Source organism: Perna viridis, chromosome 2, assembly GCF_037379345.1.
Source record: "Perna viridis isolate PV_CMFRI_1.1 ecotype Kerala chromosome 2, ASM3737934v1, whole genome shotgun sequence".
In the NCBI taxonomy this organism is placed as follows: Eukaryota; Metazoa; Mollusca; class Bivalvia; order Mytilida; family Mytilidae; genus Perna; species Perna viridis.
Window position 1 is genome coordinate 64,258,896 of NC_142446.1, and position 133,666 is coordinate 64,392,561.

Here is a 133,666-nt window from a genome sequence, read left to right on the forward strand (position 1 = left end):
TACAGCTAAAACGGTTGATTGATGAGCCACAAACTATGAATAAAAGCAAAAAAGCCACATAACGTGATATTCGCTATGGATATTTTATGTACATGTGGGCGTTGAAAAGAAAAAAAAATGGATTATGTTGGTAAAGCGTGATTGCTGCAGGTACATGTAACAGACTTCGTCGGAGAGATGTATCATAATTTATCGTTCCAATGTAAATATGCGGTGCTTAAAAACAAATATGAAAATTATCGTCCACAAATGTTATGTTATTATATGGAACTAAATCTAAAACTGCTTTAATTAAAACTGAAACCACTTTGCAGTGCTGTGTAAAGTTGATGATCCAGGAGAACATGAAGTACATGTAGTATAGCATGGATAGAAAACGAAATGACTGTAAATGTTTCCTCATCATTTCTTCTCGATCTGAAACAGTGTTCCATTGTCAGTTTATGCTGATTTGAATCATAAATCATTACAGTAAAGTCACGCTGTTCAATGTAGCTGAACATAAATATATTAAAAGGTCAAAGGTTTTATAAACTTTACACAAGGAATTGAAAATTTGCTTCTTCTTCAAATGTCTTATAGAAATGTCGATGGTATAACTTTCATGTTTCATGTTCAACTTTCATTACTTTGTATGTATGATTTTAGTTACTTTATGTTCTTTGTTGTGTATGTCTGTTTTCCATGTCTGGTCTTTGTCCCTGGATTACATTCTTTTGATTACCGCTATAACCTTGGTTCCCTTGATTACTCTTTCATATATAACATATATACAACATCGAAAAACAAAACAAACAAACAAACGAAAAAAATGATAAATAAATAATAATACAGATCTTTTCCTGTTGATGGGGGGTAGTCGATGAGCATGCGTGGTATACACTTCCTACAGGTAAGTTGTAGGGTTTAAAAAAAGAATTTTCCTCCCAAATATGTATACCATATATGCCCTTCGACTACCCGTATTTAGCACGGAACTGTTTATCGCTGAAAAAATATCATTTCAGCAGTTTAATACGATTTTGGCTATTTAAATAACTAATTTTATTAAATACTCTCTAAATCAAAATTTTTGTAATAATGTTTTAATACAATGACTATACAATATAATACAGAGTCCCTGTTAAATATAAAATATAAATTATTTTATCACAATATTTCTTTAAAATGCAAGTTTTTCAAGTATACGTTTTGTTTGCGAAACCGCATTCATCCAGCAGGGAAAAATTCCTGGTTGAAGTATGTTTTGCCATTGAAACTTTTGATTACAGAAAATGAAATAGATTTTCCAATATCACATAGTTTAACACCCTGAGACCAATAAAAAAAACTCTCAAGCCTGCTTTTGGAAAAATACGAATGTCTCGGTTGTGATATTGCATTTGGTATGCTCGATCTTTTATACATGTATATTGAATTTTTTTTATTATAGACCATAGCTTTTTCAATTAAACTAAGGCACCGATCAGTTTTATACTAAGGGGGATGGCTGGAATTATTTCGAAAAATAAAATTATTCAAAATTTGATCAAGTTTTTTTTTCACTCAGCACAGCCATGGTCAAAAAATCATTCAATATTCCCCAGATTAGTTAGCAATGTATTTTTTTTTTCAAATAAAAAAAAAGAAAACTCCGCCTGCTGCTGAAAAAAAAAACATCATACTCATCATAAAATCTCAGTTTCCTCCCTCGAGAAGAAAATGGTCTGTGTCTAAACAGACAACGACGTAGAAAGTTATTCAAAGGCAATTTTTCGGAAGACTGGGCACTGGATTTATTCCTGGTGATACATGATTTGTTGCCACTGTCTTGTTATACCAAGGAAAATTCTGATTCAATAAACGTGTGCCAAAACACTCTTACATTTAACTCCTTGATTGCATTGTTGGGTATCTTTTCTCTTAATGTTTTCTTTTTGTGATTTTACGGTTTTGTGTGTAAAATGATTGGTTATTTTAAACAGTTTATGTATAGGGAATGAGATGAGCTTGATGTTTTCACTCATATCTTACTCGTAGTGTATTTAGAAATTGTTGTCTCATGGGCATCGCTCTATATGTCTTTTTTACTTAATTTGTAATATCGTACGATACATGTATTCTGTAATAATAGGATGCTTTAAGTCTGGAGCATGGCTTTTTTTGATAGGTTGTATGTACTGTCGACCCGCTACTCGGGACTCGCTATTATAAACAGAGTCTGCCCGTGTTTCATGGACATTATACCACATACTTGTGTTATGGTATAATGTTGTTCTATGTTGGTGTCTATTTCTTAAAGAAAGATGAATAGTAGACTCGCTATTATAAACAGAATCTGCCCATATTTCATCGCCATTATACCTCATACTTTTGTTATGGTGAATTGATTTATGTAAATGTCGTCTATTCCATTAAGAAGGCTGAATGGTAGACTAGCTTTTATACACAGAATCTGCCCGCATTTCATGGGTATTATACCACATACTTGTGTTGTGGTAATTTGATCTATGTGAATATTGTCTATTCCTTCAAGAAAGCTGAATTGTAGACTCGCTAATATAAACAGAATCTACCCTTTGCCATGGGAACGAAAACACTGAAAATTTCATGGATACTGAAATCTACTTTTTTTCTCACGCATACAACTTTTTTTTATTTAGTGGGCAATTTTAATGTATCTTCCTTATGCACTGCGACTCAAAAATGTTCTCTATTCCTGTAAGTAGACTGAATAGTAGACTCGCTATTATAAACAAAATATATCCGTGTTTCTTGGAAATTAAATTGATCTTTATAAATTTGTCTATTCCTTTAAGAAGGCTGAATGATAGACTCGCAATTATAAACAGAATCTGCCCGTGGTTCATGGTCATTATCCACTTACCTCTGCTTTTATATATTGATCTATATTGGTGTCTTTTTCTTCAAGAAAGCCGAGTAGTAGACTCGCTATGATATACGTGTAGGCAGAATCTGCCCGTCTTCCATGGGCATTATCCGCTTACCTGTGCAAATTGATCAACGTTGTTGTTTTTTCCCTTTCAGAAGATATATATATATATATATACTAGATATGATAAAGAGAGTCTGTCTGTGTTTTATCCTTCTCCTACCATTAGTTCATTTGTGGCACATTGGACGAAGACATACAGGACCAGGTTCGTAATAAATTCTCCACATGATAAACATGATCAGTAACATCACTCCAAGAGTAGAGCAGCTGAGTAAAATATTGCACTTGCAGGTTCGTGCAATATGCTCGGAACAATATTCACCGATGTAAATGCAATAATCTTATATATTACTATATAGAGCAATCGGAAAGTAAATTTTGGGTATGTTATACAGAAGGAAAATTCCACTGTTAATATCTACAATACTTTCGAAACGGGAATGTGTTCTTGATCCCGACTAAGATTTTTAATTCCTTTCTTGCCGGACTCTCTTATGTGAAAGAGTAATCAAGGAAACCAAGGTTATAGCGGTAATCAAAAGAATGTAATCCAGGGACAAAGACCAGACATGGAAAATAGACAACAAAGAACATAAAGTAACTAAAATCATACAAACAAAGTAACAAAAGCAAATAAGCAACTCGGACTCCACTAAAAACTGGGAGCATGGACCAGGTGCACCGGTAGGGTAAGCGTCCTCTGCTTTTCTAGAAAAACCCGCCGAAAGATTGTCGTTTTAATTTCCTTCTGGAAATGTGTGCTTTGTTTTGAGAAAATAAGTGCATCCATTCTATTTTACTGCAATCACTTTAATTCTTCTAAACAATGAATTTGTTAAATACTTGTCATTTGTCGTTTATGTCAGCATATTACTAGCCTCAACCTCCCCAATCTAATTAAAAGCCGATCTCGCAGCTCCCGGCTTTCTGTTATGTCCGCTTTAATCAGATTGCAGCCTCCCTCGCTTTTCTTTAATTCTCATACAACCTCTAGCACCAAGAATACGGGGATTAATAATATCGTTTCTCGGAACAAGCAGAAGATGGAGAACTTCCGTTTCGATTTTCCCCTCCATTCTCTTTGACCTTTAAATAACCGTTTTATGGCGTCAATGGACGACATTAATTTGAAAGAACCAAGGTCTTTACTTTCCTATCGTATAATTTATAATCTAAATTTGACAGACTCTCATACCACTTCCGGTCAATTGTCGAGAAGAGAAGACAAGAAGTTATATATAATTACCCATTAAGCCTCTGTCTTGCATTGATTTTCCCATAGACTCCAATAGTTGTTAGTGAATCGCATACTATTAGGTTTTTAAAGATATTTAGATATTGATTCAATAAAATTTTCACTGATGTAATATAGAAATTTAATTTCCGAAAGAAAGAAAAAAAAACAGGAAAAACAAGTATATAAAAAATAGGGACAGTCCACGAAGATTGGGAATAAGACTTTTCACTACTTTCACTTTCGCTTTGCCCTTATCAAACCCACCTATATAGAAAAAATTAATTTGATTTAATTTGTTATAAGCCTACTGTGACACCAAACCAATGACTCAACCTCATTGTGCTAATTGAGAAACAGTGGCTTTTTTATAACATTTTTCATTTGCCCGGGGATAGTATCACGCACACACACACGCGCGCGCGCACGATCATACAGGCCTTCATTTCGAACATGACTTACCTTACGAGGAAGCGTTCCCATTCTTTTTATATATCTTAAAACCTCATTTATTGATTTATTGATTTCAGTTGGTAGACTTATCAACGCTAGTAAAGAAAATAAAAAGAAAAAAACTCAAATCTAATAAATTTTGTAAGGAAGCTTCTCGGTTTCTCGGATATCAGACATTTGAACATTCCATTAAAAAGTGATAAACATCTTCACTTTGAGCCCCACATTTGCATTGTTGATTTGATGTAGTATTTATTTCGGAAAGGTCTGCATTAAGAAACGAAACAGAACATCGAAGTTGAGTTGATATGATAATATGAGGGTGATGTTACCTGCGATAGGACGAAGTTGAATATAAATTGATATTTTTAAAAATGGTAATACCTTTTATAGTTTTATAAAACTTTGATTTATTTTTTAGATTGTTGTTAAGGTTCTGCTAAAGTTCAAAATCTAGGACATAAGTTTTCAAGATCATTTCAGTCAAGATGTTAAGAATGCATTCGTTATGTTCCCGAAATCTTTGGTAAATGCATCTTTATACAGTATTTCACATATATGGATGTCTCCTTCCTTCACAAAACATGTTACTACATATTTTGCTAACAACAGAAGTGTAAACATCAGATTTTAAAATATATGCGCAGATTTACCTAAATAGATTTTGTTCGAAAAAGCAAATATTCTATAGCCTGAATATCTATTGCAGTGCAAACAAGCAATAATTTGTGACAAATTGCCAGATTTGAATGAAAATTTTAATACTTTATTTTATTAATTGGTGTTGGTATTTAGCGGGATCATACCATAAATATCTCAATTCATCTAAATTCAAAGAAATGAATTTTTGTTCAAGAACATTAACGCTAGCTTGTACTGCGTAATACATCTAGGAACATGACTTCGTAAATTTCAGACTTCAAAAAATCTTTTTTTTTTGATAGCTACAGATTTATTCTAAAACATTCTGTTTACATTTTTGTTGTTCGTTATATAGAAGTTATACAACATTTTTTTTCTTGAGTTTGACTTTTTTTAAAATTAAAACTATGAATGAAAACCTTTCATTAAGGAATATCTTAGATACTGACTAGCTGAACCTTAAAAATACGAAACTATAAAAAGACGTTTGCTTTGTATTAAGTTAACTTCCTGTCAGACTGACTGAACGCTTCTGAGGTCAAAGGTTAAATTCTCACTAATTGTTCGCTATAAATAATCATGAAGTTTACTTGAACCATGTGAATAGTACTAAATAGGTTTTGATCTGTTTGGCAACTGACGCAGAAAATCATTCTGAAATTTAGATGTAACTTGCGAGTAGACTTATCAAGTGTATTCATTTCGCGAACGGTTGAAGATTGTTGACAATCGACAGAAAGGTACAATAAGATCAATGCAGTTTCGTAATAGGTAGATAGTAGTAGTTGAATTGATAGTTGTAATAAATTTTGGAGATATATAAAATTATGAGCATTTGCATTCAAACAGTGCACAGGAGCATGCACCCACTATCAAATATGCAGTATTCGTGTTATATAATAGTTGAGCTGCATATTTGATAGTGAGAGCAAGCCCCTGTGAACTGGGGCTTTAGTATGATCCGCCCAAGGATTGACTTTTGTCAGGGGTTGTTTTCTGATTCTGTTACAAGTTTGGTGATATTTGTAACTGATATTATTCCATTTCAACGTTCTATCATTTTTTACACATATTAACCTTGTATCCATGATTCAGTTTAGGCGGGGTTTGACTGTATATGATGAATGTTCTGAAAAGCATGGTGCATTACTGTATTTATTTTGCTATAATTGCCCACTTAAAAAATGAGAAAAAAAAAAAACAGATAAAAAAACAATAAGGAGAAAGGATAAAGATTGACATTTTGATTAGAACTTGATAAAAATTGTAAATACAAAGAAAACGTAACCAAACCATACAAGTTATCTTAACTATTTACATTTAACATTTCAGTGGGTTCTGGATTCTCCTTAGACCCTCTAGCAGACGCACATGGACGTAATGACGGAGGCTTTGATGGTAACGTAGTTCAAGTTGTAGATCCGTCAGAAGTACGTCCCGTAACCAACATCACAGAAATAAACAATGTGACGCTTGATCCGTTTGAACAACTTCCAAGACGACATTGGAGGAGAAGACGACCCCCATTTTGGCGGGAAAATGCGTTCGGCTTCCCCATATCGCCATTTGGTCCATCAGCGGCTGGGTTTGGACGAAATCCCTTCTCTGGTCCGACCGCTGAGCAGAATAATAATCCAGACGTCCATTCCAATACTCATCTGCACAAACATGAAAGGGTTCCTTCGGTTCAACCAATAACAAGCGGGCCACAAACTATTGGGTCAAGTCTTTTGCAAACTTTGGGAATACCAAACATGAACAGAAACATACCTGACAGCAACCCAACTAATAAGAGAAATTGGCTTAATTCTAAATCATCAAACTCAGCACCTACAGAAATGTTAACCCAGGCACTAAAACAAAATCTCCAAGACCCTAAAACAATTAATCAATTGAGTGAAGCTGTATTACAAGCTGTCGCAGGAAAAGTTGTTACAAATCTCGTTGACAAGTTAGTAGACAAAGTGTCTGGGAGTTTAAATCCATCAGTAAGTCTACCCGGCTTTGCACAGAATCAGGCTGGGCGTGGCTTTGGGCAACCTAATATTCCGGTGACACATACCCAGGGAGCCAACAGTGCGACAGTAATTCCAGTATTAGACCGCGGTGGTCCCGTTCATTTATCTCCAATAGCTTCAGGAGCACATTCCCAGGAACCAAATAGCGCGGCAATAGTTCCTGTAATAGACCACGGTGATCACGTTCATTTACCTCAAGGAACCTCAGGAATACATTCAGAGGGAGCAAATAGTGCGGCGGTGGTTCCGATAATAGACCATGGCGATCACATCCATTTACCACAAGGAGCAGTTTTGCCAGTGGTTAATCGCAATTCACAAACAACACGAGTTCCTTCGAGATGGAACGGTAATATTAGGCCCTGGGTTAATTTTGGTATGAGGCGTCGGAATCCCTTTTTTGCTATTGGTTGAGGTAGCTGTGGGTTGACATTATAGATAAAACATTAACATGGACACAGTAATATTTTGATATTAAATTGTTTATTAAGCAGTGGCGGATTCAGGGGGCCCGGCCCCCCTTAGAAATTGCAATTTTTAAAAATTGTTGAAAAATTGTTCAAGATACCCTCAGAATGCAGGATTTGAGGTTTAATCTTTCAAAATTTTCTGGAGGGGCATTCCCCTTAACCCCCTAGCAAATTCGGATCATTTCGTGATCTTCACCAGTGATCCTGTGAAGAATTTTTTTTTTGCCACCCCCCCTTACCTTAAACTCTGGATCCGCCACTGTTAAGGGTTGACTTACATGTATTGTACATAGCATTTTTGTTGCTATCTTCAATATAAATCTGGGTAATATGCATGGAAACTCTAAAAACCACCTTAAGCACAGACAAAAATAATATCGGGAGAGGGAAATTCTTCGAACCTCACATGGTAAAAATATGAAGTGTTATACAATACGTGAGGTTCTTGACGCAGTACTAAATTGTTGTAATATGTGGGTTCAATTATAAAGGGTACAGAAGCCTAAATTCTCCGGATAAAACAGTCGTACAGATAAAAATACAATGTCGGGGAAGTGCTTGAAGACGGCATGTATCCTGCGACTATGTCACTTCTGAAATAGTAATTTGATAAGAACACATCTATAGATATATCTTTCGATACATCCTTTGTGTGCATAATTTGAGCAAAAATTAGTGAATTTAAGGCTGGACTCCTTATTTTTAATTTGTCATGGGATGGGGTCTCCCTTTTTTTTCAAGGTGTCTGGATCTTCCAATCGTTTATTTAGTTTTTCTTCATGTCATGATATTGTATTTGTATGAAATGCTATAATTAATGAATTAATGTCATCTTCGTCTCCGATTGTTTGTGCCTTTTTGTGCCAATTATTATGAACATAAAATATCCTTTTTCTCGCCTGTATAAGGCTATATTTTCTGTATTATATATAAAAGATAAAATTTGGACAGACGTTCAAAAACAGCCATATCATTAGTTGTAACTATAATTTATTATGATAATCACACAAAAACACACATACACACAAAACCCACAAAATTAAAACAAAAAATTATCCTTAATATCATACTTCTTTGTTTGTAGACAAAAAACACAGCATCTTTTTAATGGATGTACGTCTTAACTTTATTCCATTTGATTTAGGCCTCGAATCTGTCCGTAATCTCTTTTTATCCCGGTCAAGTCTGCATTCCGTCATGTCGATGTAGTGATGACGATATTGTGGAGATTCAGTGTCCGAACAATCTACTAAAATATTAAAGTTGGGTAGACCATTATTATTTAGGTCTAAAACCGACGTAGTGTCTCCATTTAATGCAGAATTTAAATCTGTTCCCGTTTCGATATGTTTGTTAGAATTTAAGTTATTTCCTATTTCTACAGTTTCCTGTTTGCCAGTCTGATATTCTTGTTTCATTTCATGAGAGTTTGATTTATACAATGTCCCTTTAGAACTGTGAAATGATCTTTCTCTCTCAATTTTGTGTACAAGTCTTACAAGAAACTCATTGATTTCATCTTGTCTAACAATTGCCCCTTGTGTCTTTTTACACAATTCTGGGTAAAAGTCCTCTACCACGGACCCAGGAAATTTATCAGAGAGGGCACACAGTAGTCTTACATCCATTTCATTCATAGAATCCAAATCGGAACACCAATTGTTCTTGTAAGTGTCTGGCTCACAATCGCCAAAAACTAAGACCAATTTGCGTGAATTTTCACTCCAGTTTAAATTTTCTGTTTCGTGTAAAACCCAGTCATGTTTTGTCGTCTGGTTCGAGTCCGCTGTATCTTTAAACTCTTCGAAAAATTTCGTGACTGTTGATCTGTCTGTTGTGAATGTGGTACGTGTTAATACGTGATTTTTCCGTCCGTCAGGTGTGTTTCCGTAAAGCAATACTGCCACTCGTACGCCTGATGACTGTAAGAGTCGGTCACATGTTTGACAAATGTTTATTTTTGTATTGTCCAAATCACATTTCGTTCTTTCAGATATATTCAGACAAAACAGTACATCTAGAAAACGCTTGGAACTCACGTTTAATTCATTTAGGAGAGTCAGTGAGTGTGGTTTAGGTATTTCAGTCACAGGAACACACATTTGTTCTTCAGTTTTGCATTTGGTTAGGAAATCTACATCTTCATCGAGAAGTTTCTCAGCCTGCAGCGTGGAATTTTCTGCTATGCCGATGTGTTCTAATGGTTTGCTTCTTTCTAAAACCTGGCCATTTAGAAGGATTTTTATTCTTATTGATGGAACTCCTTCTAAGTTTCCTACTTTTTCGTTTACGCTGCATACAAGATCGGACGGCTTGAAAGAAAATCGGTAATGTTTTTCATTCAGAATGACTTTTACTGGAATCATTTTTTCTCTCGTAAAATTGACCGTAAGAAATTGCAGTTGTTTTTATCAAAGGTTTCGGACTTTAAATATAACCCACCAATCAAAGAATGTTTATTTTTATAGTACGGTAGGTTTAAATGCTTGTATCCATGTATAAATATTATTCATATATGTTCAATATTATACCTAACGTTATGGCTAAAAATAACTTATCTGAACAATTTTATGTCGTTGAATTAACGGGCGGTGCCACTGATTTGCCGGTTTCAATTGTTTTATATTCATGAAAGTGTTAAAGGAAATGCAGGGGCGAGTCCAGGTGAGGGCGTAATGGGCATACGCCCATTTTCCAAAGAAAAAATAACAAAATATTATATTGAATATGGCAATTTATCATATTCTTTCATTAAACGTGTCATAACCCGGTTTCCTTTTATACTGATTCTCGTAATTACGCCTCCCTTTCATAAAATCCTGGACCTGCCCCTGAAATGGGAGCCGTTATGTCTCGTAAATAATGCCAACAAATTTTGTTCTAACAAATGTTGTGGAAAAAATCAATGTGATTCAAATGGGGGAAGGGAAATAATCCAAGCTTTCATAGTGCTTGGAAGAAGTTAAATATTTATATAAAATGAATACGAAAGTTGCATCTTCACGAAATCAACAACAAAATTCCCCCAACAAACAATGGCCAAGTCACTGGAATCCCTGGATCATCCTTGACAGCAAGCATATACATCATGTACGAGATGCATGTGTATTATAGGGCTAAGAAGTGTACGTGGTACTGATATAAAATAACTTCATTCAGATTTTTTAAGTACATGATAAAAGTTTCAAGCATCTACTCCGAATTTCATTGTTTATTGAATGGAGAACACGGTCGAATACCAAAGTAAAATATGTCTGTTCTTGTACATGTACTATTCTAGTTCTTTGATTAATACACTGTCTATTTTGCCTCATACGAGACCTTTAAATACAATAAGTTTCAGTTTGGATAAGTTTTATAGTAATTGACAGCATCCCACAGCGCCAGAGTGTATTGAGCCAACAACAATTTTTAAAAATTATTGTTTTGTTTTGTGGAAATAGTATTGAAATTTTCTTTTAGGAGCACGAACAATTCAAAATTTGTTTTATTATCCCCAAGTTTGAGTGGCGGTGCATAGTGATAATGGTGTCTGTCCAGGTGGATCAAATCTTATAAAAGGTGCATTTTAGCAAATGGGAGAGTGGGTATCAAATTTGTGAGCATTGCCCACTGTTTTTTTTTCTATTTTCCTTTTGCTGTCAAAACTTCACAGGGGATAAAGGTTCATGCAGAAGTGGAACTACAGAGGCGGATACAGAGGTTGTCAAAAGAGGGGCCCGGCTCTGTCATGGCGCAGTGATTTCCTTTATAATCAACAATTTTTCTGACTTAAGTGGGGGTGGGGTGGGCCTAGGTCACTACTTATTTCATGATTAATGAAAGTAGTTACCATAATTATCCATTAATTTATACCTTGAACCATTCCCCTATAAACCCCTAGGCCTATATTTTTTTCCTTAAGTTGGCCTTACTCTCTAAAGCGGATTTTTAAAATAGTTTTTGTCATGCATATGCGAAAACAGCAGTTTTGGTAACTCGTATGGCTAGGCAACTACATATGCTACAAGAACCACAATCATGCAGATAAATTATAAAGGCTGGGTCATATACAAAAAGAATTTTCCCATCAATGAATCCACACTATATAAATGCAAGATATAGGAAATGATACAAGCGGGAAGAGCTATTTTATTTTTGTTCGTCGGTAAAAAGCACTGATAAAAAGAAATAAAAAAAAAAGACACCCATATTTCTGCTATAGAAACGGATTCTATTCCATGCATTTATTTCAAACAATAACACAGACATATATACGAACGTTCGTATATGTGTCCCTGGATAACAGAAGGTGAATAATCAAGTTTGAATAAATTTAATTGTATTCAATATACATTGTAAGGGTCAAAATATATGTAAGTCCCCTCCCCGGTTAGAAAGGGCACAGCAAATTACACTTACTACGCTTTTAAACGATCAAAGTCAGGAGATTGAGTCCACGTTGAACGAGGTTAGTCTCAAAACCTTGACTTTGAAGGATGCTGGAGGTTTGTTGGCAAGCTGTTTTCTTATTTGGTGCAATCTTACGTTGTTGGAGAAGGGGGAACATCAAAATAGAGTTAACGAAAAGTTCTTCTTATCTTCATAACGTCTATTAAAAAGCTATTTCCGATTTTCTTACATTCTAAAATTTCAACAAGATTGAGTTACACCCCCTATCCTTTCATGGATAAGGTTTTCAATTAAAGCATGCATAGGTTCGAGGCAGTCGTATTGGGTCTAGGTGAACTGTATAGGGATGAGGCAACGCCGAGGACCTATATATCTGATGAAGGCCCAATGCGACTGTCCCCCTCCCAAATATTTTAGATATATGAAAATATATCCACTTCATTTTATATAACACTATTTGTATTTTAAATCATTAGTTGATAAAGTAAAAGACAAGTTTACGAAAGTTTAAAATGACAGTGTTTTTTTTTAGAAGCACACAGAATTCTATTTTTTCTATTTTTTTGAGTCGTTGAAACCCAGAAAGTATTATTCGATGGAGTTCATGTGTATGTAGTCAGTGGATTAACTATGCATGTCCGTAAACAGTGAGAAAAAGAAAAAAAATCTCTGAATTCTCAAGAGTATTTTAAAACAATCGAATTGCACAAAGTAGAAGTGTTTAATTACATGCGCTATATAAATACAGTAACATATGCGAAGACGAGGTTATGCTGTAATCGCGCGTAATGTCATTGAGCGCTGCCACTGGCTGCTCTCTGTCACCCCGTAGCAAGTGGTACCTATCTTCACATGCATCTTTCGATTTAGGATAAGGAAAAGAAACGGTTTTTATGAAGATATAAGCATAATATAATGTATATTTATGAAGGATGTCGACAAATTGATTGTGCTGGGTGCATGCAGGAGATACTTTTTACAATTATATGCATGAATTCTTCATATCAAGAATGAGATTTTCTGCAATCGATTTTCTGATTTCTATGATCCACTTTCTTTTATTTTATATCTTTATATCAAAAATTAAATTTTATATAAAAATCGACTTACTGATATAAAAAGAATAATATCAGAAAAGTGGTTTTATCTTAGGATTTATTGATATCATTAATACAAAAATCTGGATATAAACAAAACTGAAAATTGAATAGCACTTAGGGGCCCCAGAGTCATGTAAAAATACAGCTACAATTTTTGTACAAGTAAAATATAATTATTCGAACAATTTAGTATGATTTTGGTCGTCAGTGGTGGATCCAGGGGGCCCGCCCCGCCCCCTTAGAAAAAAGTTGAAACACTGTGTGTTCCTCATCGGTTATCCTGCCTAGAATTTTTTTGCCCCCCCCCCCCCTTACCTAAAACTCTGGATCTGCCACTGATCGTTTCCATATCCCTGATCACAAAATTTGATATCAGATACAATATCAATTCAATGTTATCATAGACCTGTAATTAAAATTAATTACAAAGGTCTAGAAGTTGAAGAAAAAAATATGCAAAATACAGAGTTAATGAAATTTTGTATGAATTGCCTATTCGAAAGTTGGATACCGAAGATACACAAATTTTATGATAAAAGGAAATATTTGAAGGCAGTTAAACAAATCCATTCAAATTTATATGAAATGACGGAAATTAAGGATTCAAATGGTCTACAATAAAAATCCTTGCGGAAATGTTAAAATTTAATAAACTGACGAATGTGTCCATAGAAATCTAATAAAGAAAAAATGAAATATATAAGCTTTTTCAGAGAAATCAAATGCTTCGGGTGAACATAGCTTCAACAGTTACAAATTTAATATTATTTCCCGCAATTTTTAATACCGGAAATAGTCGTTGACAGTTTTCTCCCCTGACTCATGTTACCCAGCATGCACCAGAACTGTCATCCTCGTTTGTGTTCATAAATTTTGTAAATTTAATGCCAAATTATGCCTTTATTTTCATCTACAATAAATATTTTGCATATAAGCATACGCAGGAATATGTGTTGACCGTAAAATGTAACTTAGATCGCCCAGAAACCGACCATTTTCGGGTGTTGTAGTGACTCCAGGTTAACGAGGATTGTCATTTCTGCAGAGGATGGCTTCTCATAGTGTTAACGTTAGTTTAGATGACATTGATTTGTCCAGTTTAAGAGTAAGTATCAGTTTATTGATGTAGGCAATGAACTGCATTTTCTGTTGGTTCAGTTCTTTATAGTTTTCTTCTGATGATTCACGACAAGAAGTAGTCATCAGACATAAACAAAGAAAACAAAAGTTCTTCCTGTCGAATATTGCACTCCTTCACTCAGGCTTCAGCATCATTTAAAACGCACGTATGAACTTCAAAATGCCATTAAAAACCATCACTATAATTAAATCTTAATTTTCCTCTAGAACAATAAATGGACTGCAGATGGTAAGATCTGTCCCTGGACGATTTGTAATCTTGATTTTCATTTATATAATTTCTTAATATTGGAAGTCCACTGTCATTTCTTTTACCTTTTAATACATTTGATGCTGACTAAATAAAAATCTTCATAAGTAGTAAGCCTGATATTGAACATCATGATGAATAAAAGAAATGCTAAAAATTTACATACACTGTAATGCAGTTACTGTACATGTACATTTTTGTCTACCATGTACATGTTTCATTTCAAATCAAGGAAGGGCACTTCTCCGGTACTAACAGAGGAGCTAAAAATAGAAATAATGATATTTAAATAGTTCAGCATTTATTTTTTAAGGAATTCCCTTGTTGGACAGATTCTTACTGAAACATTCAAGGTTTAACTTTCACTTGCTGAGTAGATCTGATTGGGACAGTAAATGTGCATTGTACATGTAACTTCTAAATATATGAGCTATTGTTTTAGAAATACATGTACTTGTCCGTTATAAATGTTCTAACTGTATTACTCTTCATAAGAAGGGGAAAATATCATACTGTCAAACCTTGGTAGCTCTAACTCCAGTGGACCATTCTGATGTGTTCAGTTATTGGGAGTTTGAGAAATTGAATTTTGAAGATTTCCGTATTTTTTTGTTGCCAGTCAGAGTTCGACTTTATTGTTAGAAATTGGTAACTTCCTGTGACGTTTTGTTAGATAATGGAATTTTTTCATTTGATTTTAGAAGGTTTTGTTGATTTGTAGACTTTAAAAAAAATGTGTTTGCTGCAAAAATTTACAGAGTTCAAGTTTGTTGAGTTAATAAATTGTATCATTTAATTTTTTCTTTGATGCTGTCATCATGTTGCGTTTGGAACAGTCTTGAAGTTCAATTATTTTCATGTTAGATTGACCTTACCTAATTAATGGTTACATAAATTTTACCAGTAATTACCTAAAATGACACATGGATTAATGACAGGGCTTCAGTTGTTCATACTTTTTATTACCCAAGCTGATAAAATGGCTGGCGAGTTTGAGTTAGTGAGGGTTTTTTTTGTAAGATTTGTTACTATGTGGACTGAGTTTGAGTGTTAGAGAATCCAAGGTTATTTTTTCATGTACTGATTATATTGGAGAAAAACTTTTAAAGTTTGTACTTTGAATTGTGTTCGTGCCATCTGATTTCCCCATTTTTTGGTAAACATACATATACATTTACCTTCCTCTTTTCGTTTTCCAACTTTGTGTTATGAAAGACATATCTGTTTATACATGTTTTTTTTCTTTGTAGGACCCTGCTGGGATTTTCGATTTGGTTGAAGTTGTTGGAAATGGAACTTATGGACAGGTGTACAAGGTACCCAATACAATAAAAGTAGTGTGTACATGCACATAAATTGTATGTGTACTGTACTTGTACAAAATTTCTTCTTCTTAAGTCCAGCACATTTCCATTTTTGTATGCATGTGCTTATTATTAAGTATCATTTAAAATCTTGGTCATGAGATGTTATACTGAGAAAATACATGTAGTAGTACATGTATTTGGCTAGTAATTAAGCTTAGCTCCTTGTGCTGTCCATTTTATAATGGAACATCTTGATGAATCTTGGATCAATTTCATGATGTCACTTGAAGTCCTTACAAATTCATGTACATGTACATAGAACTAAATGTGGTAGGACCCCATTGATCATCACAATCTTTAAGTATATATGTATCAATACATGTACATGTAGGTACATGTATGTGGTTTTGCTCACCGAGGCACAATATTGCACTGTCAGCAAGTGCCACATTTTATGCTGCCCTTGTTGATATTTTATACAACTTTTTGCCATCCAATAAAATGTGGAATACACATTTTTGTTCATACATGTACAACAAAAAAAGCATGTGTCATTGCTCCTTTACAATTTCAAATCAGTTATGTTTTCTGCCAAGTTCATGATTCATAACACATGTGCATCTTAAAAAAACAAGTGGTAGCCTCACTAACAGGTTGTAAATTTAATCTGGAGTTTGTGCATGCGCTTGTAGACCAAAGACATGAGGAAATGTTAAGTTGTGCGTTGACCATGTCTGGCCAAAGTTAATCAAGAAACACAGACTCTCTTATGTAGATACATCATCCTTTGTAGTTACCCGGTAGTAAACTTTTTGACTAATATCCTGATGTGTATCTTGCTTTGGCTAAATGTGTGTTTATCAATGAGTGGCAATTTTAAGCCATTGAAAATAAATTCTTGTAAAAATGTATACCAGCTTGCATGCCATCTGCATAAATGTAACATACATGTATGTACATACACAAAAATGTATTTATCAATATATCTATTAATTAGCCAACATTTTTGTAAGTCAATTAAAGCCGTCTGAAAATAATTGACATGTTGGTTTTAGAAAGCATGTGTTAAATGCATAATCTGTATTGATAGTGCACAAAAAATCGGAAGAAATAATTGTTATGCAATTACAAGGAAGCTAGTTCCTGTTGAGATTCTCACCAGATCAGGAAATTAATGGTGAATTGGTACATATTTTTGATTTCTTAACAAGGCACTTAAAACTTCATACACATGTACATGTACAAGTACTTTTTTAAGCCTGCTTTAGATTTAAAAAAAATTATGTTGTACATTTGTATATACATTGAACATGTATGCACTACATTACATTTACAAGTCTACATTTTATATTGCCTGAAATACTTTATAAATACATAATCTGTACTATGTACATGTAGATGTAAAAGTTTCTCTATGTTACCTGTTTGATTTTTACTAATTATCCTTTTATCTGCATTCTAATTAAATTTTCAATATAAACAAATGTGATTTTAAATACAAATACATATATACATGTAGGTGCTATTTCACAGCTCTGCCCAGAAAGTGCTGGTCAAGCATTATCTATACATGTCTACACATTTGTTTGCAATTAATTCTGCAGTAGTTGCAACATTTTTTTTTAAGATCAAAAAGGTACAAAATGTAGTTGATCCCCTGTACAGAGTTGTCAGTGTGAAATTTGTATGTAAATCTTGAATTACATGATACAAGTGTTTACATCTGTTGTACAAAGACAGACATAACACTGACTTATGTGACCTGTGTGTCTAGAGGATTCATACAGATATTTGATTACTGATAATGATTTCTCAATTAGTTAATTGTTTCTGCTTTCAGTGTGTTTCAGATTGGTCACATACATAGCATGTACAAATGTACATTGTCAATTTTTTTAAATCTGACAATGAAAATTGTTTTGATGGTTCTGTTACCTCTATTTACATGTATATAAATGTTCAGTAATGAGTCATGTACATAATACAATTTCCAAAAATGACCTGTTCAGTTACATGTACAATGTACATGTACCAGCTTCCGATAGAACAACATTGACTTTTGTTTAATTTCACTCTTCATAAGTTTTATTGTCTTTGTCACTATGACCTAGATTTTCGGAATCAATGTCAAACAATTTTTCTGTGTGAAAATACATGTATGAGTGAATTTTTGAGTGTCTAAATATTCAGATTTAATATCTAATGCATCAGTGTGGTGTGAAATTCACACAGTTCTAGTATCAATTCAGGCAAATAGGATTGATTTTTGACAATTCAATTTTTACAACCTTACACTGTCTGATGAACATGTATATTTACATTGTACATCAATGTGGAATGTACAATCATATCACTTGAGATATCCTTTGTCAGATTTTTATCTTTGAATACTGGTAACTTTTTTGATTTGGCCATAAATACCTTAGATTCATGCATTACTTATAGTTTAAAGTGCACATGGAAGCAAATCGGTGTGATTCAGGGGCCAGACGTGAACAAATCTGACATAGTTTTGGTCAGGAAGTGTTGATGCATGCATCGCATGTCTAGACTCACTTACCCTCAAGTAAATGTGTTTATTATGGTTTATTTAATTAATTCTGTGTTGTTTGGAGGTATTTACTGAAATTGATTTAAAAAAGAAATTTTATAACGATTGCATGCAAGATTACCTGAAGTGTGCTTAAGGGTTATTATTTTTTTATTTAAAAACTAGGTCATATTGACAAGAGCCATTATATACTTTAGTCAATGTATTGGCATGTGTGTTATTAAATATAGATCAATAGCTTTGTTTATATGAGCAGACAAGTTGTTTAATATTAAGGAAATGGGAACAGATAGTTCACTTTTCAAATTCAGACATTTTTATAATATTCATGATTTATATCATGAAATAAGGCATGTACACAATAACACAGTGATTTAGTGAGGAGTGCATAAAAACCATTTAGAACTGTTGAGGACCATTCAAATTATACCTATTTTACATGTCCATCATGTAGTGGTAGAAAGCAAATGTTCTGAAGTTTATATACATCATATCTTTCTCCTCTTACAATCATTGTGGTATGTGCCTGACAGATGGCAATGATGAGACAAAATCACATTCGATCTGACAGAATCTTGTTGAACATATAGGAAAAATGTCAACGAATGCCATTTGGTCCCACAGACTAAAAATCTATTTTACCCAGTCTAGGCAAGCTTATACTGCAGATCTGCTAAAAACCAATATTGACAATAGATAAATTTTTGTCATTGATGCATGATGAGTATTGAACTCTTATGTAAAATGTGCAGGTACATGTATTCTTCAGCCATGGAATCAGCATGTGTAGAGTAAGCAGTCAATTAGATAATTAAATGATGTGTGTCTGTAAGGAAGTCAGAATGACTGGGAAACTTTCTGCCAGATGTGAAACAGATTGTAGACTTGTTGCAGATCTTCTCTTTCTTTGAATCTTAATCAGTTGGCATTTGAAATAAAAGGGGGGACTTGGGAAAGTATTTTTGATATATTTGTTGAAAATGTATTGCATTCCATGGGTTTATGAATTTTGCCTTTTATATTTTTGTCCTAATTTAATCTTGGTAGATTTTTATACGTGTGCATGTGTTTTAAAGGTTGATTATAAAGTTGGAATTCTACATGTACTACACTTCTGATCATCTATTGATTTTCTTTTTATATTTTTCTTTAATCCTTCAAATTCTTCACAGATGTACCACACTCAATTAGATTCTAAAGATTTGACCTGATTTCTGATTAATTGAGTAGAACCATATAGTGATTCATTGGTAATGATCCATTAAAACGCATTGAATGCTTTGATAATCATAGTAGTCAAGTACATGTACACGAACCAGAACATGTATGAAAACTGTCATCCCACTTATATGAGATCTATAAACTGATAATGACCCACAAAGCCAACCCAGTCAACTATATTTTCTTAATTCAATTTATTATCCAAGATTAGAATCTTTAAATCTCTGAACTTTCTGGTAATGATTATTCATGGTATCCCTCCTACTTCCTCTGTTGGTTTCTCCCTCTACCTGTAAAACTTTACACATCAATAATGATTACTCATAGGTTGATCTGGGATGATTACACTAAACTCCTTGACCCTGAGGTTGTACTGAGGTTTATCAGAGTGCTCCAGGGTGCCTTCTTGTTTCATTGAGTTGTGGAAATGTTATATTTTTGAAAGCAGTATGAATTTGCAAGGTGTTCCTATCATTATTTTGGTGTTTTTGTAAAATGCAAATATTTTGTGTGGTTTGGTTTGATTATTTTCTGAATTCTGTATTAATTTTTCCTGTGGCTTTGAAAGGAAGGGCATGTGTAGATTGCAGTGTTAAAAATGTTTTAGAAAAATAGTATTTCTGAATTCCTTCTCTGGTGAAGTTTTTACTTAACTTTTGAGGGTGTTTAGTTTCTACATGTTAAAAAGAATTGATGCTCAAAAATGTTTTTTGATTATCGATTCTTTTTTTAAACTGGTGGACACTTCTGAGGTTGATGACTATGCATTGTTCGGTAAAGACAGCATTCTGGTTAATTCTGTCTGGTTTAAACGGGGTTTGTTTTAGACAGGTTTTGATCTAATGGACAGACTTTAGTTTTTGATGGTTTGTTTTAGACAGGTTTTGGGCTAATACAGGGTTTTGCTTAGGTGAAGGGTTTCTGGGTTTGGTTTTAACGATTGGGGATAAATTCAGACAATATACACTACATAAAATGCATGTTGTTTGTATGCTGTTATGAACTAAAGATGGAATATATAATATATACCCTATATTTTAAGTGAGAAGAACAAAAAACGTTACATTAACAATAATAACAACATGTATAATTCTAATGTGAGAAAATATGCTACATAAGTTTAATGTGCTTTAGTTAAACATGTAAGCTATGAAAATATTTAACAAGTCAGACACAAGTATGATAAATGTATTTATAAGCACTCTTGAAAACCCATTGTAAATAAGTGTAAGCAAGCATATAAATTGTTATCATGTATTCACTGTATTGTTAATGTATGTTGCAAATGGTTAGGGCTTTTATGTGATACCCTCCAAAAAAGTTGTGTGTTCCCCTGATACGTACTAGATGACAAGTTAAGAAGATATTGAAGGATCTTTTCAAACTTTGTTCAGTTATTAAGTATCAGGAAATACAGATCATATATAATACAATTTTTGAATGTACATAAACCTCTTATGTTAAAGTGAAGTAAAAAATATTGGAAATATTTATAAACAGATAGTCACTGACATATTACGTATGGATTTAAAAAAGATGTAAATAACTTAATTTGTTACAGAAAAGTTGTCCTTGGTATTTAACAAATGAAATTAGGACAACAATTAAAAAGCTGTGGTTGAATTAATTATTAGAAGTCAGTTTCATGCATAATGAAAGGAAATATTAATTATGTCAAATCTTAGTTCATTTGTGCAAACTATAATAGTCGTTCTCTAAGATCATGTTTTGATTTCCTTGTGGAATTTGAACCACTTACATAGTACTAAGAAGTGACACCATGAGTAACTTCAATCTATTTTACTGTCAGTACTATGATTTTGATAAGAGGGAGCCATGTGTATAATCAGAACTGTTAAAGAATGACCCATTGAAATTTGGCCCATGTTCAAAATTTCAATCTCCTCTTTTTAATGTCTTCATTGTCACTGAGCCATCTCTGTTGGAACATTACTTAAACATTGCAGTTGACTTCTTTTTACATACTAAGTACATTTATATGAAAACTATTTGACATATCTATGGGTAAGTGGTCTGTCTAGCCTGTACATTGTGGGCTGAAGTACCCTCTTTGTGTGCCTTTTTATTTTCAGATCCCAGCTAGAACTCTTGAGTACTGTCTGTGTGAATAAAAAAAATTATGCCATTCTTTTATTATTCATGAACAGAAAGTCTTGAGGGTTTAAGAGAAACTAGAAAAATAATGTATAATGGATAAGAAGAAGCAGCAAAAAAAAAAAAAAAACATAAGTTAACACATAAAACATTAAAATTGAATAAGCATTGGTAATTCTACCAAAACATGGAGAAATATGTTGTTAGAATGGCATGGATCTAAAGTGAATTGAATTCCTTTACTGTGACTTTGTTTTTTTCATGGTCAGTTGTCCTTTTGCACAATAACAAAAGAAGACACCTACATGTACATGTAGGTCTAGATTATGAACTTGGTTCCAAAGATGAATATGTACCTGTATTGGTCCATTCACAGATATCTACTCACTTTTCTTTTACCATACAGGATCATATAAATTCTGATTCTATACTGATTCAATATTCGATCACAATGAAGTTAATTTATTGATGGTTTGTAAATTTTCTATTTTCAGGGTCGCCACACTAAGACAGGACAGCTGGCTGCCATCAAAGTTATGAATGTCAATGAGGTATTTTTGAGTTCGTACTGTTCATGTACTGTAGTTTTGCTGTATTATAGTTGTTAGTACATTTCACTTGGACAATTTTGTCTTCTAATACATGTACATGTAACACTCAGCTATAGCCAGTGTGTAAAGGAAATCCACAAAAAAAAGCGAAGAAAAAAAAAACCAAACAAACAACAATAGATCAATAGATATAATGAAAATATGAGAAAGTGTCAGTTTTGTAGGACTTAAAAAGAAGTTTTGGCTTCCATGGAAAACTCTTAATGAAGATTGACTTTCCCACAATTAAAATCTGCTTCATGAAAGGAACAAATTCAAGTTTTCTACTTGCCTAAGAGAAATTGGAACATAATAAACAGCTTTCCCACACCAAGTGATGGTAAAATGGATTCCTAGAACACTGAAATATTCATTGAAAGATATTGTAAGCTACATGTAGTAGATGGATCTAAGGAATCAGTTAAGCAATGTGTATACGTTCTTTACATAACTGTGCATGTGTGGTGATGTATATACATAATACCATAAATGGTTAATTTTCGCAGTGTGCAAATTTGTCTGTCTAAAAACGCAAAAATAAATTCTGAAAAATATTCACTGTGGGCTTAGGCTTGAGTACTTACTGCACCACTCTGTATCTACCAATATTAGAAATGCCAAAATTTTTTGTTAACCTTTTTGCAACAAAGTCGCCAAATTTTACACCATCCATAATAACAAGCCCTACGGTAGCAGTAATGAGTCTGCACATTTACAAGAAAACTGAAAAAAAAAAAAAACAAATGGAAGTATGTAAACAAAAAGGCATCCAGAAAAAGTATGGATCACTGTGGTAGAAAATACCTTTTGTAACTTTTTTTATACTTTCATGAACTCATATTTTTGCAGGATGAAGAAGAGGAAATTAAGCTGGAAATTAATGTCTTGAAAAAGGTATTGTATCAGATAAAAAAAGATTAACTTATATGGCATGTGTTTGTTGGAGTTATGTTGTACACACGTTTCAAGGATTAAGTTCTCATCAGCGGCATTATAACAAAATACTTAGGAGGTTCATGATTCAGTAGTAAACTATATACAAGAAGTCATCAAAACCAAAATATATAGTAAAGTGAAGTCTAATCCAGCACTAATAGGAAATGAAGTAAAGTGAAGTCTAATCCAGCACTAATAGGAAATGAAGTAAAGTGAAGTCTAATCCAGCACTAATAGGAAATGAAGTAAAGAAGCATTAAGTGAGAAGAGAGGAATTTAATTTTAAAACTTGTGTATAGTCTGCATCAAATTTTATGCATAATCCTCACTCCCATTTTAAATCCAGAGAGAAGTTAATGCTATTGTGGATGGTTTTGTGTATTAAACACATATAAGTGTTAAATATGACTGTTTTTCTTTCTTGCAGTATTCTAACCACAGAAATATAGCTACATACTATGGGGCATTTATCAAGAAAAGTCCCCCTGGCAAAGATGATCAGTTATGGGTAAGATATTGGCCAATTGTACATATCAAATGTGGATGTTTTTGTTAAAAGCTGATTTTTATGATAATTGTAGAAAAAACCTGGTTTTAACTTTTTACCAAATGGTGAAGACTCAAGAAAGGGTAAGACACTTTCAATGCATGAAATCTGAAAAAAATAGAATGTTTTTTCAGGGGGGAAAAATGTCAAAGTTCCTACAGTTTGTGATAATTTGGGTTTTTTTATAGTGTCTTCCATATTTATGATTACTTTTGTGCATGTACATTTGCGATTACATTTGTCTGTGTTCATTTTTGATGACCTTTTGTCTGCGCACATTTGTGATGATCTTTGTCTATGTACATTTGTGATGACTTTATCTGAGTACATTTATGTTGACCTCTATCTGTGTACATTTGTGATGATCTTTGTCTGTTTCAGCTTGTTATGGAGTTCTGTGGGGCTGGTTCAGTCACAGATCTTGTGAAAGGTAACTGTATATTGTGTAATATTGAGTACCGTAATTCTTATTCTTAGATGGTTTTGTCAACATAAATAGCTGCAATGTTCAGACATACATTTGTGGAATCAGGCATTGCAGTATTCAAAATATTTCCTCAAAATATATACATGTACTAGTAAAGTGATATTTTTGCTGTATTAGCAGTAATTTATTTAAAAGTATATTCAGAAATCAATTGAAGCATTTATTGCCATTTTGACCATTTCATAGATACATGTATTTGGTTAGTTATATTTCTCTGCTAATACTAAGTGTGAACTATGTTAATTTAAATAAGGTTTTATCCAGAACTGACAGAAACTGACAAATGGTTGAAATAAAATTGAAATGTATATGATTTGTGTGTTTATTTTTCAGCAACTAAGGGTAACACATTAAGAGAAGAATGGATAGCTTACATAGCAAGAGAAATACTCAGGGTAGGAAGGTTTTTAAATACTTATCCATTTAAGAGTCTTGCATGTTGTATACCTAAACTTTTTGTAGAACTTGCTGGAAAGTGTTAATGCCCGTTTAAATGATCAAAGTTTGTCATCAAATGTTTTCCTAAGTTTTTTATGAGAACTTTGTTAAAGAAAACTGTCAAAGTTGTCTGTTTACATGATCAAAGTTTAGTATGGTAATTGAAATCTGTCATGGACAGGAAAAAAATCAAGCACCTGATGTTCATTTTCTATTGTCATTCCAAAAACTCATTTTGATTGGTCAGATTCCATCATAGTCTGTTAAAGTCAGTTAAAAAATAGGACAAAGTTCCATTCCATTAAAGGATTTCAATGTACGTCAAATCTGGGGTTTTTATACCAAGGTTTACACGGTCAAAAAGTTTGTCAAAGAAAACTTTGACAAAGGTTTTGATGGAAAACTTTGATTGTGTAAACAGGCAGTAAATCACGCTATGACACAAGCAATAGTGCTGAGGAAGTAGTGATGAAGCAAGATATTTTTATTCTTTGGACTTATGGCCAATATTTTAGTAATTTTATCTTCTTCCACTACCACCAATTTGTGTTGTGTATTTGGGGAATTTTCTATGGAGCATTGAAGTTTTTTCAACAGCAGAAAGTTGATATTTTTTATATTGTCAATGAATTTCTAGTACGTTTGGTTCTGCCAGATTCTTAGATGGATTTGTATTAAGAAAAAATCAGCTCACACTGTGAATAATAAATAACTCTCATTCTAGCAAAACTTCAGTTTGACTTACTAAAAGGTGTTAAATGTTGTATAGTATTTAGACTCAGGATGTAAGAATGATGGTCAGGAAATTAAAAAACAAACAAAAAAAAAAACAAATGGTATTCCTATACATCATACATGGCCTTAAAGAAAGGTCAAATAGAAATTGAAAAAAAAACAATGGTATTCCTATACATCATACAAGGCCATAAAGAAAGGTCAAATGATATGGTGTCAACAAAAAACATCATTGCAAATTTGGATATACTGTACATGTGTTTCAAGGCGTAACCTCACATCTGATGCATTAGAATCAAATACTTGGGAAGATCTCAATCCAAAAAAATAATTGTATACGAAAAGCACTTAAATCTAAACTATTGAAATGGATGCCAAATCCATCATCAATAGGTTCTACCATGTGCAATACAAAGAATGGAGGGATCCTCAGTGTTTAAGGTATTTCGCAATTTTGTGATACTGCAAATTTTGATAAATAAAATATGATATAATATGGGGTCAGAGTGTGCACTTGGTTTTGAGCCTGAAGACACAAATGTGATTTTTATTGTCAATAAAAATACAGTGGTCTTCAAAAAAGTCAGTATACATGCAACATGGTTAGTTGTCCCAATATAGAAAAATAAAAGCAATATTTGGTGATACTCATAAGTGATAGTTTGCCAAAAAAAAAACAACCCAAAATGTAGATTGTATTTTTTGTTTGTTTCAGGGTCTTGCACATCTCCATCAGAACAAAGTTATACACAGAGATATTAAAGGACAAAATGTTTTGTTAACTGACAATGCTGAAGTCAAGTTAGGTAGGTTTAATTTTAGGACTATTCTTGTCGAAAAAAAGAATTCAGGCAAAGATTAGACTTTAATGTGCTGTGTCTATAAATAGATTCTTCTCTAGTAATGAGTGGTTTAAACATTTTTTTCCACTTGAGACAGTAAAATTACAATTTTCAACATGTGAGCTTTAGCCAGCATGTTAAAATATAAGTTTCACCATAGAGAATGGAGAAATAATTTAAATCAAGAATAGGCTGAATGAGAATCAGTTTCTACCACGACAAGTGTAGAAAATTTGGAAAGTGTCAAGTGGCAGGAAAACTAACGCAGATATTAATTACTGCCTGGTGTTTAAAAAGTCTTGTGCATTTTTAATCACAAGTTTAGAATTGGAGAAATGATAAAACACAACAGTGAAATAATTCAATATTTCATATTCATATGTAGCCTGCAAATTTTCTTCATTAACAGTATTCTTTATGGATTGGAAAATCACAAGGCAAAACATTACATTTTGTTTACGGAGGTAGACCTGGGGTAAGGGACACAACTCTTGAAATCAGTGACATGTTTGTATTATATTCAATTTCAACAAAGCCTATCAAGCTTTCATTTGAAACAGCATGAAATTAGTCCAAGTTACTTTGATGCTTACATGAGATTGATGAAAAATGCTGATTTGTAAGAGTTGTGTCCCTCACCCTAGGTCTACTACCGTAAGAAAAATACCTTGATTGTTTTTTCACTGTGGAATGATCATGTTTATATGTATTGATATATAATTGATAAAATATGCGTCAATTATAATGCAGAATAGATGTACTAGGATTAAAAAGATGTGAAGTGGAGTAACTTTTGCTATCATTGATTAACAAAAAGAAAGTCTTCTTATTTATGTAAAAGAGAGCAAACTCTTTTGGAGGCTGCATAGGTTAAAGAAATACAATTCTAATATGAATACAATCAATTATTGTATAATGCTGTGATCATGGCACTAATATTTTGAAATGTATGTGTATGTATTTAAAGGAAAGGATAGTAGTAAAGACATGTTGATATACTGTTTTAAAATAGAAGTAAGGTTGTGTTGATATTTTATATGGTATACTGATACTGTATTTGACATTTATTCTTGTATACCATTTCAGTTGACTTTGGTGTAAGTGCACAGCTAGACAAAACAATTGGCAGAAGAAATACTTTTATTGGTACTCCATATTGGTAGGTAGTTATTATCTCCCAACAGTTATGGTATATAAATCCGTAAATTTTCGCTTTGTAGGTCAGCCTGTCTTAAACATCCCCACCTTGACCTAATTCTTGGTGAACTGTACATAAAAAATGTGAGAGAAAAGTGTTGGTCAGCAAACAGACTTTCTTTCTTCATTGATTATTTAGTGTGTTGTCTTTTTGGTGTTCTGGGCATTGTTTTGTCTACTGATTTCTTACTTTTTTTCCTTCAGTTTTGCTTCTTCTTGAAAATATAGTAACAGGGTTTTGTCAGATTTTAAGCAATTTTTAATTTCATGAAATTTTTCTTCTGTTTTTGATAATTATTGTTTATCTCTTTTTCATTCATTATTTACAGGAATTAGATTAAATTATCCATGTTATTGTTACATGTCATTTATTTATATATACAAGCAAATAAAGTTAAGCCATACCAGGATTTCTGAGATAATGAAGCTAAAAAAACATCTCAACATGCATTAAAAACCTTGTACAATGTTAGTCTGACTTTTTGAGTTTGAAGTTCAGATTCATTTGTTATGAACTGAGTAAAATGGAAATTTCATAATCACTATTAGTCACTATCTCAGAGCTAGAAGTTTAAAAGGAATTACTTTGTTGAAACTGAACTTCACATTACACAATTTCTAATTTGGGCTGTTCCATGGTGTGTGTTTTTGGGGCTAAAACTTGAGAAAGATATAAATTGACAGCTAATTTCAATTATCAAACCATACATACAATTTTAGTTTTTTGTACCCAACCAATGTGAAAATAAAGGCTGTTTCCTAACCCTACCACAAGTCTTTATCTTTCCTGTACACAGAAAAAATGACATTCAGTCAGTAAGAGAAATTGACTAGTTGTGTCATTATATCTCAAATAAATTACATTATACTTAAGAATTGGTGATTTTTGACTTGTAGGATGGCACCAGAAGTGATAGCCTGTGATGAAAACTCTGAAGCTACTTATGATAATAGGGTATGTTATACCAGGAAATAATTACATTTATTTTCCTTATAGTTGTGGCATTGATATGCCTGTTACAAATGTGCATAAAAGTCACATCAATTTAAAAAAAGGATACCTATATAAATACATAGATTAATGCAGTTCAGGAAAGTCTTACATAAATGGTTTAGGGTATTTTATGGACAATATTGTGTATGATAGAATTTACTGGTTCTTTGGTAAATACTCTTTCTATAACTTTGTTTTATTTCAGAGCGATTTATGGTCTTTAGGGATAACTGCAATAGAAATGGCTGAAGGAAAGCCCCGTAAGTTTGTAACTTAATACACTTTTGTTGATTGTAAAAGAGGATTCACATGTGGTAGGCAAAACCCCTATATGCTTAGTTAGATGATTAATTTATATTAAATTTGATATAATCTGTAGATATTAAGTGCAAAAATCATTGTTCATAGCATTATTGATCTTGTGTTAAAAAATTTGTTAATTCTAAGTCCTTTATAGAAAATTTAAATCTTTATTAAATAAATGTTGGTCATGGAATTCTGTTATGTTATAAGTTCAGTAAATAAGAAATAACTCAAGATACATAGATTTAGGGAGCATAACTTTGGCAAGGGGAAAAATTATTTAAATTCTACCCCTGGTAAAAATACTCTTTAAATGCTATGATCTCGTGGTCAAAGGGAGGTAATTTGACATTTATGATAAGTTCATTAAATAAGAAATAACTCAAGAAACTTAGATTTGGAGAGTGTAAATTTGGCAAGTGGAAAAAAAATACTTAAATTCAACCCCTGGTATAAATACTATTTTAATGCTGGTCAAAGGGAGGTAATTTAACATTTATGACTATTTTTTTTTGTGTATTTTCTGTTTGTCTTGTGGTCAAAGGATGATAATTCTACAAACATGACTATTTTCCAATTTACTCATAAAACCATAGGTATATGATAGTGAAACTTTATTTATTTCCATATTAAGAAAATATTGAGTAGTAATTTAATTTCAGAATTAACATACTTTCTAATTAAATAAAGAAATTTCTCTGTCAATCTCATAGACAAAATTGTGTAATGTTACTGTGGCACCATCATACTTGTAAAGTTTTAATATCAAAACAAAATTGTAACGAATGACTTTTATATTTTTTCTGTCTATATGAAATAATTTCAATGTCTGAAACTAACCTGCTTTAGAGGTTATTTATTGTAAGCCCCCTAATTGACGTAATTTCTTCATAGAAGAAAAAAAATGAACAATCACTCCTTTTGAAGCACATTACAAATTTGAAATGCAAGAAATTATTTTAACTTTTATGGAATTTATCTGATTTATTATGTGCATCACAACATGAGCACTGAATTGACATATGCAACAAATGATATTTAACTGAATTTATTATTCTCTGTTTAACTTTCCAGCTCTCTGTGATATGCATCCAATGCGAGCCTTGTTTCTTATACCTAGAAATCCACCTCCGAGATTAAAGTCTTCAAAATGGTAGGAAATACAAATCAATAAAGGCATAATTATATCATGCAACTTTTTTTTAAATGAAAAAATACTTCACAAACATGTGGTAAAAATGATAATATTGATTTCATATCTTTAATGTTATAAGTCATTTTAGGCAGTTAGTTTCACCTTGCGAGACTGTATTCTATAGTAAATTGAAAATGTAATGATAAATGATATTTTTGTAGTTGCAAGCATTTGAAGTTTTTAAGTCACAAAGCTAGTAGTATGTAATGTTAGATACTTTAATGCTATGCTTAAATGGTTTGTCTACAAGAATTATGTTATTTTTTACAGGTCTTCAAGATTTCAGAATTTCGTAGAAACTTGTTTGATAAAGGACTATACACAGAGGCCAAACACTGAAAACTTACTGAAACATCCTTACATTAAAGACCAACCAACAGAAAGACAAGTCAGAATACAACTCAAAGATCACATAGACAGACACAAAAAGAATAGGAGAGGTATGTTCAAAATTAGAGAAGATCCAAGCAGTGATGTTTTCAACTTGAATTTTATTGTAGAATAATTTTTAATGCTGAAACTTTTTTTTACCTATCAAGGAATTCATATATTATCAGCAGATAGCCTGCTGTTTGTATATAATTATTTATTCAGAAACAAAATTTTAATGTTAATGTTAATTTCAAATGTAAAATTCAACATGAGACATCTTGAATAACAGATGACATTTTCTGAACACTAAACAGAAACTAACAAAATAGATTGCCATATTTAAAAAAAAATGGCACAGAAAGTAAAGAATGTAAAAAGCAAAATATTATACAAAAAAAAAATGGAAAAGAAAAGAGAAGAAAGAGCATAAAAAATAGAAAAGGAGCTCAAGGTCATGCTCTTATATTTGGTCAAAGGGACATAACTCTTGCAAAGAAACAGAAAAATATGTTTTCAATTTGGAGCCTACAATTTGTAACCCCTGATTATTTTGGTTAAATTTGAAGATGACCATGACACAGAATATGAGTATGAGGGTAGTGATAATGAAGAAGAGGATGATAACACTGCACCTGGGGAACCAAGGTATTTACAGTTAACACATTAATTTTCCCAGTGTACTAATTTTCTTTACTTTTGCAGTGGACAGAAAACCATGAAAATTATTACCTGCAAAAATAGATATCTGAAAATATGTTTATTTGATAGAATCTTCAAGAATAAATTTTTTACAGTATTTCATAGATACAACGGTAATATTTTCTCAGATAGGTGATGATGGTGAAACTTTAAAAAAATCTTTCTAATAAAACAACAACGGAACTATAAACTGACTTTTTTCCAGTTATATCTTCCTATTTCTAACTAAAAAATTAAGCAAAGTCATGGCAAAACCATTTACTTTATTGTATTTGAAGAAGATGATGTATGGGCCCAAAGTCACCCCTTTTTTCTGCTTATGGTACTCAAATTTAAAAAAAATTACGGATGTTCCCGTAAAATGTATGAGGGACGGGGTAGGCACTTTCATTCATTGTATTTGAATGGGTGATCAGGCCTCTTGTCAAAATATAAAGTTAAATACAAAAACATTAATAGGACTTCTATGGGTGGCTCCCCTTGAGAAAAATTGTCTTCCCTGGGTACCTCATATCTTTAAATAGAACAGCACTGAGTAGGGTACACGAAAGATGTAACCTAAAATAGTGGGAAATAGTACCGTCCTACCTTCAGGAGCAAAATGTGAAGTTCTTTCGTGACATTCAAAATTGAAATTATTCCATGAATCTGTATAGACACATTCAATTTGATATAATGCTGTCATTGACAATTATTGAGTATTTTTATATCAGGGCACTAACCAAGATAAAAAATATCAGAGAGTAAACAATGGAAAAAAAAATTAGTTGCTGATAAAATGAATTATTAGAATATTAGTAAATATTCCTACTGGTAGTAATTTCTAAAGTATTGTCCTGAATGAAAATTTAAACTGTAGTTGAAAGAGTATTTATTTATAAAAATATGGAACAAGGCTTGGAGTTTCATTTTTGCTCAGAAAGGACTGGAAGTTAGTAGGATAAGTAATTCCTAACTGCCAAATATTGTGAAGTATTCTATTTGCTATAAAAAGTGATAAAACTTCTAATAAGGTCTTAAACTGAAAAATTATTGACTTCAGTGAAAATATCCTGAATACTGATCACATGTTTTGTTAGGAAAAGTTTCAATTAATGTTGTTTTCTGTATGTTATAACACACCATCTGTTTTAGTTCCATATTACAAATTCCTGGTGAATCCACACTGAAGAGAAACTTTCAGCTCATACAACAGAGAGAGGGTCAACCTGGAGCCAGACCTTCAGCCCCACCCCAGCAACTACACAATCAACAACAGAGGGGACAACAACAACAAAGGCCATCAGGTCATCACGGTCATCAACAAAGAGACCACGGAGGACACAGACCAGCATCATCACATCAGGGCTGGCCTGTTTCTAGTCATTTCCAGGCCCAACCAGTCCCCCATTCTCAGCAGCAGGCCCAGAAACAACAGCAACCAAGACAGTCACAGATTATTGGTAGGTGCTTTTGTCAAATTTTCCATTGTCAGGTTCTAAATTTGCTTTATATAGCTTCACAACCTGTTTTTATATGGTAGATTTTTAATGATTCCTTTTGAATATGATATCTGTTGAATTTAGTGTTTTAATTTGTTAACTGTACACTTTTAAGAGGTATTAAAATTTGTTTTGGGGCACTTCAAAATTTAATTTAGGATACAGGTTAATTATGACATCAAGTGTTTATCAATAGTAATGATTATTCTGACATTTAATTTGTAAAATATTAATTGATTATTGCAGAGGTCAAGTATATTTTTTTTACTCTTTAGAAATCAAGTTGTAAATGAAATAAATGAAAGTTTGTTTACATCATGATTTAACTATGTATGGATTTTAAATAGAAAATTCAACCAGCTGATTAAAACCATTTTGATTTGTACCCTACACTTCATTCAGAGATTTCTTTCAATTTGGAAGCTTTAAAGAATGTCTGAATGTAATTTAAAACAAAACCGTATATGTGCATAGCCAAATGTGCAATGTGTGAGAATCATATAGGTTGCAACATATGGTAATCATATGAAATGAGTGACATATGATAATCATGTTTCAGTTATATGATTACTGCATAATCTGATTGATCACAAACATAGGATTATCATGTTTCCAAGCCAAAATTAACATATGAGAATATATAATAATCATACGACTCATTTGAAAGTTGTTATATGATAATCATATGATTATCATATGTGGCACATTTGGCTTGTATAATGAGTGTTTAATATTTATAAGATATTTTTCCGTTTGATTGTATAATTGAATCCAATTGGTATGGTTTTACAGGAAGATACATAGGTAACTTAGAACAATATAATAAATACTAAATTTGAGTGGTGCTTCTCTAATAGTAACATCATCCCAAACTTTGAAAATGATGTACATTTTTCTGTAGAGTATCTGTCTGCATTGTATATGTTGTGATTGTTACATTGTTTATGTCATTGCTTTGTATTGTTGTATGCATTGTTTTGTAAAACATGCTTCGTCTTCAGTGATTGTGTCTTTATGGTATTATTTTTTTTTGAAATTTTCTGAAGTTGTTAAAATGAAATGAATTTGCTGTAATTACTTAATTTAGATTTAAGAGATTTTTTTGAGATTTCCATTGAATTCCGAGATTTTTATTTTTATTTTATGATTTGATTGGTTAAAATTTGAAAATTTTGGAGATGTTTAACAAAATTAAATTTTAGAGGATAACTTTGACCAATGTTTCAAGAATGGTTAAAATCATGCTTGTGACTTGTGTTATATATTCTCTAATACATTTTATGATGTGTTTAAGGGTGGATAATGCACCTTTTTAATTGTATTCACAAAATTGAAAATCTGTAGTAAAGTTTCCAGTGTTTTGCAATTTATGTCATAATCAATTTCAAATTCTAATATGACATTCTTAAAAGATCTTTGAAACACAGCCGTGGTAAATGATAATAAACATATGACCAATGTCATAGCCATATGACAGTCTTAGATTTAAAGTCATAGATAAGTTTTACCCAATCTTACTGGCGCCATAATATAATTTTGCCTCACAATGGTTGCTATTTCTTGCAACACATAAGCTGCATCATCTCATAAGCATGAGGAAACTAGTCCTATTAGAAAAATAATAATAGTTCATAGAGACTCCATGTCATCATTGTTTAACCACAGACTGGCCATATGTTGTCATTATTTTTTAGTGCTGTTGTTGTAGGTAAAATAAGGCAAAGTAAATGGCCAGCCCTTTGGTAAAACAATAATATAACAGTCTCTGTAAATTATTTTCAATATAGGAACATGATATATTTATCTTTAGAGAATTGGACCATTTTTAAATTGCCAAAACACTGCTGTTTTAATACAAATCTCAAATTTTGGAATTATTAGTTTTTCTGGAAATGTGGCATTTCAAACAATCTGATTGGTCAAATTTGGGTTGGGAAGAGATATGAGGAAATCTTTGATCTGACATTTTAGAAAAGATCACAATATGTGTTTTTAGAAAAAATTGAAATTGAGGCAAGGATGTGTATATGATGTATAGTCTACAACTTTACTGAACTAGACCAAAATTTTTCACTGCATTTTCCAGACAAAACTTAAAAATTCCATTCACTATTTTCTTTTTTTGTATTTCATATTTCAAATTATAATTCCTTGAAATTGATAATATTTTAAAACCCCAAAAGTGTTTGGGTAATTTACAAAAGGAAATGTTTAGTTATAGCTCATGTCTTGCTGCCTGTCTGTCTGTTAGTAAAGCTCTGGGCTTGCTACCATAGAGTCTGTCTGTCTGTGTTGTAGCTTTTCTAATTCCCATCTGTCTTTACCTTGTAGAGGAGGAAGAAGAGAATGAGGAACCAGAAACAGGTTACCTCCCCTTACACTACTTCCTGTGTGTCTGTTTTTGGAGTGTTGATCATGTATTAGCATTTTGATTTACATAAATAGAAAGACATGGCATGTTTCATATAAAATATACAGAGGAGGCTTAGAAACATTCAGAAATGCAAGAACTTGCAAAGGATTTTTACTGCTTGAAGCCGAATCTGTTTTATTATTTGATCTTTGTCATGTCAGTGCACTAAGATTGTATTTGAACTGCAACACAGAATAAGGAATATCATTTAGCAGCAAAGTTTTGTGGTCTTGTAACTTTTGTTATATATTTACAAGCGTAGTGAAAGTGCGAAATTGGAAACTCACTTAACTTTTCATTTCTAAAGTGCATAGAAGCCTCTATATATAGAACAAATCACAAATTTGGCAGCGGTGAAAATTATTTTTAAGTTCTATGTATATTTGATTGAAAAGGAGTGGACTAAAGTGACTGCTGCCTGATAGTTATTTAAGATGTTGGATTTTTTTGGGCATAAAAATAACTTTTAATTTTTTTTCCCTTTTAATTTCATTGGTAAAACTTTTGCCAGAAATTAAATGAATATATAGATAATACTTTGAAGCCTTGAATCACTGTGGTTGGGTTTAATCAAAGCTTTTTAAGAGGGTTAAAGTGATCGACCTTTAAAAATGCTAATACATGTCTAAGAAAGATATTAAACAGAAGATGTAGATATTTTGTATTGCTACATATTATTCTAGATTTCTCTAGATTATAGATTATTGTGTTCTTTCTGTGTGTGTTTCAGTCTATTGTTGATTAAATTCTGTATTATTGTAATATTTTTTCAATCTCTAACATGTCTACTATAATTGGGGCGGATCCGGAGATTTTCAAAAGGGGTGAAAAAATCCAGAAAAAAGGGGAGGGGTTCACATGCTATTATTTGCTCATTTTGATCAAATTATAGGCAAAATAAACATAATATTCCAACAAAAGGGGGGATGTCAACCTCTGGATCTGCCACTGCTACTATTAATTTGGTATATAAATTCACAAAGACCCTTTACCTTTGTTCAATTTATAACAAAATGTAAGAGATGATAAACATCTACCTGAGAGGGATGTCTTAGTGCATGAAAGATTCTCTGTATATATTGTATTATAATTAGAGCTATATTATAATGAAGCTTTGCATGCTGGTTGGTTACTTCTTGAATTGAATATCCAAACTTTGAAAATTTGCTTCAGCAACTATTATGATGACTTTTCTCTGCACTTGAAAGAGTTTTCTGGTTATGGACATAATATCTTGTGCACAAATTTAGTCACTTGCATGTTTCCAATGTTATCAATAGTAAGGCATAATATGTGTATAAAATTTAGTAAATTTACTATGGTTATGTTGTACATTTCTTGATGGGAAAGTTTTAAGTGATCTTTTTCACTATTTTCAGATCAGAGACCTATGAGTGCTAATCAGAGACCACAACAAGGTCAAGGTCAGGGTGATCCTAGAAATCCTATGTATAGAGGTCAGGCAAAGAAACCTGAGGTAGGTCAAGGTCAAGGTTATATGTGAAAACTTGCAATTGATATTAAAATTAAAGGTAATCTTTAATTAGTCTTTTCTGAATTATATCATGTTTTATCAGAATTTACCAAAACTACATGTTCATAACCCTAAAACACTGGCTTCATTCCTTGTATTGTTCAGGTTAGAAGTTCTCTGTGCTGGAGTTCGCTTTCCATTTTAGTTTGTTTTCTTATGACAACTTCTTTTTGACTGTTTATTTACAGATCTCCATCTTCTTTGTATTTGTGTCTATTGCTGTTGATAGAAGTAAATGCTTGGAACAAGTGTACAACATACTTAAATTTACAATACTAATATTATATTTAAGGAGGTAGACTGGAGGTAATGGACACAACTCAGAAAAATCATTGGAACGTTTGTATTTAGCATATTACTTCTATTTCATGTAGCATCAAAGTAAATTGGACTGACTTCATTCTGTTTCAAATGAAAGCTTGATAGGCTTCGGTGAAATTGAATATGATTCAAACTTATCAATGATTTCAAGAGTTATGTCCCTTACCCCAGGTCTACCTCCTTAAATTAAAACCAAATTAACCGAAAATGTGCCAAACCATACTTTTATGAAGTCCATCTGTATCAATATAAAAATACCTGGGTAAACCAAACTCCTCCCTGAAGTAAGCAAATTCTTAGTCCTAAAGGGATTTGTTATAGACAGGTTACACTTTGCCTTCAAATATGTTATAAAAAGTCCCAAGAAATCGAAGTTAGATACTAGGATTTATGAATTATTAATCATTACAATAAATTATATTCCTCTATGTCATAAATATTTATAGGACTTAGATATGATAGTGAACCACTTAAATGAACTTGTTGCTGAAGATAAACCTACAACAACAGTATTGATAGATGATGACAAATCAGATGATGAGGAGGAAGAGGAAGTCATTAACCGTGACGGTACACTGCTTGCCTCAGAACCAGCTCGTCCATTGTAAGTAAACGATGTCAGCAAGTAAACAGTGTGTACAGTGTCAATTGTGTCGATTGTAAGTACACAGTGTTAACAAGTCTGGTCCTAAGAACCAATTTGTCCATTGTAAGTAAATAGTGCCCTCATGTCTGGTCCTAAGAACCAGCTCGTCGATTGTAAGTACAAAGTGACAACAAGTCTGGTCATCATAAATAGCTCTCCCATTGTAAGTCAACAGTATCTTCTTTTATTTTCTCGAAACCAGCTTTCGAATTGTATGTAAACAGTGCCTACACTTCTGGTATCAGAACCAGTTTGTCTATTGTAAGTAAACACTGTCTTCAATTTTGGCCTCATAATCAGTCGCCCACTGTAGCTAAACAGTTCCTACACTTCTGGCCTTGCAACCAGTTTGTCCATTGTAAGTAAACAAATTTTGTCCTATCTTTCTTGTAAAATTAATGTGATTTTAGACTTGACCAAATTGATATATATTTTGAGATAAAAACCATATAAAGCATATGTCACATGAATGAATTTCACATGAAGCTCAAATCACATGATTTACCACATTGTCTGTTGAAACGTTCTCTTCACGAATTATTGGACACTTATTTAATATGTACATGTAATTTTCTTTTACTGATATAATTTCAGACCTCCTGGTAATTACAATAAGGACACATTTGAGACTCTGTCTTCCATGGTTGATGGTATGTATGTTACTGTTTAGAACAAAATTACTGCAGGAAATTCAGTACTGAAACTTTAATTTCCTAGTGATTTAGCTTCAACAATTAAAATTTCTTTTTGCTCTTGAGCCTTGCTGTTTGGAATGGTTTGAATGGATAAAAAAACCCATAAGTTTTATTGATTTTTAGGATTTTATTTATGTAATGCTGTTATATGCCATATGTCATGATATGTACACATTTTGATTTGTTATCTGTTGATTTTAGACAACACCTTACAATCTATGATTATTCATGAAGTTGGTGAGTAAATGTATAACAGAAAGTCACACTGATTTTACTCATCAATTAATTAAATCAAAACTGCTGTGATAAGAATTTTTCTGTTGGATATACCCAACACCTGTTTCTTGACAGCATCTATCCTGACCTATGACCTACTTAGATGTTAGATTCACCTTCACAGGGTCAAGGATGTTTTACTGACCTACAAACACTAACTATACAACCCATGGTGATGGACCAATTACATGTTGTTAGAAACACAAAACTGACTAATTTTTATACAACTACAAAAGCTTATGTTATACACAGTATATAACAACAATCAAAATTCATACCTATATCAAGCTTGAATAAGTGTCCGCAACTAATCAGGGTTCTAACCTTTGCGGTCCTATTAAGGTGCACCATGTGAATCAATACAAAACCCAAGTTCTGGTCATGTTGGGTAAATACATGTAATTTTAAACACATGTATGACACTTAAATCTATATAGAGACATCATTGAAGTGTATTGGTCAGTTATTTCAAAAGTTAACACATTTTTTTTGTGTTCAGAATTCCGTTTTACTCCCAAAAGGTTAAGGAACCATTAATATTTATGTATTAACATTATCAATTAACTGCCATGAATGAATTTGATTCTGAATTTATAGTTGAAATGTTATGAGAATCAGTTTGACTTTCTGTTGTATAAACAGTGTGTTGAAGTTACAAGGAATGTTGTCTGTAATCAATTCATTTCTTATTTTTGGGGTTTCTCTCATTATTATTTTTTGAATGTCACATATGTATTGTATTGCTTCTTTCTGAAATGAATTTTAATTTTTTATTTATAATCAACTTTACAGGAGCTAGATTTTAAACATTAATTATTCTGATCAATAAAAATGGAGAAAAATTAAGTACTGCGTAACAAGATTGTTGCCCGCTTTAAAAGAATTTAATTTCAATAATACATTCTAACACTGGTTTTCAATTGCCTAAATTTTTCAAATTGTAATAATCCATTTTAACTATGGTAATAAATTGGTTTTTCAATCTTAATTCTTCCTGCATGCCAAGTTAACGAAGATCAGTAGTTTGGTAGTAGATATGGCTTAGTTAATAATATATCATTTATTTTTTATGGACAAAATATTCAAAAAGATTGATTGATTGATTTATTTTGTAAGTACATTAAGAGCAGCTTCATGTAAAGGATGGTCGATGTACTTGTATACACTCATTTTATTTATACTTTTTTTTTTACATTATTTTCCCGTATTTTCTGTTGTGTATTTTAGTATTTAGAAATCTTATGAACATATATTTAGATTTTTTGTCATTTTATTTTTTGAAACAATGTATAATTTGTTCCAATGTTTCTTTTTATAGCTAGGATTATCTAATTTCAGTTTTATATGAACCCACAGTTGTTGGGGATATCTCAATACAATTACATCTGGGTTGGGGGGGCATCTCAATACATGCACATAAGCATCACACCTGCCTGTTTCCAGTGCATTTCAAACATATCCACTTCTGAACACAATTTTAAGCATCTTTTCTTGCATCAGATTTTGTTCTCTGTTATGTTTTTTGAGGGGTCAGTTTGTGTTTTCAGGGATTTTTACTGTTGGAGGGGGGGGGGCATGATCTGAATGTATCCATTGGAAAATTGTATATATACTTTGAATTGAATAATTGAATATTAAACTTTGCCCCCAGACAAATGAAAAAAAAACTGTCTTCCTATTAAAGGCATACCATGCTCACCTTCAAAATTTTCCTTTAAATCTAATATTTGCCTGAGAACTTATAGATAACCTGAAAACAACCTGGTATTTTGTTTTAATGTTTTGCAATGTCTCTTTCATGTATCTATGCACACAATTGCCTTTTGCTAAATGTCACAAGCTTATGGTTACATGCATTTATGTTTGATATGCATTCTTTGGTTATGTTCAATACTGTTATAAATAGCAATTTGATCACAAAACTCAGATTAATTGTCTCTTACTATCAAAAAAAGAAATATGCAGATTATGTGTTGAGAAATATAGTGTTAAGAAGAGTGATACAATCACCTTGACAGTCCATTACAGTACTTGTGTGGGGTAGACTTTCCATTCTATGGTATAAGATTAATGTGGAATAGGGAATGAGGATGGATGGGGGGAGGGGTGAGAATTTTGAATGGAGAAAAATTGGGAAATTGGTTTAAAAAGTATTTATTTATGAGTGGTATATTTGAATTAGTGACAAAAACAGTGTGAATGTTGAAGAATTTGAAATTTGAAAATTTTAGTCTGTAATTATATAATGTAATAAAGAAAAATGCAGTGGGAATTCTTTTGGGAATGGGGATTTTTGTTTGGGAAATGGGGATGAGATCATGGGGAATAGGGATGGGGTCATGGGAAATAGGGATGAGATCATGGGGAATAGGTATGTGATCATAGGGAATAGGGATGGGATCATTGGAAATTGGGATGAGATCATGGGAGATGGGGATGGGATCATGGGGAATAGGGATGAGATCATTGGGAATAGGTTTGAGGTAATTGGAAATGGGGATGAGATCATGGGCAATAGGGGGAAGGTGTATGGTGTAAATGGGAAGTTCATACTATTCAAGAGCTGTCATTGATTTAAAAAAAATCATAAGTGTAAAATTTGCCCAAAACTATTGCTTTATGACAGAATAGTATTGTGACAACATACATTATCTTTTGACAAATTTTACTCTACAATTTTTTGTAAAATTGACAGTTCTGTTATTAATAAATTGCAATGATTTATCTTGTGTTTGCTTTTTACAGACCAAAGCAATAATGTTGGCAGGAAACATGAACACACCAAGACCAAAGAAGATGACGATACACTTGTTGTTAGAAGGGTATGTTGTCTTTTCAGTATTTATTATGAGCTTGTGTTGACTGCATCTTACATAAGTCTACTTTCTTTGACTTTTCAGATCTGTTTATCTCTCACCTTTAAGCAAAGCTTTGCTTCTTTAAATCAGATTTTAGACAAGATTTTTTTACTGTATACAATCGTGTAGTTTATTTCAACTAGTTAAAAAACCTACTTATAAGTTATTAACTTCTAATTTGCAAATTTCCTCTTTGTTTGTGAAAATCCAGACATGATTTTTGTCTCCTTTAAATGGAATTCTGCTTTTTTCCATATCTGGATTTTACCTTTCTGTTTCTGTTCTTATTGTATTTGCCAATTTCCTTTCTTGTTGTCTTGATAAAATCATGTCTGAAAGTCAGGTCTGTTAAACAGAAACTAATTTTCAAACATTTGAAATGTCCTCAGCAGTGGCATGTGTTCGGAAGGAGTTGAGACATTCTCTTTTTTTTTAGCCCCATTAACTTACTGCATGTTCAGAACTTACTGCAATATTGTTATTGGAAAAATTCTACTGACTTGATATTGCAATAATGTAAACTAAAATTATTGAACTTTTACAATTTTTGAAGAGTGGAAGTTTTCTTAAAATTGCAAAAATTCAAATATCATTTTCAGCAATTATGCAATTAAAAATGAATGCAATAAATTTCAATTTTACAGTATTGCAATGCTTATATTTTTTTTTTCAGGTATTGTTGATTAAAAAATGCATGATCCATAATTATATACCTTTAATAGGCAATTACTCTGTTAAAATTTGGCCTTTTTAGAGGAGAGTAAATGTGTTTGCATGTGTATTTCATGAAACATTTGCTTTAATTGATGAAGTTCAGGATTTTGTAATTTTAATTCAGCACATAAGATCATTTTCCTGGTTTAAGGTAAGTTTGGACATTCTAATATATCCTCGTACAGATTTCTTATGATGCTGAAAGTGTAACATACATTTAATAGGATGAAATTCTGCCCATTTCTTTTGACCGATGTATCATTTTTCTAAGACATGTTTAGGAATGCCTCTTTTCTTTGAAATTATTTATTGCTTATATATATATATACATGTATATAAATGAATATGATTACTAATTGCCATTCTACTATTATAGTGTTAATTTTTCTATTATGGTGTAAATGAACTGTAAGCAGGGAATTTTTTTTGTAGTTTTATGCTTTGCTCTTTTGGATGTAAAATTTTTATAACAAAAATAAATCTGTGGCTAAAATTGTTGGTTACAGAACAAAACTAAGGTTTGAATGATTGCAAGTGCAAAATGTATTGAAGTATTCCCAGCTTACAGTATCTTTAAGGCCATTCAAAATAAATATCTTGGTTCTCATGTCAAGAAAACCTTTGAGGTGGGGGGGGGGCATTTCTTTTTACCTTTTTTTTATGATGAGAGCGCTGTTACTTATCACTTTGCCGCCAAAAAAAATTGAGCAGTGAAGAACCAACAAAAGAGATAAGGGTGGAAATGAGAACCAAATGATTATTTTTAGTTGGCCTAATACAGTCAATGACCTTTTTCAACTCCTCTGTTATGATGAATTATGGTGGTTGAAATTTGATAACAGTTACTTCCCTTTGCATCAGAAATGCATTCTCATTGTATAAATAAGGAAATGTGCATGATATGATGAATGATGATTTGCCATTTACATATTCCAATTGTAAAAATCTGCAATTCATTTACAATGACTTTGCATGTACTTTGTGTATTTGTATACCCCACATTAAATTGAAATGATGCACTCAATATAACCCTTGATTTGGCTTTTTGTATATAAAGCCTTATTAAGTTGGCTTTTATACATACAATTAATGTAAAATTGTAATGAAGAAGTGTCATATCAGTTACTGTTTGTCATTTATGTTTATCTCTCGCTGTGAGTCGTAATTTATTTGTAGTTTATTCAACATTTGAGAAAATTGTTACTTGTGTCGATTTCAAAAGTAAAGACACGTACCAGTTTTGACATGTAATAAGATACAGGATAAATTGAGATGGTTCAGGCCATTATGAACTTATTCCTGGTCTTTATTTAATGTTGCCATGTAACTCGATATAGAATAAACTCTGAAGTAAAAGGCCATTCTGAACTAAGTCGAGATCTTGTTTTCATCTAGTAATGTTATTTATTGCTGTAAATTAGTGTGTGGTAGATAAGTTATAATGTTAAGTGTGTAATTATACATGGTAAAGACAGTATTGGATGAAAACATGTTAATCTCTTCAGTCTGAGGGGGTAAGATGTTTTGTAATGAATGAGGCCTCATTGATATGTCACTGACACTCTAAATTTTGTCACTAAGGCCTGTTATTTTAAGGTTGTATCTAATGGTAGTTGTTTGAGAAGTGTTAGATCTGTAAACAACAGTTTTCAAGGAATTTTTGAAAACATGAGGTTTCAGTTGGAAACTTAAAAAAGAGAATTTACTTTGCATCAATCAGTATCTTCTTCCCAAACTTAAAAAAACTCAGGTTTTCTACTTGTAAAAAGAAAAGTGGAACAATATAAATAACTTCCCTTCACCAAAATTTTACTTGCCCTTGGTTGATGGTAATTGGGAATGCTAGAAAACTGGACATTGTCTATCCGGAAATGAAAAAGTCTATGATCATTGCAAGGTATCTTGAATTAGGATTGAAATTAATAGTAACTGTTTAATTTAGAAGATGCTTTATTTGGTGTTTGTTGGAATTTAAGTACCTGTAATACAAAAAAGGAGTACATTTTGCCCATTAAGTTCTTAAAAACTTGTATATTGATGGGTTGCATTACAAATGTTAATAATATTTCATTGGATTGAATGGTAAAAAGTCCTAAAAAAATTATAGAAGTTTTTGGATGTTAAATTAGGTACAAAAGTTCAAACTAGGTCTGAAAATTTTACACATTTAGATTCTCAAAACGTATCAATTTTTCATGGTTGCTAATATTTGATGATTCTGTCAAGTGAACATATTTGTGGGTATCAATTTTTGAGTTTCCAAAAATGATTTGTGTTATTTAGTGTTGAAAGTCCATTTCGCATGTACTATTTTTCATGGTTTTCTGTCCACCACGAAAATAGAAAAAAAAAAATAGTACAATGCAAAAATTAGTATGTTTACAATATATGATAGAAAGTATTGACCCTTTTCAAGAAGGCTTGTCCTTCATATTAGCCAACTTTATATTGTAGCTCTCAGTTTACAGAAGCCATATGAGTAATCAGCATTGTATAAAAAAAACCTCAACTATGCTTTTTCTGTACTGTTATTTGTGAGGCCTTGCTGCGTTGCTGTCTGCAGGGTATATACCACGTAGCCCTTCTCTTCTATCATAATTTATTTAAGTTAAAAAGAAACAAATTGTAATCTACTTGTATGATTCATTCTGTCAAAACCATTCTTTGGTAAGTTTTAATTTTCATCTTGTATTACTACTAAACAGAGAATTTCATGTTGAAGGAAATTATATGTTGCATTTAAAGATTTTAAATGTGAGGAATTTCATTTCATTCATAACCTTAACAAAAGAAGTGTTAAACTCTTCTCCTTATTTGTTATGAAATGTTTTTGATGTAGTATTTGAGGTGTAAAGTTACTATTGCCATTCAGGGCTTATCTGTTAATAACAAATGAAATATATGCTGAAGGGGGGCATTGAAAGCAAAAGTTTTTGTGATATCTATTTTGAAAACCATTAAATATATATCTTTAATACCAACTCAGATCTCATTGTGAAATTTATATTTTCATAATTATATGTTTAAAAAAATTACAGGTATATGTTATCCAGGTGTGCAAGTCCGAGACAGGTGTTAAATTGTGGAATAGGTATTTCATTTTCTGTTTGATCTTATCGAAAAACTATTATTGTCCATGAAATTCATAATCTAGTAAATTTGAGAAGATCATTTTGTAGTCACTAGAAAATTGTTCTACTCAAATTCACCACAGAAAAAGGCTTTTATTCTTTCTATCAAGTATGTCAGGTCTGTCAGAAACAATCACATGTTTTTTCATTGGTAAAATCAGAATCTAGAATATATCGTTTCATTATACAGAATCTAGAGCACTTAGTTATAGTTATTTTGCCAAATTGTACATTGACTGAATTTACTGCAAGTTTAGATCAGTAATTTATGAAAAGGTTGGGGGGGGGTGGTTTACAGGCAATCATTTGCTCAATTTTGACAAAATTTTGCACCACATCAACAAAATAAGTGGGGGTGGGTTCCAACTTCTTGACTCCCTTCTTAGGTAATTTGCTTCTTTGGATATGCCACTGTACTGATGACAGATCTATTGTTGTACAAATCATTCCTAAAAGTGATTTGTTCATATTTGTCCTTGATGTCTTTATTTGAAATATAAGTTCAGTACAGTTACAGACATGTCTTGATACTTGTGTCAGAACTGAAGTACATGGACGATGAAAGAAAGTGGTGGTTCAGTGTAAAACACTTTCTTACTGTCAAACTAATTGTGTCCTGTAGTGTCAGAACAATCAATCAAATTGATTAAAACTGTTCCCAGACCAGCAATTTCTTTAAAATGAATGAGAAAGGAACAGGAAATACATTTTTCATCGATAATCACTTGTTATTATTGAAGCAATAATTTTCCCCCGCTTTGGCATGATGATGGAAAATTGGAAAAATTCATCAATGTGACAATTTGAAGAAAATAAGGGTTGTCTCACACCCACTGTTATAGTTGTGGCAGGTGCTGGGACTGTTTGTCTCTGTTCAATCAGGCAAAAAAAAAAAGAAAAGAAAAAAAGTGTTTCATATTACACCTTTGAAAAAAAAGGGGGAGGTAGGTTTTTTTTATATCATTTTACCTTTTTTTTTACATTGAGTCAATTGGAGAAACTTTCTGACTTAAATGGTGCTTATTGAAAATGGACAAAGAAAATGTTAGGGTATAACATTATTTATTGGAAAAATAGGGTGGATAGGGTGGTAGGAAACACACAAGTTTTTTATTTGGCCTAATGTTCTTATTCTAATTTTCCATTTTCTGGTGGTAAGTTTGGGGTTTGATGGATACCTGGCCTTGACTTTTTATGAGCAACTCCACGTTTGTTTCTAGAAAAGCAGAGGACGCTTACCCTACCAGTGCACCTTGTCCATGCTCCCAGTTTTTGGTGGAGTCCAAGTGGCTCATTTGCTTTTGTTACTTTGTATGTATTATTTTAGTTTCTTTTTGTTCTTTGTTATGTATGTCTGTTTTCCCATGTCTGGTCTTTGTCCCTGGATTACATTCTTTTGATTACTGCTAGAACCAGCATTATATATCCATCTTTTATGTTTTTAGTGTAAAGGACTGTTTTGGACAATTTTGTCTGGTTCCTTTATTTATGAAGTAAAAATCTTAAAAAGACCTGTTTTTGTCACATTGTGTAAATAGAATATGTTGGTATTTATTATAAATATACCAATAATCTTCCTTCACAAGACTACATTTTAGAATTTGTAACTTGTTCTCTTCTTATTATTCTGCCAAATATTCATTCTAGATTAATTAGACACTAATCTTAATTGAAACAAAAACAAAAAAAAAACCCCAAAAAACAAAAACTTGAAAAAAACTGAGCAAAATATACCGGTACTTGATAATACCCCCTCTCATCTCCCCAGAAATCTTAAGTCATTTTACATTCAGAACAAAATTAACAAAGTTTGAGGTGCACAAAGGTATCATGTAATAATTATTGGAAGTTTCATCAAATTCTAATGCACTGTTAAAGAGGAGTTGGTGGTTAGATCTGGGGATGGGAGAATAAACACTACGATGACTTGTGGGGGTTAGAATAAGACAAAACATACTTCTAGAGTTTGGATGGGACTTGACATAACCAGAATAAAAGAAATCTATATCTAAAAGAAGATAGTCAGATGACTTTTTGACAACCAGTCATACACTTGTCATTATGACAGAGAATTCCTACATCTCTGACTTTCTAATGAACAATTTTGTTGCATTGTTATTAGATTTTAGTGAACAGACAACTGTAAAAGCTCTTATTCTAATGAAATTTGTCCATAAAATCCTAAGGAAGACATGCAACAACATTGTCTTGGACCCATCAAGAGGACGTCATCTGTGCGTTTGATTACATATGTGATTAGCTAGGGAAACACAATCTTTCGTTTGATTGCTATGATTCATGGAATTTAATGAAATTGTCAGCTAAAAATCAAGACAAGATAATAAATTAAATGAAATTAGAATTCTCCAACAGAAAATTCTTGATGACATACTGTATGATGGGGGAAAGTCAGCAAAAAGGGGCAATAAATTAATAAAGAAGCCGACTTATGTATTCTTGGTTTTAACAAAGCAATTATTTCAAGACATTCCTCTTAGCTGTAAATACTGTCATCCGTGGATATTCCAGAGTATTCAATGTTATGTAATTGAATAAGACAACCCCATCGGACCACTTAAGTTCCAAAGCATGTATAATTAGAGAATGCATTAAGGAATTGCAACACTTTAAAATGATATCGATTCTAACTCTTATTGCTCTCTGGTTTTACTTTAATAATAAATTTTAGAGTGAGTTTTCTGCTCAAATGTAAAATTTAATAACCTAAGCAATTGAGAGTTTTATGCAGTCTTGAAATGCTCATGGGGATATATTGATTGTTTGCTTTTTAAGTTTTTAGGTTTACTGTAAGTTCAAGTGTTTGGCATTCTTCTTCTACCATACCTTAAGACTGTTCCTACTATTGTGTATGAGTACAGACAAATTGGTCAGTGAGAAAAGAATTTTGAGTTATTAAAAGGACACAATCATTTCCAAGATTGTGTATTATGAAGTTCTTTATAAGGTATGAATGATAGAAGGTGTTAAACTTGTTGAATGGCTTCATAGGAACACAATTGGATCGCCTTAAGATCTTCAATGACATATGGGCTATGTTACAATATATTACAATATTTTTGGTTAGCAGGAACTCTACCAAATTCGGTAAATTGCTTATTAAGATGTTTTAGGTGACATTCAAAACATTAAAAGCTGCATAAATACTTTTGTTAGAATTTGATAAAGAGCTATCTGATCCATGTAAAACTTAGGGAAGATAAAACTATGTCCTTTCTCCTCATAAATTGTCAATGTTCAGGGAAAAGAGATGATATAATTTTCTTAATTAGAAATAAAACCCTGACCAAGGTGCTCAATATACCTGGCCAGGGGAGTCAGTTTCCATTGTTAGTCTTCAGCTTTTATCACTCTTACACTTCGTCAGCGGGTAGAATGTGACAATCAACAAAGACTCGATGATTTCACTAATCTGATTTATTTGTTAGCGGAGAAAATTACAGTAATCAAGACCATTATTATGCTGCATAGATGCACCAAGTAATGGTTGAAAGGAAAACCCTGTTTTTATACATGAGGAATCAGCTTACACAACGTTAACAAAAGGATATTTGTTGTGGAAGGATTTTATTTTATGGAAGTTAAACTCGCGTCCAACTTTTACCTTGCTAGATGTGGGGTAGAGTACGGAAATAAAGCATTTTGGTCACTTTGTAACCTCAAAAATGCAATTTTTTTCATTTAATGATTTAATTGCATGACTGAATTGAAATAAGTGCTTGCAACAGATATGGTTAAAGAAAATATCTTTCTTTGATTAGTTTTATTCATGGCTAAGACCTGTTTTTTTTTTTTTTTAACATTTTAACAGAAACTTTATTTTCTCATTACTGGTACATGATAGATTAATAGCTTGTGTTATTTAAAACTTGATGAGTATAACTACGGGTACATGTAATCTTTAAACATGCATATGTTATGCTCTTTCCAATAAAAATATTCAGTTGATTTAGATAAAACTTTACATGATGAGAATCTCATAAATGTTGATACTTTAGAAGGCTTCCTGTTATGATTTTGTAACTCACTTGTACTTTTATACAACTTGCTTATTTCTCTAAATGAAGTAATAGTCAGAGCTATCAGCTTCTTGAGCAAGTTCTTTGTTCCAATTATCTACATGTATCTTAACTTCAGCTAATGTACTTATTAGAGAAGTGCTTAGAATGAAAAAAATCAGTTATTATAAAATGAGTAATTGTTTCTTTTATCATATTTGACTAGGAAAGAGGTCCTTATTATAATGACCAATTATTACAAGGAGGTCACTTCACTCTCTCAATGAAGTTGAAGTTTTAACAGTAAGAGTTTAATCTCTAAGGGGTCTTTAGGTTTTTCTGAGGTGGGTGATGAAAGTCCATACTATGAAGGGAAGTTCCTGACTGGTACTTAATTTTTACAGTACATGTGTATAGCATGTAGTTCCTTATGTAGAGGACATTATCATGACGAACTTGCAGCCCAAATGATTGTAATATTGTCTGAAACCTTGACTATGCCTTTAGTCACAGACGAGGACTCTATTAGTGTTAAAGGCAATATCGCTTCCCAAGGGTAGTCAGTATATTGATAATACCCTCTACATAAACAACTTTTGTGTTTATTTCAAAGAAGAATCTGGAGCAGGCATTATCTGTGTGGTAAGTCTGGGGCATTATCATTTGGTAATGACCTTGGACTCCTCTTGATATTTTAATGAATACCACCTGACCATGTTTTAACCAATAAGAATACTTATTTTTCTTTGATATGAAACAGTAAAGGTTCAGTCTAGATTTTTTCTCTGGAGTTAAATCAAGGATGTATCATTAAGACCTTCTGAATTGAGCAGTGACTTTCAAACTGTTTTTATATGCACCCTTAAAGAAGTTGAGTTTTTTGCTGTAACTAAAATCTCTAGAAATTTTTGTCAACAGTTTTCTTATTTAAGTTAACTTTTTTTTCTGAGGGCTTTGGTCACATCATCACCAAACTTGATACACTGTTATCAATGCATGCACACCAACTTCTTCTGTTGCGCATAAAAGTGCAATATCATGTAATTTTTTTTATTTTGTCATTGTTTTCCCTCTGCAATGTCTGAATTAGTCATCTTCCACATTCCATTATTTAATGAATCCCATTCAAATTTAAATTTTCAATCCAATCATGAAATCTATTTGTAATCAGTGACCATACTAATCTGGAAAATTTTGAATTGTGGAAAGGATGATAATGGAACACAAAGTGATTAAGAACCTTTCACAGATGAATGCAGCTCTTAATAGCATAAAAATTGCAAACTTTTGGATTTTTTTGAAAACCATCATTTGTTTAATGCCATATCTTAAGAGTTGGATTTGAATAGAATGTAAACACAGCCAGGCTATCAGCACTGAACCACAAAAATCACAAGTCAATGGATGAAATCTCATAAAAAACCTGGCAATTAGTGGTTCAAAGCTTCCATCAGATATAACTGTCAGAATAATCTGAATTTAGGTGACAAAAATGTAGCTCCATTCCTGATGAATGTTTGTTTTATTGGCTCCATGGCTAAAAATTATAAATGTTTTATCTGAGTGGAGGAAATTCAATCGTGAAGATTGATTTTGTTTCAGATCCAAGTTAAGATGTTGTATTAGAATGTATTGCTGTTCCACGGAATGGGTTTAGGAAGTAAATTTATAGGCTTGATATTAACTGAATTGGGAGATTTGTGTTATAGTAATAGAATACTGTGTATTCTGTTGTAATTCTCAATTAATGCTGTGAAGGACAGACATATTTTTTTCCTGTTTTAAAATGGAATTCCACATTTTTTTTATTGAATTTTACCATTACAACTCCTGCTTTAATAGTGCATTCAACACTTTCAATTTATTTTCAGCTGAGTAAAATTATATCTGCAGGGAGATGTTTTGAATTTTACTCCATAAAATAGGATTCCGTAAAAGATAGGATAAATATTTTTGGGAAAACTTTTCAGTAACTCACTATTTTTTTTTAGGTTTCTAAATAAAAACATTGTATTGTCATAAATTAAATATTTAATTTTTTTTAAACAGAAAGTTAACATATAAGAAATGAATCTTGTGCCAACACCTGTTTTATTCTAATTTAATGCACTAAACTTCATTTTCAGTACTTTTAAGGCAATAATTTTCAGTGTGTACTAATTTTTCGCTGTTTTGGGTAAGCACAAAAATAGTGCTACGAAATTGATTTTTAACACGTTGATATGCTTATCATTGATTTAAAACTGTTAAAAGTGATACTTATAGATACTATATATGACAGAATCCATTAAAATTTGCAACTGTGCTAAATTCTTACATTGATAATCATTTAGAACTGGAATCTTTGTGAGTTAATTGAGAACAAAACAATTGTAATAACCTTTATATGGCAGTGAACTAGATGTATATACAGAAATGTTAAGTGCCCGAAGAACTGTTATACCCATGAGAGTTATCACGGACAAGGTTCCTAAAGTGTGTTTACATTCTGAATGTAAAAATTGCCATTGATTATTGAAAGTTCACAGAAAAAACTGCCTGAACTTGTTTAATTAGTAAACCTAATACCTATGTTTAATTAATGTGATATTATGTTTGACAGGTAGAAGTAGGCACAAATTATAAATTTCACCATCTGTTTTAAGATACTTGTTATAATCCTTTTATTTTGCATATGAAGAAGGCAAACTCGGTGAGAAAACTTGGGATTTTTTATTCTGATGCAGAAGTTTAAAAGTTTCTTTTCTAAGTTTCTAGAAGGGGTTAAAATCGGATTGTGTTAGGCACACTTTGAATTACTGGTTAGCAACGACCATGTAATCTCTGCAAAATTGCAGTTTCTGAACTATTCCAAGTCTTAAATTATTCAAATTTACACATTCTAAAGTTTAATGAACCCTTGAGTTTTTAATTGAAAAGTAGGAAACTTCTACTGAACTTTTACAAGACCCAGTCAATTTCTTTGTGTCATGCAAGAGGCAGAGGTATCAGTGATCAAATTTAAGGGGAAATACTTGCTAAATGTAAGTTGAAATTCAATTTTGCTAGTAGAAATTATTTCCACTTTCTAAAATATGCTAGTGGATTTCTTTATGTCATATAGGTAAAGGACAGAAATAACCAATAAACTTAAATTGAAGAAGTGTAAATTTTCAGTACTTGCTAATTTTTATTAGTGAAAAAAATTCTGAAATTCAATCCTTGGGCATAGAAGTGACAAAAGTCTTAACACCATACTGTATTTATTTAACTTTCAGATCAAATGCAGGATATATTATTGAATACCTCACTTACCCCCCCTCATTACAGTACGTGGGGTTAATCTGAATGGGCTCTCCATTCTTTTGATGTGATCTTTCATTTCTCCTTTGTTTATAAGAATATTTCCTCTTCAAATAAGATGTCAGTTTCTCTCATTAAATTAGAATCACCCTTCTTTGTAATAAGGTCCATTACATTTGTAACTCATCTGTGTTCTAACATGTAGGTTAGGAACAAAGAGAAATGATTTACAGATTTTTGGTAATTAGATGCATCTTAGAAGATGTTAAAAGGACCCTTTCACCTAGTAGATTTGGGGTCCTGGTAATAAGATGAATCTGTGAAGTTGTCAAAGACCTGAAGACAATTATTTGAAGACTTTTGTAATAATACAAATCTCTGAACATGTGAACCTTGTCAGTTAGGGCTAGTAATTTTCAGCTTTGATAATATCAAGTCATACTTGTGAAACCTTCAAGGATTCTGTGTGATTGATTTTAGTTAGAAGTTGAGATCTCAAGGGTTATGAAAGAGGAAGCATATAGAATTAAGTTAGTGATAAATGTACTTTACCTTTGGCTAAGGACCCATCATGTCTTTGAAGTATTATGCCTCTCATTACTGTAAGTTGCAGAGAAAGAGTTAATAAAAGAAGCTTCTCCCAATAACATTAGCAATAGATTATATGATAAATGACATAGGGTCCCTTGTGTATAAGAAATTTGATGCCTCTTTAACTGAAAATTTGCTTAAAATTAGTTTACCAGCCCAAAACAACTCTAGGGTTTTTATTGGGAATTATGAGATTTATAATAATTTTTTAAAGTTGTCTTGTGATAATGGTGCAAGGAAAGTATATTCTTCTTTTAAATTGGGCAAATTTTGTATTGCATTTTATTTCTGGGGTTATGATTTTATATTGTGTTTCTATTTTGGTCTTACATTGAAGTAGGAATTTATATGCATTGTATTTTTGTCAATTGTAAAGCTCAATGTTGTTATAGCACATGCATTGATCATATTCAGGGGATTAAGTTGGTCTTCTCTTAATTGAATGACAATCACCTGATTGAAAATATCCTCAGGTAGTTCACTAGACTATTGTCCAGTTAAGTGCCTAAATAAGAATGTTTAAACGTATGGAATAATAGAAGGCTTAAAATCTCCTGGCCACTTGTCTAGTTTACTACATGTACTAAAATTTATCAGATGATGATCCATCCTTTGAATGTCATTATGATATTTGCTGTAAGCTAATAAGAATTATCTATTAAGAGTTGGACATAAAGTAATAAGTCAGTCTTAATTTGAAGTAAACTACTAATGGGTAATAGCATTTTGACCCATCATCCATCTTAAAGCTCAAAATAGAGCACAAATTGATTTTAGCATCTTGGAAACTTCAAGCATCTAGTTAACTGGATGCATTTTCAAATCAGGATTATGGATGTTTAATGTATCTCTCTGACATTTTAATTTGAGGTGCCCTCATTTTCTCTTTTCAAGTCTTAATTTTAAAGACATTTATGACTTAATGATACCTATGTAATTATTAACACTACATACTTTAAATCATAAAGAGTCTTCATTATCTTTGTAAAATTGTAGAAAATCAGTTTATGCAATTCACTTCATATGTTTTAAGATTTAGTCAAGTCTTTTAACTTTTACAACTCATATGTATAATTGATATTGCATTCTAAGATCAAGCCCTCTGTATTTGAAAGATATTTGATCAAAGCACATGATTATTGCTTGAGGCGGAGTTGAGGCAATTGGTTTTCCGGCCACAAACCAGTTTGTGACTTTGTATTTATTAATAATATATGTATAGGAAGATTTCATTGAAATATGGGGAATGATTAAGTATTATTTGATAACTTAATGAGGCTGTGAGCTGATAAACCAAATGTGCTGTACTTGGGAATTTCAGATAAAAAATGAGTTATGGTTTTGTATTGAGAACAATTTGGTTTTCATGAAACAGTCATTATGGAAGTTCTTGCAAAGCATTCAACAGCATTTCTGCACTTTTTTTTGCTTCTGTAATGCATTTTGCATTAGAGTATGATCACTTGATCAAGTTTTTTTCTAACCAAAAAATGTCAAAATACAATGAACCATACTGGTATGATGATCAAATTAATTTAGTTGCTGACTGTGTCTTGATTTACATGTACCACACTGTAAGAACATTTGTTTGGATTTAAGTTTCCTCTTTCAAGTATAAGAAGTTTCAGGTTTAAGATTTTAATACAGATTGTTATGGGTCATGTTCTCTTGAAATTCTTAATTGTTCTTTTGCATTTTCCCTATTGTGAAAACAACAGTAGGTCTTAGTAGATATCAAGATGACTTTGAGAGATTAGGTTTGGTTAAGCTGGGTCCAATTGAAATGGGACTAGACCTAATCATCTGATTCCATTGTTAACACTGTATGAATCAAGTGGTCCCACACCTGTAAATACTCCAGCCTCTGTTTGATGTTCTCATTAAAGGTGTAGCCATTTTATTTACCTAAGTGTAGCACTTGACTCTTTTATTTCTCAGTTCCTGTCTTAGCATATGTTGCTGCCAGTTCTGTAATGAGATGAATTTCATAATAATTTGGCCATATTTCATACAAAAATGATCATTATTTATGATAAGCCTTGATTAAATAAACCTGCAATGCTCAGCCTCTGTTGTAATTACCTGACTTAGATAGAGTTAATTTGGCATAACGTTTTGACATAAGCATGTTGGTAAATTCTGTTCTTAGGCAGGAGCAAATATTTGAATAATAGCAATTTGATTTATGCACATAAAGAACAATTAAAAAAGAAAGACTCTTAGATGCCTGTATTTTTTGTCATGTTTATTGTTGTGTGTTTAAAGTTTTCTAGAACTATATTTGTTTCAAATATGATTTTGTCATTGTTTTGCCATAAGTTTTTAGTTTTTGGTTCTTTTTTTTTTTTTTTTTTTATTTATCCTGAATTTTCTTGGTTGTCTTTTCCTGGTTTAACTAGTTTTCTTCATTCATTTAAATGCATACAAAAATTTTCCAGTAGTCTTGTGGTGTAACAGTTTTTTGTGGTTTTTCAATAAACTTAAATTTCAGCTTAAAAAGTTAATTCCAAAGACTCCATGTGCTCAAGAGGTTATAACAAAGCATTGAGAGTGGATAGTATAGAGATGTCTTTTTCTGTTATGGAAAAGAGTTCAACTTCATTTATTCAGGATTTTATAAATACAACTTATGTTACTAGCCCATTCAACACATTGGATTGCAGATTTCCAGTTTTTTTTTTTCTGTCTGCAGAATAATTTCATGTCGGTAAATAAAAGTTCCTATACAATAACTCTCTACATAGGTCTAGGATTTGAATTGACCATGAAATCTTATGATTGATCAGACTATAACCCTTCTATGAACTGTATAAATCTATCTTCTTGCAGTGATATATGTATGATATGACAGAAAAAAGCATTAGATCCATATCTCACTACTCAGACTTCATATTTATAAAGCTCTGCTGATCCACATAAGCTCTTCTCTCAGTTTAATTTACACTATATTGCTTCATGTAGGTTTATTTATGAGTTAGAGGTACAGGTATTTATTAAGTAATTTTATGTTAAGAGGTTGGGTGCTGTCTTCTGACATAAATGCAAATGTTACTGTGTTTAGGTTTTTGAAAGTGGTCTTCACATATTGAAACATCTTGAAAATTCATGTTAACCTGGCATAAAGAAAAGAGTAGTAGAATTTTAGAGTTTATATAACTACAATGTACACATCAATGAGACCAAAAATCTCTCAATTTAAAGCTGTATGAATGAAATGAGTAAAAACAGCTTTATGCCTTGGAGTTTTAGAGTTCACTTGGTGACTTATCATTCTACACATAACCTAAGTTTTGACAAAAATATACTGAAACACCAAGACAGATGGATTATTCCAAGACATCTTCATTAATTTGGTCATTTGTACAATTTGAAGGAATCTATACATATTTTAAAACAGGAATGATTTTCTTGCGTTTTTGTAAGCAGAATTCTGCTTTTTCAAATCTGGAATTAACTATTTCGATTCCTTTTTTTTACTGTATATTTACTTCTGATTTGGCCAATTTCAGTTTTGTTTCTTGACCTTGTGAAATCAGGTCTGTTTAAAGTTCTAAGCGTTGTAAGCATAAAAATATAACATTTTGTGTAATCCAGTATAGTGTTATAGCCAATCATTCTCCATGTCTTTTGTTCAGTTGGAAGTATTTCTCAACATATGTTCTCTAAAGCTTGGAATCTGATCAAGGCGGTTTGGTTTACACATTTCTGAAGAGGAATTTAACAAACAGATGACCAAACAAATAAAAAAGCTGTTATTATTTGAAATCTTTTCTCTCATATTCCATATTGTATTTCATTTGATCTGTTGCCTGCTGGGATTATAATGATTTATTTTGAAGTTTTTGGCAAATTTCTTTTAGATATTGACTTTTGATCTTTTCTTTTATGTCCCCTTTTTCTTTCTCGTGTATTGCAAACAATTATTTAAAGATGATGTTGCTATTTGGCTTGTTCTTGACTTCAAATTCTTTGGTTGTTTTAAAGTATTAGGAGTGTTTTTGTCTTAATCATAGGCACGATACCCTACTTAATTTAGTTTAGTTGGTTTTATGAAATTTTTAAGGATATTTTTATACCGAAAGTACAAGACTTTGGGTACAAAGATGTTTTTGATTCTTTCTGCGAAAGGTTCATGTCCGTATGAAAACCTACCCGGTACTTTCCAAAAAAAAATTTGTCACAGAATTACTAACAGTTAGTAAATTTATCATTGCATTAACATACACTCATTTTGACCATTCATTTTTCTTGATTTTATTTAGTTGATTGATTGATTGATCGTGGTTTTATGTCCTATGGTAGATATTTCATGCTTTTGCAAACGAGACTGTTTGACAAATTAGAACTGACCCTCATTGTACCAATCCAAAAAGCCTGGTCTTTATTGTGCTAGCTCACAGAAGCAACAGTCTGCAGGTAGGCATGGCAACCTATTTGGGACACATTATTCCAACTTAGCGAACTGGTTTCCACTCTATTATACCCTAACTACCACATGCTTGGTGGAAAAGTAGTGCCTACCAATGGTGTAACTTAGCTGAGGAACGAATTGTTCAGTTTATTGACTGATATACAAATTGATGTGAAATATTTTCATAAAGATTAAAGATTCAGATTTTGTTTTTCTTTGAGACAGATATATAGTTCAGAACTATAAAAGAAAGCATTGGTTGAGAATGAATAGATAAATTTATGATATAATTAAAGTATTTTTTGTTTATAAGCTTCCTATTAAAGTCAAGTATAATGGAATCTGAAAGACTTTAATGATTGTTTTATGGTTAAAAAGTGTGCTGTGGAGGAGGCCTTTTCATCTTACTTCAAAAAGATTTATAATGAAATGTAATTAGCAATCTTATAAAAATAGATCTGGTTTCTGATTTTGTGTTTTTACTGTATACAAAGTCATACTGATATAATTATTGGTTTTGGGTGTTAGTTAGTGTTATAAGGTTAAAGTAAAGATTGTCTGAAGATATAATTCTTTCTCAAAGTACCTAAGAAAATTGTTTAAGTTTTTCAACTGAACCCCAATACTAGGTAAAGTAAATGAATTTTCTTCACTATATCAAAGCTGGATTAAAGGCAATGGCCATTCAAAGTTAGTATGGTCCAATATTATTACATGCCTATAGGATGGTAAATAGTTATTGATCAAGTCTTATAGAAACCGTTCTGTACCAATTCACCATTATGTACTGTGGTGTATTTTCAGAGATGAAATGGGGTTGAACTTTTCTGTGGTTTTGGGGTTTCAGGTTTTTCAAAACGATTTTACTATGACAATTCTTTGTTTGGCTATGTATTTATTCTGATGATGCCAATATTCATGTCCTGGTTTTCCTCCTGAATCATCTTCAATTAATACAGGATGGCTTCCTTGGAATGTGATGGAAAATTTAAAAAAGTATGCTTCACAATAAAATAAAGAAATTGAATTGAGTTCAAATTCTTGTTTTGAGGCTACCTACTTTTCCCTCTGCATTGCATGTAACTTTAATAAATGATAATTGCATTATTCAAATCTTGGAAAATTGAAGAAGTATATATCACAAAAGATTAAGAAATAATTTCTTCATAAATTGAATTGAGTTTCAATTCTGGTTTTGACACTACCTACTTTGTCTTTCTAAGATATGAGAATCAATGCATGTAGTGTTGAATTTAATGAACTATAAGTTCTAGTTATGTTTGAAGAAAAAAAACCATGGTAACTAATTTTACTTCACTTCCTACGATTTCTGAGAGAATCGATGTAAGTTAGGTTGAATGTAATAAAAGATAAGTTCTGTTTGAAGAAAAAAAAATATGGTAACTAATTTTATTTCGATATGGAGCTTATTTTAGTTACCACCCACATTTGATATGCATTTGATGTAAACAGGATATTATTGTAATTAGAAAGAACAATAGATGATGGGCAGGTAGCTGGCCTGAGGTGTTGACATACCTGGCGTATACCTGCTGATCTATTGTTGCCAAAACAGAGTGTCATAGTGAATGCCAGGTATTCTAAACTTCAAAAACATGACATGCCAAAACTGTTTGTTCCTTATGTGGATGTTTTGAATGAATAGAACTGATAGAATTAAATAAAGGGACAGTTGACTTTTATTTGTAGATTTGACTTTGATCTTTTTCAAGCACCATAATGTTATTTGTATATGTGTATATAGTTTGACTTTCTCTTATTGTATAATTGTTTGTGAACTACAGTTTAGATAGTCATGTGTCAAAGATTTAGTTCAGTGCAGTTTGGTTTTCTTCAAAGGAAACTAAACATTGTTTTAAATGTGTATTAAGTATCTGTTGAAGTTAAATACGTTACAACTCCTGGATAGAATACCCCCAGTGGTCTGTTTTGTTTGACAAAGTTGTTTTAGAAGGACAGTTTAAATTCCTATACTCAGTTTATGTAAAGTTGGAGATGGCATTTGATCGTTGGGTCAATATCGTGGTTTCAGTTTACTACCCCCTATAGGTCATTGTCTGCCTGGTGGCTTAACACCTGTGCCCCTAGTAAAGGAGGAGATTAAAATGATAACAAAGGTAATGTGGACCAATGAAATGTCCTTATCATTTATTTACTGTGAAGTGTTCATTTACAATGTGACAACTTATATGGTATAGTGTTCATTTACAGTACAGCAGAGGTTTATCACCTTTCAAAGGAAACTCATCAATCAATTTTACATGATAAAAAAATGAAATTTTGGTAAATAATTTGTTTGATAAATGGGTTTTTATTCTGATTAATGAGGAATAATTTAGGAAGCCTGGTTTATCAGGGACGACCTATCTGGAGGGTGGCCAATCAACTTGTGTTAAACATTTGTGAGGATGTAAAACAAATTAGTCTTCATAACATTTATGTAATATATATTGATATTTTTAATAGGATTCAGATGCTACAGCTGATAAAAGTATAACTATGTCACATCCATTTATTCTCAAATTTTGAATGGAATGACTATATGAACTCTATTTCCTTGATTGTATGTTTTAAAATACATTTTACAATCAGTTGTATAAAATAAGGAATTTAGTATTTTTATTGTGTATTAAAATGTCAACATCTACTTTTTGACTTCATATTTCATGAGCTCTAATATCACTTTGCCCCCAATGCCTAGTATTTTACAACTTTTGTTTCACACATTCATCTGTCCCAAGAATTTTAATTAGCAAATTCTAGTTTGAAATATTGTTTGAAATATTGGCTTCATTTTGAAATTGATGGGATGTTTGTCTTAAAAGTTGACTATGATACTTTCTTACTTTTGGATTGTGAACTTCTACTTCATAGCTTAACACTCTTAATCTGATAGTCAATGTGTCTACTATTGGTTTGTTCTCATACCTACAGTTGTATGGTTTTCACAGGATATTTGTTTTAATCCTACTTAATATTTGTTATTTTTACTGCTGTTGTTTACACAGCTTGCTTTCTTTTGGTACAAGTGTATTTTAAGTTATCAAAACATTTTTGGTCGATGTCCTCACAGACACCAACCTCAAACATAAGAACTCTCAGCAAAGAAGCATGGTACAAACTTACTATTGATGCAGTATATGATATACTTATATGTGACTCCTGGACACGATTTGTCACAATTCTGTTAAGGATGAGGGTTTTCCATGATGAATATTTTCACCAATTAAGACAGTGTATAAGGGCTTTCCATGATGAGTATTTGTACCTTATAAGTTGGTGAATATTGACTTTCTGTGATATTAGTACCATTTAAAATGGTGAATATGAAGGCTTTCCATGAGGAGTATTGTCTCATTTAAGATGGTGAATAAGGGCTTTCCATGAGGAGTATTGTCTCATTTAAGATGGTGAATAAGGGCTTTCCATGAGGAGTATTGTCTCATTTAAGATGGTGAATAAGGGCTTTCCATGAGGAGTATTGTCTCATTTAAGATGGTGAATAAGGGCTTTCCATTATGAATATTTCATCATTTAAAGTGATTTTCTGTATTGAATTTTTGCACCATTCAAGAAGAGGTGCAAAACATACATTTATTACAAGACTAGGATCGTATGGAATTGCTATTCTTAAGGTCAGATAGAATAGCTAACAGTATCTCCAGCTATCTTAAGTACAACCCACAAGATGAGAGGTTCAAAAACCTAGCTTTTAATCCGTCTTTTAATTATTAAATATTGTCAGTGTGTTTTTCTTTTTAAAACACTGCTTCTGGCTTTTCTGTATTCTGTGCCTTGTCACAAGTTAAGAACTCTGCTCTGTTTTGGTCAATAAACCCATCCATCATTACCTACATTGTAGAACAAATATCACAAATCATTACAAACCAATCTAGACATAAAACTTGGCCAATGACCTATCAAACACAGGAAGATACTCATTATAAAATATATTCTTGTTTATTTGGTGTACCCACTCCCTGCTAAAATCACTTTCATCAAATCATAATAATAGAGTCAGTACAATGGAGTGGCAGACTGATATGATAAGTATCTTATCAAACCAATTTACACACCAATTTTACCATCAAATCAATTTGTACAAAATACTTTTTTATTTCAAGTTCTGTAACATGAGTAGGAATGTCTGTTATTATGGGGTTTGGCTGGGGCATGTAGTCTATATCTGCTAGTAACATGAGATGTAGAGGGGATAGTTTATGAATGGTTTCTGTGAATCTTACAGTTTTTTTTCTCCATTTTTCAAATAGTTATTCTCCTAATATAGACTTAAGCCAAGCCCAGCTCTTTGAATCTGTTATAAGATAGTATTTGACTGGTTTTAATGTAAAATGGCCTACACATTTCTTTTGTGATAGACCTCAATTAAATTTATCTGCAATATCTTACGAAGCTAACTTATAATGGCCTTTTCATTTATGGGAGCACTGTATATAATGTTCTAAAGGTGTCCTTTCATTTTTGAAAATCTTGCATATAATGCAATTTTGATGGTTTTTAAGCAAGACATTTACCTATCCTAAATTTAAACCTTTGTAGAAATAATTTTGACAGGTACCTCATGGTATCAACAAATGCACTGGTTCACTGAAATAAACAACATTGCATGTTTGAACAAACTTGATATTTTGTACCATAAATATTAACTTTATCTACTCAATTTGTTCTCTGATTTGTTATGTAAACAGTGTACTTTAAGATGGGATGGCATGAAGGATAATCAGGGTATATGGAGACGCTGGCACCAACCGACATTTCTCCCAAAACGGAGACATCCATTGATGGGTTGTCCACCTCGTATTTGTTTAGATGTCAGTTGTGCTTCATTAAATATTTAATAAATATCTACATTTCAGTTTGTAAGATTTAATTCTTTATAACCCTGTCATAAAAAGTGGGCAAGTTTTTGATAAATCAGTATTTAATCTTTTTCTGTATGAATGATGACAGAGTTTCACATCTTATTCAGTGTGTTTACTTGTTTAATGTTTTGTATGTCTGCAGAAAACTGTTCACTTCACTAAAACTGTTAAAAAGGAAATAAATAAAAATGACAAGGTATACATTTATTTATTGCTGTAGATTTATTGGAATTATTTCTTGTAGACAACTGCTCCAGTCTTCCCCCAAAAGCCCTAAATGTTTTTTTTTCTTTAATACCCCCACTCAATAAATGGGTGGTATATTGGAATCTATTTGTCCATCCATCTACCCATCTATATTGCATTCTGTCTGTATGTAACATGTCATTCTGTTCGTCCTTCCGAGTTTTGTTCCAGTTATCTCAACTCCCAATGGATGGATTTATTTCTTTTTATGGTCTCAGTATCGTATTAATTTTCCCATAGACTTCTATAGTGAAGTGCATATTTTTAGGATTTTTAAAAAAATATGTAAATTGATTCAATAAAACTTTCACTTATGTAGCATTTCTAAGGACATGTGAAAAAATAATTTCCCGCAAAGAAAATAGGGTGAGTCCACGAAGATCGGACAGAAAAGTAGTCTCGAATTATAAATAGCCATTTTCCCTACTTTCACTTTCGTTTTGGACTCACCAAACCAACCTTTTCAGTGGAACATTTTTATGATATTATGTTAGATTTTCTTTTTAAAAAGTTCTTCATCTTACAGTGTGATGTTTGCTCTATTTTATAAGTCATTGTTCATATCTTTTGACAAAATATTAGTTTGTAGAGAGGCAGAAAGAAAATGCACTATATTTTTATAGCATCCGTGTTTTGACGTACACCTGCTCAGGGATATGCAATACGATACTGGTACCTATTACTAATAAACATTTCAATATAATCATAAAAGTTGTTGTTTTTCTGCTAGAGTATTCATTTTCATACTGAAAATTCAGAACACCATTGCCCTGCTATAAACATGAGTTTTCTATTAAAATTTTTATATAGGTACCCTATTCCAGGCATGAGACTAATATCTCAGTGTTAGCCAGAAAATATTACTTTTGATAAAAAGCTGCTGCATTAGTCAAACTAAGCAAATTTGTGGTTTATTCTGACATGGTAGATACATGAGCTGTACTATGAGTTCCAAATCATTATTTAATCCCCACTTTTGACTTCCATATATGGAAATATTAATATTCGAACCTCTGTTTTTGTCTTTAACTCAAGGGAGCCTCTTGTTTAAAGTAAAGTATAATGACTGGTACAACCAACTGTTTTAAACTATAGATATGGTCATTTCAATTATAATAAATCCAAAAAAAATTATACCAATATCATAGTTTTAAAAAAATATAGCTTTTCATATGCAGAAAATACAGATTTTAAGCCATTTTGGTACCCCAGGCAGATACAAAAGGACCTCAATATGACAGGAAAAGGACTTTTTCTTTAAAACAGATAGCTATGATGCAAGAAAAATAGTTTATTGGTATAAATATTATAATAACAACTGTCTGCTTTAGATACTTTTTGAAAAAATTCAGTTTTTATATGAAAAAACACCTTTATTTTTCTTGCCGCATTAGAATCTGTCCATTTGAACCACTAAAAAAAGTCCACTAAAAAATTGGCTGTTGACTTTTGTGATATTTCTGTGTTTAAATCAACCACACAGTTGTATGGCAACTCATTTTAGCTATTTATTTGAAAGAAAAACAAAAAATAAAAAAAATATTCATTTTTTCATATATAAGAGGCAATGTATGGAAAATGACTATTTTCAAGTCCTAACCACATACTTAAAATGTGTTGTAACTTGAAAACTATCCTTTATGCAGGAGTATTACTTGCTTTAGGTTACATGAATATAGATACGCTCATCATAAACAGTCAAGATAATAATTTTATTGAACTGATATTATACAAATTCATGAAAACAAAATACATTTCCAAATTTGGTAAAGATTAACCATAAATGCAAAAAACCAGAGCTACCATAAAAAATCAGGTTCAAAAGTTGGCTAATTCATCTTAAAAGTGTTACCTGCATTGGGGTACTACTTTTTCAGCTGGTAAAGACCACTTGCTGAATATCCAACTTTACTTGAAAAACTGGCTTACTAGGTCTCAGTATCGTATTAATTTTCCCATAGACTTCTATAGTGAAGTGCATATTTTTAGGATTTTTAAAAAAATATGTAAATTGATTCAATAAAACTTTCACTTATGTAGCATTTCTAAAGACATGTGAAAAAATAATTTCCCGCAAAGAAAATAGGGTGAGTCCACGAAGATCGGACAGAAAAGTAGTCTCGAATTATAAATAGCCATTTTCCCTACTTTCACTTTCGTTTTGGACTCACCAAACCAACCTTTTCAGTGGAACATTTTTATGATATTATGTTAGATTTTCTTTTTAAAAAGTTCTTCATCTTACAGTGTGATGTTTGCTCTATTTTATAAGTCATTGTTCATATCTTTTGACAAAATATTAGTTTGTAGAGAGGCAGAAAGAAAATGCACTATATTTTTATAGCATCCATGTTTTGACGTACACCTGCTCAGGGATATGCAATACGATACTGGTACCTTATAGATGAGGCATTAGTCCATAAGTGATTTAGATGGCTGTCAGATATTAACTTTCTGAACAAAGAAGGAGTATACCTGTACAATTTCATGTTTCTCGTGCCGTTCAGATTTGCAGATTTGAAAGGTGCACTTTTAAATACACCAAATGATATTTAATCTTTCCCCATGAACCTATAGAGATCAGGAACGGTGACCACAGGATTATCTCCCTTGGAGATCAGATCCTCATTTGTCAAATTGTCTGTTGACTTACCTGTCATGGAGACATCCACTATCTAACACTGTTTCCACAGATATATTCAGAAATCTTCTGAAGTCGATTTTTTGCTTGTGAAGATAAAATAAAGCAATATAAGGTTATCTTTTCCCCCCACAAAAAAAGAGAAAAAAACGAATTAGAATCTGTAATAGATAAATGTTGTTTGTTTTAACACTGATTATATATGGTAGAGTGGAATGTTCCTGACAAAAGTACTTCTATAAAAAGGAAGATTTTTTATCACCCAAAAAGTGGCTGATTTTATATTTGACATGATCAAACTCTTGGCTGGGCTTTCAAATTTTATAAAAATCCTTTGAATTTTTTTTTTGAAATGAGAGCATAATTTTGGCCGGTTCTAAATGTGTAATTTCTGCTGAAGTTCATCTAACCTTGATAAATCTTGATTTCATACAAATTTGCCAAGTTAATGCATTTCAAATTCCTCTTCTTACACTGAATGGCTGAAGGTTTCAATCTTCTTGACTGCTATGTGGCAATGTTTATACTATCTGTGAATTTTACAGGTAGAATAACACCCCAGGTAAATCTATCACCTGATGTAAATAAAGACACATGGCAATTTAACGGCTCTTTAAACCATTGTAGTATTCAAGTTGTATGAAGAGAGAAGAGGATTATTTTTATTGTACTTTAAATTCTTAATTGATAGAGAAAATCATAGGAAAGGAAGTTAAAGTCAAGTAGGACTTTCATTTGATGAAATGGGAAGCTGAATTATTTGAAATCAGAGCTGTTTTGGTAGTATGAAATCATTTGTACTTTTGTAGTGAAATAGAACTTAGACTGTTGTTGAATGGGAATTTCGTGTAATCGTGAACCTTGCTATTTAGCGCTAGATTTGTGAAAAATTGCTCTGCCAACTTTCAATCGGAGACATTATAGCAACAATTAGCTGAAGATTTCATGAGTCAGTGAGACAAATGAGGAAGCATTAGAATTTCATTGCAGAGCAATTTCTGCCGTGACAGCTGAACAACAGATGTCTTTTGTTACAGTGATAATATTGATGACACTGTGACTGTGAATCTAAATCTTATGTCATCTAAAAATGACAAATTCTTGAATCATTTTGAATCTTTTCAGTTTTTGCAGAAAAAAAAAACAATGATGAATAATTTAGGGAATTCTATGGAGAAGTTCTGACATACAATAATGATCTAACTATAGCCTTACTTGAATGAAAGGACAGAAAGCATGCAAGTTCTGATGTTGTTATGAATAACTTAAATGATTTTAAAAATAGTTTGATCAGTTAAGATACAATATGTGACATTGTTATGAATAACTTTAATGATTATATAAATAGTATGCTTAGTAAAACTTAGATCAGCAACAACTATTGATGATCAGCCTGATTAGGAAAGCATGGGCTGTTTTAATTTGACTAACAACTTTGATATCGTAGGCTGGCTGTGGCCTCAGATACTATTACCAATATTGATTGGAGTATTTTATTAGATTAAAGGCAGAAGAACATCTCTTATTCACGAGTTCAGCTGCAGTGGTTGTGGATGTCAGTAGCAGGTTCTGCACTCATGGTTTTAGCATCAAGTTCTTCATATCTTTGCTAATTGGTTTTATTTATCCAAGAGGATTGGAGATAATTTGTTGAATGTTTTTTATTTAATTTTCTCCGCTAGATTTTTTAAATTAATTTCAGTTTATTGATATTTTAATAGTAATAGTTTTAGTCAGTGAACTTACTATTGATGTCTGTACATTGATTGTTTTAATTAACAGTGGAGGATAAGTGATATATGAAAACAACGCTACAGTACTTATAAAGGGAGGATTATAAGTCTTACTATATAGGATATGCTGAGACCATGTGTCTGATGCTAAGTGGTGTGGATATATACTGATTTTAGTTGTAGTTAAAGAAAGAATTTTGACAATGGTGTTCGAGGATGGAATCGTGGACGATTCCTTTATGTTTTATAAAATTGTGGACAATTATTATTACATGTTAGTTGAGGTAAGTCTATCTTAATATATACTTTAGAAAAGAAAATGTTTACAAGAAAATAATGGGAAGTAAATTTGAACAATAACAGGTTTTGGAAGGAATTTTGCAGGAATCAGCGTTTCAATTAAGTGGTGTACTAAGGTTAGGAGTCCTTGGCTTCTGGGCTAGAGCTTTTTTTAATTTTCCAGACTATAATCACCTACCATTGACACTTTTTAGTGGACTTTTGGTTTTCTTAAATGAGACATTGATTTGAAGCTTGGTCAGGACCATGTACTGTTAAACAATAAATTTGAACCCTTGAAATGACACTAACCATTTACCTACATGGAGGTCTATAAATCTACATAGTGAAGACTGTCCTGGGTCCCAGGATCGGTCTGCCTATGGTTTGGGACAATTTAATTGGTTTGATGAAGTGTCATCAGTTTACAAAAAGCCACTTCCAATCAAAGCTTTCAAATTTGTAAAGGTGTTTTCAATGTGTAACCCAGACACCTCAACAAGTGACCACCACCTTAGGCAATTAGTTGGAACAAATTGATGGTGAAGCAGTTTCTGTACAAAAGTTGAATGGTCCTGGATCTTATGAATAATCAGTGTGACAGACTTTACTTAAATTTGTGAACCGTATTTCACCTCTTGTTAAGAATTGCTAATAGATAAGAATTGATTGAACAGACTGCTAGAGGGTCGCTTTTGTAATATATGCCATTGTAATATACACTGTAGTACAAAGGTGTCAATCAGTGTATTTATGAATGACTATATTTATCAAAGTTTACTATTAAATTGGTAGTAATGTATGGAAATTATATTAGATATTGGCAGTGTTATTAAAGATAGATTGATTTAGACAAAAAAAATTGTCTTCTTAACAGCCACTCAGTTAATTTAATTCAGACTTGTAAATTTCACTTAGATATTTATGAATGAATTTGCTATTTCAAATTAATAACACAAATTTTGACAGTTTTTTGAATATATATACGTGTTGTAAGCAATGATGTTGAACCTTAATGCATTGAAATGAGCACAAAATGGAGTTATTTGAAAAATTTTGTCAATTAAGGTTATGAATGAATTTACTCATGTTTACAAATAGGCCTTAGACTGCAAGAAAGGGAGATTTAATTTTTGAAATCTTATCATATTAAACAAACACTGTGATGGCTTGATGCCTTGTTGTCTACAAAATAGCAATTTAGTTTTCGGGTCAGCTGGTGTGGCATGTGTTAATAAATTAATAAATTTTGTTTGTAACCCAACATCAGTACATCTTAAAAGTGCAATTTACCAGTTGAAAGTCCTGGTCAGTCTTTGAAGAAAAGGATCATTTTAATGTGAGCTTTTGGATGTTTCAAACAAAAATTATCAATACAAAATTGAAATACCAAGCATCATTTTGTTTAGGAATTTTGAGTTCTTTTGGGTTCAAGTTGATGAGATTGACCAATTATTTTATTAGTCTCTTTGATGGTTGTGGTCACCAATAAAGGCGTCTAGACCAGCTTCAATCAAACCTAGTGATTTTGCAGATTTAATTTGATTTGAATATCAAATGCGTAGTCACAGAGGGAATGGGGTTTGGAATTTGATAAATATTAGGACAGGAAAGTTCAACATTGGTTAAATTCTCCATGTTAATTGTATGCAGATGTATGATAATCAAGGCTGACCACATATTTAAACATGAACAAGCAAGGTTTGATTGTATCTGATGTTGTTTTATGCCGTTTTAAACCTTCTTAAGGTCATGTGCAAAGTGGCACTGAAGAAAACTATTTAATGAAAGACCATTTAGAGGGACTTTGAATTTTGGTCATTATTCTGTTCTGTTTTGATAACAAGGAAGATACTCCCTCTGTCTTGCATTGCCTGTATCATATGAGTTCTTACTGGTAAGGTTGTATTGGCTCCATCCATAAGTGGCTAATAGTGTCTGGAAAATAAGGATGGATTACATACTAAACTGACCACCAAGTTTCAAATAAAGAGGCAATAAATTGCTATTTTTCAATTGACATTTTTAGATGAATGGAGATTTTATTAGGTTTGTCCTTGGGTTTTAAATACCAATTACTTGTCAAATTTGTCTCCCCTTTCCCTCATAATAAAATGATTATAAACTTGATTTTATTGGCAGGTAGAATTGGACCTTTTATTGTTCTGGGACAGGTAATTGAAGAGTCGTGAAGGGTCTACCACACGTTCTTTGTGTCAGTTTATTGAGGGTAGGCTTCATTATATCCGATCAAGTTACTTACTAGAAAACCTATTAATGTGCCAGATTTATTCATTAAGAAAGTTAATTTCCGCTAGTTTAATGAAGTGTCTAACCCTTTGACCAGAGTTTTGGGTTTCTTTTTTAAGTGTAATTTAGGGTGTTAAGTTCTTGAGTTGGTAAAAATTTGAAAACTGGTTATATATAGCTAAGGATCTATTGAAGACAATATTCACAATAATACATTTAGATGCAGGTTGGCTGTTCTATTAATATGACAAACACATATGCTATCATCTGTTTACTTAGTAATAAAGAACTTATTTTAGATTCACCCTTAGATTTTTGGTATAGCACTCCAGTGCTCTTTGTGCGAAGAACTTTTTGTACCATAAATGAATAATGCTTAGATTACTTTCTTCAGTTCAAACAGAGATGTCATTGAAATTATCTGTATTTATATGCTTATTGTAATATTTTGTATTTCCTATGGGATATGAAGTGCTTCTGGTCTTTTGATGATCTGTCTTAGATGTAACACCTGATTGTTTCTGACGTCCTGATGAAATATTTTGTCTATATATGATTATCTGATATCTATAATGGTCAAGATAAGGATGAAATACCCGTAGCTTATTGTTAAGATTTTATCATGGCTAATATGAGGGAATAGAAGTGATACAAACATAGTATATTCTGTAATATACATGTAATAATTTTGTCTATTCCTTGATTATTGAAATGTTATTGGATGGACATTCAATTGCTTGTGCCTAGGGATTCAGATGTTTTGATGTTATCAAAGTTTTGAATACACAAAATATTTGATTTTATGGGACACTATTTGCCTTGCCTGTAGGCTAAGATTCATGTGACATGTAACCTTTTGATCCTAAATTGGCAATGGCTCTTTATTTGTACTGGGTATTTTGTTTTCTGCTCTTAGTTCAGCTAAACAGATGTTGTTTATTGTTCTCATAATTTGAACTTTAGGCATCTGCAATAAAAGGGCAGTTCAGTAAACTTTCAAGAGTTGTTTAATTTTTTCATAAACAATTGATTTGAAGGCCTCTAGTCTTTTCCAAAGTGTTTATCCTGACATGAAATTACAGGTCTTCAGCGAGAATAATTGCAGTTTTGCTGTGTAAATAGACAACCAGATGTCCTTGTGACAGGTGTGTAAATATACCTCCTTACAAATGTCCTGAAAAGTCCTGATAAGGGAGATAATCTACTCACACCATTCCTAACTGGACTTTCAGTAACCCTGGTATATTTACAGTAGGATATTAAGCTGTGATTAGCCTGTCATTGTGGAGACATTTCTGATGAATTAATGTACCATTGTTTAAATACAAATTAAGTCATCTCCCTGTTTGACCAATGTACCAGTTCTCTAGTGTAACTACCAAAGATATCCGACAGTGTCATTTTGTAGGGTAATAGAGGACAATTTTAGTGATAAATATTTAGGGTGTTCTAATTCACTGTTAGAATTTAAAAATCAAAGATTCTGTGGCATAAGATGATGAACTTAGGATAAGAAATTTTTATAGCATCAAATTGATAGGGAAGGAGCTGATTTTCAAGTGCAGTTTGGAAGGATTTGAATGCCTTTTCCTACTTTGTACATTGTATGATCATGGTCAAAATTTAGGTCAACGTTAACCTTTAACTTCGTAGTCCATACTTGAAAATTAAACTATGAGCTGCGAAGTATATACTTTTTTTTGAGAATTCCTGATTCTACTTGTGTCCATGAAAATTTGATATGGGTTAAACCGACGTAGTAAGTTTGGTCAATATGGACTGACACACAAATATTTACCGAATGAAATGAATGAAATCGGTTGAAGTGACATTAAATCAAGGTCCCATTGAATACATTATTATAAGCATTATTGGTTGACAATTGACCTTTGAAGTACTTGTCCATCTGTTCACATGTTCAGTTCCTTATGGTTCAAAATATTGATGTGATTTCATTATTTGAGAAGTTGAAGGGGAAGTGTCTCATTGTTTTCTTCATTTGATATTTAAGACTATTCTTATTAAATTAGAATCCCACTGTTTACCATAACAATTTTCTTTTTAATATATATTTACATATGATTATTCTTATTTCTGTCCTGTTTGTTGACCCTGTAGGATCAGCTCTGTAAATTGGGAATGATTACTGTCTCTTCAGTTACAAAATGTCAAATATTTCAGTGATGGAAATGGATTTGTCTGGCCTTGCAATTCACTTGTAGAGTGTGCATGGCATGGCAAATGGTATCAAATTTTATGATGTCTGTCTATTTGAACTATTGCCTGTTAATTCAGCTTGTAGCCTGTCTGGATATTGTTGTGTTTAGTAGCCTGCCTGAAACTTGTTGTGTTTAGTAGTCTACCTGAAACTTGTTGTGTTTAGTAGTCTGTCTGAATCTTGTTGTGTTTAGTAGTCTGCCTGATACTTGTTGTGTTTATTAGTCTGCCTGAAACTTGTTGTGTTTAGTAGTCTGCCTAATACTTGTGTTTAGAAGTCTGCCCGATACTTGTTGTGTTTAGTAGTCTGCCTGATACTTGTGTTTAGTAGTCTGCCTGAAACTTGTTGTGTCTCCTTATAATTGTCTCCTTTAATAAGTCATTCATTAAGTGGAAGTTGTGAGTTGTGAGGAGGAATTTTTCAAATTAACTTAAAATTGATTCAATAAGTTTTTTGAAAATTTTTAATCTAAGGAACAGCAGGTCAGTATTGCTGGCTTATCAAACAAATGAATGATGTCTGAACTTGCACGTCAGGTGTTTAGCCATGTGGCTCTTTTATATAGGAGACACACTCCCCCTTTTTTGGCAGACTTACATGATAACCCTCTTTCACCACAAGACATAGTGCAGAGTTAATTATGGAAGGCAATGTTATCTGAATTGTCACTTTAGGTGTTCACGATGTTGGTTAGTTCTTGGGTGATAAGATTCATCAGTCTGAGAGACCAAAAGGGTTAGAAATCAACAGGAGTTGTCTGGCTAATATATCAAGTCAGGAATATCCATTGTCTACTAGGAGAATATGGATGCAGCAGGCATATCCCTTAAGCTAAAGCATGGACTCTGTCCTTTGTAATAGGAGTTTTCACTTCTATACAGTACAGTGTACTTGAGTTGCCTTCAGTGCTAATAATATTAATTAGAATAAAGAAAATATTTCACAAGTGTGCTCTATGTGTCTATTAATTAAAAAGAAATGTCCCACAATTTACTACAATTGCACACATTTTGCATTTTGTGAATGGCCATTGAATGCCAGTCAACCCCTGTGGTCAGTCTGACTGATCATTATTATTGTATGTGTTTAAATGATGTTAATGATAACTCAGGGTTCAGACAGATGTTTCCTATGGTACATTAAGCCTGGCAGTATTAGCTGTAGTCTCTTGGGAATCAGGACCGGGGAAATCTTTTAATTGGTGACAATTGTTATTCCTGAAGTTTCCTAGCCTGAGGGTCTTTGTATACATCCATACTTAGTGTTTTGCTATTTTGTAGATTCTGCTATTTTCAGGTTCTGTAATTTTGTGCTTTGACATCAAATATTCAATCTTGTTTTTTTTGTAGGTTTTATTGTTGACTGGGTTTTCTCTATAGTTCTTTATAGTTCTTAGTTTCCATGATGTAAGTTTGCAAACTATATATTTCAAAAATATGAATGAAACAATCAAATCCCTTTAAAAATTAAAAGAAAGGTCTTCTTCCAAGCAATTTATATTGAATTTTTTATGTTTCATTATCATATTTTCTATTGTAATACTTGAAATTTTGTTTCAATCTGATGGAGAAAAAAAGGAGTATTGATTTCATTTTTTTTAAACTACAGTATTTTAGATGATCAGCTACTGCAGGCTTCTCTTGTACTTACATTGTAATGATTTGATTACTGGAGTCTGTGACATTAAATTTCATCAATATATCTTGTTTGTCCAATGGTCTGATCAAACTCAGCAACATGAGATGTTTAAAACAAGAATGATACAAAGCTTAATTAAAACCCACTAACAAGTTGTATAAGTTTGATATTGGAGGCTTTATGTGGACAGGGGATTCAATTACATTTATTGATTGAACTATTTTATTAGATTATTGACACGAAAACATCTCTCATTACTGGATTTGTTGCAGAATTTAAAAGGATTTTGGTTCTTGTTTGTTTTCTACCGTTAAAATTTGTTTTTTGGTTATTGGATAGATTTCTAGGATTTTTTTTAACAGAAACTTGATTTAAGATGCTGTTATAACAAGTTTCTTGTTGATCATCGGTTTAATCGTCTGAGTTTTTTTTTCTATTGGAAATTTTATCTTATATTTACATCATTCACAAATGAGAAAAAAAATATAGGAGCAATTGACACCTGATTTATTTGATAAAACAAAAATATGGTACATTATGTTTTGATTTTATGATTGAAAGTTTTCTAAGTACAAGGGATATATTAAAATTTAGTCAAAATTGTTGAAACAAGGAAGTTCAGATTTAGTTGTAGTTTGACAGGAAAACAGTTACATTTTTATTTTTTTGTAGATTCTAGTATCATATGTACTTCTAATAAGTTAAATTTTGAAAGATGGTCAAGTAGGATTTGTTTACGATAGGATAGTTAGATGACATATATTGAAGTGGATTTCAGTGGATTTTGTTCATTTTCATATATTCCTGCACCCATATGATGTTGGTACTGGATTGAGAAAGACTTGTTTTTTCAGTATAGCTAGTTATCATTGTGACAGTTATTTTTTTTTATATTTGGTGTTATTGACTGTATGTTTTTGGGAAATTCTGTATTTAGCAGTGATATGGGAAAGTTTGATGTTTTAAGGAACAATTAGCTAATACAAATTGAAAATAAGCAAAATATTAGGATACATATATACTTACGTTGAGTGGCCAGTCGAAACTTACTAGACAGACCAATTTTTGGTATTCTGGTATTTACAGTTGATATCAGAAATTGTCACTGTACTTAGATGTAATCTGTTGAAAATAGATAATCACTAAATTCATGGAAATGGCATATGAAGATGGAATTCTTGATAATGATTCATTCAGATTTTATAAAATTGTGGATAATTATTACTACATGCTGGTAGAGGTAAGCATATGCACATTAATAATACTATAGTAAATTTAGATGCTGTCTTTAGTATTATTTCATTTATTTTTTTTTTTTTTAAAGTACTGAAAGAAGGTACTGAAAGTGATGGTTGGACATTATTGGTATAGCTGAGTATTATTTATAGGATTTCCCTGTGTTTTTATTCCGAAGTGCATAGCCTGCTTTTTTTAGATGATGTACTTGTATAAGACTGGGGAAAAAATTGTGGTCATATAACAATGTAGGGCTCTCAAGTATCGGCATTATCATCCAGACATTTTGTATTTGGATAAGTGAAATACTCTATATGAAATTGTACTACAAATTGATGCCACACCACAAAAGGGAGGCAGAGATTGATTTAGGAAGTTGTTGCTGGATTTGTTTAGGCATTGGGGTTTAAAAAAAGGGACCATCATGTTCCTGTATTACACCTCTAATCATATTCCAATTTCAGAGTTTTATCAAGTCGAATCATTTGTCCATATTTGCCATGTTTGTTAAGGGTAAGACTTCTGTGGTCATATCAAAGCTGCACCCTGGGATGCATTTTATTGATGACTGTTTACCTTTTTTTGTGGAATTTGAATATGAAATTTTTTTTTATATGACATATTCCTTTGTGGGTTTGGAGTTGAATGGATGCTTAAAGTTTAAAATTGAGATGCATGAGGCAGGTGGGTAATGTTTACACTGGACTTCAGGGCCAATTAATTAATACTTAACATCAATATATAGAATACCCAGACCACATGTCTGAGAGATCCATATTCCTATTGTGTAAACATAAAATACCCTGACCATAAACCAGAAAGATAAACACCATTAACCTGCTCAGAACCACAGATGCTGGATAAAAATAAACACATTTTATTCCATATCAGTTTCTGTTAATGAAAGAGAATTTGTCCATTCTGTGGAATATTTGTTCATGGTTGTATAGTAAAATCTTCTGCACTTCAATCTATTGGCTTGAAATGGTTTTGTGTACAGATGATGATATAGTACCTGGTCTGCTACTGGGCTTAATAAGCAGGGGATCAATTTGATACTTTCAAGAATGAAAGGTCCTAGACTTTTTTTGCATTCAAAATGAAAGGTCCTCTATAAGAAAGTGAAAGGTGCTCAGTAAGAGTTAATATAAAAATAGTAAGTCTTGGACCTAGGTAAATGATATTTCAAAGAAGGCCCTACAGCAGAAATTTAGGGGTTGGACCTTTGAGTAATGGTAATTTAAACCTCTGAATGAGATCCTTCACAGGTTAGTTTTCACATTCTTAAAGTAGTTTCTAGATATAAGCCAATGCAATCTCCAGGAGTTTCAACCATTAGATTTCACTGTAGATTTATTGACCAATGATAGTCATTTATTGAGTTAGCCTATGGCTTTGATGTCCAGCATCAGTGGACACTGGAGATTTGCTTCAGTTAGTCAGTTTTAATCCTCTTGATTAACTTTAATTTGGTGCTTAATGATTCATGTCTGCTATCTGATGACTAATGGGTTTACATTATAAGATTGTCAAAAAAAAAAAAAAAATCAGATGATATCTTGAATAGAGAGAAAAGAAAAGTGGCACATTTTATCTCATTTCTTGTGCACCATAGACTTTCAAGCTTATAGAAATTACAAGATAACAATTCCTAAGCTTAGAGAGTACAAGATAATTATTTCCAATCTTGATAAACCTTAGATTTGAAGTTTTCTTCTTCATTTTTTTTTAAATTGTAAAAACCAAAGCATGAAAAACAGACAGAATAAACATCTTGATTGATGGATATATAACCAATAGTGTGAAGCAGGAAAGTACATGAATGATATCAATAAACAGTGAACATGTATACCAGTACTTATCAGGCCTGGATCAAAGGAAAGGTGTTCCAGGTATACATCCTTCCATTCTAGAAATTTTTCTTTCCTCACAAAGTTTTGATTTTTCACAAATTCTAACTGCCAAAATTGTCTTGCCTTGCTTTGCTTTGCCTTCACATGTAATTCTATTTGCACCCCATACCTGAAACCCTGGATCAGCAACTTTATACAAGCCTTGACTGACATGAACCTCATCTTTCTAATTTTAATCATGATTGTCAAAATGTACCGATATTAGGCAATTAAATAGAGCCAACTATGAAGAAAATCTGAAACAGCAATAGTTCTGATATGCCTCCATGTTGTAACTTACACTGATTAGTAGAAAACATCAGTTAAAATGATAAGATCCTGGTAGATAGATATATCTGACACTCAGTATTGTATCAAACTTATCTCAATGATTAGGTTAACTGCTAATTGGTGTTTTCAGGATATGAGATAACCATTTTTTAACTGTCACTGAGGTGTCAAACAATGTATCAAACACTGTTCTACTGATAGGGTAGCACTAACTTAGTTCAGTTACATCTATATTATTACTGTTTGGCCTGTTGTAGATTTGCCTTATTTTTTGTCCCTCTCTAGGTGTTAATATAGAATGTTGAAATTAGTCCTGCTGATAAGATTTTTCATTGACAGCTGTGGAGAGAGGGTCCCTTTCTGCCTCGAATCTCTTCCATAGCCACATTCTTTAAGAACCTTAAAATAACAAATCAGAAAAAGACTTGTAACTAGTCTAGGTCAATACACCTTATTTTAAAACTGGTTTCATCTGGCAATCACAGATTTGTAAGCATTTCAGAAAGAAACCTCATTTTTCTGTCTGGTTGTAAATAAATGATTTTTTGTTGTTAGTAGTAGCACTATAAATGGGAATATTGTAGAATTCAGGCCATGGCACCATGTAATTAGAAAATTTGCCTTGGTCATTTTTAATTTCAAAACAGTTTGTGATGTCGTAAAATTGGAAGTAAATAACATTCTACATTTATAGTTTTTTTTGTACCTTGGTGAGAAATTCTGAAAGTTAGCAGGATATCAGGCTACTTTGATGATATTTATTAAAATTTGAATATTTTTATTTGAGGATGAGTGCCTTCCATCCCTTCTACTTAGATAAGCTTTAAGTACCTGTATCCACTTAACTTCATTCTGCAAAGATGTCATGATGTGAAAGATGACAGTATCATCTCTTCGCTTATTCTGTAATTTTGATTGGTCAAATTATTAATGACGAAGTCAAAGTACTTGTATTAACCTTCCTAAAAGTTTTTTTTTTTTTAATTTATATAAATCTTTAGTACACTGTATACCTATGGAGTTGTCCATCTTTCCAGTGTATGGTATATTTATTACTTAATGCCCATAATAAGCCCTGCTGTGACTTGCGGTTTGTTCTTGCTGAGATAAAACTCTGTTCAATTTTTACTCTACCATAATGTCTCTCTGTTCATTGTAAATGCTTCAGTAGCCCTGTCGGATTTCCTGTTTTTGTTGAAGCTGGTTTCCTTCCTTATGAGTAATATTATAGAACAAAAAAAACTTCTATGGATTTTTTTGCCATAATTAGGTTTAATTAAAGTGTCTACAACAGTTATTAACCTTGACTTTTAATGTTCAAGATTAGTTTTAAGATCAATTAATTTTCTTTTTATGCAAGGCATATTTTGGATAGCTTTATTGCTGCTTTTAAATTGGTTTGGAAATTATTTCATTGTTATAATGTTTCATTATTACAGAACATGAATTTTGCAGGGACTTTAAATTTTGGTTAGTCTGTCTGTTCATCCTCTATCATCTCTCAGTATTACATGTATTGTGCAGGGCTTTAGATTTTGGTCTGTCTGTCTGTCTGTCTGTTCATTCTCCACCATCCCTAATAATTACATGTATTGTTCAGAGCCTTTAGATTTTGGTCTGTCTGTGTGTTACATGCCGATGTGTATTTATTGCAGGGCATTTAGAGTTTAGTCTGTGTGTATGTCTGTTCATCCCTCTCCCTCTGGCTAAGTATTGTTTTTTTTTTTTTTACAAAAAGATGGAGTCACATAACTTGTGCACAAACATTAGGATATAAACTCTCAATGTAACATGCCACTTTATTGTGAAGCTAAATTATATTTTGTACAGATATCTACAAAACATTGGCATGCAGTATATTCCAACATTGCATTTATATGTAAAACTTCAATTCATGACGTCATCACAAGCAAACTGATGTTTTAAATTTTTTTTTAGAATAAAATAGTTTTGGAATATAAAGCACTACTTTAGAGGCGATATTCTCCATAAATGTGATATAAATATGATATAACTGAAACTTTATATTGGTTTTACCAGGTAGTGCCAGGTGGATCGACAGTTTCCTTTTGTACAATTTTTATTGTCTTATTTAGATTTCCATACAAACACATTTTCAATTGAATTTTGAAATTTACGTTTTCTGTTCTCCTGAAAACTTTATTTTCGAGGTGATCGTTAAAGTTGCATTATTATGTTAGCATTACTTTGGGTTTGGAAATTACACAGCTATTTAATCACAATAGGCTCCCATGCTTATTATTGGGTACATAAAATGAAAGCATATCAAATTTCATAGAACAAAAGAATTTCACTTTTCATTAGGAAAGTGTAAGCATGAGTCAGGTAGCCAATGCAACAGATAATTAGACTGAACAAAGGGCCATATCTGTTATTGCTAAGGATTTGTAGAATATTGAGTTGTTCTTGTGATGTAGTATGATATTGCAATGTTCAATATGTTTTTGTATTATTTCCTGAAAGAAAGCATGGTATCAATATTTTATGGTGCGATAAAATGGTATTTAAAGAAGATCGAATTGCTAGTGGTCAATATTTTCCTGAAATTTTATCTGGGTTTTGTTTGCTGTGGATTTTACATTGTTCTATTATGATAGATGAGGGATGTATATCCCATCTGTTGGGTTTTAAATGGGTCGTGCAGTTGTGGCATTGGAAAGAAGCACTTAGCCTCCCAATTTATTGTATAGAAGCTAAAAAATTGAAGTTGTTTAAAGTAGAATATGCAGTCTTGTTACAAGATCTTTGGCTGCTTATGATATCAGTAATTTCCTGATTTTTTTTTTCTCAGCTTGACAAAAATAAGCTTAAGATATGATTATCAAAATAGAACATACTTATGGATTCATGATTTAGAAAAAAAATACTTTCAGTTTATATTTATGAATCATATGTGAAAACCAGTCTATATTTTTTTTTATATTAGCTAAAATTTGTCAAAAAAATCTGTATAGATTCTATAGATAAATATATATAGATTTTTTATTTAAAATTGAGCATTATGATGTACAAAATGAACACACCACATCACACCAGGATTATGAAGTACTAGGTAAATGTATACATACATAAGCTATCTTAATTAATAATGAAAGAGTTTTGTTAACTCAAATCTACTTAAGAGAGTTACAATCTTACAAATTCTATTGAAACCTTCATCTTTCATTTCCATACATTCACCATTGATTTGTTTAATTGTATGTATTTGTAAGTATCAGGCAAAATGGGAAAAATCAGAAACATGCATGTCAACTACCCACCGATCTGACAATATCATTTCAACCAAGGAAACTTTCTCTATTTAAAAAGACCATTATTTGATCTCTGAATCACTGTATTTGCTCAGAAATTATTCAATAGAATGTTTGAAAAATGAGGTTTTTGACAGAGTTATCTGCCCTTGAAATATTCATTTTCAGTGCATTTTAATGAAATTATAACTCAAAGCTCCAACATAATAAGAAAAATCTTGTCTTTCTGATGATGCAAATAGTCAAATTGAAATTTCAAAGTGGTGGTTTTTTTTTCCACACTATGTTTTCATCCACTGCCTGATTCTTACAGAGACTGACACTTAATTACCAAGTGATGTCCTCGTATTAACCTTTCCATAGCTGATGCTACTTGTAGATAAAGGGATTTTGTTCCATGTCCAAAGCTCATGGGAAATATTGGAATTTCTAAAATATTATCTGAATTTATAGGCTCTGTAAATCATAGAAATTTGAAACCTATGCAAATTAGATCATTGAAAATTCAAATTTTAATGATTTGGGAATTGGAAACTAATAAATGGGTTTTATGCTTAAGTGGTATTTTTTGTTAATACTTAAAGACCATTAATTAAAATCAAAATTCATAATAGTTAAATTAATTTATTGCTCAATGTTAATGTGTTATCAGATTTGTATTTTTTTGTAACATAACTGTTTTTTTTTGTTTTCTTTTTAATCATTTAAGTACCTATGAATCAGATTGCTTAATGACTAAACATCTACTTCATTATATAATTTGTTCTTGATTTTTTGAAATTTGGTACTTTTAATTCCTTGTGCAATAAATATAGATTAGAAAATAGAATTAGGCCAAATTGAAAAAAGAATTTGTTTCATATTACCCTACCCACCCTATTTTCTTCAGCTATAAATGGTGTACCCTAATGTTTTGTTTGTCAACTTTGCATAAGCATTGTTAAAATCAGAATGTTTCTTCCATTGACTTAATGTAAAGAAACCAAAAAAAAAAAAGGACTGAAAAAAAACAAACAAAAAAACAAACACACAAACAAACAAAAACCCTACCTATACCTACCCTATTTTTTAAGAAGAAAAAGAAAAACACACATATTATCTTTTTTGCCCTATGTATATACTATAAGCACACTAACTCAAGTATGCCTTTGTCAATGATTCAGTGGTGAATGGGAAAATGTTAACTTCATGCTAAAGCTAGTAATAAGAGAAAACAAAGTAATTTACTTGACAGTATGATAGTGATACAGCCCTTTAATTGAAAACCAAGATCTTCCATAGATTTGATCAGAGGCATATTTGTGTGAGGTCTATCATGTAGAGGGCTATATGAATAGGGAAATATGACTTATGATGAATTGGTATTAAAACTTCATAAACAGTATAAGATAACAGTCATCTGAATCAATGTAAGACTATATCCTAGTCTATTGGTAGGGTATTTCTTCCCTCTGATCAGTCTGACACATTGTTATAGTAGCCTGATAAATTGTTTGTGAATTGAGAAGAATATTAATTTTGGGAGGTTCGTTATTCATGTAGTGGTTTAGTCAGGGTCAGGAAAGATTTTGTTTTGTACTTTTGAGGAGTATCATGTTCAGGATACAATGGAAATTTGAGCTTTTGAAAATGAAATTTTTCAGCTTGATGTACCTGTATATAACATGTGCACGAATCATACTTTGTCATACTTTTCTTAAATTTTACCCATCGGCATAGGCTGACAGACAGACAGATGGACTAACAACTTGGTTGTCAGACTAATGAAAAAAGTTGAATTAAAAGTTAATGAGTCTAAAACAAACAAAAGTTTTACTTCCTTTATTTTGGGGCCTTTTACAGCATTATGGTATGGGTTTTGCCCATCATTGAAGGCTGTGTGGTGACCTGTAGAAGTTTAATTGTTCGTTGGATGACTGTCTCATTGGCAATCATACCACATCTCATATGTTTATATAAACTCTCCACTGATATTTGTTTAGAGCTGTCCCTATCCAATTGTTGCTTTTGGTCATCAGTAACCTCCTTTAGATGACTGAAAAAATGCTGTCATAATGATATCTAAGCACACGATGGATCACCCTGCAAGGTAGAAAAATGTACTTATAAACCTGAACAGTTGAAAACGAAATGAGAAGAACACTTTGATTAATTAACCTGATATCAGTCAGGTAATCTGAGAAATTGAGAGAAGTAACACACCAGCATCATACAATTTTAACACTGGTTAGTAAAGTAAGGAAAATTAGGTAAAATTAGAAATTACCGGTAATCAAATTTGAATGATAAACAGAAATTGAGCTTCAATTTTTGTGGATTTTTGGTGATTTCAGAGGTGGCATATACCATGAAGCCTTTCAGATAACTTTTTATAAGTTTACAGAGATAATCAGTGGTGTTGACAGTTAGAGGGATAAGGTTATCTGATAATAGTCAGTTAGTTAGCTTCTCAGCGATAGTATAGGGAGTAGGAGTAATAAGACCTCTTTGATGAGTAATTGTAGGAGGGGGTAGGTTATCAGAGGTGTCATTTACCTCCCTGTAGAGGGCATCATTATGGAAGGAAGGGTCAGTTGTTTTTAAAATTTCTGTTAGTTTCACTTTAGTGTAAAGAGTCTTGTGACTTATTTTTGTAAGGACTTCTGTGATAAATAAGTAGATACCTATCTATGGAGTGGAAGTAAGGTCAAGTTGATCTTTACATACCATTTGCAGTCCATCTGATGGACAGAATACTGTGGTAATGTTAGTGTTTGTTGGTTACCAATATTGATGGTTTTCATGGATTTGGCTAACCATGAAAATTGGTTTGGCTAGTCATGAAAATTGGTTTCCAACCTCCACCTGAATATAGCTGAAATATTGCTGCACGGGCGTTAAACTCCAGCAATCAATCATGGTTCCCAACCAAATGGATATTTTCCTTTCATTTGTATGATGGAGTTGTAAAATCGAGGAATTTAAGGTAGTAGACCTAGGGTAAGGGACACAACTCTAACAAATCATTGGAACGTTTGTATTCATCATTTTAGATCAATCTCATGTAAGCATCAAAGTAACCTGGACTGATTTCATTTTGTTTCAAATGAAAGCTTGATAGGCTTTGGTGAAATTGAATATGATACAAACATATCACTGATTTGAACAATTATGTCCCTTATCCAAGGTCTACCTCCTTAAGAATCTACGAACTTATGTTTTTTCCTCAAACCATGGTATCCAAATAAGTGTAGCACAGTATAGTATTCTAATTGGTTAAGTAGATAATATTATTCAAGATATTAACACAGGATATTTATCTCAGTTGGCTGTCTCAATTTTCTTCTTATGAGGTGGTCTATGTTACCTACATCTATTTAGATGAGTGAATGTCTTAATTAGCTATGTGTAAGTAAGGTTTATCTAAAGCCTGTTTTTGGTAGGTTTCATGGGGTTGATAATATTATGGTTTAGATGGTTCTGACATTCAGTTGATAAAGGAGGAAGCACACATCTGACTTGTTTACACTATAGAACCTGTTATTATTTTCTGATTATGATATGGTCAATTTTATATAGAGAGCACAATTTGTCATATTTTAGTTGAAATTGTCTCATGAAATTAGATTTTTTTACAAAGAGGAAATTCAAACCCAATTACCATATCTAAAACAACTGTTATACAGGAAAAATGAAAAAAATAGAAAACATCAAATAATTGCTTCTATTATAAAAGGTTAAGTAGAGACACTATTTCATAGTTTGGTTTGCATCTATATTTTGTAGATAGTGGGATTATTTTTGTGCAGTATTCCCCCTTTTTGTTACATTTTTTTTGTTTTGATATGGGAGATTTTATCTTGAGAAGTAAACAAAAATCAGTTATTTTTTTAGAAGATACAAGCATTAATTTATGCAATCATTTTGAAAGCTTACAGTATTTTATCTTCTGGTTCCTACATATATTGTCTATCAACTTTTAGAGATTTTTTGCTCATCTTAGATTTGGGGTCAAAAAGAGTTTAAAAAACATGTTTATTCTTTTTTTTGGCTGATAGTTTGACAATAACTTTTGAGTCTCTGTCATTTCATGGACAGTTACAGTTCCTTTCAGTGATAAATAAGTGTTAAAATGTACATAATTGTCAACATTTTGATTTCAAAACCTGTTAAAGTTTAGTATTATCTTGCTGACTGAATTCTTGTGTTGTGTTTAGTATCATTAAAGTAGTAAAAGTGTCTGCCAGTGTCATGGCTTTCAGTGCAATCATCCACTTGCAAGGTTTGGCTAATGCCAACCCTGTAAGCAAGGTTTTGGGTGATACCAACCCGGCAAGTACGGTTTGGACTGATACCAACTCTGCAAGCAAACCTTTATGTAGTCTGAGCTGGATACTGATGTTTACTGATGTTTTTTTTTTTTTTTTTTTTTTTTTTTTATCATATTTTGTTTATGTTAGGTGCTCATAGGAGTAAATTTTGTGTGTCTGTTTCGGTCATTTCAGTATGTTTCTACACCATACCTTCTAATATACACCTTATGTATTATATGATTGGGATTAAATTGTTAAGAATGTGCCATTTTAAGATATATAGAATTTTAAGGACTTTTCTTAAAAGCTATTTCTAAGAATGGGACTGTTTCAGCTGGAATGTGATAAATTGCACATGACCCCTCCAATTCCTATCACTACTGAAAAGTCCATTATGTTTGAGGCAGTGTGTTTCTATAGCAGTCATATTATTGAAAACTGTGTTGTATATAACACGGTAGTAAAAAATTCTTAGAAATTGAAGAGTTTTTTTATGAGATTTGTTATGACTGACATGAAGATGTGTATCAACAATACTTTTGTTTATCTGTTTCACTCAATAGCTAATTAAACTGACAAGTTTATTTGTGGAATGTAAGTCCTGTTTATCCATCAAATTAATTCTATTTGTAAAAGATAAGGCAACCTGCAGCATTGGCTTGCTAACATGGTGTGAAATTACATTGTTTGTTTTCCCATACTTAACAGAATCTATGGGTTCTCATATTTGTGGGTCATTAATTGTAGCATCTGCTTCATGTGATGAGGGATAGATGGACATTTTAGAATTCTGTGAAAAATGAGTTCTGCCTATGGGTTGTTGTCAGTGGCCATCATTGCAATTGTCAGCTCTAGAATGCAAATTTTCTCATCTTACTTGAAAGTTTCTTGTAAGGCTCTAATCCATTGGGATTATCTGTCTGATGAGTGATGGGAAGAAAAAGAATTCTGTGAATAATGTGTTTTTGGTCAAATATCTGTGGTCATGATGCCATTATGGTGAATATCAGTTTTCATTTGTTGTTATGATTCTGGTGTTTTTGGTTAGTGGTTGGTCAAAGGTCATTGTGCAGTTATGAGGAACATAGATTATTTAGAATGCATTTTGAAAGTGAAAGATTGTTTTTTTTTTAATTACTGTAATTGAAATATGCTGGAATTATAAGTGGTCTTTGTGGTCACCAGTAATGTGGTCAAAGAAAAAAATAAGATGGATGGGGTTATATGTCTGTGTTCATTATGTCTGAGTTATGGAGTTATGGTAAGTTTTGTCTCAAGTGGTTATCTAATAACAAAGGCTTGTCAGAATTGAAAAATCTAGGTGGTCAAAGAGCAAAAATGAATTGGTTTGGCGTCAAATGTCAAATGATATTGAGCAGTGTCAGACTGTTTAGGCCAGATGTCAAATTGTGTAACCCAAATGTCTGATTGTATGGGGCAAAAGCCTGTGTAGGCCTAACATCAGATGGTACCAGCCTAATATTGTGCAATGTAAACTAGCAGTGATGTTACAAGTGGTCATTTTCAACATAGGCTGGACAGTTAAAACATTTTATAGCTGTCTGCATTCTTCTAACTTTAGTTTTTTGTCTTGTCCATGTATGATGGCCATGGTTCCTTAAAAAATGTAATTGACTTTGGTAGACCTACTGAATATCATAGTTTTTTAATTGTCTCTAATTCCACAAAGGATATCTTAATTGTCTGGGAATGGTGAATCTGAAGAATATGGTAAGAGGCCAGGTAAGTGGTTCACATTCCTGAATTTTAAGATTGTCATTGACCAAAGAGAGGACCGTGTTATCTTGTAGAGTGATTTATATGTAATAAATCTTGAAATGATGAAGATGTAAAGAGTGGCAATAAACTTGAGGAAGTGTTTTAAGTTGTGAGAAAATCTTTTCAAGGCACCTGGTATGGTATATTACACATTGCTTAGGTCAAGTTGAAGTTGACACATAATTGTTTAAGTAGTGGTCAGGAGTCTCAAGACCCTTTAATTCCATATTTTGTTACCATTGGCATTTTATGAGGTAGACCAAGGGTAAGGGGCATGACTCTTACAAATCATTGGAACGTTTGTGTGAAGCATTTTATATCAATCTTGTGTAAGCATCAAATTAACTTGGACTGATTTCATTTTGTTTCAAATGAAAGCTTGATAGGCTTTGGTGAAATTGAATATGATACAAATGTATCACTAATTAAACTAGGGATAAATTTATTTGTAAGTTTGCCAGGCTTTTTGATTTTTTTTTCAATCTTGTGTAAGCATCAAATTAACTTGGACTGATTTCATTTTGTTTCAAATGAAAGCTTGATAGGCTTTGGTGAAATTGAATATGATACAAATGTATCACTAATTAAACTAGGGATAAATTTATTTGTAAGTTTGCCAGGCTTTTTGATTTTTTTTTCAAATTTTTTCCCCCATTTTCCTGTCCTTTTTTCCAGAATATCATGGTATGAATAAAGAATTCAATACAATGTATACAAATAAATGTACTTATTACAACATGTGTAAAAAAATGTGATGTTAGTACTTATTATGATTGGTAGATACAACCGAACCTTGTTAAATTAGTTTGAGTTATCAAAGATTTCGACTCTTCTGAGTACGACACATTGAGGTTTGACTGTATTGTCATATACATTATTGCTAAATGATACTGTTTTTGCATGTAAAAAGGACATAATTTGAAAAAAAATAAGCCATTAGCTTATATTGCGATAGATTGTCGTGGGACAGGATAACAGTATAGTTCTATTCATGTAGGTTCGTTGCTCCCTCCTGGGGCTGGATAATGATTGGAACATGATGTTCATTTATTACTTCATAGAAAATTGATGTTCAGTGTTGTTCTTAATTGTTCTGTTATATCCCAAATTGGTTTGGAATAATTGAATTTGGTCTGCTACAAAACACAAGTGTTAACATCTGGTATTTAGTTGTTTTATGGAATGAAAAAATATAATGTGACCATTCTTCACTTGGATTATCTTATTAGAATTAGAGTTATGGGGGTTGGTTACTGTCAAAGAGTAAGATAAATGGGATTTTATGGGATTAGATGAGATTGTCTTGGGAATCTCATTTGTCACCAAGTCCTTATTTAAGGTTGACAGTTATGACTTGTGAAAAGGGGTAATATTACAGGAGTTCAAATTAACTTTCAAGATCAGAAAGTCCTGGACTTTGGCAAGTTTCAGATCAAAGGGGTTTTCGAGGAAAAAGCAAGAGTCCACAGTAAGTTGTCAGTTGCAAGGGTTAAAGGTCTTGGACCTATGTAAGGTCGAAGATCAGATATTGAGTGTCCCATGTCTAGGTCCACAACTCCACTTTTATCATGTCAGATTGGTGTTGTATGCTAGGCATTGCCCTCTTGGTACACAAGTTACATATTTTTTTATCAGTTCACAGTTTATCATATCAATAACAATATCAGTTTATTATATTGATATGAGTTTGTGGTGGGGAAAGGGATCAAAGCTTTTTTAAAAAAGAATTTATTTGAATAAAGAAAATGAAATAAGCCACTTGTAAGCCAAAATAGCAGATGAAGTTACACATTCACCAAATTGTATTAAAAAAAAATGTTTTTTGTGTTTTTATATATTTACATCTGTTAGTACATATTTAGTCATGCCTTCTTTGTATACTTTTTTTTTATATTAGAGATAACTTCTAGGGTTGTTTATTATAGATTAGTATCCTTAATGGTTTATTCTAAAATAGAGGACTGAGGATAGGAGCAGTTGCGTGTGTTTGCTTTTGTGTTGAAGAGGAAGGGGCTAAGACTTCTTAATTTAACTGATTGAAATAAACCAAAAAAAAAATATGAAATAAAAACCATATGTAAGCCAAAAATAGAAGAGCATTAGACAAATATTGACCAAATCACATAAAAAGGAGTGTTGGTGCATTTTTATATTGTTCTGTAAATTATTATGTATATTTTATTGACATGATTCATTTGTCAAGGCTCATGTTTTGCAAATGGACATTCTATTTCTCTTCTAATCATATGTAGATAAACAAGAACTCATACCCTTAAATTTTAAACCCAGACAAATTTTTACTAGATTTGTGAGTAAACATTCTATTACTTCCGTTTCAGTTTGAATAGCTGGCAAATTAAAAGATAATATCTCAATTTTCTGTGGAAATGATGGATATTATCCCGATTTGTCAATGGGGAGAGAACAAATTAATTATTGTGAAATCTGACTCATTTGACAAAGTAGTGCATCATCTCCGGAAAACTGTTGAGAGTCATTATCTAAAGGAACCCTTCAACGGCAGAAAAGGACTGCTTATGTGATGGCATGTTACTTTACTAGGTTTCTTCCATTCTTCGTGAAAACTGGCTTTAATTAGCCACAACTGATGACTTAATCAAAGTTAAACATTCTCTTCTGAAACAAGTTAATTAGTGTTTGAAATATTCATTTCTGGCAAAAATGACAGATCCTGTTTTGTGCGTAATTGATCATAGAAAAGAAATTTTTTTGGGAGGTTTTGAAGAATTTTCTTTTTGATGGTTACATAATAAATGAATGAACCTGTGTCATTTCTAATCATTGGAGTCACTATGATTGGTGTTCTTAAATGTTTGGCTTGTCTAAATGTATCAAAGTGATTGAAAGTTAAACCTTTTCAAAATGGAAGATCTTAAGTAGAAAAGACATTCTTTTAGCATTTGTTTTTCATTAAGCTTTGAAGATTTGATTTAGCTCATTCCAGCTCAAGCAGCTCTTGGTCCCAAGTTGGATGAAATGTTGACTTATAATTTTTGTTTCGTAAATGCCCAATGTATGGGTTCAGCTTGGGATAATGAGGAGAACTATGCTTTGACGAAATTGAACCCTTAGATGAGATCACTTTTGTCAGTATTATTGTCCATGTGAAAAATGTGCTGCTCTTTGAAATGGAATGGCTTTAGTGTTGGATTTGATGCTTTATTAAGAAATAAGCATATCATAATGTACATTTTGAGATAAAGGATTTTAATTTTGGGAGAGTTATTCCATCTCTCTATCATAAGATTGATCTTAGAAAGTGGCAAATAGTAATTTAAAGTAGAAATAGGAGGATAGGATTTATCAAACAGATATGATCATTTTTTGTTATAGTAATACTTCCCTGTCAGCTACCGCAGAACCTCAAGTTCCCGTAAAAATTGATGGCTTTGTTAATCAAAGCCTTCCAATGTCATTATGATCTGACAAGCTCGTCTGATGCTTGGGAAGATTCCTCAAGAGTTATTTAATATCATGTCACATTAGACAAGTCATTCATGGCAAACATGGAATTGGGAAGGGGTAAAATTGGATTATATGATTTGAAAAGGAGTCAGTAATTTTACTGATAGAAATCATGATTTCCCAGCTGAATTTGGTAGAGTTAGTTAAATTCCACTCCTCGCTATTTCTCTGGTAACTCTCAGGAATATGGAATAAATGTTATAAAATTATAATTTTAAATTCGAGTCAGTATTTTTGACTTAATGAAATTGAATCATTTCTTGAGGGGACTTAATTTGAATACAGATTCTGAATTGTATTATTTTTTTTTCTGTAACTGTGTGAAAAATTGGTTATGTCCATGCAAAAAATTAAATTAAATTTCAAACATAAAATTGTAAATTTAACGTGGCTGAGTGACCTAAAATTGTAATTATTTCTCAGTCTTCATGATAAACCAGTACTCTGAAGCCTGAGGCTAGTAAAGGCGCTGATAGTCCAGTCAAATTCCAGTCATATCTGTATCAACATTTCTTCAAAATATAGTTTTGGCTTATAGATCAAAAAGTTTACAATAAAAACTGATATCATTCTAAATGTAACAGTATTACTGGAATATATTTTTAGCTTTTAATGGATGTGTTTTTACATCATTAACTTGTAACTTAATGTATTTGTGCTTCTCTGTATTCACATACAAAATATTGTTACCGGTAATATGTTTGATGACTTAGTTGAAATTACTTGTAAAATGACCATTCTCCATTTGTCTTTTTCAGAACAAGTCAGACACAGCTTTCGCAGACCAACAACATGAAAGAAATAGAAAGAGTGAAGCTATACAAAGAAGTAAACCACCTCTCGCCAAAACCTCATCAAACTCATCAGCCCCTGGTGCAATCAGTGGTAGGTACATCACTTACACTCCAAGCACTAAAATAACATTAAACTCATCAAGTCTCTGGTTCAACCAGTGGTAGGTAAGGGACATACCCCTCGCCAAAATCTCATTTAACTTGTCCAGCCCCTGGTGCAGTTAGTGGTAGGTACTGTATATCACAATATTAACCTCTTTCCAAAACTTCCTCCAACTCATTAGCTCTGGTCCAATCAATGATATGTATTTACTAATCTCAGTCCTTCATTTTGTATTTAGAAAGTTACCTAACATTGAGAACCAATTTTGCCATTTTTTATTATGTTTTGAATATTTTGATACACTTCCATGTATGAATCAATTTTCATTAAGTCGTTGAATTATATTAGCATGGGGTACTGTGTCCTTCATGTTTTATATAAATGCCATTGGTCCTGCCAAGTTTAGAGAATTTCTAATACACTTTGAGAGACAAACATTGATTTTGCTTGTAACAAGGGGCATGCTATTGTGCTCCTTCAGAGTATTTGCCTGAAATAATACATGAGTTTACTGTTATGATTTTTCAGCTTTCCAGTCCCCCAGACATAGTGCTAGTAGTGGAGCATTACCTGACCTGCTGCCTCCCCACACTCCTCCCCAGTCGAGGTCACCTCCCACTCCACAGAGGCCGCAGGATAAGACAAGTTCCGATGAGGTAAATCCTCATTCCTTTTCTTTGGTAATGGTCTTTTATCACTTAAACTGTCTGGCATGATTCACATACAGTACCTGAACCGATCCTTGCAATAAAAATTGTGATTGGTAATCGATGACCGATCAGTTTCCTGTCATTCATCAATCCGTCAAACGATCCATTTAACTGGTGATCGCATCACATGACCACAAAGTGGTCAATGTATGTTACGTTTTTTTGTTGTTTTCTTTGTCATTTTTACACATATTTATATAATGAAATGGATTTAAACATCAAATTATACTTTTATTTTTCGTTTCTTTTATTGAAAACAGATCTTATGTCATTTTACATAACAAAACTGCGCTCAGATCGGTCATCAGTCATCGATTTGTCAAATCATTGCGTAGATCGGTTCAAGGACTGTAGTATAGTCACACTTCGATGAAGGATTTAGATTCTTAGTCTGAGAAATTAACAGTAGATTTGTAGTCTTAGAAGATTATAATGATCAAGCAAGTATAGGTTACGCAGAGTGTATGATGGACCACGATTGAGAATGGACATATATTTTTATAAGTCCTGTCCTGTATTAAAAAAGAACCTGCAGTTCTGCGTGAAAATCTGTATTTCCACTATTGAGGTCTTCTTTCTTGAAAGTCATTTGTTGCGTTTCTTCCACTACTGAAAAACTGTTGCATACATTTCTACTTTGTTGTACATACTAATATCACTAATAACCCATGTTAAGGTGTGTACAGGAAACTGCACCAAACCTTTAAATTTGAGTAATTGAGTTCGGAAGAAATTTTGCAAAATAATGGTAAATTTGATGACTTCTTATAATTGTCATGTATTAAGTGATATTATCTTATATAAACTAGGCGCTACCTTTATTAAATGGTAATGAAGAAAGATGATATGCAGAGAATATAATGTGCTGAATATTTCATTTTCTGTCGTGCAACTAATAAGACTTTCCATTATTTTTGTACAACCATTAGGTCATACTAATGGCAGAATATTGTTTTTAGAAGCACCAGATATACCCAATTTGATATCTCCACCATATTTATTTCATTTGAAATATATGTATAAGAAATGTAGAAATTATTCTCCAATGGTGGATAGAGGATTTCAGGTAAACCCAAACTTTTCCTAATTTTAAGGGGAGGGGAGGGGGCATATGCCCAGCACACATTTGCTTCGATCCTCTCCTGTTCAATGTGTAGGTGTGCGGTATTTACAATTTTTTTTTTTATTTTGTTTCAAGACTTGTCATGATTGATCAAAGAGTTTTATTGATAGTACATAGATCTACCATTCATTTCTATCATTGTTTAGGGTTGATCAAATAATAAGTTATAGATAAATACTGATATGGATAAGGGATTTACTATGATCACTGAGATACAACAATGATAAGTTGGTGGGTAGAGATGGAAGCATGGCAGGTGTATTGTCTTAGCAGGATTAGGCCATGTAAAGATAATGTATGTTTTTATCTGTTACAGCCAGTAAAATAGTTAACTTCAGAGAATAGAATTGGTCTTCCTTTGATTTAATGACTATCTGATGAAATGTCAGGTAGTTAACTGTGATTGTTATTAAGTCAATGGGGGACCAACTCTATTCCATGATGTTAAAGACTGGGGATAACCTACAAAATTTTAAGCCCCTACAGCATTTAAGCCAATACGGCTGTGGGGGGGGGGGGTGTTAGAAAATAATGATGCTATTCTTGGTGCATAATCATCTTGCCTTAAACCTCCTTTTAAGGAATCAATTACCGTTAATTTGGATAGCAGATTTTTTTCTTCAAAAAAGGGTACTCAGAAAGCAAATATATGTTTAAAAAGGTTTGCATGGTATATTAACTTTTTAAAAATGTTTTGTGATATTTAACCTTAACTTTCTTTCTGTTTAAAATGTGTGCCAAAAGTTTGTTTGTTTTTTGATTACTCAAAAATTGACTTGATACTGCCTAAAATTTTGTTAGAATATTAGTAGACAGATGTCTTTCAGCTAATTAACGAAGATTTATTGAAGTTACTGAAAGAAAAGATGCAAATTATGATTAAACATGTGATGAAAAACATTGTGTCAGTTTGGCAGGAAGTGCATTCTTTTTTATACTGGGTGGGGAGAAGTTTGATGTAATAATAAGTATTCAATTAATTGTTTCTATATAGATGTGTTGCCCTTTTTGCACTGAAATTAATTTTTGACATCTAGATTGTTATTTTTTGTAATGTACATTAGAGAGTCGTTTATTTTAGGAATGACAATTGATTTTAACAGTGTAATGTAGCTAAAACTTTCCATTTTTATATGTATGCCTAATTTTCTATCTTATGTGCTTCTTGTTGATAGTCATTAGCTTTATGATCAAGACTAGTAAAGTAGGAATTGTGTAATAATATACTAAATTTTTAATTGATTAAAAGTAAGAAAACATACCAAAAGAATTGCAGAAATTTTTTTCAAAATGAGCTGATTTGTTCTCTGCTTAACCAATCCTTTTAAACCTTGAAGCCTGAAATAAAAAAAAAAAACAAAATAAGAAAACTGATATAATACTTTGTATACAAAATATAATACTACTGTGACTGTACTATTGTTGGTGGGGTACCAGTTTTCTTGGTTTTGTAGGTAGGCAGAACCACAAAATTTGGTTCACAATGAAGAGAAAAACTTAAAGACCTCAAAATTCAAGAATCCATGAACTTGTGTTTTTTCCTTATCCACGAAGATTTGTACATTTTTTTGTATCCATGAATGAAAGTATATTGTACTTCTACTGTATGTTGAATGCAGTTTAAGTGTACTGAAAGTAAAAAAAAAACAAAACAAAACAAAAACAAAAAAACACACATTTAGAAGTGTGTTATTGCAAACAATGAGAGTACTTGTATTACATTTAATACATTTATTATTGACATGTAATGTAAAAGTAATTATTATAAGTACATTAACTGTACTGTTGCCATATTTCTAAGGCCTAATCCGCCAGTATCAAATATAATGAATTTTCTATATTAATAATTCTATTTTCTGTAACAGTGATTCCGTCAGATGTATTAAATAGAATGGTAGAAATCTGATATCAGCCGCAGCCAATATTTCTAAATCAAACAGTTAATTAACTTGGTTTTGTATGATGTTTATTGACTAAATTTCATAGTAAAAACATTTTCCATTTAATTACACTTGTAATTTTCAGTATCGACAAGCCGTCAGTCAATCTGGGCAGTCTATGCGCCATCAGAGGTCATTTTCAGCATTTGGTTTCGGAGCTGGTGGATCAACAATCGGGTCACAACAGTCTAGAAGAGGGTCACAAATTAATGTTAACGTCACACCAACACAAACAAACACAGAGGCAGTGGGTGACACCCCTGAAATTAGAAAATACAAGAAAAAGTTTACATCTGATATACTCTGTGCAGCTTTATGGGGTTAGTAAATTATTATACTGCATTGACTTTCTAGGTAACTCACGACAGTTTCAGAGCTGGTTTCATAAAAATCTCAAATTGAGATCTTCCTCAAATCCTTCCACAACTCAAATTACAATCAATCAAATTGCTTGAAAAAGAAGATTTAAGAAAAAAACTGAGACCGAGGTCTGGCCACTTTCACAAAAAGTTGTGAGTATAGGATGGATCATAAGAAATGAATTAATCACCAATACACTTTCAAGAAGCTGCAAACAATTATTCAATTGTACATATGAGGGCAAAGAGGTATTTTCTGTTATAACTTATGACTAATTGTATATATACACGTTTTTGAAAGAGTCCACAGCAGTTTTGTGTATGGTTTTTCAATGTACTGAAAAAAAATACTGGATATAACTTTTGGGTCTCATGGTAATACTTAGTCGAATGTCGATATCAAGGAAAAAAGGAGAAACATTTGATTGCTTGATTTGTGTTCTTTCATTTCATTCAAATAATTCACCTTTAGAATCTTCAGTAAGTCTAGGTGTCAATGGAAAAAAGGGTTAAACAAAAACAAAATACAAAGAAAAACATGAAGAAAAACTCTAAAACTTACAACATATCACAAATCCTGATAGAAATACTAAATTGATTTTATAAATCTTTCACCCTGGTGTAAGGGAGACAACTCTTATGCATTTGGAATAAAATTGGAAGAATGAATACAATTTAGATTAAAGGTTGAATTGTTTATTTTAGGTGTGAACCTGTTGATAGGGACAGAAGCTGGTTTAATGTTACTAGACAGAAGTGGGCAAGGAAAAGGTAATTATTTTAGTAACATTGTGTTTGTTTTTACGAAAACTTTAAGATGTGAAGTTAAAGTGTGGCGAAGTGTAAACTATATGATGTGAAGTTAAAGTGTGGTGAAGTGTAAACTATATGATGGGAAGTTATAATGTTGGCCTAGTGTATTGAAGTTTCTCTGTTATTTGAATAATTCTGTATAAAATAAATTAACATTGGTTTTAACTATTCAGTGATATGCATCATATTATTGTATCTAATGTAACAAACAGAATACAAATCAATCTTCTGTTTTGAATGTTATACAGAGTAGAAATATCAAATCAATTCTAAAATGACATCAAGACTTAAAAGTGCTATTTAGACTGTAGGTTATAATTGATAGTTGGTAAAATTCATTGTTTTTGAACTTGGTATTTTAAAATAATGAGGAAATTGGTCAGTTATTTATACATTTAACTCTACACATTACTCAACCATAGTACAAACTATGTATATTTTTTTTTAATTTTGCAGTTTACACATTAATATCACGGCGGCGGTTCCAACAAATGGAAGTATTAGAAGGACAAAACATCCTAGTCACAATCTCTGGTAAAAAGAACAAAATCAGAGTCTATTACCTGTCATGGTTGAATAACAAGATATTTAAAAAGGAGGCAGTAAGTTATGGTCTTCTTATTGTCTTCTTTTGGTCTCCTGCAAAAAGACACCTTGAGACGAAAAAAAAAGAGTATAAAGAATATAAATATATATACAGGAAAAGACAATAATGAACAAGAAATGAGAAAGGAACAAAAAAGTCTTAGTCAAATAAATTGAAATGACTTAAACATTGTAAATGAACTTGTGTTATAAATTTTGCTATGATACTTTATGTTATTCTAATGTATGCATTTGTGAGCATTTTTTTTATGTGAGCAAAACACCCTCATGAAAGTAAATCACAACAATTAATTTCTTTTATCATGGAATCGATGTTGGAAAAAAAGAAAAAAAAGGAAGCTATATTAAATATTATGCTGAATATAGAATTTACAAAATTAAGTTGGTTTACAATATAAAAGTTTGTTGATGTGACTCATCAGTATTTTATGTTTTTTTTTTCCAGAATGAAAAGCGTGCAGGTTGGGTGAATGTTGGAGAGTTAGAGGGATGTGTTCATTTTAAAATAGGTAAGTATCTACATGTATATAGAATATTGAAATCCCATTGAGGGAAATCATTTGTTTTTCTGTTGTTTTCACACACAATTGAAAGATAAGTGACAACACAATATAAAATTAGTGCTTTCTGATGGATTAAGGTTATTTTTTACAAGGCTTTGTGTGAATTCTTTAAATAGTGGTCTTGTTTTTTAATGAAAAATCTAACTGCAAAAAGAGGTTGTTCTGAGAGCTATGAAATTTAAGTAACTTTGTGTGTGATATTTACACGCATAATCAGAAATACCATCAAACGTGAAAGATGAAAAAAAAAAAGTTTATAGGGTTGAACTAAGAATAATTATTTATACATCAGTGAATATTACTATTGTTTTGGAATTATAATTTTTTGAAACTCTCTACTGCTCCACCAATCAATATTTCTTTTGCAGTGAAATGTGGGATGAATATTAAAATTAAATGAATAATTACATAACTTTATGATGGATATCGTTCATTTTTCAGTAAAATATGAGAAGATAAAATTTTTAGTGATAGCCCTGTTGGACAGTATAGAAATATATGCTTGGGCACCAAAGCCATACCATAAGTTTATGGCTTTTAAGGTAAGTAAATGAATTCAGAGGCGTAAATTGGATTAAAAGAATCAACAACTTCATTTATTAAAAGGCTAATAATCTTTTTCACATCACCATTTAAGAATGATATTTTGCATGTTTTAAAAAAATTGTAGAAATAAAACCAAAAACAAAGTATTAAACAAAAATCTGTAAAAAAGACAATAAAAAGGAATATGTAAAGGATAAATTGCTTTCTTAATGGTTTAAATAGTTGTTTGCACATATGTAAGGCACTAAACTTTGATAATCTGTAAAAAAGAAACTTTTGTGTGGGAACATTTGGAATTCAGAATGTCCTCATGTCATGGAAGTTTAGGCATGGTCCATTATCATTTTCTGGTGTGTGATAGTGGTATTTTAACCTTATTTACACAGTTGGTGGGGACATCTGTGCTCTATGGACTCAATTATTTGAGTTTTTGTATTAGAATTACAAATTTTTTTTAAAGGTTTTGTTTTCAGCAAGTTTATTGGTATCAAACTGATTAATGTATGTACATAAAAAAATAGGAGATGTGGTATGATTGCCAATGAGACAGTCATCAACCAAAAGCCAAGCAACAAACAGTTTAATTTCTACAGTTTACCATATGGTGTTGAATGATGAGCAAGCTGTAAAGGCTCCATACAATGGTATTAAACACTTTATGCATATTGATTCACATCTTTTTTTTTTCAGTCATTTACAGATCTGGCAAACAAACCACAGATAGTTGACCTTCTTGTGGAAGAAGGTCAAAGGTTAAAAGTTGTATATGGGTCAAACTGTGGATTCCATGCCATTGATGTGGACACAACATCTATTTATGACCTGTACATTCCTTCACATGTGAGTCTCACTTTCAATTTACAATTTGAATAAACTGTACACCATCACATTTTATCCAAGGAGCCACTATGCTTATGCTGTACTTTAAATACTGTGGCTTTGATGCTTTCTGCCTAAAAGAACACCAGGTAGATTAAGAAATGGAAAAGAAGTATAATTTTTGATAATCAGTGCATGGTTGATAGATTGAGATATAGAGTATCATATTCATTTCTTAACTTTTAGATTCTTAGTTCCAGTGCCATTTCTTTTGGTTTCTAGTTTTGATCCAAACAATAGTTGAATGTATAGAAAAAATAGAAATAGTAGTTCACTAGTAAAATAGATAACTTCTATAACCTTCCTGAAGTCTGATATGTTTTGAATTTGAATTTAATTAATACAGTTTTTGGCTAAGAAAATTTATTCTTTCCCCATTTAGCTTAAGGGATTTCCAATATCTTGTTGTACTTCTAAACCTCTTCCTTTTCCCTGCAATGCATGCTTACCAAACCACACTTGTAAAAAAAAAGGTCATGAATTTAAAAAAAAAAAAGTGCTCCAAGAGAGATAACTCTTACTCAATTTGTGGGTGTGTTTTACTGCAGTTCCGTGGTAACACAGATACAACACAACATACAGGTGTAACATTCTTTATCAACCAGGTAAAATCTTGTTACCTGCTCCATAGAATGGCTACAAATGTCTTAGTTACATGACAATGCTAATAACAGATTTGTTGTCCTTGAAAACTTTTAAAATCATGGAATTAAATCTAAAGTTTGCTTTGTTTGTTTGGATCTGACCTTTTATTTTCATTCAGATCACTGTTTCAATTTCTGTTTTTCTTTGTAAATATTTGGTTCCTGTATTTCTGAAATCCTGCCTTCTTCATAAAATACTTAAAGGCAAGATGCTATATTTAACTGCATTTTGAAACTTAGAAAAAATACAATTTAGCATTGTCATTGATTGTTATTTTGAAAATGACTGCATGAATTTAAATGAAATAGGTGTTTATTATATTTATTTCAGCATATAGTATTTTACATGTTTTTGGACTTTATAGGGTTGAATTTCTTCATAGTTTTTTGCTAGTTATGAGTTCTTGTTATATTTTAGACTATAGCATATTGTTGCCTTTTTATAAATTTGCATAAATGATATCCTTGCATTACTCACCTGCCTTGATTGAAACACTTTCTTATGCTATTAATATGTGCATGAGCTTGCCTTGAGCTTTTTGCAAAATTTGGCTTCTTGATGCAATACATACATAAATATATATTTATAATAACAATAAGGGCCAGAGGTTTCTGTGAGAGATGATTTGCTATGTATTTTGATGTCAGGGTTTGGCTGCTTCTTGTTGTTTTAATGCAAGGAAAAATAGGACAAACAAAAAAAATTAATAGGAGTGGAAGTAAGGGAAGATATATAGAAAGTAAAATCATATGAAAACTCCAGAATAATAATTACGTTGGTATTTAAAACAAACATTTTGGGACAGAGAAACCTACATAAAGATATCATGTAGTGAAGTGAAATAGCTGAAAGTTCAGTGTTTATGTAGAAATAAACTACAAATGACGATAAAAAATTAGAAATAAAGGAAAAAAAAAACACTAAAGATAAAAAAACAACAACAGCAAACAAAAAACAAATCAAAAGAAAGAGTCTAAGTACCACATGTTTACTATTTTTTGCACAAAACTTCATAGATCTATTTTTTTAAACTGAAAAGTTTTCACAGACGGTACATATAAGTTGAATTAAGCCTATTTTTTTATTAAGATTTTCTATTTCAGACACAGCTTCCTATAACTCCCCATACTATTGTAGTGTTACCTAATACCAACCAAATGCAGCTATTATTGTGTTACGACAGTAAGTAGTAATCTAACTTGGTAATGTCAAATCTCAGTCAATGTAATGATTGTTGATAATGTGAAATTGTATCAAAGATAAATATCTAATTATAGCCAAAAAAAAAAAAAAGAAAAAAGTTTTTTCACGCTTCCTCTATATCACAGGCAAATGTGTCACACATAATAGTCATATGGTTTGCACCATATGATAATCATATTTTTCCCAAACATATGATTATCATATGATATCAAGCCAAAATTAACATATGAGAATCATACGATAATCACATGACTTCATATATTAAATATTATAAGATTTTCTTGTGATTACTGTATGATTATCATATGAATTGAATACCATATGATTATCATATTTGCCTGTATAACATGTCGTATAATCTGAACATTTTCCACCTTCCTCCTAAAAATGGCATAGTGTCTGTAATCAAAGTTGGCGAATGACAGATTATTATGGTCGAAATGTTAAAATCTCTTTACTTTTGTAAAGTTATATTACTTAGGAAGAAATGTTTTTCATTGGGTACTATTTTTTGGTGGTTTGGTCAAAACGCAAAATTAAATTCTTACTGAAGGATAAAATTCCAAAAATTAGAAAAACAGGCTAAACTCCAATCCTCAAAACTCAAAGTCTATCAACAAGTTATAACAAACCATAAATATTGTTATAAAAAGAATACGTACCCTCACAATGTATATATTTTTGTAGATGAGGGTGTCTATGTGGATACCAGTGGAAGAGTAACAAAGAATGTTATATTACAGTGGGGAGAGCTCCCTACATCTGTTGGTAAGATCACTTTCCAATATTAGTCGAACATATTTTAAGTCAGTTACACATGAATGAACTGAAGAAACTATTTAATTTTTCAGGTGTTATAGCTCTAGGTTCTCTTTTGCACCATAACAAAGAACCTGCTCAATTTTTGCCAATGGAAATTTATGCTTGTTCAAAATGTAAATGATAATATAGTATCTGTAGCTGTCTTTGCTATACAGAGCATTTGTAGAATTTTAGACTTGATAATTTTTCATGTGACTTTAGTAAGGATCTGTAAAATGTGTAAACATTTACTATGTCAAAAATATTCCATGCATAATAATAAAAAAAAAATAATAAGATTTATCTTTTAATTACAGCGTACATCAGTACAGGGCAAGTGATGGGATGGGGAAACAAAGCCATAGAGATCAGGGCAGCAGAAACTGGTCACTTAGATGGTGTCTTTATGCACAAGAAAGCTCAAAAATTAAAATTCCTCTGTGAAAGAAATGATAAGGTGGGTGGCTATGTCTAATGCAATTTTATCCAATTAGATAGTAATACATGCAAACCATACTTGGATTATATAAATTTGTAGTTTACATGTAATATAAATATGGTGGTGATTTTGTTCTACAGCTTGACAATCTGAGTCTATAAAGACTGGAAAGAATATCTATCATGTTGAATGAATTCATAAAAAAGAAAAAAAAAACAGTTAAGATGTATAATAGCTACTTGAGCTCTATTTGTTCATATCTTGTGTTAAATTTTGGAAATGATTTGTGATTTATTTGTATAATGCCTTCCGAACCAGTGCACCTGGTCCATGCTACAGTATTTTAATGTAAAAAAATGATGATCAAACTCTGTTTTCTCAGTTTTTTTAAGGTTCAGGGTTATGAATGTTCTATGGCAGCTTTATTTATATTCCAGGTGTTTTTCTCTTCTATGAGGTCAGGATCATCTTGCCAAATATACTTCATGACACTAAGCAAGCCTGGGCTGGCTAACTGGTGATTGTCTCCAATAAAATATACATGCTTATCTCACATCGCATAATAAACAAATGTGTTCATAATATAGTAGCATGTGTGAACTTGTACTGTGAAGCCAATGTATTTTATATGGCAACAGCTCAATGAAACTGGACTAGAGCTCAGGCTAGATTGGGGATGACAGACTTACAGACATAGTTTTAGCTGTGTTATTCTTTTTCGTGACAAATAATGCTTTTGTCGAAGAAATGCTATTGAGCTTTAGATGATCCAGGACTTACATTGTGAAAGGTCACAGATCTTCTGTTGTTGGTCATTAGGTGAACCATAATGCCCTGATGGCATTCTGTAAACAATGGACTTGTGACATGGCATATAGTAAGTCATGGCATGGAATTTTTATCCAGTGATTCTGAAGACATCATCAATTTTTCTCATTTTATTATATGTTTCTCTGATATTTGAGGAGATGGATGAACGGCTGTAGTTTCAGGAGAGTGTTTTACACAGTTTTTATTGTACAAAAGTGCCAAATGTTAAAGTATTTTGTATATAAATAATATGGCACAAAAAGAAGGAATTTGTTCGTTAGGGACAGCAAACTGCTGTGATGCAGATTTGAAGACAATTTCGTTTATGACTGATTCTGCAATGACAAATGTGTATAAAACCATAATATATATATTGTGCCTGAATTTTGGCATTTTTGTTTGTAGAAAACCATGATTTGTATATTGCCCTGTTCTTTTTTATTTGGCATTTAATTGTTTGTATGATTTTGCCTAATCATAGAATTTGATATTTTAGGATGTATATCATGTGAGTGAGTCATGCAGAGTTGAGAAAGTGTTCATTGGCTGATAATAGATGAGTGTAATTATGTTTTTTTAAGCTTTTTTTTCATGAATATGGCAGTAAGTGTTAAAAGCTATCTATAAGAAATCAGAAAAATAAGTTTCGATTGGATTATCATTATGCATTGCACATTTAAATTTTAACAATGTTTAAGAATACTCATTCATTTTTAGTGTGCAAAAATTATTTATGTATTACTATACAAGTTCAGTGGCATAGAAATAATAATTTTTTGTCCAAAAAAATAAAGTTACCGGTATGAATTTGTACATAAAGTAATGGTTAGCTTATATTTATCCTTTCAAATAAGTTACAATATTTTCAAGTTTGTTAATCTCTGTTTGCCACAAACTATTTTTGCCTTTTGATATCATTAAGAAAGAAACAAATGTGTTGATCCAGGTTGCCCATCTAACCTTAAGAAAGGGTGTAAAGGTATGTTTTGAATCAAGACCAAAATTTAATCAAATTCTATTTTTGCTTTCTTATTCCCTGAATATATTTTTGTGCCAAAAGTTTTTCAAATTTAGTCAGATTAATGACTTGAACTGGAAAAATATTCATCATAGCCTCAAGTTTTGCAAGAAAGAAAAAAAATCGAAATTTTTGTATCGACCATTCATGTCCTGATTTTTCTTGAATTGTGCTTCAGGGTAAAAGATATTATCATTAATTATATATTTATTGATATATAGCAAGATTATCCCTCAGTTTTGATTCTTTCTGATCTCATTCTAAGTTATATTTTAAGAATCCTGTGTTTTAATCACTCTAATTTTAAACCAGATTTTTTTTTTCTAATTCAAAAGTATTTCTTTCTTTTGATTCTAGTCAAGTGTTCTATAAAAATTTGATTCAAAATATATTTCTTGGAAACATTGTTTGCTATATAAAAAAGAGAAGAAAAACATGAAAGCTGTAATTTTTACTCATTTTATGCAAAGACATTTTTCTTAACCTATGTTTTAAAACCTGACGGACTTTTATCATTGAGGAAGATTTTTATTAAAGATGCATTAATTGATACAACATTCTAAAAGAAAACCATATTGTAGAGATGCCTTGTACCTATTCTAATTCCATTCATTATTCTCTTGTTATACTCCAACTGTTTTGTCTGTAATACATTTCTTGAAGCTTTATATAGCAGTTATTCAGTATGTTTTGCTGTAAAATCTTTTTATTGGATGGTATTGGTGTAGTTAATAAGGAATATTGTTTCAGCTTGATGTAAGTACAAATGTACATTTGAAATCAATAAGGAATATTGTTTTAACTTGATTTAAGTACAAATGTACATGTGAAATCAGTATTTTACCATTAAGAAAAATACTTGTTTTTCAGTCGTTAGTAAACTAACCTGTTGATACAACCCATCAAAGTCAACTGTGGACTTTCAAATATAGGAAAAACCCATGTTTTTCAGTCATTTGTAAACTAAGCTGTTGACACAACCCTTCAAAGTCAACTGCAGACTTCAAAATTAAAAAAAAACCAGTAAAACAAATTATGTATAATTGTCACTACTATAGGATGAAGATGATGTTGCTTTTAACTATATGCTTAAACTTTCCATGAACATGTTCATTTACATATTTACCTTCTGACTTAACCATTAGTTTAACTTCCTGACAACATATTCATGTATATTTGCTAGTGAAAGTCCATGGTTGATTTTATACAGTAGTATTTACCCTATGCAAGATAAACCAAAAACCCAGCCGTATATTGTTGATGTTTGGTTGATTAAGTTTCATGATTATTGTGTTGTCAGTATCAAGAGGGGACTTAAAGTCGACTTGTAGCTCATGCTTTTGAAAAGTGCAATTTTTAACTAAATAAATCTGATTTTCTTTACATTTTCTTGTTCATTTTTTTAAAGTACATGTATGCCAATGTTTGAATGAAATATATTTGTACTTGTATTTGAGGACAAAAAATTGACAGAGAAATAACACTTGTTACATAACATATCAATTTCTGTATCTACTGTACATTTAACAAACTAACAAACAAACAAACAAACAAAAACAAAAAAAGGAGACTACATACTGCATAGTGATACTATAGTTGATGAAATTAATAATTGAAGTGGGAAGATTTTATGCAGCATAAATTGGAAAATTTTGGCCATACTTATTTTTGGTTTATTTGGCGCTTCTCTTAAAGGTGCAAAAATTGAACACACCAAAATGTAATGTTATGGAAAATTTAGGCAACCAATATATATACTGGTGTATTGATGTGTATTATATGATCAAAACAAAATTTATATCCTTATATATGTCTGCATAGCAATTAAATTGACCATGTTTTACCTGGGTAAAAACATAGTAATATTTTTAGCCAAAGGCCATGTGAGATATTGCCATCACTTGGTGTCCGTCATCGTCGTAGTGGTCGTTAACAATTATACAAAATTCTTCTCCTCTGAAACTGCTTGGCTAATTAGAACCAAACTTGATATGAATATTCCTTGGGGTATACTGCATAGAACTGATGTGAGGATTTTTGATTCATCAAAAAACATGGCTGCCATTACTAAAAATAGAACATAGGGGTCAGACAGTAGTTTTTCACATATATCTCCTAAACCGTTAGGTTTAGCTGAATTCTGACATGGGTAAAAGTGTTCAGCATGATGAGATCTATCTCAGGTCAACTTTTGGTTTTAATCCATGAAGCCATGTTGGAGTTATTGCCCTTTCTTAACTATTTTTGCTATTTTTAATGTTATTTCTTTCAAAAATATTCTCCTCTGACACTACTTGACCAATTAAAACCAAACTTGGTATGAATGTTCCTTGGGGTATACTGCATAGAACTGATGTTGGGATTTTCGATTCGTCGAAAATAGCATGGCCGCCGTTACTGAAAATAGAACATAGGGGTTAGACAGTAGTTTTTTTCACATATATCCCCGAAACCGTTAGTTTTATCAAAATTCCTTCAATAGCTTAAATGATCCATATTAGGACTACAAAAGTCTTCAGACTCCTTGTAAGAGTTATTGCCCTTGAAAGGGAAAAATGATTTTTTTAAAATAGTTTTCAGTCAATATCTTGAAAACTATGATAGATTAAAAGAAACTTTTAATTGTTGAAAAGGACCAAAATTAAACACCAAATTAAACATGCACATTTTAACAGAAAACCGCCGAAATAACCTGACGCCATAATATCCCAATTTGCTATAAGATACTCAACCCAAAACATTTGAAAAAAAAGCAAATATATATAGGACGCTAGTACCTTTCACACTAGTTGTCCTCCATGTTGGTACAGAGTAAAACCAACGAACCTGCTATCAAAAGCTTGTTGCAGAGTATAATTGAATTCAAAAGAAGCATTGAGGCTTTCCTGATTTAATACAACATTGATGAAATGCCGACTTAACATTTTGGTCAATCAATTTCCTTTTATTTTTTTCTACTCGCAACTGGATTACTCTTGCACCTGTTTATCATTATGTATTAATTTTCTATTTTTTGAAACTAAGTTATATTGTTTTCTAGAGTCATTTGCTAGAATGCTAAATTATCTTCACGATACCCTTGCACACAACGGATGGTGGTATTTGGAATTAGTTACTTCGCCTGTGAAGTCGCCGTCTCTAATTTGTGCGCAACCCATCTTGTCGGATCAACAATGTGCCATGGCGGCCGAGTATGTGCAAAGCTCTTGGCTGGTATGTTTTAACCACTGAAGCCAAGTTGCTCACAAGTCCAGGTGGGTTCAAAATAAAGAGAATTGTCACTATTCTACAGTTTATTACGATTATACATAAAATACATGTTACAGGATGAAAAGTTATTTTGACATGAGAAAATTACGAAAACTCACATATACGATGCGCTCAATCAAGTTATCATCTAAAAGTTCTCAAATTCCTTAATACGGATGGGATCCATATGGCACAGGGGAACAACACAACAGACATCACAATCGAGGAATTCTCCATATAGCGATAACTTCCTGTTAAGGCAAGTTACACTATCGTCAACATATACAATCTACGACCTCGGACCACCGTCCGACACCTCGGCCCGTTGTAAGGAACACGATAACTTCCTGTTAAGGCAAGTCATACTAACGTCAATAATCCACAATAACCTCGGTGCATTGTCCGGAACCTCGGAACATTGTCCGGAATACAAATACTTCCTGTTAAGGCAAGTATACGTCAAAACGTCAAAGAAACATCATCAACAATAACGAGTTACTTCCAGTTACGGCAAATTGCAACTCAAAAACAATTTTCCTCTTGCATCACTTGTCTCCAAAAACACATACCTTAACCATATAAAATAAATCCAATCTTACATTCAGTCTGCAGCCGTATATTCCTGAAACATCAAATCTCCAATCTTCCTTTCGCTCCTTTTCTTCTCCCCTTTTTGCTCCGTCCTATTTGGCCACATATCCCATTTTATTCCACTACTAAATTTCAATCTCAATCTTTTTTTTAAAACTGAAAATCAAAGCCCTTATATTCTGTTCAACACCACTTTTACACCAACTATGCACCAACTATTTTAATTATCATATCTTACATAACTGACCAAAATTAAGCACAAATTCAACAACAACTTAGCACCAATTTACAATAAATCAAACAGGTAAACCACTTAAAATCATAATAAAGATAAACTTCTGGATATAAGACACTAACGGTACAATGACTAAATCAAAATATGCTTATCTAGACATGCAACTAATTATTACGCCTCTACACATGAAACCACTCGATGGGTGTTTTTGTACAGATAGGATGAGCATCATATATAGATAATAAAACAATGTAAAGCTGTACTTGAAAAAAATAAAATAAAGTTTTAAGTTGAAAAGGATAGCTATCAGTATCAAAAGAAATAAAATGTATTTCACTTCATATTTTAGAATATTTAACGCAAATTAAAACTGCATTTGTTTGATATTTTGTGATTTCTTTTTTCCGCTATTCCACTCGAAAATACATGTTGAGCGTAAAGGGAAAAAATGGCTCTTTCAGTCACACATATTTAAAATCGTGCATCTACGTACATTAATGAATTCATTTGAAACTTATGGAATAAACGAGATGTAGCCTTAAATTCAATATGGCACATACCCAGCTTTTCTATGCACCACATAATCGTTTTAAATTTATTCAATGAAAATTGTAACATTATCAAATTTTCATTACATTATGATACCCCTACTTGTAACGGTTGGATATATAGTGATAGCTGTTAGCGTCGCTAAATGATGGATAATCTTACTTAGGGTTTAAAATGTTTAAATTTTAAATTCTTTAAAAAGCAAAACCTTAAACTCACAGTAGATTTTTATGAAATTTTACATGAAGATAAGGCATCTTGTGTAGATGTGCAAGAAAGAAGAAATAAATTGTCAAAGGTTAAAGTCTAAGTGCAGCATGTATTCTTTGACGAGAACTTTGCTTAGAGTACATGTATATCAAATTAATTTTCAGTGATTGAAATCAGCAGACGAAACTACTACTAAAACAAACGTCATTTTCATATGAAAGTAATATTTAAGTAATATTATAAATGTATGATATTTAGTTGAAGCGTTAGGTGAAAGGAGAATTTTATCAATGCTTGATTAGTTTAATACAACAATTTCTACATTTACTTCAATACTATCAATTACCATTCAAATTTTAATCAGCCTGCGTAAATTCGTTATCGAATGTGCCCAACAGTTTTATTATTCACCTTTAAAAGTAAATCTTTACTTACCAGTGTTTTGTAATATGGATTCGGTATACTGACAAAAATGTGATGCGTATTGTATATATACACTTGTTTGAGATAGATTTGACAAGTTCCCTAAATCGTGATGCTGATGTGACTAAAGTATGAGAGTTTAAACTCATTAGACACTTCTACTGAACATAATAATATAAACATTGCAATGAACGATCTGAATTGTTGAAGATAGAGACAGACACTATGGGATCCATCTGTTCAACAGGGAAGTCAGTGGAACCCACTACGGATATATTTGTAGACAAGATAATTAAGTTCTTAATGGTACCCATCGTAGGATTACTGTCACTGACATGTCTGATCGTTCTCTATCTTGGTAAGTACACTATAATAAATTGTTGATGTAACACACACACACACACACACAAACACATATATACGTATTTATATCATCTCTGGGCCCTTATAGACTCGTGAGGCCGTGAAGATTCAGGGACATATCATCAGATGTATAATTTGATGTGAAAACGGGAAGGTAGACTTGCCAAAATGTTCAAAAGAGAGAAACCGAAAGGGGAAACACAACACATTAGGACACGACTCGGAGTACAAAGCATACACTACAAAAGAATCAACTAAAGTTGTTTTATCTTATTTAACAACCGTTACGGATGAGGTGCACCGACTGGGAAATCAAGGGAACCAGGATCGGTCCAAACAGTAATCAAGAAGAATATTATCCAAGGATGATTTTACAAAGAAAACAGACGCACACAGCAAAGAACATGAAATAAACAAATTGACACCCACATGGAATTAAAAGTAAATGAGCAACCCGATGAGCATGAAGGCTCGTATTATAACGATTTCACTACCTTACAAATAAACAAATCAGGCAGATTACACGTATATGCAAAAATGCCAGTTTTATATATTGTAAATTTCGATATGCTGTATACGTATTCCAAGGAGTAAACCCTTATCAGCAGCATTAAAATAAAATATGTAGGAAGGTCATAATCAAAATATTAGTTGTATACAAGAAGTACTCAAAACCAAAACTATCGAAAGAGGAAGCCAAACCCAACACTGAGAGTTTGTGTCATCTGCAATGCAAGGAATGAAGTCCCTGTGTGTTTTTTTTACATAATTTAAAACTTGGAACACTGCAAGATTTCATAGCTAGGGTAGATAAAATTTGATATAATTCGGGTCCGACAAGTCTGGCTACTGGGTTTGTGAATACCCTCGGGGTCCTCAGGTCCATCACCAGTGATTCTTAAATACAAAAATACCAGTTTCATATATGTATAAAAAAAGGTAAATGAGTAAACGTTCTTAAAAAACAATATTTAGACCGTAATATTCCGACAATAAAGGCCATAGAAAGAAAACAAAATATGGACTATATTCTCAGGTTCGGAACAGATATAGGAACTGCAAGAAACATTTGCATGACGGAATTTAGTTTGCGAAAAAGTAAGCAAGGCACAAAAGTCTTTAAAAATGACAATTACCCCGTTGTTTAATGTACATTTTCCCATGAGTCGAGAACCAATGTCATAAATATATCTACAACATGTTTATATAGGTAACACTTGATTGTTGATTGTATTGTTATTTTAGTTGACAAGGTACATTGTTATGACAACAAAGGTCCATGGACCACTAATGATAATATCAACGAATACTGCTGGAACAATTTTTCATCAGCAATAGAAATAAGTAAAGGGACATACAAAATTGGACCATTTTTACCTCACAAGCTCTTCCCAATAATCACCATCTGTGAAGCAATTTCAATGCTGCTACCTCTATTTATTTGGTCATGGTGTTTCGGGAAAAATTTTGAAAACCAAATATCTGCTGTGATTGACCAGTCAAATAATTTGACGGAGTATTACAGGATGTACGACAAAGGTGTTCGCAGAACTGTGACGGAAGCATCGCTACACAGAGAATTGGAGAATTATTTAGAACTCTTACTTTCAATAGTTATGCACAAAATGCCAAGGATATTCGTACTTTACGTGTTAAAGTGGGTTTTCGTGCTAATATTTAGCATTATCTGGATTGCCGGGCAAGTAGTTGTACATTTCCCGGATATGAATATATTTGTAGGGTCATTTCTGTGCGTATCAATCGACGGTAAAAGTGCTTCAACGTGTAGCATACCAACTTCGACATTCCTAAGAGCTGTTTGGTATATCAATATTGCGTTTTTAGGACTAGTTTTAATTTGTTCTATCGCGGGATTAATCATTCTTGCCAGAGGAAATACATTCACTTCGACATTTTTCTTCTCTCACGTTCCGGGTGCTATGGATACGAGAGTTGCAGATTGCATGGAGGAAACATTCAGTAAGCCACAGTATACATTACTTAGTAGATTCTGTGAGGACAATACCCAATTATGTAACGATCCGGGTATGTCTCGATCATTGAGTAGAAAGTATGGCGTGCGAGATGGATTTACACCGGGTCGGGAAACCATAATGGAAAAACATTTCCCGGTTATTCAACCGGAACAAATAAGAAAATTCAGGCTCGCATGTGAACAGTACAAGACAAAAAAGTACAACAAAGACAAAGGGCGTGCTAAACCGAAAGTTCGTTTTGCAAGAGGCAATTCCGACCCAGAAACTATCTCTATTTATAGCAACCCCGAATCTATTGTGGGTAGCATGAGCTTTCGAGGAAAACCAACGAAGCGACCAAACAAGAACAAAATTCAACACATTGATCGTGATTTCTATTTGACACCGCGTTTAATGCAAAGAAAAATGGCACAGGATTTAAAATCAATCAAAAGTTCTTCAAAATTTTCAAGTTCAAATACGTCACAAAGAACACCAAGAAGTATTAGCTCTATCGATCTGCATAAAATGACACCACGCAGCTCTACTCCCATTTCAGATAGAAGCAGACGACAGGGAGCAGTCAAAAGACAGGGGAACCAAATACAAAACGTCGATCCACAGACGACAGGACACTATCCTGTGTATGCAGGTCGTTCTCGAGAATTTAATCCATTTGCCTACAGACTTCATAATCTAATAATGCAAGCAAATGCTAAAAACACAAACTCTTGGAAGCCTTGAACATGATTGTTCCTTGTTAGTTGTTTACATGTTATCCATTACTGTAAAATAAATCTATCCTCAAGAATGAAACGAGTTAAAAAAAAAAAACAACACTTTTTTCTATTAAATTTTGACCATCTAGTTGCACAGGCTTGTTTCCTCAAATTTGCCTTAGGTAAACACGTTTACAGCATCTACCACGAATACCTAAAAGAAAAATCAATTCAGAAAAATAAAAATTGATACAAGCACATTTATGCATATTAACTACATGTATATAGTATATATAACGTTTCTGATATATAAGATATGCTCTAAAAGGAAGTAAGCATTACAGTTACCAAATATATTTATATGTATCAAGAGTCAACTGCCGTAAATGATGTGTTATGTTTAATTATGGTTGATCGCCATAATCTTACGAGTTATGGGGGGAAATCTAGCGGTGTTACAGTGACTTTCCTACAACCATGACACTCTTTTGCTACCAATCTGCTGAACAATACAAAGGATTGAAAAAGCTATTGGGACATTTAAACTGACCAGTTGCTATTGAAAGAGTTGATGAATACTCACCTATGAATCTTTTTCTAGCTAGCTCCTAGTTATTTAAATCTGTGTCAGCTACCTGATCTGTTCTACTGGTCATTGGTGAGGGGAGGTCAAATTTGACAAACTATATTTTTATTTGTATTTCGTTGCCAAGGTTGAAAACCAAAACCATGATTTAGAATAGTATATAAAAGTATCTATTTTATCTTATTAATAACTACATTGCACAGAAGTCTTAAATATTTTTATTATAAAAATGAGACCTCAATTAGCATTTATTCCCTTCTTCGTAAAACTAGAATAGGCCTACCAAAGTGCCCTTTTAGTGGAAAGTATGTGATTCATACTATAGTAATGGAACAAGCCTTATACAAAATGCAAACAGTTTGAGGTTCACGTGAATAACATTTTTTGAAATAGTGCTATGAGTTTATTTTATTCAATTTTGAGAATGAGTAGGCTTAAAAGTGAATTAAGTGCTTTATTAATTGTGAAGGATTTCCATTGGAATTATGATCTTCCGGATTAACTACACTGGTTTTCATAGTTTGTGATTAAGTTTCATGTTAATAATAATTTTCATTTGTGTTATAGTTTGGGATTTAGTGCATTGAGTTTGATAGAAATTATAATTTTGAATTATGAGTGCAATGATTTTCAATGAAATTCAAGATTTGGAATAAGTGTAATTTGCATTGAAACTTCTTTGGATTAAGTGCATTTCGTTGAATTTATAGCTTTGCATTTAAATGCTGTTTTCCTTGCAACTTCTGTGGATTATTAAAGTGCAATGATTTTCATTCAAATGTAATAGTAAGGGATTTAGTGTATTTTTTAAAGTGCAATGATTTTCATTACCTTACAATGTAGTTTGGGATCTAGTGCAATGATTATTTTTTAATTAAAGATTTGGATTAATATTTTTTTTTACTTCATTGGCAGTACAACTTTGGATATAAATGCAACTGGAGTTATATGGAGAATATTTCTTAGTTTTATTTAATTTTTGTTCCGGATTAAGTGCTATGATTTACAACTCTGATTTGAGTGTTTTATGTGAAAAATGATTTTATTGGAATTATACTTATGGCTGAAGTGCATTAAATTTCATCAGAACTATATATACTTATTGTACATGTATATTTTAAATAATATGAAAACATGTGCAAGAAATTTATAAGAATCCGAACTATTGTTAAAGAAGATACTTTGAAGGAGTATATTTCAATGCATATATTGAAAAAAACCAGTTTTCAATGGATTCAGCTTTGAGATGGGACAATTCAAATAAATAGTAGCATAACATTGTAACTTCAAGTTATTGTTCATTCCATGAAAGTGTTACCATTTTGCTTTAATTTGCCATTTCATATTTGCTATCCACTTGGGGACCTGTGGGTTTAAAGCTTTTTTTTTTCTTGGAAAAGTATAAACAATATTCACAACCAATAGTTTACTACATTAGTACTTTTCCTGTGTTAGCAAGTACATTAAATTCCCTCAAAACACATTGTGGGTAACATTCACAAGCTGAATTCCATATGATGTGAAACATAGCCAGTATTGGCTGCCTTACACCTGACCAAGTGAATTTTCATGGATGAGTGGCTTCCTATTCATCATCTCTTACACAAGCAACTAGTCAGTTTAAATGTCCCAATAGCTTTGTCAATCCTTTGTATTGTTCAGCAGATTGGTAACAAAAGAGTGTCATGGTTGTAGGAAAAATCACTGTAATTGTTATTTTTGTCTGCCATTGTATTTAAGATATGCTAAAAAACAAATACTTATTGACTTAACAACGATTTAGCAGTCATTAGGCGACACCGCATATATACGGTGCTTACATACTCTGTTACCTTTATTTAATTTTGTATATATCCCAAAGATGATTGAAAAAAGGACACGTGGGTTGAGCATTACAATTCTCAACCATTTGCTATATTTTGGACCTGTGTTAAAACTGGAGGATACGTGACAAATACCATGCTAAAGATTTCATACGTTAAATTAGTGAGAAAAAAAAACGAATTCACCGGTAATCATATAAGAACAATAAAAAAAACATATAATCATTATTATTTATGTGAACATTTGCAAAAGTAAAAGCGAAAAAATGAAAAAAAGGAAAGAATGATAGCAAAATTTAACATAGTACACTTTCTTGAAAGTCTAAATGTGGTTATCAATAACTGATGATAGAAAATGAGCAATATTATATGCTTGACTCTGTTATTTCAGTTATTGCAAATATTTCATTTTATAACAAATTTATGAAAACTTTATGATACTTTCGCCTACCCTACCGGGGCACCTGTCCATGCTTCCAGTTTTTAGTGGAGTCCGAGTTGCTCATTTGCTTTTGTTACTTTGTATGTATGATTTTAGTTACTTATGTTCTTTGTTGTGTATGTCTGTTTTCCATATCTGGTCTTTGTCCCTGGATTACATTCTTTTGATTACCGCTAAAACCTTGGTTCCCTTGATTACTCTATAAAAGTCAAACAATTATACAACTTGTTCTTACATTTCAAACCTGTTACAATTACTGATGACATTAAGTCATCTAATGTGAAAAAATATTAATCATATATAATAACAATAATAACATCGCCCACAATAAGTGGTGCACAATTGGTCCCCTTGGGAACTCCAATAACTTGACGATAAACGGTATCGCCAAAACGAACGACATTGTTGTCTAACAGGAATTCAAATGCTGTGACATATCAGAAAAAAGTCCAATTATCGTAGTTTTTGTTTTTCGTTGTTGAAGAATGATCTAAAAGAATTCGAAAAAAATTATTCGCATGCCGATCTATCAAAGGGCTGATAAATATGCGAATTTTTGTTTCATGAGCTTATGTGGAAGTGTAGTATATAGACTTGAAAAATCAAAACTTTGAACGGGTTTTTATCACTCAAAAGTAGTTACGTTAAGTATTTTCATAAGCTCTGTTACAGAAATTTACAATTAGATTTTTTATGGTATCGGGCGCAAAAGTAAGTAAAATGATTGTCTGGTTGTAGAGCAGCGAGGAAATAAATTTATACTTAAAAGGTGTTTTGTAAAGCTAGTACATAGTAGTAACTTTCATGCTTCTATGCTCAGCTTGTAAGCAGTAGCAACAAGTTTATGTCAGTTGATATATAGCTGAATTCGTTACTTCATTTTTAAGAATTTTAATATAAAGATTAACGTCAAGTAACAGTATTTTATTACAGCTTTATCAGCAGGAACAAAAACACGCTCCTTGCCGATTTAAAAAATTCAACAGGCTGAGCCATAATTTCATTATTCTAGTTCACAGACGCAACATCAAGTTGGTTGGCATGTCACCTTCTGACTCCGAGCAAACTAATCGTCCCTCCATTTCTTATGTGAAGCATGATTGGCGGAAAAAGAGTGACCACAGTGGTATGTCTCAATCTCCCAAAATCTTCCGCAAACAGAGTAAGCGTTCTAAAACCACTGACTGAGGTTTTTTTAACGTCATTGACTACACTGTTGGGTCTCGCACAGACACAGACTGTTCTACAACGACAACTCCGGGGCGTTTAATTAGCAAAAAGTAAAAACGATTGAAAGTTAGGAACACCGAAAGAAAAATATACTATGAAAAAGTCGCAGACTGTAATTAACCTAACAATATAAAGATGAAATAAACAACAATACATACACACTAAATTTATGCGCTCTTGAATATTGAACAGTGTCTGCTTATTTCCGGTGTTTGCTTCAAATGGAATCCGATAAAAGAGAAAGGGTATTTATGAAAAAGTGGGGGTCATTTGCCATAAGTATCTGCGTAACAGATTCCTAAATCAGGGGTTTGAGGGAATGCGTCTCAACAGGCCTCATACCAAATTCCTGTTCAAGTATCAGTTCTTGGTTGAAATATACTAAATTTCTTCTATTGACTGCTTTTTGTAAATTATTCTTTTTGTTGATATGACCACATATTTTTTAATTATGATTCTACAGCATGCAAATGCTTTTTAATCAACACTGGAATATTCAAGCTGCAATGGAAAAGAGAGGTTTTGTGCGATGTAAACGTACATTATCTTAGCATTTCGTTTGAAATGCCTGTACCAATCAGGACCATTGCGGTACCAGTTGTTTTGGCGGCGTAATATCTACTTTGTCAGATTTGTTTTGGATATGACTTGATTATGGATCGAATTAGTTTTCAGGAATTTTGTTGTTACCTTAATTTCCAATATGACAAATTCAATTTATCTTTATCTTTTACCATCGAAAACAAAACAAACAAAATACTGCACTGTAAGACAGGGATGACGTCTAAAAAAAGGAAAGAGTCCATAAGTTCATCACTTTTTGTTTTTGTATGTACTGTTTTAATGTTTATTTTTTGTGTGCTCGTTTAGTGATACTGCTATAGGAAAAAAAGATTTACAAAATCACTATAAATGTATTGTTTTTAAGTGACTGGTGCTATAAAAAGCCATGTTAAACGATTCTCTTAAATCAATAATAATTACGGTTTCTCTGAAAAGGAATTGGCATTTTTATTAATCAAAGTATTACACCAATGGATGTATCGTTAATACTGCCTGTTAAATTACTTATTTTACTTAGATTTCGGCAATACGTATTCATAGATCCTTGTTTAGAAAAAATGAAATATGCATAAAAAGAAGGAAAAGTACAAAGATAGCGTATTTGACTTTATTTTTAATTTTTTATTACAAATACCTTTCAAGTTTTTTTTTTTCACAATCATCAATCAGAAAAAATGAATAGAATGAGAACGATAACTCTTCTTTGAAAATGATTTTTTTATTTTTTAACGAAATAATATAAAGTTGGTTTTTCATTTTATCAATACTTTGTTTACTATTAACTTCAACAGTAGCATACGTGGTACCTTCTACTCTAGGGATGGGCAATATCTTCAAATTATCAATAAACATATTGGTGTGTTTTATTCATGAAATACCAACTCAGTCCCTTACGATATCAACCGCCTCGCCGCCGAAGCCAAACACACTAACCTATACGTCATTAGCCATTCCAAACAATGTAGATAATCAGCGGTTTTTATAGAAAAAAATATATTTTATTGGAAAGTTTTTTTTTCACAGCGCAGCGTCGTAAATACATAGACATGCATTTTCTTACGCCCTAAAAGTGTCAACAAATATAGCAGATATTAGGAAAGGGTCTTTAAGAATTAAAATGATATCATTTTTGAAAATAAATCCGAATCATATAAAAAAGTTACTGAAAAATACCGGTTTGTTCCATTTCTTACAACATATATGCTATATTAGCGACGAATACATAGGATATTTCTCTAGGATCTGAACGAAAGAACAAGGAAATTTGATTTTTTTCAAAAAATTTCAGATCTTATTTATCATATTTATCAGAAGTTGTAGTAAAACAAATCTTATTTCGGATTTTTTTTGGTTTTTAAATCTTCTTGTATACAATGAATATTGGATTTAAATCTTCCTATATATCTGTTTCTTAAGCTGCTGATGAGAAATTACTCATTGACACACGCGTACTGCATATCAATATTTGCAATAACTATATGATAGGTATGTTTTAATTAATAACCATCGTGTCAATGCAACTGCTGGTTAACCAGCATATATATGACACAAAATCACGAAAAAGCTATTTTCCGTCAACAATGCACTGATTATGAAGAAATTAAATTGTATGATTGCAAACTTTAAGCGTCATATTGATTTGTTAACTTATAAATATTTTTTTCAAACCCTATTGACGTGATCATACTTGTAACTGACCAGTAAAACATATGTTCTGGAAGTACACATTGATAATTGTTTTATTGTTGTTCTTGATGTAAGTTATGTAACTAGCCGGTTCTCCTGTCGCGTCCGGAAATAAACGGGGCACTAATTTGGAATGAAGCGAAATTATGAATAATGAATCCTGGTTCCATTTAGATGATTGCTTGATAGGTAATTCGAATGAGTATTATTCAAATGGAAGGATAATATCAAAATTTTACCTTTTTGGAGGAGCTATCACACCTGTAATGTAATCTAACAATGTAACAAAATTTTCAACAAATTAGAAATAATAGTATGAAATACTAAAAAAGAACACAGAAGAACATAACGCAAAACGAACCATACACGCACAAAATAACATGCCCAAAGCAACACAACAACAAAAAATAGCAATGAAAGAATAAAGACTGTTATAAGGATATATAAAGACAGTGCAAAGCATTAAAATTATAATTCGTTATCATTATTGTATATGAAGACAATAAAGATCAGTAACGCTCATCGACCCAACTGTTCTTTACTTTCATCTTTATCTCAGTAACTAAGATTCGAGATGCATGTAAGCTTGATAATATATGATAAATATCTGATCTAACAACTCTGCTGTTCTGCCAGCGTCGTCAGGGAAATCAAGGGGAAAAGGATTAGGACGATAATCAGAAGAATGTATCTCAAGGATATCTAACGATTAGACAGATACAGAAAAAAAAATAAATAAATAAACAAGTAAAAGAATCTTAAAAAAATTAGCAACACTAGAACTTTGGAACATAGATCAGACGCTCAGGTAAGGCAAGAGCCAAGGGGAAGGAACAGTCTTTGTCAGAAATCGTCAAGGGTAGAATAGTTATAGGGTATAGTTTTCAGAAGGGAAGAATCGTTCTAGGCTAGAATTATGAAGGAAAAGACATGACAAAAACCAATTTAAATTCGGCTCACCGGGAAAGTGTTAGTTTGATGAAATATCGGATTATATTTTGATGCCTGTTTCATTAAAAAGTCGATCTTCATACATGCAAAGAGTAATCAAGTGAACCAAGGTTATATCGGTAATAAAAAGAATGTAATCCAGGGACAAAGACCAGACATGGAAAACAGACATACACAACAAAAAACATTAGGTTATTAAAATCATACATACAAAGTAACAAAAGCAAATGAGCAACTCCACTAAAAACTGGGAGCATGGACCAGGTGCACCGATAAGGTAAGCATCTTCTGCTTTTCTAAAAACACCGCCGAGTTGCTCATAAAAAGTCAAGTCCGGGGTAGACAAGCGAGGATCGGAAAATTGTGACCCATTGAATAAAACAATTTTCATGGTGCAGATGGATACACCATAACGATCCACGAGTTCATGATGACGTCCATAAAACTTCTGTAGTTATGACTTCAATCTTGTAGCAACATAACCCTGTTACAGAGGCTTATTTGTTAGAGTTCTAGCGCGATACAAAAAGTCTGCGTAGTTTCAGCAAGCTCTGGCATAACCTATGAGTTGTGATATAAACACTCCATACGCAGGTGCTGAAGGGATGTTGCCACAGATGAAAGAAAATTTGACAATTCTGAATGAAAAGTCATCCCGTTTGTCGTAAAGTTTGGTCAACAGTAACAGTTTCACTTTACCATCGATTTCTAAGTGTAGGCCAAGATATGAGGCTGATTTCACAGTGTCTGTAGTATCCTTTATCTCAAGTTCTTTGAAGTAGATGCGATGTATCAAATCCCCAAAATTAGGATTGTTTACAGATAATACGTCATCTATATCGGAAACTGAGATTAAAGGATCTAGCTAAACGACATTCTTTCTTTCGGATCAGATCACCTATAAAGTCTGCATGATAAGAGTAAAGGAATAGGTCAGCAAGTAAAGGAGCACAATTTGGTCCCATTAGAATGCCGACCGTTTTTTGAAAAATACGTCCACCACACTAGACAAATATGTTGTCGATTAAAAATTCCAGCATTTTGTAAACATCTTCCTTTGTATAGTTGCAAGATGATTTGGAATTATTTCTTACAAAGGATGAGGAATCTCTACCAAGAACTATATATTTGTATCTAGGTGTACCATCTTTTTTTGAAAAACAACAATGTATAATGTGTTTAAGTCGGTATGGTAACTGATTATGGGGAAGTATACAGTGTTGAAAAATCATAGGTTTTAATGCTGATATTCAGATAATAGTTTTGAACTGATTGTTTCCAAAAGATCTTTTTCAGGATCCACATTGAATTAATACCACTAAAGGATTAACAAGTGTTGTGGTAGGACTGCGGACCCTCTTTGACAGTTGTGAGTACAGAAGTTAAAAGTTTTGAAAGAAGTTTGGTGGTACATTTTGCAGATCCAAATTTATTCATATTTATAGAACTGAATCTGCAACATTACAGAATAAACAAATGTCATGATCAAATTATTTTAGTTTTATTTTGCGGCCGCACATTTGTTATAATTCATTGTATTAAATGTACATAAAAGGGCAATAAATAATAGATTCAGTATAATCAAAATAATTGAATTAAGAAGATATATTATGTAATATATTTTTATCAACAATGCTTTATTTTTATCTCCAAGGTACAAGGATGATCTCAGTATCGTTCACAATTACCGTCTCGGGTCTCCTCACTGCAGTATTTTTACAGTTCTTGTACGAAGTGGAAAGTTTTCATAAATTCATCCAAAAGCTACGTAACTGACGATTTCGTCGTATTCATGCATCGTGCAAGAAATGGCGTCGTTGCTTTTTAAGATAAGTCATGAGATATCCGGAATGATTCCATTAATTTAAGAGACGACACTAAAACTATTTCCTTAATGGTTAAAATATGCCTCGGCAATTGTTATTAATATCTGAACTGAAACTTGGGGTAACCCATGCAATACATGTGAAGCAGCTCAATCTAACATGATCTCTTACAATGGGGAAACATATGTATTTCTTGTTTGTCTTATACACTTAGATTTTCTGGCACCTTCTTGGCCTGTATTAAGTATTTTAAGGCCTTTAAACAACCCTGCAAATATTGTACTTGAAGGGTGAGTAAAACTCGAATCTTTCGTGACTTTACCAATAAAAAAACATGAAATTATCGTGGAAAATCGTGTCCCAAGAAGAAAGTAGTTTCATTTCTGTTCTTAAAACAAAACTCGCATCTTGAGAATTCTACCAAATCAAGTGAAGAAAACTTAAATTAATCATTAATGAAAGAGAAACTATATGTATTACTCCTGATATTTGGAGGATATATCAGTTTTCAAAGATTTACCTCCATATGAAACGATTAGGTATTATTCAGTGTTAGTTGAGCATATGCGGTATACAGATACTCATCGTTAGGATATAACAAAATCACGTCTATCAAATTAGATCCCATTCATCCTTAAATACTTTTAAGGATACATTAATAATTTAAACTGGAAGCTCTTCAACTATTTGCAATGCCCTTTGTTAATGAAATAACAGGACTTGTAAAGAGCATTGCTTTTTTTTACACTTGAAGAAGTTAAGTTACATTTGCAAAATGGTACTTACAGTTCATAATTGCCACTGAAATCCCAACAAAGAATGTAAGGATCAAGTAATATCCATTGTTACCTGAAACAAAATTAACATTTTTCTTTATTTCAAATCTGACCGATAAATAAATTGTTTTTGTCGTTTTTCGATCCATTATAAACAAAATCGTCCCTAGGACGGATATTAATAATTTAATACCTTTCATTTTATCAAGTTTGTCACTAAACAGTTTTACATCATTTTAACTTATTGCCGTAGCATACTTAATGATATTACAGAAGCTATTTATCTGCCATCATCAAATCAAGAAATGACTAATATACAAATGAAAGCGTAAAATTAATCAGTTGAACTGGTTATTGTAAATGAGTCCTAGTTGCTCATTTACTTTGTTAATTTGAATGTCTTATTTTTGGTGATTTATGTTCATTGTTGTGTTTGTCTATTTTCCATTCTTGTCTATGTAACAAGTATGCTTCTTAATGTATGCTATATAAAGAAAGCAGCTCATTTATTAATGAACTTCGTAAGTAAATATCTGCAAGTTATATTATAAACAATTGCTTTTTCATTAAATATTACCAATACTTTCATTGAGATCCATTTCAATTCCGATTGTTATTGTATAAACAAGTAACAGAACAACGGTGGTTTTTTGAAAAACACAAGGTTTTGTACCTGAAAAGGAAATTATAAATCAATAAATATGATTATGTCATAATTTTGTTTTTAAAGGACTATTTAATGCTACAAATTAAAATTTATACGAGTATTTATAATCTTTTTTTTATCTATAAAGTTTATATATAACTTATTATACCTGCCATTGCAGATATTTATTAGTGAATGCTTTATATAAACTTTTGGGCAGTAAATTGATAGTGTAGTAACATTATCACGGAAACCATCGGTATTTAAGAATTGCGTATTCTTTCAACGCTGTAGTTATCATAATTTTACCATAAAAAGTGTTTAAATGTCGTAAGGCAATTACGAATTCTTAATTTGTGATTTATACGGAATACAGACTTCATAGCACTATTAAGTTATATAAGTCTGAATAGGATACATTGTTTCTAACTTGTGCTAACTCTGTCTTAACTTTTCTAAATATGTCTGAAAAATACTTGGATTATTTTGACCGAGTCTCACCTCGTCCAATCTAGTCTCAACTAGTCTCAACCATGTGTCGACTTGTCTTGACACAGTCTTGACCTGTCTCGACCAAGTTTTCACAAGGCTTAACTTGTCTCTACCAGTCTCAAACAGTCTTACTAGTCTCGTATAGTCTTGACTTAGTCTCAACCAGTCTCGACTAAGTCTTAAACTGTCTCAACAATTTAGTTCAAAGCTCTAAACAACCGTATTAGTCTTGACATTTTTTCATCCTTTATAGCATTATAATGTTTGGAAATTGTCTTAATTTATTTAAAAGTGGGAATGAAGTAATTTTTCTTAATAAAGATACTTTTTATTCTAATATCTAAATATTAGATATACCTTTACTTTAACATTTCACGACATATTGTCATTTTGTCAATTTTGTACCTTTAATTTATATTTTTTTATGTAGTACCTTTTACCTTTTAAAGTGGCCATTGTTCACTTATTCGTTATTGTAATTAACGTTTTATTTGAGCCGCTTCAAACATATATTTTTTTTTTTCTACCCGGGATATATCTAAATAGTTGTGGCCTGAAATTTTGCGTTTTACTTGGGCCTTTTATTTATGAAATAATGAAAATAAAAATGTACTTCATTTTCAAAAATTACTTAAAATTACAAATTAACATACACAAATTAACATTCCCACTTTTTAACAAATTGCATGCATGTATTTAGATAACTTCGAAGTTTTACAATGGACTTAAAAACTGCCATATGAGGGGTAGTACCCCAAACATGAGGGGGTTCCCTAACCTTAGGTCTTGTAACCTCTGACAGTCGGTATGGGTGAGATTTCCCTGATTTCAACTCTTTTATGTGAGAGATTTTGCGTGACAATTTTTTTCCTCTCCAAAACATATTTAAAAAAAAATTCTCGTAAAATGTTCATTGTTCTTGTTATGCAACATTTACATTAAACCACTGTGGTAGATCAAAACTGATTGTTTTCCTGATTTAAAAACTCTGCAACTTAATAATTAAATAATCATGTTGCACCATATGAAGTCCTACGTGTATACCTGTCTGTTAATTGCAAGCCCACACCTGTACCAACAGATCCTCGAACCGCGAAAAGATAAAAGAAGCTGCCCACGCTATCTTTAATTGAGGGAAAATCGTCCCTTGAATTAACTACAAATGAAGTCCGATACATAATGTATTTGCAAATCTGTCCAAACGAAAATTTAGTTATAATATATATAGCATCGTGGATTTAGCCCAGCGAATCCGATTAACTAAAATATATAGCTGACAACAGGGTTGTGGCACAATCGACATAAACCGTCATTTTTTTTTTAAAAAGAATTAATAAATATAGAAATACTTGTTTCAAGCTCCTATTCTAATATTACATGTAAACATATTTTTAATTAATGATCTCAAATTTGGTTGTACCGTTGAGGTGAGTTTATAACTGAAATACATGAAGTTCTATTTTTATATTTATTCCAATGAGGCATCTCTAAAACTTGCATTGTTTTCTCGCTAATTCCGCTTTATTTTTCACTCGATATAAACACAAATTCTTTATACATATATATACATAGCCCATGTAGCTTATCGAAAACAGACAGTGCTTCGATTATAAATGGTATTACTCAGTGCGTGATCTATCTGCTGTATATTTCAAACTCCAGCACGCAAATTAATTGTGCGTGTGAATTATACATGTACGATACACGTGATGTAAACGGAATGAGCCTCCGTACCTAACATCACACAATGAAAATAATTAATCGTTAAGGTAATTTGTATGTTTATAGTTGACCTGTCTAAAATAGAAATATTCACGTACATTTTATACATGTAAAAGTGGATTAAGGGGAGAGCCTTAAATCTCAATTCAGATCGGAATTTTATTTTTTTTTAAATTCTTCGTTACAAGTGTAACTACATGAGTATAAGGTTTAAATTTTATTCTTATTTCTCGTCTTCGGTTCACTTGGTCACTACTAGATTTTATAACATTACTTTGATACCAAAAATGAATTATATATACATGTACAAATATACCGCTGGTATATTAAATAAATAATTCCACTCAGTTTCTGTATAATGTCGCTGAAGACGCAATATACACGCGTGTCACTTATCAACTGTCAGCTAACTACCATGTGTCTAAATACATGTATTTTATGTTAAATTCTGCAAACTTAATTAATTAAGGAATGATAAGCCCCTGATTAATGTTTGTTTATAATATTGGGACTTACCCAAGAAAGGATCGTCCTAAATTTAGCAATAAAACTCACACAGTACGTATATATTATAAAGATTACTATATAGAAAAACAGTAATACAAATGTACACATTGGCAATTCATCATACAGGTACATGTACATACACGAAGTGCCTTATAATTTGATACAGGTCAATAACTATACAAATGTAAGAAAAGACATCTTTTACCTGGCTCCTCTCTGACACCAATAGACACATGTTCGTTTAAAAATAAAATCAATCGAAGTATTACACCGAAACTACCGTCTAAAAAAGAATAGCTTATAAACGATAGAAACAACCTGCTTACATCTCAGATGATTATGATGATTGTGTTTTCTTGTTAACAAATTCAAACATTCGATTTTATAATGCATAGCCAAACTAAAGGAGTCAATAATTGCATATTTTATATCACATGTGTATAGTTAAACATGAAACTGATACAAATTTGCTGCATGCCACTTGTCTGCTTTGTACTTGATAAAAAGTGAGATAGTTCATAAACCTTTTGTATATTATGTCAAACATGTACATGTAACCACAGAGGCGTATTAGCGTCAACTAAACTGTTTATTATTATGTATATATTTTTTTGCGTTATCATGCGAAATTATGCATCTACAACATTAACGCGGAACATCCGCTACAGAATTTGAATACATTTCTCGTAATACTTATACAAGTTACATCTTAACAAAAAAGATAGCCAGAAACATTGTTTCCGGTGCAAGCGAGAATGTGAACTTTTTTATTTGGCTGTACGACTAGTTTAATGTAGGATCTGTTCAATTGGTAAAGTCGTTCTCGTCCTTTCTGCCAAAGACGTTAAACCATATCATTAAATGGTCTGGCATTTGAATAGTGTTTGTCTACCCCGGACTTGACGTTTTATGAGCAACTCGGCGGGTGTTTCTAGAAAAGCAGAGGACGCTTACCCTACCGGTGCACCTGGTCCATGCTCCCAGTATTTAGTGGCGTCCGAGTTGCTCATTTATTTTTGTTACTTTGTATGTATGATTTTAATTACTTTATGTTCTTTGTTGTGTATGTCTGTTTTCCATTTGTGGTCTTTGTCCCTGGATTACATTCTTTTGATTACCGATATGGCCTTGGTTCCCTTGATTACTCTTAATCATTCAGGTTATAGGAAAGAACATTCATAATGATACTATGATATGGAAAACATCAAAGTTTGGATGGAAGAATTTAAAAAAAAAGTCAAATAAAAAATAGTTTAATTGAAAAATTTGATGTTTCACCGCTGCCTGTGAAATAAAAAAAATATATAAAATGCACTTCACTCTGCCTAATTCAAATCAATTCATGCATACAAACATTTTCAGTAGATAATAAATTCTACATACTCTTAGATTTAAACAGCCATATTGTGATGAGAAATTGAATCAATAACAACTGAAATATGTAAAATTTTGGCCAACATTGTGTAGATTGTAGCTTGAAAACCTATTCGTGGTAACCTCTGATACCCATCTTTTTTCAATACTCCTGTTCAGCCCCGAAGTTATTTTTAAAAAGAATCTGAATCGTTTTTTGGTGCATTTTAACACCGCTCAGGAGTACTGGGTAAACACAGGACCAGATGAAAATTCTAGGTGCCTGTATGTGACGTTCACCATTATACTAGAGGAAATTGTATATTAGTATTTACGCTATTCAGCCAATATACAATATACCGTGCAACCGGTCCCAAATAATAGAATTCTTCTTTTCTCTACTTGTTTTTTTATGTGGTGTGTGCGGTTTTTTATGAAATAAAAATTATAGTTTATAAAGGGATGTATATAGAGAAGAAAATGGGTTAAAATCATGCCTGTCAATTATAGTATAATCATAGTACATCTATGTTTAGTCGGAAGAGAAACCAAAATATGTTTTAAGCATGTTAAAAAAAATAATTAAAGATATTAATTATATATAGCTTTGGGACTAAGTTTAGGTTCATCGAAGGGCTTTGATCGATCGCAGCACATGTTACATTGAAATTCTACTTTATGTTTATAATTTGTGTGATTTAGATTGGAAATGTAGACAGCAGGAATTACCATTTCTTGGTATATTAAGTTATATAATAAAACTGGTTATCGAGTTTGACTAATCATGTATAATGTCGGTTTAAACTTATAAGACATGGATATAATTTTGTTATACAAATGGTAAATACCTTTCAACATACTGAAGTGTTTTTGTTATATTATTTGTTGATAACATCGAGTGTTATATTCGTAAATTTTCATTTTGTAAGCGGCAAAGGCAATGACTTCCGTCGCCAAATTTGTGCTCATTTAAATAAACAAATCAAAATCAAAATGGCCACCGTTTCCATGGAAACATCTCAACAAAGGACATTGCAATATCTCGGAAACCCTGAAGGCTAGGAACTTGGAAATCAGAACGGATGCATCGTTTGGGACAGTTGTTAATTTGACCGAATATTCCAATTTTTCATATATATCCCATTTTTCAGAAAAAAAACTTCAAAACATCTCGCTAATGGGGCAAATCTTTATGGATTGGTTTTAATGCAAGTAAGCATGATTAAGGAGAAAATAAATTACAATGACTTTCAATGTAAGCAAAACATAGCGGAGGGCAATTAAATGGACAATTCAGATTCACCACAATCCCAGTACATGACCTTTTTCTGTAGTTTAAAATAAATAAATTGCATTTAACCATATATTTACACAAACAAAGTAACTGTCACTTCTCATTGTAATTGAATGGTATATTTTATGTTACAATGCAAGTGGCCACACCTTAAATAGTTCTGTTTGTATCTGATGATGTAAAAATATATTTGTTACATTCATGCACCACTTTATGGTAGGTGAATATTCATTGGATAGTATAATCACGGAAAATTGCTACTATAAAGGTCCTATCATGAAAATGCTACCTCCATCATTCCTCGAAAATAAAATATAAAATGATTATCATTATATTGTAAATTATTGAACTTCTATTAGTTGGAAACATTGGTTAATTCAAACTCTAATTTCGAGAATCGATTTAAACTGGGTATGTAACTAATCACTTTTGGTGCTAATATCATATTGTTACTATGACAAAATCATTTGTATGCCATGCGTGAATGATTTTAGATTGTCTTTTTTTCTTGTATAATCTTTGAATAATCCATAAAGTTCTACCTAGAACTATCGATCATAAATAGACGTATCAAATCTCTATCGTTGCCCTGAGACATTTTTTAGTGTTGCGTGAGCAATAAATATATGTGATCGCATACCTTTAACATAGCTGTAACCATCACTTACCACATATTTATGAGTGATGAAATACTGCTAATTACAGATGGGCACACTAGATTCAGGAATAATGAACAAGATACATCTTATAAACTGATAAACATGTGGTTATTAGATTTGATGTTTTTTTTGTTGTTTTTTCATTTATTTTTTTTTGTTAATTTATTCTTGGTCAAACTTTTTTCTCTTAGAAAATAGGAAATGATGCGTTAATTAGCAAAGTGAGCATCAAACAATGCTAACAAGTAAAGCTTCAGTTTGATTTAGAAATTCACGTTCTCTTGTGTTAAAACTGTGTTGGAAACATTATTACGACTAATAAAAAAAAAACAAAACAAAACAAAGATGAGGTATCTTGCTATATTTGCAAGAAAACTATTACACGCTCGAACATAGCGAGGCATGTTGAACAAGTTCACAGAAAAAAAGCCTGAAGGAAAAAAATTAAAACGCAACCAACTTAGGAATTCCGCCAATTCGAACGAGAGGTCGCCCTAGAATTGCAAATATACCGTGTACCATGTGCAATGAAATGATATCGAAGTCAGATAGAAGAGGTTGATCATTGCTTTCGAGTACACAATTCCGAGGTTCCAGTGACACAAAACAATAAAAGGAAAAAAAAACTAATAAAAACTCGGGATCAATTTTCCTTGCTATTTCAAAGTATCATCTAAAATATTATATGCTTAAAGCTTAAGAAGGTCGTATACCACCTCGAAATATACAAGTGAAACGACGTATGAAGTTGACGACATGCAGGATATGCAATAAAACTTGTAGTTCCCACGCTTTTCCTCGAGCACACTATATTTCCCGACATAAGAATTCATGTGCAGGTACAGGTGTCTTCCCGAATTATAGGATCCATTTTGCATACTCACGAATCAGGCCTAGAATGTGCAAAACTAACTTTGCGTATAATAAAATTGAACGCCATCGACTTTTGATGAAGAGATCAACAACGTTGCCGTATAAAGAGCCCAACCTTAAAGGATACATGGATTACCTTTCTTTCAATGGACCCGATATCAATAAAAAGATGTATGAACATTCTAATATGAGTCATTTTGACATAAAGCTTTATTCCCGCTACAAATTATCGCACAATTTGTCGGTGAAAATGAAATTGGCATTTGCAGTTTCAATCATTGCCATGGGTATTTTAGAACTGCTAAGAAAGATATTAAGTTGGAATCGTGCGAAGAAATCGTTTTCTAACAGACATTGCAACAGCCAAATTTGAGGAGAAAGCGGTGAAGTATGTCAATAAAGAAGACAAAAAAGCCATTGTGTGTAACGTTGATAAAGAGATGTGTCATCGACGTGCCAATCATATTTTTATTTTTGAAAGAGTAATCAAGGGAACCAAGGTTATAGCGGTAATCAAAAGAATGTAATCCAGGGACAAAGACCAGACAAGGAAAACATACATTCACAACAAAGAACATAAAGTAACTAAAGTCATACATACAAAGTAACAAAAACCTAGGACTCCACTAAAAACTGGGAGCATGGACCAGGTGCACCGGTAGGGTAAGCGTCCTCTGAAAATACAGACCTCTTATAAAACAATGAAATGGGACAATAAATTTATAAAGGACGAATTCACACAATATATTGAAAATAGAAGAGATCAGTATTTTAAAATTAAAGCTCTTAAACGGTGTGAAAGGTATGTTAATTATGTACTACTTAATGCGATGAAATCTTGTAGAAAGGAATGTGGATTGTTGGCCCAGCGGGGTGCGGAAAAAGTTCAACGGTCATGTCCTTCACACAAGGACATTATTATGAATTACCAGAGAAGGTAAACCAATTCCTGTTCGATAGTTGGAAGATATAATTGTTGCCGATGATATATCTGTTGCGTGGGCTAACAATTTAAGGCGGGCAATTACCGGTCTAATACACGATATACACGATCGAGGACTTTGTATTGGGGAAAGGAAAGGCGGGAATAAATTTAATGTCTCAATATCAAAATTCATTTGTACGTCAAATGAAGGTCCGCCAGACTGGGATGGGTTTGACAGAAGATTTGATGTAAACAAAATCCTGCCAACTTTGTAAAGAAATAAAATCATGTGTCTTATATCTTATTTAAGGTAAGTCGTATTTCAATCATGTCATTGTATATTTGCCAATATTCAGAAATGTTTACACGAATACTTACTCATGATTACTGTTCACATCGTTTAAAATCCTGGAAAACTTTTTATATTAAAAAATGATTATTTTTTCCATTTCAACAGTCACAAATAGAGCCCACAAACAAAGAAACAAAGAAGCAAATAAAAAAAACGCAAGCGCATCAGAAAGCTTTCATTTGTATTTTCTTCCCTGAATTTTAGACATTCAGAATAAGTATCACGACCCTGTTAGTTATCCTCGCAAAAAAAAAGTTGCAATTCTGTTCAAATAACCAAATATTTACTACTTCCAAAAATTATGTTAATTTTAAGCCCTTCTTTTGGTAACAAAAAATATCAATAGACACGCATGTGAACTAATGCTGTATCACAGTGTATGAAGTAATTTATGATGAAATGTCGTTGTGTCTAGATTGGAAAACCATAAGCTAATGCAAAAAAAAACAAAAAAAAAAAAAAAAAAAAAACATTACATCATGTAAGATCAGGGCTGATGAAATACCGACACTTCGTCTTTATATAGAAATCAACCAAACATTGTCGGTGCACCTTATTTTAACATGACATTCTACGCGTAAGCAGAATCGGTTTGATGAGGTTGTGGATACCCCTTTTAAGTCGTCAAGAATATATCGTTTCAATATTTAACAAATGTGAAATAACATTTCAATTTCTATCATGGTATCAGACTGATGTATGTTTATGTAAAGAAGGTTCCGACGCAAACTATTAGAACAAGTTTTAGTTGTAAAACGACTGAAGTTTACGTTTCCAAAATTGTTGTCACATTGACAGTTTTTTCAAGGTATCAGAGCTAAAACTGATGGAGCCCATATATGCCTTTTCAATATGAAGTATGTTGAAAGCAGATTATTATTTTTCATTCCTTAACACACAATGTATGGTAAGCCGTTTACTTCGAATACAATTGTATATTTTTTTTTTTATAGTTGAGACAATCCATCATTTTTGTTTTCATTTTTCAGATGTACAGATGCGTATCGAGTTATAGATTGTATTAGTATTTCTACTCTATACCCATATATAAATTCCGTCAAAAGAACTACTGAAGCTACAATTGAAGTAGATAATGCCGCAATGTAATTGTATCATCTCGTTAGTATATTCCTGATATATTAATAACAACAAAACGATGAATTCAGTTCACGAATTATGTTGATATCTGTCTGTCTTCGTAGATGATCTACAAGAAATTTTATATTACCATTAAAATTTCTATTAATTTTAACACCCAAATATAAATGATGAGCGATTGTATTTCATGTTTGTTGAGTATAGGTAGAACATAAGTATCCAATATCAAAATGCACACTACGGGCTTGTCGTTTCATTGCACGTAACACGAAGTTAATATCTGGAGTTATTGGAAAAATTACTTAGAAGCATAAAAAGTTATAACTGACTGGTATAATGAACACAATATCACACTTCCTTTGTTTTGAAAAATATTAACGGCGATTTTAATCGGAATGTATTTAACGTAACAGATTTGGCCTAAAAATACACCAGAGGAGATGGGGATGACGACATAACATACAACCGATAATTTTGAAACCGTTTCTAATATAAATTGAAGATTAACCCCAACAAAGAGGTGATTAATAGAACAAATATTTTGATGTCATTTAAATACGCGTTTAAGCTTATTGAGGTAACATATTAATTATAAAATTGAATCGCTCATTTTTTTTTTTATCGTTTTCACTATTTGACTCAATTTCACAAAAAGTCATCGTAACATTCTACAATGAAAATGAAGTTTATTTCTTATTATAAACTGTTAATGTAATAAATAATATTTGTATTGTTGACTGATCGTTATGTATTTACCTTTTCGATTGAACATTTTCTAAAATTAATAAACTAAAAGCCATAGTAATATCAACATGTATGTTGAAGTGATATACATGTAATAATGTGTAATTCATTTCATGATAAAGATATATCACTTAGTAATGGATTTGACCATCTGTAATCATATTGTTCTGGTGTTTCAGGGACGGGTATATACCGTAATAATTTAAAAAATTAAGATGTATAGAATTTGAAAGGGCGAAGTTGATTGGTTACAGTAAATTATATAAAACAAAAGAATTTAAAAGACAAGCGATGACTTATATCAATAATATATGAACGAAAAGAAAATAAGAAAATAAATTTTGACATTTACGTCAATTTTCGCTCTGCTTCAATTCTAAACTGCAGCTCATTGTATGTCTTATTAGTATCATTATAATTCTTGATTTCTGCAGCATTTTAATTGAGGTGAACAATTCATAATTGGTCGCATATTAGAAGTATATCTTACAATTGGGTTCGACCACCTAATTTTAGTTCGATGTGGTGTTCCTGGGGCAGAAGTAGATTGAAATAAACACAATCAAATATAGGAAAGGAAGAACTATAATAAAATAAACGTATACAAAATATTTAATTATATTATTATTCTATATGCCCTTTGTAATGGAAAATCTTGAATCATTATGTAGTGGAAATCTCAGTCTAAATTTTGTAAGCACTCCAAGTTTCTTGGATAAACAAGCCTTTGAATTAGTTAGCATGTATATAGTTGTTGCTATATGTGTTAATTTTATCTAATTAGTTTCAGGATAATCTATTTGTTTTATTTTACTTACCGCATTCGATAGTGAATCTGTGTCGGAGAACATTTTATCATTAATCTACAAAGATATATAATTCATTCTAAGGAATAATTTTAAATTATGTTGTAGAATCACTGTCTGTTCCGAAAAATTTAGATGTTTCAGAATTAAATTAAATAAATTAGTACAGTGTTTTCGAACACGAATCTTGATAAAATCATTTGAAGTGTAGTTATTTGCAAGAATCAAGACGCAGATATCGGTATGGTGTGATGCAAGTATATCCATGACAATATATTATTTATTATGCATTATCCGCTACATATAAGCCCAAATAAGGTAATAAGAATTTTCGCTAATGCGGCGCACATTTATTTCAACCTATACATTCATGATTATAGATAATTCTTTAGACGCTTCAAGTCATGTATGGCAAAGAAATTTTGTTATACTTACTCTGTAGAGTTGGACAGTGCATGGCTTTAAAGTAATATCCTTTCGTAACTAAGAAACATAAACAAATATTTTATCTATATATTTATGCATAAAACCAAGCCTACGGTTAAATCAAGACTTCGGAATAAATGCGAGATTTAAAGAACATGCATTACTAAACTCTGACTATCGTTGCAAAAAAAAAAAAACCAAAAAACAAAAAACAAAAAACAAAAACAAAAACACGCACATTTTGTCCATCAGCTGAATAATTGAGGTTTAAAATATTTGGATAATATTATATAATTTTTAGCATAAAAAAAAACAAATCTTATAATGTTTTAAGTAATGTTTTGTTATTTGATCTTATTTTACCTTCAACTTAAACAAATTCTGTGTCTGTTAGCTCTGGTATTTTCTACAATGTGCCGTTGAATGATATGCTCTTGCTGCATTATGTATATAAAAAGTTCACATTGCATGTCAAAATTTTATGAATAACCAACTATATCATAGTAAGACATCTCCTTAAAATGTAAGT

At 31.9% G+C, this 133,666-nt stretch overlaps 3 protein-coding genes across 13 annotated transcripts in view; all 3 read left to right on the forward strand.

Moving 5' to 3' along the window:
- LOC148626461 (uncharacterized) overlaps positions 1-420 on the forward strand; it is a 4,407-nt gene extending 3,987 nt beyond the window's left edge. The window contains exon 3 of the mRNA XM_088571229.1: positions 1-420. This exon is cut by the window's left edge and continues 2,305 nt beyond it. The gene's annotated coding sequence lies outside the window, so the exon portion shown is untranslated.
- A 13,641-nt stretch (positions 421-14,061) lies between these two features.
- On the forward strand, positions 14,062-104,424 carry LOC148626462 (serine/threonine-protein kinase mig-15-like). Of its 11 annotated transcripts, none has more exons than XM_088570481.1 (35): positions 14,062-14,349; positions 15,885-15,950; positions 22,323-22,379; positions 23,268-23,312; positions 23,782-23,862; positions 24,283-24,331; positions 24,722-24,783; positions 26,277-26,367; positions 27,490-27,562; positions 28,498-28,555; positions 28,800-28,854; positions 29,972-30,050; positions 30,363-30,532; positions 31,031-31,109; positions 32,298-32,605; positions 34,976-35,008; positions 36,437-36,534; positions 37,359-37,516; positions 38,153-38,208; positions 38,455-38,490; positions 41,275-41,351; positions 42,226-42,252; positions 90,448-90,574; positions 91,115-91,266; positions 94,445-94,679; positions 95,424-95,489; positions 95,988-96,133; positions 96,583-96,646; positions 97,142-97,242; positions 97,937-98,086; positions 98,674-98,730; positions 99,874-99,952; positions 100,661-100,741; positions 101,092-101,231; positions 101,651-104,424. In XM_088570481.1, the coding sequence occupies exons 1-35, from the start codon at positions 14,293-14,295 to the stop codon at positions 101,732-101,734; spliced, it is 3,297 nt and encodes a 1,098-aa protein (XP_088426607.1). In that variant the 5' UTR covers positions 14,062-14,292; the 3' UTR covers positions 101,735-104,424. The 11 variants fall into 11 exon arrangements, with proteins under 11 accessions (XP_088426607.1, XP_088426608.1, XP_088426613.1 ...); XM_088570482.1 differs by having other exon boundaries at positions 91,115-91,242; XM_088570487.1 differs by lacking the exon at positions 98,674-98,730.
- Positions 104,425-108,304: 3,880 nt separating this feature from the next.
- On the forward strand, positions 108,305-112,010 carry LOC148626463 (uncharacterized). Its single transcript, XM_088570493.1, has 2 exons — positions 108,305-108,656; positions 109,907-112,010. The coding sequence occupies exons 1-2, from the start codon at positions 108,524-108,526 to the stop codon at positions 111,379-111,381; spliced, it is 1,608 nt and encodes a 535-aa protein (XP_088426619.1). The 5' UTR covers positions 108,305-108,523; the 3' UTR covers positions 111,382-112,010.
- The last annotated feature ends 21,656 nt before the right edge of the window (positions 112,011-133,666 follow it).

Coding starts and splice junctions, on each gene's coding strand:
- LOC148626462 (XM_088570481.1), top strand. CDS start 14,293: ATGGCTTCTCATAGTGTTAACGTTAGTTTAGATGACATTGATTTGTCC. Junction 30,533..31,030: donor ACACAAAAAGAATAGGAGAG/GTATGTTCAAAA, acceptor TTAAATTTGAAG/ATGACCATGACACAGAATAT. Junction 101,232..101,650: donor TCTGTGAAAGAAATGATAAG/GTGGGTGGCTAT, acceptor TTTATATTCCAG/GTGTTTTTCTCTTCTATGAG.
- LOC148626463 (XM_088570493.1), top strand. CDS start 108,524: ATGGGATCCATCTGTTCAACAGGGAAGTCAGTGGAACCCACTACGGAT. Junction 108,657..109,906: donor TCTGATCGTTCTCTATCTTG/GTAAGTACACTA, acceptor TTGTTATTTTAG/TTGACAAGGTACATTGTTAT.